The 101,809-nt window shown below is 38.8% G+C and overlaps 1 protein-coding gene and 1 pseudogene across 2 annotated transcripts; one reads left to right on the forward strand and one right to left on the reverse strand.

The window, feature by feature from the left end:
- The first annotated feature begins 5,498 nt into the window (after nt 1–5,498).
- Nucleotides 5,499–6,075, forward strand: LOC129085385 (60S ribosomal protein L9-like; annotated as a pseudogene).
- A 24,299-nt stretch (nt 6,076–30,374) lies between these two features.
- GPAT3 (glycerol-3-phosphate acyltransferase 3) lies at nt 30,375–86,541 on the reverse strand. Of its 2 annotated transcripts, none has more exons than XM_054591795.1 (13): nt 86,418–86,541; nt 85,852–86,144; nt 78,569–78,635; nt 47,476–47,746; nt 44,137–44,211; nt 43,319–43,408; nt 39,258–39,351; nt 36,079–36,194; nt 34,880–34,935; nt 34,271–34,356; nt 33,594–33,722; nt 33,014–33,093; nt 30,375–30,571 (listed from the first exon to the last, which is right to left on the reverse strand). In XM_054591795.1, exons 2-13 carry the CDS (start codon nt 85,990–85,992, stop codon nt 30,460–30,462), a joined length of 1,317 nt encoding a protein of 438 aa, XP_054447770.1. In that variant the 5' UTR covers nt 85,993–86,144; nt 86,418–86,541; the 3' UTR covers nt 30,375–30,459. The 2 variants fall into 2 exon arrangements, with proteins under 2 accessions (XP_054447770.1, XP_054447771.1); XM_054591796.1 differs by having other exon boundaries at nt 86,458–86,537.
- Nucleotides 86,542–101,809: the final 15,268 nt, after the last annotated feature.

Consider the following 101,809-nt stretch of genomic DNA (forward strand, 5'->3'; position numbering starts at 1 on the left):
AAGGCCCTAAGTATCATAGTAGCGAAAGCTTCCTCCGCATAGAACAAAACATCAACAAAGGGAAGAGGTGTCCCCAACACCACTACCAATGCTCTGTCTCCTGTCAACAACATTTTACTATAGTTTAGCTTGTTCAGTGATTTTCCCACACCACCATTCAATATAATATTAAATGAAAACAAAATCTTTTCATTTGCACACTCTCAGTACTCTTTCCAATGATATTGGCTCCCAATTAAGGCCACAGTCATCAATTATGTGAACAACGATCATTAAAGCAGTGGCCTCTAAGAATTAATAAATGGATTTTAGTGAGGTGAGAACTGGTATTATCCCCAGTACTCAGGTCAGGAAACTGAGACTTGGAAAACTTGCTGAAGGTTCCACAGCTAGTCTAAGAGTGGAGCTAGGTTTCAAACCTTGGTCAATCTTATGACAAAACTCATGTTCGTAAGCACCGCTCTATCTTTCCTTTGTAATCATTGAGCTAACTGTATGTCTTAAAATGAGTCATTCACAGAAAAGGACAAGAACCATATCATTTCACTCATACATAGAATATTTTAAAAATATGACAAACAAACAAACTCGTAGACACAGACAACAGTATGGCGCTTACCAGGGAGAAAATGGGGTGGGAGAAGTTGCAGAGGGTGAAGGGAGCCAAATACACAGTGACAGAAGGAGACTTGACTTGGGGGGGTACTCACACAATACATTATACAAATGATGTATTATAGAAATTTACATAACCTTTTTAACCGATGTGACCCCGATAAATATAAGAAAACAAAGAAGAGAGAAAAGGAAGTCATTCAATTTGCTCTGAATTAGAAATGCCAACAGGACAATGAGCTCTGAAACTAATCAATGAATAATGTAAAGTGATTCTGCTTCCATCTTTTTAAACAAGCCATTGCCAAGTAGCTACTAATCTGAAATTAAATCCCAGTAATATCTCTAACTTTTTGAAGTTCTATTTATCCCTATTCTCTGTAGCAATGAAATTCTCTTATTTCAACAGTTTTGATAATCTATAAATACCACTTGTGAAATATATACAATTTGGAAAATGCTGCAAATGAACATATGCACAATTCATGCTATAATTACAGCCCCTTAGTACCTAGTACTGTAATTATTTTTGTCTTTAAAGAAAAGTTCACAGAAGTCAATGATATATATCTAGCACCTAAAATAATACCTGAAAAGATATTAGGGGCTGAAATAAGTGTTTATTTGAATAAATGAATGAATGTCTCTGAAGTGTTTGACTTACTAAAATAAGTTTCTCACAGGATTTTTCTCTTTTGGAAATTTTCAAAAATGTGTGAAATGAACTTAAAGTTGATCAACTCAGGTGACCTGACTTTGTTGTCAAGCTTTTTTCCTTAATGGAAATAGATTGTTGGGCCAAGAACAGCCATTATATCTGGGTCTATAAGGAGAGCGCATTACCCAGAAATTCTAAACTTGGTGTTTAAATCATCACCTCAGTGTATCTTTGAGTTGTTTCCTCTTGAGGAGTGGTGGAGTGCGTGTTGTTGCCCTGACTCAGAAAAAAAGTACATCGGCACTTTCAGAATTGCATACGTGGGAAAAAAAATAAAAGTGTGCTGGTGTCCAAGTAGTGGAATGGAGTGAGGTGTAGTTGCTCTTCTGTTAGCTCTTTTGCCCAGCAAGCATTCTTACATTCCTGTCGCTAAGGTAACATATTCAAGTCACTAGGATCCCATCTCCTCTGCTCCCCAACCACAGGGGACAATCACTAGATTCAAACTGGTTGTTCATGGTGCCTTATTCCCCCATCACCTGATTGGAGCAGGGTGTGGCAGGTCACCCAAATCAGGCCAGACCTTCCTAGAGGATCCTCTGTTTATACCTGAATCATGATGCAGAAATGACTTGAAACCTGGACTTCCGGAAACAATCTTCCTTGAAACGAGAGGCAATAAAACTAAACAAAAATGAAAGAGGGACCAGGTCCTAGTGACACTAGGTTCTGGATCTAGCTGCCACGGCCTCGGCTCCTGCAACAACTCCTGCAGTTCTGTGAGATGACCCCTTTTCTTGCTTCAGCTACTTTGAAATAGGTTTCTGTCAGCTAAGGCTGAAAGACACATAATGAACATACCAGGGCTCTGCCATACCAGGTAAGGAGGTAACCTCCCTTTACAACGCTGATTGTACAGGGAAATATTTTCAAATCCAAACAGCCCAAAAGCCCTCATAAAGTTTTTAAATACAATCTTTCTGACAAACTGGAGTTGAATTTAGTATGTGTATAACATTGACCACAAGATGGCAGCTAAAGCATTCTTTCAAAGACTTCTCAACATGACACGGGAGGCCTACCAAATTCCAATGTCTTATTTATGTGGCACATAGATCCTATTAGTTTGCAAAATTGTTCCCTTCTAGTGATTCCATATGTGTTTTTGTAGTTACAGTGTGCCTCGAAGAACATCTTAATGGTCTTTGGTAGAAATCAAATCACTAAAATATTGGATAAATGTTAAAAGGTAAGGTTTGGTCATTTCAGGATAAGAGATCTGCACTATGTTCAGAAAGTTTAGTCATATCAAATACTCTAAGACTGCTGAGATCCCCAAACCCCTATAATACACCTGGGATATTGGCCTGATTACTGTCCTTTCTTTGTGGCTAAATACAACTTTGTATTACTTTTAAATTGTTTTCTTTGCGGACCACTTGAAGTCACAAGTTTATGTTCATCTTTTAAACCAGATTTAGTGTCTACTGCTTGGCCCAAGAAGTCTTTAAACTTGCTTTCAGTTTTCAATTACAATCTACTACACATAAAACAACACAAAGATATACTACATCTTACAGATTCTATCTTTGAATTATATTTTCATGTGAGTTTATGAAAATGGAAGGACAAAGCCTCTTGAATAAAATATAGATAAAAGTCCTTCTTTGTTGCCCCTACTTTGACAGTAAAACAACACCATCATGTGTTATATCCTGATCACAGCTTGTAATTTTCCTTTATAAAACTTGGCACAATTTGTAGTTATACACATCTACTTAACCATTTACTTAATATTTTTCCCCCTCTATCATTAGCTGCTATCTCCATGAGGGAGGACCCATATCTGTTTTGTACTATTATGTACCTATAAGAATAAATATTTATTGAATGAATAAAAATGTGAGCATCACAAATCTAAGTCAATTTCCTGAATACTGAGAGTCACTATAAAACAGGTGCAACTGTTTATCAGAATACGATCTATGTCCTTATAAACAATGGTAGGTACACGGAACAGTTCCAGAGTTCAATGCAGTCTAGGCTGGGAGAAAAGCCTTACTCAGAGAGCCTTGGATCTGCTCCAGTCACTGGTATCCAAACCGTTTCCAGCACACAGGCTCTTCTATCTAAGGAAAAGTCTAAGAAGTTTCTGAATCTATTCCTGTCCCAGCTAGAGTTCTCCCCAAACTCCCTTGGGCATGTATGGAACACACTTAACATAGGACTCTTGACCAATTAATATCTTTCTAATCAACCTTTCTTTCCTGCCTCTTCTCTCCCTGCACTGACTGTTTTCAGGTGACCTCAGTAACATTTCCTACACTTTTATTAACTGTTTAACCTGGATACAGCTTGTCTCCTGGCTAAAAAGGACTTTTTCTTTATAAATTTGCATATGTGCAGAAGTATTTACATAGAATATGAAGACTGCTGACAACAGAGGCCAGTACTGTCACTGTACTTGTTAGACACATTTAGTTTTAGGCAACAAAAATTAATTCTGGTTGACTTAAACTAGAAAGCAGTGTATTAGAAGGACATGTGAAAACTCATATAATCAAAAGAAAAAGTGTAAAATCAGTCCTCAAGGAGGAAACAGAGCAAGATGCCTCAGGCAAATGAACCAGTCTAGTCATGTTCAGTCCTCGTGGACACTTCACTCCAGATTCCAATTCCAAAGAGGGCAGCTGATTGGCCTAGAGGAGGTCATGTGACCAACCCTTGTCCAGAGATGGAGCACCTTGGTTGACAGGTCCACAGAGAACCCATTCATGGGAGATGCTTCAGATACTTGAAGAAAAGATTATGTCTAGATGTCCAATAGAGCCTCTAAATCTAGCCTAGATTCCTTTGGGTACTAACGTGTGTTATGTATCCTTGAAGAAAGTAAAGCATTATGGAGTCCTCTGCCCCAAAAGTCTCCACAATGATAGGCTTGAGCTCTACCCCTGGAGGTATTCCTCCCAGGACATTTTGATCAATTACAAGTAAGTGATAATGTCGTAACTTTATCATCAGAAGGAAAATGAGAATTAAAATGGACATTATCAAAATACACAAAGTCAGATGCAGATAAACCCTAAAGCAAGACACTCTTCCTTCACTTATGTTTTTATTAAGAGATTATGCTCTGATTTTTTTTATTTCTGTTTTTGTTATTTCTCTCTAGAAAGATCTCCCTTTTTCACCCTACCCTGATAGACACACACAGACACACACGCACATCTCTAAGCACTACCTTTTCCTGCTTAAAATAATGGAAAGAGCTTCATCTAGAAATCTTTTTTTCTTTTTTATTGAATTTTTTTAGGTGACATCAGTTAATAAAACTATATAGGTTTCAGGTACACAATTCTATAACACAACATCTGTATATTGCTGTGTGTTTACCACCCTAAGTCAAGTCTCCTTCCATCACCATTTATCCCTCCATGCCCTCTTCTACCTCCCCCCTCCTCTCTAGAAATCTTAGTCTCTTCTTTTTCATCTGTTATAGCCTAAATCACACGGGTCAATTAAGACATATATGTAAAGTTGCTTAGTAAGTTGCAACATGTATACAAAATAAGATAGTGCATTCATTGCTAATAAAGCATTTCCCCACTTCCAGAACTGTCCTCCCCACTCCACTCCCCCTCCTTCAAGTCCAGCAGCCTGATGGCTAATGGATTTTTCGATGATAGAACAAGGAGCCTGATAACTCAAATCCTGAGAGGAAGTTACAGGCTGAAAAGAGTTTAATGTGTTAAACTTTTCACAGGTTTTGGGAGACTAGCCTTCAACAAGTCTCCTTGCTGTTATTGAATCTTTGAGGGCGCTCCAATAAATAGCATCCCCTTCTCTGCCTGACTCCTAAACTGAGCCAGAAATTAGATAAATGAGCCAGCAGATAGAGAACCAAAATACCAACTTCATTCATAAAGTCTGAGTCAATGTACAGGGTCTATTGTGAGGGTCAAACAGGCTTCCTAAGCCAGAAGTCTTGATCTCAGAACCTCATCCGAGGAAAGGCTGAATGATCTGATTCACACAGTGAAGTCACTGCCCAGTCAAGCAAGTGACCAATCCCCATTTTCAGTTGATAACTTTTAGTTCCTTAGTTTTCACCAAACCAGAAGCATGTCTTTCATACACTTGACATCATTATTTTCATTAACAACTAACTTAATTTAGTGTTTTCTTCAGTTAAGAATATAAGCAGCAAAGACGTTCTCCCTTTTCCACATCTACTGCAAGGATGAAGACCATTCTCAGCAACCAGACTGTCAACATCCCTCTAAAAGAACTGACAGTTATTGTGAAGGGCCCCAGGGGCACCCTGCAGAGGGACTTCAATCATATCAATGTAGAACCCAGTCTCCTTGGAGAGAAAAAGAAGAGGCTCCAAGTTGACAAATGGTGGGGAAATGGAAAGGAACTGGCCACTGTTTGCACCATCTGCAGTCATGTACAGAACATGACCAAGGGTGTTACACTGGGCTTCCACTGCAAGATAAGGCCTGTGTACGCTCACCTCCCCGTCAATGTTGTTATTCAGGAGGATGGTTCTCTTGTTGAAATCAGAAATTTCTTGGGCAGAAAAACATATTCACAGGGTTCAAATGAGGTCAAGCATTGTTTGTCCACTATCTCAAGCCCAGGAAGATGAGTTGATTCTTGAAGGAAATGACATTGAACTTGTATCAAATTCAGCTGCTTTGATTCAGCAAGCCACAACAGTTAAAAACAACGATATCAGAAATTTTGGGAATGGTATGTACATCTTTGTAAAAGGAACAGTTCAGCAGGTTGATGAATAAGGTCTAAGTTGTCCAGCTGTAGAAACATAGATGCTGGATGATTCCTCAGACTTATTTGCGATCTTTTAAAGATGCAGTAAAAGCCATGTGTTAAGCCTTGACTGGTGTGGGTTGGGTGTCATCCCCCCAAGTCAGAAGATTGCCAGCTCAATTCCCAGTCAGGGCACCAGCCTAGGTTGCAAGCCAAGTCTCCGATTGGGGTGCGTGTGAGAGGTAGCTGATTAATGTTTCTCTCTCTCTCTTTCTCCTTCCTTTACTCTCCCCTGTCTCTCTAAAAATAAATAAATAAAATATTTTTTTTTAAGCCATGTATTGGGTGAAAAAAGAACAAAGGGAACAAACTGCGTAGTGTTAACAGTATCTTTGAATTAGTCAACCAATCAATATCACAAATATTTTCACCACACTTTACAGTGGTTGCAGACATCATGAAGTATAATGGAAACTCATTGCTACTTTCAAATTTGCATTAGTTATTAGGCCTACTTACAAACTTACTGAAGATGTGCATATATTACAAATTTTTTTAACTATGTTAATAATTGTACTTCAATATAACTGCTTTCCTTTATGCACTGAAAAATATTTTATTTTATTTTATTTTATGCACTGAAAAATATTTTTCTGAGTTTTACCAGATCAGCATATGATTCCATGGCATAAAAAAAGTTAAGAATCCCTCTTCTAAGAGGAGTCAATATAAGATTTTTAAGTCAAATGACATGATTAGATTTGTCTTTCATAAAGAAAACTCTGGAAACCTTTCTAGAAGGATCTAGAGTTAAAGGAAATTAACATATCATACAAAGTTCTTTACAATCTGGCATTCAATGCCCCTGCCCAGTCTCTTTTCCTGCCTTCTTCCCACATCTATATGATTTCCTAGAAACCTGATCTTCTCACTATCTCCGGTACATTTCATGTCCTTTATTTCTCTGGGACGCAGAACAGTTCCCTTTCCCCTAAATGACTGCTCCTCTTTTCCACAGCATAAGCACATGCATATCCTTTACAACACAACTTCAAATCACCCCCTCACCTTGGAGTCACCCTCTATTGCATTCCCAAAGCCACAGCACCATGGACACAATGTAGCATAACACACAACACATGGTTTTCCTAGGTATTATGTCTGTTGGTCTCCCAGGCTAAGCCGTAGCACCTATTGTCCTGGTATCTGCAGGAATGCCATCCGCCAGCCCTCCTGATCTGTCTCCTCTCACGTTGGTTTTATCACTTACACAGGTCATCCCATCCTTCTTTGTTTTCAAAGGCTTCAGTACCCACAGCATGCAGAGTGTCTTAGGCCTCCCTTCTTCTCTTTGACCACCATGCCCAAGCAAGTCCTCCTGGGTCCTTCTCAGCCTCACTCCAAGGCCTCTCCAAGTTCCTAGTTGTCTCCCAGTCAGTTCCAGGCCTCTGTTGGTGACTGTTCAGTGCAGCTTTGTATGTTCAGATTCTGTGTACACCTGCCACACAAGGCAGATCCTCTCTGCTCTGTCATCTTCCAAAACTTATTGTTGAAAATGTCTCTCCTTTCTCATCCTCCACCTCTACCATATGGCTTCAGTGTAGGAGTCCCCTCTGGGGCACTGGCCAGCATCAAAGCCTCAGTCGTATTCCCTCTCAGTCTTGGCTTCCCACCAGTTACTTAGACTTTAATGCCTGCCAGAAGGGGAACTGCTCCCACACTATTATGCATTCCTCCCAGACTACAATTAAAAAAGAAACTCAACACTTAAGGATTTTTTTTGCACTCCCCACCATCTGACTCTTTCAATGGGAATCCTGGTATTCAACATAATAATGAATACTCTAATGTATGTTCTTTTTTTTCAATTCAGAATCTCAATTTTTACATTTCTCAAGGCCAAAGCATTGAATGCAGCTAATAGGCAGAATCAGAACGGGCAAAAAAATTGCAGGGAAAAAAAGCATTTGCAATTTTATCTTGCCACACTAGTTTGTGTTATGTGAAGACTTAAAAATGAACAATAAAGGCATTTGGACTGGTGTTTTCAAAGTCAACTAATGAGTTAAACTGGGCCAGCAGAAGTCTTGGGAATTAAATCTAGCAGCACTGAAAGTCGGAGTTGGAAAGACCTAGAGAATTCGTCTGTCTAATGCTCTCACTGCAAAGGTGAGGCACAGAACGTTGGGAAGGGAGAAATGGAGAAATTAAATGGCTCACCTAAAAACACAGAAACCGACACTCTCTTCTTATATTTAACTCACACCTACTCAATGCTTACTCTATGCCAAGCACTCTGTCATCGCTATACAGTTATTGTCTCATTTACTATTCCATCACCCCTGAGAACTGCTGTAATTAGGTTCATTTTACAAAAGAGTAACTGGGGCTTAGAGAGGTAAATTTACTTGCCCAATGTTATAGAGCTACTAAATGGAGGGCCAGTTTTCAATCCCGTGATATCTGATGCCAGAACCCAGGCTACTAACCAAGACCTAGTGTATGTGACCATACTGAGAGCTCAGAACACATGAAAAACAAGATACGATACCTGGCCCTGAGTGGCTGGATCTGCTAACAATACATGCTACTGTTAGTCTGCTGCTGTAGCCTGCAATGATGTTTCTGTCAAATTAGAAAGAAGGATTTCTCCTTTGAAAGCTACTCAGTAGCAGTGACTTGTTCATAGGCAATGTCGCTTAGTGCAAAGTTCACAGTACTTAGGGTCTAAAGACTCTGGGTTTAACCTCAACTCTGCTACCTATTTATCAGTTAAGAATCTTGGGTTGGCCTCTATTCCCCATATGCAAAAGAATAAAATGTTCATCTTGGTTACCTCTGAGAACTATTAGGAATTTCAAAAATCATAGACTTGAAAGCAGTTGCCAAAAGGTCAAAAATTATGGCAAATACTCATCTGAAGTCACATGAAATATTCTCCCATAAAGGTTTTCAAACCTTTTTAGAAATAATTATAATCAGTTCATGAAAATTTGAGAAAGTAAGGCATAATAAAGGTTCATAGGTGGAGGGGAAGGATAGGAAAAGAAAGGAACCACAGATGAATACAAGAGCATGGGTCCTGTCCTGGTGCTTAAGTCAATCAGTGGTTTCATGAGCACTCAATTTATTAATATGCTTTTAAACCTTATGTATGTGATGCAAATATTCTTTTTTATATGTTAAATGTTGAATAACAACTGTTTGCATTTTTAACAAAGAAAGTAAGGGAGGACTGGAGGGAAAAAATTTAAAGCAAGAGTTAGAAATATGTAGACTCTCTTCAGGACCTATTTTGTGTTTGTGGTTCTTTGATGAAGAAAACTTAAGGCCATACAGATTTTGGATGGCCAGGGGAAAAAACAACACATCTAACCTACTAATTTCCTTAAATTCAGGTCCCACCAAGTTTCAGCCTTAGAAGAGTTTAATACCCACTTTCGCCTTTTGAATAGTAAAAGACCTTTCCTTCTTCCAAGAAAGAACTCTCATCTACATTTGTCATAACTATAAATTTATTTGGAAGAACAACTGGGTTTTACACAGGCCATCTGGAAAAGACAAATGTTTCATGTAAGCATGTGGGAAATTTCACTGACAACATATGTAGCTAAATGAACTGTCTTCAGCACTGCCAAAAGGAGAAAACTCCATTACACACAAGGAAGGTATTTCAACAATCACCTCAAAATAAATACACATCAATCTCTTAATTCAACTAAAGCATATGTAAGGTGTAGCTATGTTTCTTCTCAGTGTACTGACAGCCAAATATACAGCCTCTGCAGAGAAATGCACTGGCTTCAACTCCATGGGGACAGCCTTGAATTCATCTATCTACTCATGGGTAAAGAACTATGTTTGCCTACAATCTCCCTTGCTTTACACCCCTTGATGTGATGTGATGGAAGAGTATAGACAGGATATCAAAAGTTCTAGCTCTACCTCTGCCATGAATTCACATAGCAACCGCAAACAAGTCACCACTCTGTTTTAGTTTTATCTTCTCTAAAACGAGTAAATAATTTCTTACTTATTTATATCTTAGGGTTTTTGTGGGGGGGGGCAATTATTAATGCCTCATGTTAGTATAATATTTTACAATTTAAGTATTTCAAATAGATTGTTTCATTCAATTGCAACTATGTCTCTATTTTATAGGTAAGAACATGAATACTGTATTAGGGGAAAGTAGAGCTACAATAAATAAACCCGCAAAACTCAGGAGCTTAGCAGAATAATAATCCCCAATAACAATGCAGGTATTCCTGGAAACTGAGTAGCTTTCCTTCATGAAGTGATTGAAGAACCCAGGTTCCTTCTATCTGTGGCTCCACCAGGGCCTTGTACCTTAGTGTCCTTTATCTTCAGCTGGCAGACAGGCAAAAGAAAGAGGAGAAAACACATCCACTTCTTAGTAATTCATCTTGGTAATGACCAAAATGACTTCCATGTACATCTCATTGGTGAGAAGCAGTTAATGATTTCACCTTGATGCAAGAGGACACTGGGAAGGGTAACACCTGGCTTGTCAGCCACTTCTCAGTGAAAATGTTACTTGGTGGTTTTTCCCCTTTTGCCCCCTTCCACTCAAGACAGCCATAATAGTATAATCAATAAAATATAATTTAAAAAAAAAGTTATTCAGTGGAATGACAGAGTGGATCTGTAATTACCTCAGTGCTACTCAACTAGTAGATAAGCATATTAGCTATTTCTACATAACATACTATCACAAACTCTTAAAGCAACACACATTTGTTTTCTCACAGTTAATCTTGATCAAGGGTCTGGTCTCTGTTTCACAGTTTCACAAGGCTGCAGCTGAGGTGTTGACTGGGCTGAGGTCTCATCTGAAGGCTTACCTAGGGAAGGATCTACTTTCCTACTCACATGGCTTTTGGTTCCTTGCAACTGTAGGATTCATGCAAGCTTCCTTCTTCAAAGCCAGCAATAGAGAGGAAAATACTCTAGAGGGAGTAAGGTAGCTAGACAGAGTGAATATACAGTGTAATGTAATCATGAGAGTAACATCTCATAATTTTTGCTATATTCCATTGCTTAGAAGCAAATCACAGGTCCATATAGACTCAAGGGGAAAGGATTATGCAAAAATATAAATGCCAGGAAAAGGATCGTGAAGCTATCTCTAAAGTTTATCCATCAAAATAAGAAACTCAAACCCAGATTTCCTGACTACAAATTCAGTGTTTCTTCCATTTAATCATTTGTCCAGCTATAGACTCCATAGTTCTTATCTGTAAAACGGGGATAATATTTGCATATAACATACTCAGTTGTTATATTAGGAATAAATGAAATAGTGGATATAAAGGCACTCTACAAGCTGTAAAGTACAATGTAAATTTAGTGGGCAAATATTATTACTATTGTATCCCCTTGTTTCTGATGTTCCTTTACTCTTCTTATTCTTTCATCAAGACCCTTCTCTTTGTTACCTCCTCTATGAAGCATATGGATCAATTAGGTTCAGCTTCACATAATAAGAAAACAAAATAATGACTTAAGTAACATTGAAGTGAGAGCTGATAAGATAGATCCACAAAGTCACTGGGACCCGTACTCCTTCCTGATCTCTGGTCTGCCTTACCTAGATGTGGTCCTTGTCCTCAAGATCCTAGATGGCTGCAGGAGCTCCAGCCATCAAATCTCCAAACCAGGCATCTTCAAAGAAAAAAAAATGTTTTTATAGATACTTCCCAGAAACCCACACAATACTTGGATTCATGTCCTTTTGACAAGAACCTAGTCCCGTAACTATACCTGGTTGCAACAAAGCCTGGGGGATATACCCATCAGTTGGGTAGGTTATTATCTTGAATGAAAGTGGGGTTCTATTATTAAGAAGGAGGGAGAGGATTAATGAGGGGTCAATAAATAGTCTCTGACATGGGATGTTTTGAAAACATTAAGTACACACATCTACCTAGAAGAAAGGAGATAAATAGGAGTTTCAGTAGTTTGGAACCAAATTGTGAAAAGCCTAGAATTCCATGCTATGAAGATGAACTTCATTTGGTATCTAATACAGAACTATTACATGATGAAAGGGATACTTTAGAAAGCTCAGTCTCATGGTGGCTTAAGACTTGGAAAATAACTCTAAGACTATTATAATCTAGCAAGAGATTTAAAAATCTGGATGCTGCTTAAATGGTGATAACAGAGAAGAAAAAAAATAAGAGAGATATTTTTAAAGGAAGAATCCAATTATGTGTAGAAAGACCATCACTGGAGGATAAGCAGAGAATCATAGTCTCCCTCACCCCTACTTGAAATCAGAATTCTATTTTATTTATTTTTATTTATTTATTTTTTTGACAGAGGGAAAGGTAGGGAGAAAGAGAGGGAGAGAAACATCAATGGGTTGCCTCTTGCATGCACTCCAATTGGGGACCAAGCCCACAAACCAGGCATGTGCCCTGCCCGATAAATGGACCCAGCAACATTTTGCCTTGTAGGATGATGTCCAACCCATTGGGTCACAAGAATCTGGGCTGAAATCAGAATTCTTGAAATGCTAACTGCCATTACTGGCCAGCTACAAATCTGCCACCATGGCAAGTACCACATGAAACCCCTCAGTGAGGAGCACCAACAGCCAGCCTCAGGAACCAGGGTTCACCAGTCATGGTTCCTCTGTCTCAAGAGGTGGGGAACACCTGGCTCAAAATGAAAGGAAGATCTGCAGGCCACTTTAGGTCCTACCCCAAGCCAAAACCAGCAGACAACCTGAGTTTTCCCAAAATGCGAAACCCAACAGGAGAGGCATCCAATGTGGAAAAATTACATTTGTTCCTGTTTAATCACAAGGTTGTTAGGAAAGGTTCTATTTCAGTGACCAGACCAATGAATATAATGAATGAATGAATGAACGTTCCTAAAGTTTTTGTTCAGAAAGTTGGGCTATAGAACAGGTGATTAATCCACAAAGTATTTTGAACTGATACTGGAAGATCCACTTGCTTAATTTCATCCATAAATATGACATGAGGGTTTCTGGTCAAGATGGAGGCATAGGGGAACACGCTTTGCTTCCTTGAGCAACTGCAGGAAGAATTACAACTAAACCTCAAAATAAATAATACCCATAACTGTCAGAAAATCAAAATATATGGAAGTCCAACAACCAAGGATTTAAAGAAGCCACATTCATCCAGACAGGTAGGAGGGGCAGAGACCTGAGTCTGGGCAGAGAAGTGAGGAGACTCAGTGTGGTGCAGGGAGGCTGCAGCAGCAGCAGAATGGGTGGTCCCACATTCATATGTGGTGGATAAAAATTGGGAGGGAATCCTTAGGAGCAAGCAATCCCAACCTCAGGCCAAATGGCACAGCCCAAGTTTCCAGTGCTGGGAAGATAAAGCCCCATAACTTCTGGCTATAAAAAACAGTGGGGGTTGGGGCAGCAGAAGAAACTGCTGGTTTTTCAGGAGAGTCCATTTAAGGGGCTTACATGGACTTAGAACATACGCAAACCCACCCATGCTGGGATTCACCTCCAGGGCAATAGATGAAAGGGCACCAGTCACATACAGGAAGTGGGTAAAGTGACTGGAAATGGGGCAAGTGCTGGGCAAACCTCCAGAAACCAAGCACCAGCTCAGTCCCCTCTCCAAGCCCTCCCACCACAGAGAGCCACAGAGTGGTGAAGCAGATTGTCCCACCCTGGTGAATACGTAAGGCTGGCTCCATACAACTTAATAGGTGCATTAAGACAGGAAGCCAAAGCCACTCTACCTAATATACAGAAACAAACGCAGGGAGGCTGCCAAATAGAGAAGACAAAGAAATATGGCTCAAATGAAAAAAAGAGAACAACACCCCAGGAAAAAATCTAAACGAAATGGAGATAACAAACCTGTCAGATGAAGAGTTCAAAACACTGGTGATCAGGATGCTCAGAGAACTCACTGAGTATGGCAAAAACATAAGGGAAGAAATGAAAGTTACACTGAATGAAATAAAGAATAATCCACAGGGAACCAACAGTAAAGGGAAGGAAACCAGGATTCAAATCAATGATTTGGAAGATAAGGAAGAAATAAGCATTCAACCAGAATAGAATGAAGAAACAAGAAATTAGAAAAAAATGAGGAGAGAATAAGAAAATTATGGGACATCTCCAAAAGAGCCAACATCCGAATCATAAGGATGCCAAAAGGAGATGAGGAAGAGCAAGAAACCGAAGACTTATTTGAACAAATAATGAAAGAAAACTTACCTTAATTTGGCAAAGGAAACAGACATACAAGTCCAGGAAGTACGGAGAATCCCAAACAAGTTGGTCCCAAAGAGGTTCATACCAAGACACATCATAATTAAAATGCCCAAAGTTAAAGATAAAGAGATAATCTTAAAACCAGCAAGAGAAAAGCAGAGTTACCTACAAGGGACTCTCTTATAGACTATCAGCTGATTTCTCAAAAGAAACTTCACAGGCAAGAAGGAAATTGCAAAAAGTATTTAAATTTTTCATCAAGGACCTACAACCTCTATCCAGCAAAGCTCTCAGTTAGAATGGAAGGACAAAGTGCTTCCCAGGCAAGGTAAAGCTAAAGGAATTCATCATCACTAAGCCATTATTACATGAAATGTTAAAGGGACTTATTTAAGAAAAAGAAGATCAAAACTATAAACAGTAAAATGGCAACAAACTCACAGCTATCAACAGCTGAATCTAAAAAACAAACAAACAAACAACAACAAAAACCTAAGCAAACACCCAGAACAGGAAAAGAGTCATAGAAAACATAGATCATTTGGAGGGTTATCAGCTGGGAGGGGGAATGAGGAGAATGGGGGAAAAGGTGCAGGGATTAAGAAGCCTAATTGGGAGGTACAAAATAGACAGGGGGATGTTAAGAATAGGATAGGAAATGAAGAAACCAAAGAACTTATATGTGCAACCCATGGACATGAACTAAGGCGGGGGAGGATTGGTGGAGGTAAAGGGGTACCAGGCAGAGGGGGGCAAAGGGGGAAAAATTAGGATAACTGTAATAGCATAATCAATAAAATATACTCAAAAAAACATAAATATGACATGACAATAGCAGAACAAAATTTCCTGAATTGGAATTTATAAAGAAGAGTAGAGAGAAGGAATAAATTTAAACCATGTCCACATAGTAATTTTCCATTGTTTTAAAAAAAAAAAAAAAAAAAGGCTGCTAAGGTAACATTACTTACTCTCTCAGTAGAAGTTGAACTTTTGGTCTGACTTTGGCTTATGTCTGTGAATTTTCTTCCAATGATGTAAACAATTATTTGATAAGACCACTTTAGAAGGAAATGAAATCAGTACTAGGAAATAAATTGCTTCTTGCTATGAAGTAAATCTCCTAAGAATTCACATATTCACTTAGAAATGCTTTTTCTAAGAACACACATAAAATTCTGATTTGGTCTTCACTTCAGAGATTGCTATGCCTTTGTCAGCTGAATGACTTGTGCTGCCAAGAAACATGATTCTGATCCAAAACTACCTCAAGAACGTGTTAAAAATAGCAAACCATAAATGAACTGAGCACAGGCGACCAAAGCCAGCAGAGTGCTGAAAGAGTCACACTATAAATAGAAGAAAAGAGACGATCAAGAGAAAACAAGGTCAGAAAAACTACCAAAATGCTTTCTTTAATACAGACTAAGATTCCCACGGCACAGTTAGAAAGCAGGTTACTCCTTACATTGTTTTATAGAAGGCTGTCATGGTTTACATTTGTGAAATTCTGAGAGCTGTTTTTCTGGAAAGCAGCATTCTCTCCTAACAATGGTGGTGTGTTTCCAGAAGAAGCACACTGCACCTGCCTTCTACTGCTCCCCACAAAAGTGGGACTACACTGTTGTGGAACCTCTAATTCCCCTTTGAGAGTTTGTTAAATTATCCCTTTTATGTCCAGCTGTTGTAATGGTGTGTTCTATGCCGAAAGTTACCACTCTGCAGCATTAGACAAATTTGTATGTTTAGTCGTGAATATGGGGCTTCCCTTGGACTCAGAGTGTAGAATCAAGTATAGATTAACAATGAGAGATATTCAGAGCTTAAAATGCTTTTTTTCTCACTCCAAAACGGAGGATGGAGACTTCTGGAAAGTCTCCCTTCAATTCCTGTGAGTTTGCCATAACTCTCTGCCCTGCCTCAGACTGCTTGGCTGAGTGCCCTGGCACCGAGCAGAGGTTTTGTGCTCTACAGTGGTGGAAAGAATTCATGTCTCCACAGGCCCAATTGTCTGCAGCAACACTCCACACTTGCTTCTCTGCCCCAGGCAGGAGTTCCGCACTAGGCAGGAAGCTTCCAGAAGCTCCTGGGCACAATAACCTGTCTCAGCTAGACTCAGGTTTAATTACATTAATATTAATTAAGTCTGATGGTTGCTGCTGTCCAAAAACCTACTCTGGGGGAGACATTTGGATTCTGTAAACGTTCAGTAAGTCCTGCTGTAGATATTTTGTATTTAAAACATTAAAATTAGGTCTTATAATTGAGGGAGGAGAAATCTCTTAAAACTGCATATTCTTTACTCTAGGGCTGTGCTTTAATTTTTGTCTCGCAGAGCCCTAGGTTTACATAGGGTGCCCTATGGAGTACCAGTGAATGGGACTCTGAACCCTAAACCCCATCCCTGAGTCAATAGTTTTATATATTATGTTTTAGAGTTCAAAGGAAAAAATTACTTAGCTAAAAAAAAAGAGAGAAATGCTTGTGTGTGTGTATGTACATATGATGTATACATATATGTATATATACTGTACATACATACTTATAAAACCATTTATTTTAGTACTGTTTCATTTACAATACTATATAGCTGTAAATTTAATTTACTCTAAATGCAAACCCATTTTAGCTTAAGTGGAGGAAAAGATTTTATCAACTATTGTATCTAGAAAGTCAAAGGGTTTTCTGACTTTAGGCATGGGTGAATGATAGGTATTGAACTATATCATAAGATGGGTCTCTCTTTTTCTCTCTGTCTTCTTCTGTTCTTACTTCATTTTCAGAAGGTACTTTCCGTATAGCAGCAATGATGACCCCTAGGATCTCTGGAGTTCTTTCTATGTGCAACCTCAGAAAAAGTAAGAAGCTATCTGTCTATGACTCTATTGTCCTTTGGGGAAGATTGCTTGACACTCTTTCCTGGGACCAGAAGCCCTCTAACTGGCCAGCATGTGGCAGAAGTCACTTGTCCAATACTAGAACATGACAATAAAAGGAAGGAATATGAGAATAAGAAAAGACAAATTTTAACTACTGCATCATAGTAATATCAGACCTTAATTTGTTTCATAGTAATATTAGACCTGTTTTCAAAATGAAACTTGAAAACATAGGCTTAAAACATAATATTCTTTGTTTATTAAAGCTAAATTAGAATTCATCCAGAAAAGTGATCTGGGAATTAAAAGACTTTATCTTAAATATGTATACAGTCATCCCTCAGTATCTACAGGGGATTCTTTCCAGAACTCCTATAGATACCAAAATCTAAGGTGCTCACGTTCTTCAGATGACCTTCCACATCTGTGGATTCTGAATCTGCAGATTCAACCAACCCCCAACCCAATGTATTGTCAATCTGTGTTTGGTTGAATCTGCAGATGTAGAACCTATAGGTACAATGAAGACCCAACTGTACTTATCTATGTGTAATGTAAACATCAAATTAAAACTAGATATTGCATAATCCTAAGAAAATATCCTTTGTATTCCGACCATTAATTAATACTTACTTGTAACGTAGCATTATTCACTACATATACTAGAAAAGGAAAAATTTATTTATTGTAAAACTAGCCCAAAGCTATTCAGATAACCATGTACCTTCATCCTCATTCCAAGGAACTTTTTTTTTTAAAGTAAATTTTGGAAAATATGTATATTCTGCAATAACTAATCCAAAAAAAAAAAGAAAGAAAGAAATAGCTCTTGCCCTTCCTCTTTCTCTCCTCTTTCTCCCTTCCTGATCAATTCAGTCCTAAAGCCATAGGTAGGGAGTGTGACATAGTAAGGTAGGCCTCCACACTAGTAGTGGGGAACCTCAGTGGACCAGAAAAGGTGTCACAGCCTGCGCAGGTGAGGAGAATGTCCATGAAAGGATGCTCAGTGCAGAGCAATGAAGCCCTAGGAGGATGAGGTGACAGAGCCTGTGCAGGGTGATGAGGATATCTGTATCGGGAAGGGACAGCCTGGTGTGGGGAGTCAAGCCTCACCGGGTGAAAGGGCATCCATGTGAGGAGGTGGCCCCACCTGAGCAGGTTAAGAAAAGCATTGAGAGAAGGGGAGGGTCCAGCATGAGCAGACAGAAACTGACTGGGAAGAGAAATCATTTATGTGAGGGAATGGTGACAAAGGCGATGAGACATTCGTTACAAATAAGTGAATATATCAAATATAGCAAGCCAGATTTCTCACTGTCTGGGTAGGGAATTATAAATATAGAAAGGGAGAAAACTAAAGTGAACCTCGTGGCATTGGATTGGAAATGGAGTTGTTGGAGAAAATTCATGTTTTTTTAACATGGAGAAAATTCATGTTTTTTCAACATAGATAAATAGATATAAATGATGATGATGGTGATAATGAGACATATATATATCTAATTATCTGGGAGCAGCAACACCCCAGGAATATGTACACCTAGCACCCTGATCTTGGCTCCAAAATACCATTCTCCACTGAAAGAAATCAGAGCTCCCTTAAGAAATGATTAATTTGAGGGCCAGGTCGGGGAAAGTAAAAGATGAATCTGGAACATCTTGTGCCTGTAAGCAAGGACCTGAAACGATAGGGGTACGTCAAAAGGATATAGTAGCCCGCCAGAAGGAGCTCAGACAGACCATATCTGGGACAAATAAATAATGATGGCAATACATTTTAATTCATTAAGTGAAATAGGAAACCATGAGCCCATACTATCATAAATCAATAAATGAATAAAAGTTTGATGAGCAATGGAATACTTACATAGTTTCAAGTACTTCAAAAGACTCATTAACTAACAAAAGAGAATAAAATAAGTTTACAGTGGAAAAACCTGGCAGACACCGTCTATTATGGGCTGAATTTTTCCTCTCAAAATCTGTGTTTTGAAGTCCCAACACCAGTACATCTGAATGTGACTGTACTTGGAGATAGGGCTTTTAAAGAGGTGATTAAGGTAAAATGAAGTCATGTGGGTGAGTTCTAACCCAATACGGCTGGTGTCCTTGTAAGAAGAGATTAGAAGCCAGAAAACAGACAGACAACAATGTAAGAACACAGGAGATGGCCATCTGTAAGCGAAGGAGAGAGGCCTCAGAAGAAAACAACCCTGCCAACACATTATTTTGGACTTCTAGCCAACAGTGCTTTGAGCAAATAGATTTCTGTAGTTTAAGTGACCCAGTCTGTGGAATTCTGTTATAGCAGCCCTAATATAAAAACCAATATACCATCTTAAGTACCCAAACTGAACATCTTCAGTAATGGAAGAAATAAAAAGAATGTGCCACCTGATAGGATACAATGAAAGGAGCACAGTTTATCACGTCTTATTACTGCCCAAAAAATGCACATCCTGGGTCTAATCATGAAAACACATCAGACCCACTCAAATTAAAGGATATGCCCAAAAATAACGAGACTATAATTTTCAAAATTGTCAGGGTTATGAACATCAAAAAAGAATTGAGGAGTGACCAAAAACTTACCCATTCCTTTGGCTAATATTAATCAATTTACAGTATGGTGGGAAGTGCATAAAACAAACAAGTACATAATGTTCAGAAATAAGTGCTAATGGAAAAAGTAAAAAAGCAGGTAAGGAGATAGAGAGTGACAAAGGCTGCTATATTAGGTAGGATGGCCAGGGAAAGCTTCAAAGGAGGGGATATTTAAGCCAACAAATGAAACGGGAAAGGAGTCTCACAAATATCTAGATCATTCTAAGCTTAAATAACAAGTGTCAAGACCCTGCAGCAGGAATATCCTTGTTGGTTTCAAAAAAGAACAAAAAGGTCAGAATGTTAGTGGCAGTTGAGGGAGGGAAGGAATGATAGAAATTAGGCTCAAATGGCCAGATCGTAGCATGGTCTTAGGCATCAAGGTAAGGATTTCGGATTTGACTCTCTGTAATGGGAAGACGCTGGAGAGTTTTGAAGGTAGAATTGACATTATTCATTTATGATTTAGAATAGTCACATGAGCTGCTGTTTACTAAATAGACTGTTTTAGAAAACTAGAGCAGAGGCAGAGAGAACAGCTAGAAGATTCTTAGGGTAGTCCATATGAAAAATGATGGTAGCTTGGACTCAGGTACCAATGGTGGAGGAAGAGCAAATGGCTATGAATATAATTTCAGAAACAAACAGTTCTGTGATAACAAGCAACCTTCTCCTGTTCAGGTTTTTGTTGTTTCCTTTGGGCGGGGGTAGGGGGTGGGGGACTTGTTCAGGTACAAGAAATTCATTGGCCTGCATTTTTCCTAATTTCACCAGACAGCACTCATTCTCCACAAATGTCCTCCCTTCCACACGCTCTTCCATTCCCAGCATTCATCACTTCTCCAAATGCCCGCTTTGATCCTACGGGGGAAATAAAGGCCTTGTCACTTCCTCTTGTGGTTAGTGGTGTTTGTCTCCACTTCCAGATTCTAAGCTACTACAGTCCATTCCTGTCTTGGGCAGCATATTGCCTCACAACTAACAGAGCCTGAATCATCATGTGTATTTCATAAAATATGTGTTAAATTTCTAAACAAACTCAGTTTAATAGATTAACTTGGTTAATCAAATTACTATATAACCTGTTGGATAGGACAGGGTGTTGCCTCTACCCAATCCTGAAAAAAATTCTGGCTTTTCAGACTAATTTCAGAATCAGCCTTACAAACAATCAACACTGAAAAATTTTTCCAGTTAGGAAATTTGGAACTCTTTCACTTGTTCCTGATTTAGCTACAACCAGATGTCAGGGCTGTCAGTATCAAAAGGTGGTTGCTATAATAAACAGGCCTAACAAAGGTTAAACCCTCAGTTGACTCAGCAATAAGCATTGTCAGGTGTGCATTCCGTGGAGATTAAAGATTTTGTTTATGTATTTTTAGAGAGAGGGGAAGGGAGGGAGAAAGAGAGGGTGAGAAACAACAATGTGGGAGAAAAACATCAGTTGGTTGCCTCTCATATGAGCCCTGACCAGGAACCGAACGTGCAACCCGGGCATATGCCCTGACTGGGAACTGAACTGGCAAACTTTCACTTTGTGGGACGTCAGCCAACCAATAGAACCACACCAGTCAGGGCAGACTACTCCCTTCTCCCAGTCACAGAGATCAATTCCATTGACACTGGCTCAAAGACCAGTATGTTTTTCTATAAACTCTTCCTAAAGAATACTTAGGTATTTACTACTCCAGGCTTTATGAAAAAAAATTAAAGGCCATTCTGAATCTCTTGCGATGGTTCGGTCCAAACGTTTCTTGATGTTTTTCTCCACCTGCTTCAGAGGATTTCCATAAGCCCAGCTACGTCATCATTGCTGTGTCCTCAAATCCAGAACAGTAACAGGCTTATAGCAGGCACCAAATATATGTGTTTTGCTTCATAAAGCTAGAGAAACAGTAATTTGAAAACTTTCCCAACTCTAACCTGTGATTTCCAATTTGTTTTTATAATTGGCAAGGATGTTCTTTATCATGTTAAAGGATACAATTTTCAAAACTTCTCAATAAAAATTAAATTCAGTTATTTTTTTTAAATACACCTTAAAATGGTAAATATACCATTTCACCTTGAGCAGAGAGTGATTCTTTGGTCCCACTCTTCCAGGCCCCTCACTCCCTAATTATAGCTTACAGCTCAACAGGATCCAAAATATTTTAGTTCATCAGGAAAGAGCATACATACAGTATTCTATTTTCTTTTCATTTCTATTTTTATTTTTTATATCTTTATATATATATTTTTTTAATTTTATTTTATTTTTTCAAATACATTTATATATATTTAGATTATGCTATTACAGTTGTCCCCGTTTTTTCTCCCCTTAACTCCCCTCCACCCTGCACCCTCCCTCCCACCAGCATTCCCCTCTTTAATTCGTGTCCATGGGTCATACATGTAAGTTCTTCGGCTTCTCCATTGTCTATACTGTTCTTAACCTCCTCCTGTCTATTTTGTACCCACTATTTATGCTTCTTATTCCTATACCGTTTGCGCCATTCTTCCCTCTCCCCCTTCCCCCAATCTTCATTTCTTTGATTCTGCTCCTGTTCTAGTTGTTTTGCTTAGTTTGTTTTCCTTGTTTATTTTAGGTTCAGTTGTTGATAGTTGTGTTTGTTGTCATTTTGTTGTTCATAGTTTTTGATCCTCTTCTTTTTCTTAGGTAAGTCCCTTTTACATTTCATAGAATAAGGGCTTGGTGATGATGAACTCCTTTAACTTGACCTGATCTGGGAAGCATTTTATCTGCCCTTCCATTCTAAATGAGAGCTTTGCTGGACTGAGTAATCTTGGATCCAGGTCCTTGCGTTTCATGACTTTGAATATTCCTTGCCAGCCCCTTCTTGCCTGAAAGGTTTTTTTGCTTTTTTTTTTTTGGTTTTTTTTTTTTTTTTGAGACATCAGCTGATAGTCTGACGGGAAATCCTTTGCAGGTAACTGCCTGCTTTTCTCTTGCTGCTTTTAAGATTCTCTCCTTATCTTTAATGTTGGGTAATGCAATTATGATGTGCCTTGGTGTGTGCTTCCTTGGGTCCAACTTCTTTGGGACTCTCTGAGCTTCCTGGATCTCCTGAAAGTCTATTTCCTTGGCCAGATTGGGGAAGTTCTCCTTCATTATTTGTTCAAATAAGTTTTCAATTCCTTGCTCTTCCTCTTCTCCTTCTGGCACCCATATGATTTGGATGTTGGAACGTTTGAAGTTGTCCCAGAGGTTCCTAAGCCCGTCCTCATTTTTCTGAATTCTTGTTTCTTCATTCTGTTCTGGCTGAATGTTTATTTCCTCCTTCTGCTCCAAATCATTGATTTGAGTCCTGGTTTCCTTCCCTTTACTGCTGGTTCCCTGTATATTTTTCTTTATTTCCCTTTGCATAGCCTTCACTTTTTCCTCCATTTTGTGACCATACTCAACCATTTCTGTGAGCATCCGGATTACCAGTGCTTTGAACTGTGCATCTGATAGGTTGGCTATCTCTTCATTGGTTGGTTCTATTTTTGGAGCTTTGATCTGTTCTTTAATTTGGGCCAAATTTCTTTGTCTCATCATGCCTATTACATTGGAAGGGGTGGAGCCTTAGGTACTCACCAGGGCGGGGCAACCCAGGTTGCTGTGCTATGATGCTGTATGTAGGGGAGAGGTCATAGAGGGAACAGTGCCTCTTGCTCAGCTCTCCACCAGCTTTCATTCACTTGCCCTGCTACCCACAAGCAAGTTGGGCCCTTCTGGTGCTGATTCCAGGGTGGGTGGGTTTGTGCACATTCTAGGATACTGAGGGTCTCTCCAGTGATTTCTCCTGTGAGGCTGGGAGTTTCTCCAGCTGCCTCATCCCCCACAGTTTCTTACAGCCAGAGGTTCTGAGGCTTTCTTTTCCTGGGCTGGAACTGTGGACTGCGCAATCTGTCTCACTCCCCAGCTGTCCCTCCCGGTTTATCCGCATGCAAAAGTGGGACCGCAAGGCCCGCCAGCTGCCGCCTTGCCACGTGTCCTCTCTGCCCCTCCTACCAGTCTGGATGAATGTTTCTTCTTTAACTCCTTGGTTGTTGGACTTCCATACAGTATGATTTTCTGGCAGTTCTGGTTATTTTTTGTTTTTAAATTGGTCGTTGTCCTTCTTTTGGTTGTGCGAGGAGGCAAAGTGCATCTACCTACGCCTCCATCTTGGCCATAAGTCCTCCAGTATTCTATTTTCATAACAACCCCAGGCATCTTTACCAAAAACAGAATCAAGAGGCCAGCAAGTAGCCAGAATTGCTATATGCTTCCTATAGCTGAAAGAGGTACCTAGCAGAGGGATTTTTGATGCCCATGAAACACCATCAAAATCTTTAATGGAACCTCAGCCCAGGATGATTCATGGGCAATCAGAAAACCAGTCACTCACCTGCAATGAGAATACCGCTGAATATGCAGCTGCTTTCAACTGCCCTCATTCTGTTAGATTATTGTATTCTCTAGAGATACTAAGAATTTCATAGCTTTCCCAGTGTCAGTTGGTATATTCCCATATATATAACTTTTCAGCAAGGTATTTAGTGTGCACATTACATTGTGATTCTAAAGAAGAGTTTGTGCCCTTTACGTTAAAATGGCTCAGAGAGGTCAGCCGGGAGGAGGGAATGGCTAGGTGGAGATGGGCAAAGGCAGGGATGGAAACATCTGTAATAATGTCAATTTAAAAGTAATAAAATAAAATAAATGGCTCAGAGAAACTTTTTTTAAATTTAGTGTTGTCACTTTCTAGAACTTTTATTTCTACCAACATACACCCACCCTCTTTTCAAATGATTTTTTTTCTCCCCTTTTTATGGTTCAAATACATTTATCTCCATTTTCCTACCATCACTTTCCCCTGCCCCACCCACCCATACTTCCCACCCTCAATTCTTCCCCACTTTGGCTTTGTCCATGGGTCCTTTATACATGTTTCTTGATTTGACCCTTCCCCTTCTTTTCCCCATTACCCACCCTCCTTCCCTCTTGTTACTCTCAGTTTCTTTTTTCTTTCAATGCTGCTGGTTATATTTTCCTTGCTTCTTTGTTTTGTTCCACTTATAGGTGAGATCATATGGTATTTGTCTTTCACCCCCTGGCTTATTTCACTTAGCATAATGCTCTCCATTCCATCCATGCTGTCGTGAAGGGTAGTAGCTCTTTCTTTCTGCTGCATAGTATTCCATTATGTAAATGTACCATAGGTTTTTGATCCACTCATTTACTGATGGGCACTTAGGTTGTTTCCAGCACTTGGCTATTGTAAATTGTGCTGCTGTGAACATTGGCGTGCATAGGTTCTTTTGAATTGGCATTTTGGGATTCTTAGGGTTTAGTCCCAGCAGTGGAATTGCTGGGTCAAAAGGCAGTTCCATTTTTAGCTTTTTGATGAAATTCCAAACTGCTTTCCACAGTGGCGGCACCAGTTTGCATTCCCACCAACAGTGTACTAGGGTTCCCTTTTCTCCACAGCCTCTCCAGCACTTGTTGTTTGTTCCTCTTTCCAAATGATTTTTAAAAAATGATTTTGAATGCTTCTATATACTAGCGAGATTAAGACTATTCAGGCCAAAGACAGAGAGAAGTTAGGTTATCCTAGAGAGGTAAGCAGAGCAGAGGCCAGCTGTGGGCCTTCACCTTGAAGGCATTGGCTGAACCAAACTTGAGCAGCAGTTTCCAGAACTTCAAGGACCTAAGGGACAATAGATAAAGTTGAAGCCTGCACCAAGGTGGGATGTCTAACTAGAGACCCTTCTATTGAAGACAGGATCACAAAGGGCAACGTTCTTTTAGAAGAAAGTAGAAACCAACCATGCCCCACTCCCAGATGCTAGCCAGGTAGATTGTCTGTGTCAACCCTTAAAACTTTAGTGCAACTGAAAGGAAAAATAACTTTCCCCTAAGGATTTAAAACCACTTGTCAATTAAAAGGAACAAACTGCTTATAAACACAACAACAGAGATAAATTTCAAAAACATTATGCAGAGAATTCAAAATCACAAGATGATCCTCACTGGGGTTTACAAGTTATAGCCTCACTATTTACATGGTTCAATAAACCTCAAGCCAATAATGTAGTTTAAAGTGGTTCCAGATTGATAGTGCCAGAGACAGAAGTAGGCAAACTATTTTGGGTGAAGGGCTAGAGTAAATATTTCAGACTTCATGGGCATCCAGTCACTTACAACTACTCAGCTCTGCTGTTGTGTTGCAAAACCAGACAGACCATAAGTCAGCAAAGGCACGTGCCTATCTGCCAACACAGTTTTATTTACAAAAACAGGCAGAGGGTAGGAATCGGTTTGCTGATTCCTATTCTAAAGGCCCAAATGAAGATAAAATTTTTGGATGATAGATAATTATGGAAATTCTCTAAACACACAAAGAAATAAGACTCCATCAGTGAGAAGCCACAGAAACAAAAAGACTCAGATCCTCAAAAGATGTAAGATTTTAGAATTGTTGGGAAAAATTACAAAATCGGTTAAGCATAAGATGCTTCAAAACTTATTTAAGAGTAAGCAAATTTGAAAAAGAATCAAATATAATTCATATGAGAAATATAAAAATTGAAATTGAAAACTCAGTGAAGAGATGTAACAGCAGATTAGATAGAACTAAAGAGAGATTTACTGAAACAATGAAAATGAATATTATCTGGAAAGAAGTCTAGAGAAGCAAAGAAATGAAAAAGATAATGATTAAGTGACATATAGGTCAGAGTAAGAAAATCTAATACTTGTTTAGTCAGACTTCTAAAAAGACAGGAGAGGGGAAATGGGACAAATTCATTATTTAAAGAAATATCTGAGAACTTTCAGGAACTGGTAAAATATACCAGTCCACAATTTGTGGGCTTATATAGGTAATTAAAATACACGTTATCATATATCCTCGTGGAAGGAATGAATAACTAGAATTCAAGTTCTAGGGTCCTTGTACTATTCCAAAGGGATGTAAGGAGATCAGTTTTGGACTTTGATATGCATACAAGTTGAAATTTATAAGGTGACTACAGGAAAAACAGAAATTAGACCATTAACCTCCAATTTAAGTAGAGAAGATGGATAAAGAGAAAGTAATAAACCCAAAAGAGGACAAGAAGAGAGAAGTTTAAAAAAATGGAAGAGAAAGCACAAAATAAGATTAAAAAATAAATCCAAATATTATTATACTAAATATAAATGTTGCTCTCATACACTGCTTATGAGTTGCATGAAATGGTACAACTTCTTTGAAACCAGTTTGGCTGCTTCTATACTAAAGCTGAATATGCTCATACCCTACCCTAATTCCTATCCTAATTCCTACTAAACATACTAACTAGAGAAACTCTTGAGTATGTAACCAAGAGATCAGCATGTTTACAATAAAGCTAAAAATAACCCTACTGTCCATTGACTTTAAATGGAATATCAATTTATGATTTTTAATACCTTATAACATAGTTATGTTCTACTTATTAGCCTGCAGTTATCTATTTTTATCATTGCCCTTCAAGTGCACCTACACACTTTCATACACAAATGAGTGTACAGCAGAACCTTGGTTCTTCATTCTGGAAGGCTGTTCAAGAAGCCAAATCTCCTTTGTTTACTACCTAAGAGACATGTGACTGACCATACAGGTATGAGCATGAAAGGGCTGTCAGATTGAGAACTGAGGTTTTGTTTTACAATTAAGACATTTTTCCTCTGTGAACAACTTGGTCAAGAACCAAATTGTTCAAGATGGGAGACATCTGAGAACAGAGGTTTGACTGTATTCTATAATTTCACTATAAACAAAAAGAAAGCAAGTGAGAATCAGAGAAGTAAACTGTCAAAGCCACTGAGTGCTTGAGCCACAATAGGAAACCGTCCTAGACTCCTTATCTCACCATCTTAACCATTATTCCAAAAAACACCACCAAATACTGCTAGTGTCAATCCACTAGAAACCAGTATACAAAAACAAAAACAAACAAACAAAAAAAAGCACAAGTTTTTGCCAAGATGCTTACTAAGGCCTCTAGTTTTTAGAACCAATTCCAAATTCCAGCCTCTCCCCATCTCCCACCACAACGTCCTCGGATCTATCAGGAAACCTTTTAGGTCAATAACATCACATTTCAGATAAAACTCTGAGAGCTACTCTGGTCATGATCTCATGTCCACAACCCATTATGTGTAGTCATGAGAAACCAACAGTCAGAAACAACATTCTGTCACTTAAGATATCAATAGAATGACCAACATATGCACTGAAGGGGAAATAGCAAATTACCAAGTTGAATATGCTTTGGCAAGTCTGCTTATACAGGAAAACTTCCCTCCAGACTGTTCTTTGTACCAGACTATGATCCAGAACTATTTCCCTAGGCTCTGAGTGCATTTACTGTTTCATACATGGCTGCCCATCTAATATCAGGATCTGCCTGGATATTTCAGAAACCCTGAGAATTCCTAAAACCAGATGTCTGTCAACAGCACCAGGGGAAAAGAACTGAAATTTTAAAAGGCAACCTCAAGACTCAATAAATGAATGTGTACAAAGGGTTAAATGAAAGGTCTTATCTAATGGGATTTTTCTAACAAATCCTGCCCATCCTTGATATTCCATTACAGTTACCAAAGACTCAGGACTAACTAAACTCTGGGCACAATATTTCTAAAGTGGGTATAAAATAAGGAGTTCTAAGGAGTATAAGCTAAATCTGAGCAGTATTTTCTAAAAGCATGTTTGCAGCAATGTGGCACTTCCTCAAACAACTTGAAAGAGAGCTGTGTAAGCCAAAAACCTGCAAAAGTTCTGATTGAGATAGCATGAGATTTCCTACTGAATACGTGATAGTATTATTGTTTTCCACGGGGTTCTTGGAAAGATACATATTATTGGTGGCCAAACAAAACAGCTATTAGATCTGCTATTTGCTTTGCTGAGGGTGGGCTAATTAATAAAATGAATTTATAAATTCAAGCTATGTTGAATATGAAAAGTAAAAAGTAAAAGGAATTCTTCTTTTTGAGAAGAAATAAATAAGACAAAGAGTTATCCCAATATACATATTTGGATTTGCTGATTTTTTAGTTAAGATCACTCCAGGTAGTTTTGGGGGCAAAAGTTAAAGCAAGAAGAAAAGAAAAGAATGGGGGCTGAGAACAGCAGACTGACGAACAAGGAAGGTAAACTGTTTGCAGATTTTCCTTTGGGATCAAATCATCTACTTATAAAAGAATCTATATTGATACTGCTATGCCTGGCCAACATATAGTCAATTAAAAGATAGTTGCCCAAGTTCACCTGCAAAATAACAGAAGTCTGTGACTCTGCTCAAGATGGAGCCCACAGGATCAGAGTCCAGATAACTAGGCTAAAAAAAAAAAAGAAGAAAACAAACTAAAACCAGCAGTTCATGCCCTCATTTCCCAGATGTCCCAGTACAATGTATGTCCCATACAAATCTATGTCGTTGAAATGAAAAACAATCACTGCTTGTAATAAGAAAGAATCTAACTTACTCAAAACCACAAGATGGTAGCGATGAGGGGGAAATAATACAAAACACATTTAGAAATATAAAATTTATTTATATTCACTGTAAGATAGTTTCACATTCTGTACATGGTTACCAGAGGAGAGACAATACTCTCAGAGTGTAAGATGGCATTATATTGCTATCAAACATTGCTTATGCTGTGAGTTGGGAAACATTTATTTTCCCCTTTAAAAAATTTAAGGCTCAGTTTCAGAAGGTAATTTTACCACTCATTTTTTCTGTTTAAGAAACTGGAAATATTCTGAGATAAACTACAAAGCAGTGGAGGGTGAGGGGCAGTGCCACAGACATCACTCATTCATACTTCTGCCGAAGACACTAAATGTGATTTTTGTTGTTGTTGTAAAAGGTTCCTCCTATTTGAAATGTGTTTGGTTACAGCAGCTGGGAGAGGCACTAGGTACAACTCTTTAGTACACAAACAAGGAAAACTAAAAACCTTACCACCAGTTGCTGGCTAAATATATTTATTTGCAACTTGCCTACCTATGAATAAACACACTCACACAGTAACTTGGACTCGTGTCTCTTTGGTAGAGCTCACCAAATGATATTTCTCTCCTAACACACTAGTAAAACATATTAACATTTCCTTTCAGCTTTCAAACCAGATGGCCACAAAGTTGTTGTTTCACCTAAACACTTTCCTCCATTTTTCTTTTCAGTCTTGCAGGAGAACATAACTATGATGTAAATAAACCTCATCCTGCTGTTTAAGTGACTGAGGAAATGGGAGGAAAGGGCACGAGAAAGCTAATCATGAAAAAAGAGTTTGGGGTATTCTTTGAGAATTACCATATCAATGATTCTAAACACAAAGAGTTCCAAAAGTATTTTCAAAGCACTTTTTCCTGTACAAACATTTCATTCAATCAATAATGACATAATCATCTTACAAAAGGCAGAATCTGTTTAAACTCAGTCAACTGCCTTGCAATTTGGGAGGCTAATGCTCTAACAACAACAAAAGGGCACGAGGTCTGCCTCTGGCATAAAGAGGTAGAGACAATCATCCTGTAGAAAATATTAACAATAAAAAAACAAACAATAAGACAATACAACACCCTCCTCCAAAAAAAAAAAAAAAAAAAAAAAAAAAGAGCCCACACACATTCTATTTCTCAGGGCTAATTCTGGGAAGCAAAGCTGTATCTCCAGCGTGGCAATCAGTCTGATTCAGGGTTGAGAGATCCATTGCCAACAATCATCTTGCTGTAGTTCTTCTGCTGTTCTTCCCTAAAAGTGTCCTTCACCTTCGCTCTCTTCAATCCACCATCCCTGGGAATAGAAATGCAAATAAATAAAAGATAATCCCAGCAATGATTTAAAAAGGTTACCTATTAATACATGCTGCACAGTGCCATGACTCTTAAGCTGCTGGTCAGCAATAGGACAAAGAACACTGGAATTTAAAAGCAGAATGACCCAGATTCCAGTCTCTGCTCCACCCCTTACCAGAGAGGTGTTACTGTGAAAAAGGAACAATTGCTCTGAGGTGTGGTTAAAATAAAAAATAATGTTTCCACTCAGTTTCTTCATTAGGAGCTGGTCTGTTGAATATGTAGTCTCTATATTAAAACTAGAATGGTTTCCCTATATTTTTCCCCCCAAAAAGCAAAATATTGTTGTTTTTTTTTATCTAATTGAACTCTGTCTTACTAGAAAACCATATAGACAATTTAAAATATACACATATGAAATGGTGAGGGTACTGAGTATGTGTGAGTAAATAAATAAATGGGCGAAGCATTACTCAAATCTAACCCTATGTTTACCAAGTTAGTTTCATTCACAGCACTACATTACAAGTATTTCTAATCCTCTATATTCCAAAACAGACTAAGAATAAAACAAAATAATAATAAGTTTGCATTCAACTGGTAGTTAGTGCCTATGTAAGCAGCATTCCTTAATTCAGAGCCTGTGAATCTTTAAACTCTCTCCAGGATGGTGAAAACGCAGACCTGCCAGGGTTATAAGGACTCTGTGAGTGCCTTTTCTTCTTTGGAGAACATGAAGAAAACAACAAATTTTAAGTGCTGGGAGGAGAGGGGACTACCAGGGGCCACTTGTTCTCCTAATCAAATGTTTTTCATTATAACTCCTGAGCAGGCACTGACTGAGAACTTGCTTACTTTATACTGTGCCTGCTTAATTTTAACCCAGTTAAGCATGAATACTTACCACGTGCTCTCTGATAATAACCTGATGAATAAATCACAGGTTAGCCAGTGAACTTATAAAGACAGAACTTGGTCCCCAAAATTGTCCACAAAAGCCCCTTTTCTCCAAATGAGCTGTCTTGAACCATAGCATTTACTTGAATTCTGAATAGTAAACTGAATACTAAGGAAGGGAGGGAGAGGCAGAAGATCATTCTTTCTTTCCTGAAGCCCAGGCCAAAAATGGCAAAAAATCAAAGTTAGCAACATTTGCCCTTGAGTATCCTGAAGTAATTTTATGCAGTTCTCCTTCCCGAGCATCCAGTAAACCTCATACTGCTCTAAGCACCCCAACTGCGTCTTGCCACCCCTATAGACTTCGAAGTTTACCTAGTTCCCCTTTCCAATGGCAGCAGATCTTAGTTCTTAAGGCAGGCAGCAGCCATATTTAAAAGCCAGTTTAAAAGGATATAATTAGTTTTCATTTGATCTACGAGAAAACTCATCCAGACATGTTAATGCAGACCTAATGGGTAACTGACAAATACATATGGAAAGCTTTTTTTAAAGAAGAGGTAATTAAAAGTAACCTCTTCTTATAAAATTGTATATGGCCTGAAAAAGGAAATTGAGAACTTCTGAAGATCATTTCTGACAGATTTTGTTGAAGCCAATCTGATTGGGAGTCTGTCCTGTGGCTGCCTCCCCTTGGCTGTTTTTGCCTCTCAAAGCTTTCCTTCCTTCCTTGGTGTCTGAGGCTGCTGAGCTAAAGCTCCAAGCTTTCCATAATGGTTTCAGGACAGGAGCAGGGCTGCAGTGTCAGAGAAGGTGAAAGGAGTACAGAAAATAATGAATAAGAAAGAGGAAGCCAGGTATACAATGAACATGGACCACAGGGCATTTGTAAATTAAAGCATTATAAACTAGGTCACAGGGAAGCCTGCCATTTTGTGATGTTTCACATATTACAGCTTAGATAAGATACTGCAAATGTTAGTCTTAATCTATCCTAACCCTAGTCCTGATCCTAGGGTCAGTCAATTGCTTTAATCCAGAACTTGGACTTTGGGGTGGTCAGGCAGGCATTTAACCAGAAGCCACCTTAAGGCTTCAGCTATCTTGACCTCCCAATATCCCAGGCTTTGTTAATTAGCACAATGGGTTTTCACTGTGGTAATTAGTAGCTTGTTAATTGGCATAATTAGTGGCATGTCACACTTCTAGTCTGTGCTCTTAAGGACATGGATGCATCCTTCTTGCTTTAATTCCTCCCTGCTAGCCTCTTGCTGAACACACTGAGCAGAGCTGGGGCAGTCCTCTTGGACCAGAAAGTACAAATGTATTGAGGGTGGCCGAACTATACAGAATGAGTTGGTATACCTGAACCGCCTACGCTTAAAGGAAAGGGACAAACTTCTACCATATTTAAGCCATTGTTATGTTGTATGAACCCCTGTCACTGTCAGCTAAACCTCCAGTTAACTAGCATAATGAATAACATTATTAAAAGTTTTTTTTAATTTAAAGAAAGTGATAGTACTTCTGAAAAAATTCTTACCAGGGCAGCTCAGTCAATCCTCCCTGTACAGCAATAGCAGACTTAACCCTATTAGCAAACCGAACTGCATCTTCTCCTTCCTGGGGAAAAAAATTACAAGTACATCCTAGGTACAGAGTTTTCAAATAATGCCTTAAAATGTCTCAAATCATTTAGATTTATTTTAAAATATAAGATTCACATTCTAGCTGAAATACGTTTGAGTCTCAATCATAGCAAATATCATTTGTTCTATCAAGAAAATGCAGTGCTGTGTTGTTTCATTTTTCTTACTAGGTATACATATTTATCATGCTCTTTATTATTCCCTTATCGAAGATGCAACATTCTGTAATATCTTTAGGTATTATAAACTAACAGCAATTATAAAAATTATTATGGAAAAGAGTCTCCGAATATAAAATGACCTGATTTGAGGAGAACTACACTTTTTAAAAATGACTAATTTGCTGAGAAAGCAGAAAGGAAATCCAGCTGTAGCTGATATGAGAAAGGGAGACACTTAGGTTTTCAGGTAAAGGTTTTCTCACCTTTATTTGATTAAAGCCCCAAAGACCAGCCATTATTATCTATGGCATACCTCTCTCGTCATGGGAGGCAAGTACCACACATCACAGACGATGGCCCAGCTGGTCATCATTCGAAGCAGGTAGCTCACCATGTTGTATTTACTACTGTTCCAAAATGCATCACCAAACTGAGGGTTATACTAAGCAAAAGGAAAACATATACCAGTTATGAATTAAGTGGTGGCTTCTCTTATCCAAGTCACTGTTTTCAAGGCAGCAAGCCAAACCCTATGAAAAAGGGAAGCTTCTTTGCTCGACAGGAATGATCAAAAAAGTAAACCAGTCTAGCCAACTCCTCAGACTAAACCCCCAGAGCACTGCAACAAGAGGCTGATTTACATGACTCTTTAAAAAAATTTTTTCATACAAGTTGACTTTAGGCACACTAATGACATGCCAGTACATGACTCTTAAATTTCCATCTCCCCACATAACTGGAAGGTGGATGAAAGCAGGGACAATATCTGTTTTGCTCATCACTGACTGTGTCCTCAGTAAGTCCTCTGGTACCTATCTATATACATATCAATAGAGAGGAATGATCAAGCAAAATGTAAACACTGGTGAATCTCAGTGAGGTATATACAATTGCTCCTTATTCTCACAAATTTTTAATATGAAAGTATATCAAAATAAAGTTACCAAGTAACTACCCCTTTTCTAAGGGGATGAGGGGAATCTGTTTTACCTTAATTGCAACTGGATATATGGTTCCTCCAATTTCGAAGCTTCCCTTTTTAAACATCATGACTGAAGTATTGTTGATGCAAGTTCCTGCAGGGAAATGGGCAAGGGGTGGGGGGGTGAATATTTTTAAAATCAAGTCATTTTTAAAACAAAATTTTAAAAGGAATTACTTTGATATAAAATGATTTAAATTATTCAAATCATATCAAAATTACATTTTATTGCCATTTCATAAATCAATTCCTGCTTAACAGTAATTCTACAGTTCAAAGGTTTAATAACAAACTTTCACTTTATTATTGAATACTCTAGAGATACAACTTTTTCACAACAGGTAATAATTTCAACAGACTTAAAATAAAGACTTTGAAAAAGTATGGTCAATACCTTTCTAATTTCATTACCCAGAAATAACTTTTAAGATCAAAAAGGTACCGTGACTTTCATCAGATCTCAAAGAAAGGAGGAATTACTAGCTCAGACAAGGCTCTCCCATTCCCCTAGCACAGTGGATGTGGGGCTAAGAATGCCAATTCCAGGACAATCCAATTCCTCATACACTTTCTGTATTTGTTATCAACTATAGCTTGGTAGGCAGTCTCCCTCTTACCTTCAGGAAAGATTAATATGGGTAATTTTTTCTTATCAGCAATGTGCTCTTTTAGTCTGTGGGAAAAAAAATAAAGGATAAAAATCCTACCTTTAAAAAGAAAAAGATGGGAATCCTCTTTAGCATTCTTTACACTCTATAGCACAAATGTAATGGTAAAGCAATAAGGAGGAAAGAAAGAAGACGTAAGTCAAAGAAGTAAACTCAAGTGGGTCCCTTTCTAAGAAGTGTACGTATGGCTTCAGTTTCAGTTTCTTTCATGTCAAAGTGAGCAATTTTCAGTGCCTCTGGCCCACTCTTTAAAAAGAATGCTAGGCGGTCGTGTGACAGGAGTTCTGCAGTCCCTCCCCCTGCACCTTTATTGCCCCATCTGAAAAATGGGGGTATCGATTGCTGGACTTGTCTGCCTATGGCCATTCAGAATAGAGGATGCCTTAAATGGGTCAGGCTGAACTTTCCTAGGAATTATGCACCATACTAAAGCTGAGAGTAATGTAAATTCTTCCAGATCCTGTCCTCCCTGCAGCCAGCCTTATATTCCCAACTGCTCACCAGGACTGGTAGGGCTGAGATGGAGAGGGTCCCATGCTAAATAGTCTCAAGATGGGGGATAGTTTTTCTAATCTTAAGCAGATTTCAACAAGTACTTTTCATTTAACTCTTAACAGCATGGCTCACCTTCACGCTCATAGAAGCAGTGACCAGAGGGCCTTCAGTTAAAGGCCTCAGGCAAAAAGGTGTTTCCCAACAAAAGTTTCTGGTAGCTCATCTCTACCCCAACTCCCAGAGGTTCCCTTTTCTGTTTCATAAGGAGATTAGCTCTGTCTCAAGGCAGAAAACAATCAACCTATTGACTGATTGATTGATTGATTGATTATATAATCTATTAATTCATCAGAGTTAAAAATTATTTAACTTTCTAGGTAGTAATTTTTAACTTTGAAAATTCAGCAACTGGATGACACCTAAAATCACCACAATATAAACTGATGGGCCTTCTAATCTCATTTTATATCCCATTATCCTACAAAATTAAAATTTTTTAAAATGTAGCTGAGACAGGTGATATACCAGAAAAAGCCTACCACAAATAGAGCTCCATGTTTTAGCTTTAAATCCTTAGCACTGCTCTGCCTTCTTGGGCAGGAAAGCCAAGTTTATGCTACACCAAGAAATACTGAGTAAATGTCATTGCTCACCTCTTAATAACCAGGTGTCGATCCTTCATTTCTGAGCGTTCAAACCAGACATGTGGACAAGCCTTGACCATAGCTCTCTGAATAATTCCCATTAATCCACCATGAACCTGGCCAACCTAGAAATATCATCAGAAAAAGAGAAAACTGTAAAGGCACAACTGTCCAAAGAAAGCACGTGCGCGCGCGTGCATGTGTGTGTGTGTGTGTGTGTGTGTGTTTAAATACAAGTAAATTCCTATTCCCCAGTCAGAGAAAAACATCAACCTTCTTCAGCTGACTAAAGTTCTTAGTCTATACAAAAGAAAAGAATGGCCAAATATAAGCAAAAGCTGTTGTTTAGTAGCACCTTTGAATTTTAAGGTATACTCTAGCTACTATAGCAACATAGATAAGAGAAAGTAGAGTAGTCAAGAGAAATTCAAATTAAAACTACACTGAAATACCATTCCTCACCTATCAGATTGAAAAAGATTCAAAAATTTGACAACATACTCTGGACCAAGGCCATGGGAAGCAGGCACTGCCATACATTGCTTGGGATAGGGGAGATTATAATACCACTGGGAGGAAATTTGGCAATATCGAAACTGCATACACATTTATCCTTCAACTCAATAATTCTACTCCTAGAAATTTATCCTGATATACCATTTCACTCCAACAAAATGAAAATACATATGCATAAGGATTTAATTTCAGCACTATTTGTAATTTCTAGATATTGGAAACTAACTAAATGCCCAAACATAAGAAATTAGATGAATAAACTATTGTACAGGCACTCAATGCACCCAGGAAAAGACCAAGATTGAACTCTGTGACTGATAAGAAATCATATCCAGGAGACCTTATTAAGTGAAAAAAGCAACCTGCAAAAAGCAAATATAGTATAATACCTTTTGTATAAAACAGAAGGGGAAATGTACACATATATTTGCTTGTCTCTACAAAAATAAAAAATAACCAAAAATAATGAAGTTGGAAACCTGCAAGAGTAGGGGGCACTGGGATAGAATGGACATATGGGAGTGGCACTTCTGGATGCAAGCATTTTTTGTTTAGTTTTGACATTTGGAAACCTGTTAATGTTCTACAAAATTAATTTAATTAATTAAATTATATTAAATTAAATAGGACTAGCAAACCGAAACTAATGAACCCAGCTATATTTCAAACAAATAAAAGAACAACTCTGTAACCATGAGGTGGGGAGGGAGGACCCAAGAAATTTATAAAGACAGTATTTCACACATACCCTCCATCTTGGGTGGGATGCCAAGAACTGCAAAATACCCTCAGTTATATTCTTACATTTTTTTTTTGTGTGGTAAAATAAGTGAAGCAATTCTGAAACAATTTTGGATGTATGACAGAATTGAGAAAATGAATTGATATTGTTGGGAAATAGGATACTCATTGTGAAAAAGGGAAGATACAAATATGGATTGGGGGAAAGCAAGCAAGAACCTTATGAATTGGATAAATTTGTATAGACTCAGACTTCCAATATTGTATCAATACTAAAAATATTAAATGTAAATATATTAACATATAATTATTTTACATGCATTTTTATATAGAGCAAAGGAGAAAGCCAGCATATGAGAATGCAAATAAATAAGCAAATGGGGCCAAATGATACCAACAGGTAAATGTGAATAAAGGGTACAAGGATGTTGTATGTAACATTATTATCACAACTTCTTTTTAAGTTAGAAAATACCTCTAAATTTAAAAAAAAAGTAGGTCTTTAAGAAAAAAAAACTTTGAAAAGCCCCTAGGATCTTGAAGATTCTTCAAAATATATAGTTTATGTTTAGCCAAAAGAGGCCAAATAAGACTTCTGAAGGGTAGCAGCACAGTTTCCTCCCATTTCTGCCCTCCTGTCTCTGATTTAAATCCAAATGGCTTTAGGTTTCTATCAATCAACCCATTAGAAAGTTCATAGGCGCTATGCTTTTTCTAAATCTAGGCTAGTATTGTAATTGCAATGATACACAATCAAAATCATGGAAAATGCCAACAAAATTCTGAGGCCTTCAGTCACAAATGATTTACGCTCAGCTCTTTGTTGACCAGGACCCCCAATGAATATGGTCTCAGAAACACAAAACTATGATTAGGTAAGTTGGTTAAAATGCCTGAACCTCTGCCTTCTCATCTAAATGAAACTTCAGCCCTAACCTCACTAAATTACAAGGAAGGTCAAATATAGTGGATGTAAAAGTGCTTGTCCACAATAATGCAAGGAATTATTATATACCCGCAGAACTATGCTGACGGCTGTCTATCAAGGGTTGTTAACATGAAAGTCCTTGGAAGGGCTTTCTGGAGATCCATAAGCATCTTCAAATTAGACACAAAATTATGTTTGTATGATGCACATATATGTTATGGTGGTGGTTTGTTTCCTTAAAAAAACAGGTACATAATTGATTCTTAACCTAAAAAATGTTAAGAAGTACCTTTTCAGAGAGAGTTGGTGACAGCTTCCTTTGATTCAGAAACAGCCCCACAACTTAGAGAAATTTAACAATGTGTTAAAATGTATTATATACCTGAATTTATAGTTAGACAGATTGAATACCTGGCAATAAGTTAGGAGTTTTTACAAAGGCCTTCAAAACCCAAATACCTGCACATGTGGCTTTGTGGTTTGTTGTGGGGTTTTGTTTTCTTTTCTTTTTCTTTTGGGGCTATAGACAAAAACTGAAAAAGGTAATGTGGTTTAAACATTTGCCTTTCTTACCTGAGTTTCATTAAAGGGACAGAGGGTTTTTTTTTGTTTGTTTGTTTTTAACTGCATATGACTCCTTGAAGGAAAACAGAACTGTCTAGTAAGGGACTTTCACAGCTCTAAGGAAGAAGACTTTAATCTCTGAAAATATTATTAACACCACAGGGATTTTAGAAACAAGATGGAATCATCTTTATAAAGTCCTATCAAGCTCAAGTATGTCTGCATTTCCGTAAATTAAATGTTTATTACCTTAACTATAATGTCTATTTTCTTGCAATATATATTTCTCATGTAAATGTATTACATAGCATATAGCTACAGAAGTATAACCAAGTCAGTTTATATAAAAATAACTTTCTAATTTGTGTCAAAATAAATTTAAAATTTGAGAAATCCACAGAACATGTGACTACTTGAAATATCAATAAGCTGCTCTTACCATAGCATAGCATCCATCCATTGTCAAGATCATAACATCTATCGGGGAGGTATGATTGGCAACACAAATGCCTCCCTTCTGGGGTCTGTACTGCCTGCAATTACAAACAATTACAAACAAATAAGGTAAATACTAAACCTTGGAAAATGGCCATTATTTCGCAGAACAGCATGTAGATATTCATCCTATTTTGTTTTAAAAAGATGATTAAAAAATAAAGCTAAAAGTATGTGGGACCATCTTAAAAAGATTATCTCTAGGCTATAATGATGGGATCTGTCTAAGAATATAGGAGAAAGGGCCCTCGACTCTCCCTTAACATGTATTTATTTTTTTTTGTAATGACCATACTTTCCTCTTATGATGAAAAATAATTTTAAAATATTAGACTGAATTACAATGATTCCATAACTTTAATACATTTGGGATAAGTTTCATTTATTTTATAAGCATTTTTCTATTATATTCATTTTCATAAGCATCACTTTTAGAGGTTTCATGGTGATTCACCGAGTACATTTACTATAGTTTCTTTCCTCTGTCCTATCCTCCTAAATCAGAAGTTGGCAAAAGTTTCCTATCGCAGGCCAAACAGTAAATACTTTAAGCTTTGCAAGCCAGCCAATCCCTATCAAAACTACAGGACTCTGCTGTTTTGGCATAAAGGCACCCTACAGATAACATGTAAATGATTGAGCATGGCTGTGTTCTAATAAAACTTTATTTACGAAAACAAATGGCAGGCCAGATTTGGCCGATTGGCCTATAGTTTAATTTGCTGACCTCTGTCTGAGAATTCAACCAGTATCTGACACTAATGAAGCAAAGTAGTTCTTTTGGGGGCTATACAAAGTACAAAGGGAACCAAATGCATAATAACTTTATCATGTTTTCCTTAAAATTAGAAGCTATTTTATAAAGGTTATGAACCCCTCTCTATGTCATTAAACACCTTTTCTGTAGAAGGTATCTATCTCCTCTACTCATACTTCTTCCAAAGCATTTTCTTTGACTCCTCCCCCTAAAAGTCATAGCCCAATCACAGTATCATATAATTTTAAAAATTTCACTCCCTGTCAAGATATAGGCATAGGTAGACACACTTTTCCTTCTTACATAACCACAAGAAGTATCACAACTAACCACAAAACAAAAAACACCCAGAACTGCCAGAAAATCAAACTGTATGGAAGTCCAACAACCAAAGATTTAAAGAAGCCATATTCATCCAAATGGGTAGAAAAGGCAGAGATGGGGAGCCAGGGCAGAGAAGATGCAATGTGGCAATGGAGAAGAGGCAGCTTTGACATTCACATGTGCTGGATAAAAATCGGGAGGGGTACCCTGGGAGAGAGCAACTCCCAATCCCAGGCCAGACCTCACAGCCCAGGGCTGCAGAAATAAATAATAGCTCTGGGGAAATAAAGCCTCATAACTTCTGGCTGTAAAAACTAGTGGGGGTTGTGGTGGAGGAAGAAACTGCCAGTCTCTAAAGAGAGTCTGTTTAAAGGGCCCGCACAGTCCTGGCATGTACACAAACCCACTCCCACTCTGGGAACCACCAGGGCAGCTGCTAGAGGAGCACCAAACACATATGGGAAGTGGGTGAAGAGACTGGAAAAGGGGTGAATGCCAAGCAAGCCTTCATCATCCAGGTAGCAGCACCGTCCCCTCACCAGCCCATTCCCAACATACAGAGCCATAAAGCAGTGAACTGGGTTGGCCTACCGTGGCAAACCCCTAAGGCTCCACACCGTACAACTTAACAGGAGCTTTAAGACAGGGAGCTAAAGCAGCTCTACCTAATACACAGAAACAAAGACAGGGAGGCTACCAAATTGAGGAGGCAAAGAAATGGCTCAAATGAAAGAATGGAACAAAACCCCAGAAAAATAACTAAACAAAATGGAGATAGCCAACCTGTCAGATGTAAGAGTTCAAAACACTAGTGATGAGGATGCTCAGAGAAACTGATACAGCAAAAACATAAGAGAAGAAATGAAGGCTGTACTAAGTGAAATAAAGAAAAATCCACAGGGAACCAACAGTAAAGGAAAGGAAGCTGGGGTTCAAATCAGTGACTTGGGATATAAGGAAGAAATAAATATTCAACAAGAACAAAATGAAGAAACAAGGATTCAAAAAAAATGTGGAGAGCATAAGACTCTGGGACATCTCCAAAGGAGCCAACAGCCAAATCATAGGGATGCCAGAAGGAAAAAGAAAGAGCAAGAAAGTGAAAACTTATTTGAAAAAATAATTACAGAAAACTTCCCTAATTTGGCAAAGGAAACAGACATACAAGTCCAGGAAGCACAGAGAGTCCCAAACAAGTTGGACCCAAAGAGGGCCATAGCAAGACACATCATAATTAAAATGCCCAAAGTTAAAGATAAAGAGAGAACCTTAAAAGCAAGAGAAGAGCAGTGGGTTACATACAAAGGAGTAAGCACAAACTTTGCAGGCTAGAAGGACTGGCAAGAAGTCCTTCAAAGTTGTATTCAAAGCAATGAAAAGCAAGGACCTACAACCAAGATTACTCACTCTATCCAGCAAAACTATCATTTAGAATGGAAGGGCAGATAAAGTGCTTCCCAGACAAGGTAAATCTAATGGAGTTCATCATCACCTACATGAAATGTTAAAGGGACTTAAGAAAAAGAAGAAAATCAAAACTATGAACATTAAAAGGGCAACAAACTCACAACTATCAACAATTTAATCTAAAAAACAAAAACAAATTAAGCAAGCAACAGAAACAGAATCATGAAAATGGAAATCATTTGGAGGGTTATCAGTTGGGAGGCAAATGGGGGAGAAAGGGGAAATGGAACAGGGAGTAAGACTCACAATTGGTAGGTACAAAATAAACAGAGGGAGGTTAAGAATAGCATAGGAAATGGAGAAACCAAAGAACTTATATGCATGACCCATGGACATGAACTAAGGCAGGGGTGGGGGAGTTGCTGGAGGAAAGGGAGGAAAAGGGGGAAAAAATTAGGACAACTGTAACAGCATAATCAATAAAATATACTTCAAAAAAATAAAGAAAGAAAATTTAACGAGTGTTTTATGTTGGTAGCACATGAGAAAGCCAAATAATAAAATGTTTCCCTTCCACAAATGAAACAGAAGGATCCAGTCAATAAAACAACTAGAGGCTGTCCTAGCTCTGCCTGGTGTGGCTCAGTGGATTGTGCACTGGCCTGCAAACCAAAAGGTTACTGGTTGGATTCCCAGTCAGGGCACATGCCTGGGTTGCAGACCAGGTCCCCAGCTGGAGGCATGTGAGAAGCAACCGATCCATGTATCTCACACACCATTGTTTCTCTCCCTGTCTTTCTCCCACCCGTTCCGTCTCTCTAAAAATAAATAAATAAAATCTTTTTAAAAATTCATTAAAAAAAGTAGAGGCTGTCCTAGAACTTTTTAAATAATGATGTTAAATGTAAGAAAAAAATAAAATTCAGTTAACAGAAAAGTAATTCAAAAACTATCAAAATTACTTCCACTTAGCTAATAACTTCACATAGCTATCTTTATGCTCCATGAGTAAGGGTAAGGGAAGCAAAATGTCATGTCTGTTTTAAGGCTCAGTTATGGAATTTTAGAGGTGGCAGGACTAAGAACAGAAACTAGGCCTCCACACTCCAAGGCTAGTCCTCCATCAACCACACTACAGGCCTGTCACCTCCATCACTATTTAAATCAGACATACCCTGTTCAAAATCTGACTGCCACTGACTATGTGACCCAGACAACCGATCCCACAGTCTCCATTTCTTCACCTGTAAAACAGGATAACAGCACCTCTCATAGGGACAACCCACAAGAAGTGCAGGCCTGGCCCACACACTACAAATGCCCAATGACCAAGTGTCGAAGCATGTTTAGTAGTATGTTCCTTCAGCAAAGAGATTGCTTTTTTAAAGTGTTTTTGTGTATTGTTATGTCTGTGACACTCTAAGAAGTAGGGATGAATCCACATGAAATACTTCACCTATTAATCACACACTGAACTGACCTAGAGGAAGGCAGGCACAGAGCAAAGAGACACTCACTTGTTATGATAATGAATAGTACCAGAGAGAGCACGCACACAGATCCGGCAACAGGTCAGGTGCACCAGTTCACTGAGCCAGTTTTTGAGGCTGAAAGAAAGAAAAACATTTCATTGTGCAGTTCTGGGCACTCATAAGAAATAAGAGAATAAAAACTTTACTGTGCCCCTTCACAGCAGCATCCTGTGCTCTGAAACACAAGCACATTGCAATTCTTACAGTCTTATTGAGGCAGTTAGGACAAAGCTCTAAAGCAGGTGTGTCCAACCTGAGGCCAGTGGGCCACATGCAGCCCAGGATGGCTATGAATGCAGCCCAATACAAAATTGTAAATTTACTTAAAACATTATGAGATTACTTTTGTGATTATGTGTCACAGTGTATTTAATGTGTGGCCTAAGACAACTCTTCTTCTTCCAGTGTGGCCCAGAGATGACAAAAGGTTGGGGACCCTGCAGGCAGAAAATAGCTCCCACCTGACTCGACTCTCATACTAAATTTCTGATCAAGATAAGCTGAAGCTTCTTTGGTCTCAGCCTGTGAGTGTGACAATGCTAAAAGACTCTCTCACTTTCCTTGAGGTCCTTAGTCATTTTCTTTCTTCTCTTTTCCCTTTGAAAAAATTTCTAACAATTTATATGAAAGTATGATGGAAAAATCAAATCAAAACTATAAATATGAAGTAAGCAGGATTTTAACAAGTGTGTTGAGGCCATAAATTTGATGCAGTACATAGGAATTAAACATATATTCTCTTTGTGGACACGGCTAAGAAAAGAACAATCCTATTTAATGCTGGGTGGAAGGACACAAGTCACCTGCTATCTGGCAGCTGCCCAACCAGTACAGTTCCAATAACCAACAAACTGATCCCAATGAAGGCCAACATAACCCTGAAAAAGAAAAGGTAATTCAAAAGGTTAGTTGAATACTAGGGGTAAAGGAAATAACCAAAAAGTTCACAAATAATGAAATTGTAAATAAGTTGTGGGGCACCCACACCAGGGAATATGGTACAGCCATTAAAAAGAATTGGATAAATCTACAGACTCTGACATGGAAGAATGGTCCTTGGTATATTGAAAGCAAAAAAAGCAAAGTTTCAAAATAATATACAGAGAATGATATCATTTTCAAAATAACAGCAGGCACATAACTAGTCTACAGACATATAGACAACGTCTGGAAATTGATTCACAAACCCATCAAGTTCAATCTACATAATCATCAGAGGGTTGAAAGGGCTAAGTGAAGGGAATAAATTAAATGTCTTGCCCTTCTGATTTTCTGAATTACTTTAATTTTTAAATTATTCTGAATTATTTTAAATTCGGAATAATATTAACATATTAACTTCTATAAGAAAAAAGTTTTACATTGTATGAAAGAGTCATTTCTGGTTGAAAGTAGTCACGACTTTTTGTTCAGGATATTTTTGGTGTGGCATCATATAGTTGTAGAAGAAAATACCTTTCAAAGGTCTGAAAATAACTTGTTTTCCCTGTGTTTTTTAATGACAGGGGAACAAAAGAGTACAAACCAAATTTTTCTCAAAGGAATATAAAATTCATAACAAATGGCAGAAAAGTTGTACTTAAAGGCTCTTTCATAATAAGAACCCCAAATTATGTATTCCTTAATGCAAATCTAACTGTTGTTCCTTTGTAAGGTTCAAGAAAACTTGGAAGTTAGTAAACAAGATGACTTGATGATACCTCTTATCTCCACATAGACACTTTCTCATTTTTGAAAAGTGTTTTTAATATATGTTTCAATTAGTTCAAAAAGAAACAGTCATTTTTAGAAATGTAAATAGAATAACTCAAAAAGAAAAGGTTAAGATTTAAACTCTTTCAAAATAAATGGGGTTGCCTCATAAACACCTAATTAAGGTGTTAACATTTTGGTTTAACACTTTTTGACACAGCAATTTGAAGGTCAAATTCCGTTTTCTTTAATTGCCATATTTTCATGTGAGTCACTGATGCTATAACTAAACCACTATTTTAATTTCTTCAACAATTGTGTGAAAGTTTTAAAATGTTTTTTCTTTTTGCCCAAATGAGAATCATTTGTTCCTACCCATTTAATTAGAAGGGGTGACATTTAAAATGTTTAACAATTGTGTTCAAAACTATTAAATTGAAGCTTTTTGTTTGCTAGATTAACAGGCCAGAAAATTCTGTTTTCCAGTTTAACTGAGCAAACAAGGGAGTTCTCTTAGATGACATAAGGTATCAACCACAATCTGGCTTTTTTTTTTTTTAAGACCTTTAAAAAGGAGCTGCAATTTGCATATCATAAAGTTCCTCGATTTAAAATGTACAGCTATAAAAATAGTATAGGAAATGGAGAAGCCAAAGAACTTAAATGTACAACCCATGGACATGAACTAAGGGTCAGGAGTAAATGCTGGTGGGAGGGGGTGCAGGACGAAGGGGAATAAAGGGGACAACTGTAATAGCATAATCAATAAAATATACTTTAAAAAATAAAATAAAATGTACAACTAGTGGAGGGAAGGGGTTGGCGTGTTCACAGAGCTGCGCAAGGACCAACACGATCTAGTTTAGCACAATCTGTGTTTTTAAGTCGTCACTTTGTAGCAGCTCATTCTCTCAAACACCATTCACAAAGCAATTCTTTAATAATGAAGAGTATGTACCAAAAGTAGGAGAATTAATTCTGCCATTTCTTCTTGTTCTTGAGTGCTTGCAACATTACAGGATTTATCTTAAATCTGGTTTCTTTGCAAGAATCTTTTATGTCACTTACCTATTTTGTGAGCACTACTTTAATTTAAACTAGATAATAAAATCAAACACCATTTGCTGGACACTCACAGCAGGTGAAAGCTAACCAGTAAACGAGGAAATCTCAAGTACTCTGTGTTGTAAAATCCTCACTGTCCCCTTAGGTTTCCATGACCCGTGGACCAAGTGAAGATGGAAGAACTCATCTGTATGTATATTCAGCTTCACTGAAGTTTAATTTCTTTTTAAGAATAAAAACAACAAATGGGAGCTGTAATTATAATAAAGTGGAAATTTATAATAAATAAAAGCTCGAATATTTCTGTCCTGCATGTCAATGGGGTGTCTTGGGCATCCCCAGAGTGTATGACCACCACTTTGGGAACACTGGCTTAAGATCCACGCAAATGTGTATATGAAACCCTGAATTTCACTTCATTATCACAGCTGAAATGATTCCCAAAAGACGTATCATGCCCTAATATCTAGAAACTGGCAACATGAGCTTAAGAAAACAACTTTTTTTTTAAATGTGCCTTTGCTTATACTTAAGCAATCTCTTCCCTTGTAATGAATGTGAATGAGGCAAGTATAGGTCACCCTAGGGATGGTAAAGAGGTTTCAACTCATGTACCAATTTTGTTGGCGGGTAGCAACTGTGTGGAAAGCTCTATTAAGTAAATGCCAAGGTTATGCCCAAGGGAAATGAGGCAAGACAACCAACAGCAATGTTGTGACCGGTACACGTGCTTACCATCTGCCACCATGACGCTAAACAAACCTGGGTCAGTTGCACGTCATCCCAATGCCCAGTGTTACCGCTTCTACTCTTATGCTCCACACTAGGGTTCTAGTTAACTGAGCTTAAGGGTATGTCTTCATGAGGTAGCACTCAAATTTAGAACCAGAAGGAGAGCCAGGTGTGGAAATTTTAATAAGAAAAGTGAGTGATCATAAATGGATGTGGATAGAACAAATTCACTCTTCTGCATGGCTTTCTTCCATGTGGTAACCACTCTCAGGAATTTTTTCTCTCCTGTGCATCTATGAACCACTACAGACCAGTAAAGAGACGCAGTTACAGTTCAGTAGACACACAGGTGAATGTGAAAATGTAAATCCTCTTCTTTTTTTCTCACTTCCCTTTTCTATCCATCAAATTATCTATGACTGAAAGAGTAATGTGGATCCAGACTGATATATATTAGATTCTAAACAGGCACCTTCACTGGGGAGGAAACAAAGTGAAAGGAGAATAGATACTTAATACGTTCCTGTGGAGGTGACATTTGGTGGTGTTTTCTTATGTAAGAAGGATTGGTACCATAAAACTCACATGTGGCCATTATATACATGATTTTAAAAGAAAGCTGAACCAATTCAATTGCTGGGCAGGAGACATACCTCAGAGGTAGTAGGACACAGTAGCGCACTATGACGCCCAGCACCCACACCATGGTGAGCCGTAGACTGATGTACTGGAAATTTATATTGGTCCTTGTGAGGAGATTCCATGACACTAGCTCCTCTGAGGAGAATCTCTGGGTCACTTCATCTTCCACAATGGCTTCCAATCCCTTCTTGGAGAAATAAAATGCATCAGACAGCTCAAAGTCCCTTCCTCGCAGACCAGAGAGCCCTTTTTCCATGGGTGACTCATCTCTTTGGATAATACCTTAAAAGAAAGCATTAGGACATGAGAAAATGCCATAGAACATACAAACTGACCAAAGGGTCAACTGTGTACAAGACAAATAAATTTAATGGGTAATATGACAGATTTCAGAATTAAAAAACAAGCTATTGCAGTGTGGAAAGAGGTGAAATCACAGAATCTGCAAGAAATGGCCCCTACCCAAGGATTTCAATGTACTACAGAGGAATTTTGGTCCTTAATAACCCTCCTGCTTGCATTTCCTCCCTCACACCATTAGCAAAAAAACTCACAGAACAAACTCTCCCCAAGTACAGATCTAGGCTGAGTAAAAATAAAGATTCTGTTTTCCTCTGATAAAACCACAAAGCCAAAAACCCAAGCAAAATGGCAAAAGGTATTTACTACAAATGGCAAAAGGTTGATGTTTTTAATAAGTAAAAATTATTTCATACGAAAAAACACAGGCTCCAATAGAAAAGTAAAGTTTATGACCTCAATTCACAGAAACAACATAGTTATTTAATATGTAAAAACCTTTTTAATAGAAATAAAAGAAATGTGAATTAGACAGACTGACCTATTTATATTATCAAATCGGCAACATTTTTAGTGATAACTTTCAATGACAGAAATAATAAATACAGGTTCTCATACTCAATTTATATGAGTATGGAACTGGTAGCAACTTTGTCAAAATCTGTTTGGCATGAAGAGACTAAAAATAGGGTTTTTTCATTGTAGTTTATTGTTTATGCTATTACAGTTGTCCCCCCTTTTTCCCCCTTTGCCCATCTAAAAATAATTTTGCTGATGATTCAATAATTCTAATTCTAGAAATCGGCCATAAGAAAATAAATAGAATTGCAGGCAAGAGTATTCACTGTAGCATTTTCCATTATAATAGATCCAGATGAGATATAATGCATCCATTAATAAATACTCGAATGTTTAGTGAAAATAAACAGGATCTAAATCTATGAAATATATAAACATTGAAAAAAGGTTAAGAAAGATACATTAAGTGGTTATCTCTGGGCAATAAGATTTTTCCTCTTTGTACTGTTATTGCATTTTCCATAAAGAAAATGATTCAAAGATTATTTAAGTACCAGAAATTTGTAAAATGATATATGCCTACTGCCACTCAGTTCTGACTACTAAAAAAGAAAATTTGATAAGAAGGTCATTGAAGAATAAAAAGTGGTTATATACTACCCATTTGTCCCTCTGAGGTGCGTCACAAAGAAAATAATGTATTTCCTACATTAGAAAAGTCTTTTCTTTGGAGGTAGAGATTAAGATGTTTAATCCCCTGAAAGAGACCCCACCTGATTTTCTCACTTTCCATTTTCCTAGGATATCAATGAGGAAAGTGGAGACTACTATATTATCTATCTTGTGGAGAATTTGTACATAGACCCACAGAAGGAGCTGAAATATATCAAATTTTTGAAGGAATAGCAGCATAATGCTCTGGAGTAGAAAGTAATGAGCACCTGGGGTCCAAAGTCAAGTGCTGTTTAGGACAACCACCAGCTCTGGGACTGTGACTGATAAGTCACTTAACTTGGTGCCTCCTTTATAAAATGGTGGGGTGAAGGGGATTTTTAGTTTCCTTACAGGGTTAAAATTTTATGGTTTTACTTTTCAGGGGGGTTTTTGGTGTTTTTAATTTGTTTTTGTCCACTTGTAAAGCCTTCACCTTAAGAATTAGCATTGCACACTAAGTTCTTGAAGGATGACGAGATTATCTTTTTCAGCAATCAGATCTAAGTGGTTTAACCTTTCCCCACCACGTCTGAAAATTAGTATCAGAGGATGAACCAAGACAGTGTCACTACTGAATTACCCTCTTGTTTCCAGGCACTGCAACGCAAAGCAGGTTACTCAATCCAACTAACTGGACAAAATTTAGCAGTGTAAGGGTTTCATTATTTAGCAATATATAGATTTCTTTTAAGTCTAGAACAGGAGGGAAGATCAAATTATTCAGCAAATCTCTGAATGAAACACATTAGAGACAGCGAACAGCCCTTCTAAAAATAACATTGTTAAGAGGGGCCAGAGATAAGAAGACAAGTTCAAGGTGCTGAGCCAGAAGATCTATAAAAAGAAGCTAGGCCCCTAGCTCCTTATACCCTTCATGTGCAATATTTTCTCTGCCCCTTGACCTACTTTATTCTATGTATCAGATAAAATATAACTCAATTTTCTATTTTCATGAAGCCTCTTTCAAAAGTATGTAGATAACTGTAATGCATCTAATTGACAAAGGATTAACTTCCAAAATATATGAAGACACAAAAAATAAGAAAAAGTCAAAGAACTCAGTAAAAATTTTAGCAAGAATATGGAAAGTAAGTCACAAAAACAGTAAGCTTTGATGACTAAACATTTAGAAGATGTTACTGTAGTTAGAGAAATGCAAACCAAAACCACAATTTCATGCCCATAAAGGCTGATAAAAAAAATATTAGATTGAATAGCCCTGGCTGGTGTGGCCCAGGGGACTGAGCACCGTCCTGCAAACCAAAAGGTCACTGGGTTGATTCCCAGTGAGGTCACATGCCTGGGTTGCAGATCAGGTCCCCAGTTGGGGGTGTGTGAGAGGCAGCCAACTGATGTCTCTCTCAGACATTGATGTTTCTCTCTTTCTCCCTCCCTCCCCTCTCTCTAAAAGTAAATAAAATCTTTTTAAAAATTTGTGTAAAAGAATCAACCAAGGAATGCATAAATAAGTGGGACAATAAATTGATCTTTCTCTTCCTCTCTCTAAAATCAATAAATAAAAATTAAAAGGAATAAAAATTAAAATATTCATAGCCCAAAGCCCAGCAATTACACCCCCAGGAACACTTCAGGAAGGTTTCTGTTTAACAATTTCAAATATACAGAAAAGTTGTAACAAGAATTTGTTTCATCCAAAATTACTAATTGCCAAGATTTTGACATACTTGCCCTATTGTTCTGTCTTTATAATTATAAAATGATGCTTTTTCTGAACCATTTAAGAACAAATTACAGACATCATATCTTTTACCCCCAAATATTTCAGCAGAGATTTCTCTTTGACATGGAGCTTCACTTATTTAACCACAGTATACTTATGGAAATTAGGAAAATGTCAGTAGTTAACATTACTGCCATACTAGTAGTATCTGATCTAGAGACCTTATTCAAATTTTGACAGTTGTCCCAGTAATATCCCTCGAAGGATTTTCTATTTCAGGTCCAGGATTCAATCCAGGACCATACATTACATTTGCAGGTCAAGTCTCTTTAGCTGCATTTAATATGAAAAGATTCCTCATACTCTTGTTTTTCAAAGGTATGCACATTTTTAAATATTACAAACCATTTATTTTGTAAATAGAATGTCTTTTTTTTAAGACTATTTATTTTCAGTCACAGGGGAGGGATAGAGGGAAAGAAACATCAATGTGTGGTTGCCTCGTGCACTCCCCCTACTGGGGAGCTGGCCTGCAACCCAGGCATGTGCCCTGACTGGGAATCTAACTGGTGACCCTTTGTTTCAGAGGCTGGCACTCAATCCACTGAGCCACACCAACCAGGGCTAGAATGTCTCTTAATTTGGATAATTAGATGTCTCTTCATGACTAGATGCAGGTTGTATACACTTTTGGCAGAAACACTAAGTCCTGTTATCCTTCTTAGTGCATCACATCAGGAGGCACATTATGGCTAGTCCCATACTGGTGACACTTAACTTTGACCACTTGGCTTAAGGTAGCCAGTGATTACCAGGTTTCACTACAGTAAAATTACTGTTTTTCTCTTTTTGATTAATAAGTAGATACTTATTATCTATAACTATCTATAAAAGGAAGATACTTTGAGACTACAGAATTATCTTACTCCTCAAACTTTCACCCAGTAGTGTTAGCACTATTGATGATTCTTGTATGAATCAATTGGGAATATGTGTCTTTTAAAATAGTATTTTCTCCCTCTTCTTACCTTCCACATTTTTTATTTAGCATTTCGTCCTAACAAAGATCTTATCCCTGTATTCTAGAGAGATTCTTATAAAATTGTGTACAAGTAGACATACATAAGAACATTTTGCTACCTTGTTTGCAATAGCAAAATAGTGAAATAAAGCTAAAGGTCCAATAGATGGATGGACATACAGCAATATGCACAAACATTAAATCATTATGTTTTGTGCTTAAACCTAATATAATATTATATCAATTACATCTCAATCAAATACATAAGTAAATGGCAAGTCATATAAAAATGAATATATACAATGCATATGACACAGGAGTTAAAAGAAACTAACTAGAACATTTACCAGTTTATTTTTTTTTTTCAAATTATAAAAGAAAGTTTATTTAAAAAGTTCCAGAGGTAGTAGAAGTGAGCCAGCTAGGCTGCATAGGTTCGGGAAACATGTTACAGAAGCAAAAGTAGGGCTCTGGGAGTTTAGGCAAGGGAAATGCAAAGATAACACAGGTGGGAGGAAACAGAGGGGAAGGGAAAGGCTCAGATGTGAGAGGGTGTGCCACATTTACCAATTCAGGTAATTTGTAAACATCAGAATTAACAACTCATAATGATATATGAAAGGTGGTATTTTTATACAGTTTGATTAATACAAAATAATAAATACTATGTATTATTTAAGGATACACACGTGTAAAAGGGAAGTATGAAAATATACATAAAAGTAATAAACATAAAAAGTTACAGGGGTTGGTAGAGTAATAGAATCAAGGAGGGATACACAGGAGAATTTGACTATTTCTATAAAGTTTTATTTATTAAGCTAAGTGGTAGGTACCCATGTGCAATAACAACAAAAAAAGTTATGTTGAACTGACAGTTGTTCCTAAAATGGAAACAATCTCTATTGTGAAAGATCATGTACAGCTTAAGAGCTCTTTAATAAGGCACACAAATATCTGAAAATTATAAAATTAAATGTCAAAAGAAGCACCACTGAATATATAATGTTACTTCCTTCCTGAAATATACTGACTATTGAGAGTCAGAATGACTGATTCAATTAACACTAAGTATAAAGTTCAGGCAGAAAAAATATTCAACTCAATCAGCATATAGGGGACACTCTCCATGTATCAGGCATCAGAATACAGGTTAGAAAGAGAGGAAATATTTCCTTTGGCACCTAAAAATGTTCAGAAGTAGACCAACAGTCTTCAGAATAGAAATATAAATAGTTATCGGATTGAACTAGCACAAGCACAATTTTTATATTTTTTTACTGTCATTAAGGAAACCCAATTATTATTAATAAATTAACCCTGATACTTCAGAGCAACTCACAGTTCTTAGATTGGTAAAACCCTGATTCTAGGAAGTATTTCCTTGTTTCACAAGTCAGCCTTAAAAATAAAGCAATAAACATTTGAACTTTGTCCTTATACCAAATGCTTTGGCCAACACGACAAGGTCCATGCTTGCATAAAAATAAAATTAGAACAACTAACTCTATCTAATTCAAAAGATTAACTGCACAAGCGGCCCAGTGCCCCTGTACCTTTAGCTAGTCACTAGTACATAAATAATACTAGATATAAAAGGCCCATTAGAAGAAATGGAGACTGAAGTTAAAACTATCTCAAATATAATTAACTCTAAATTAGCTGAGTAAACTCTTAGAATAACTGCCCATTTATAAATCATACTAATTCTTCATCCTCCCATTGTACAGCATGCTTTCTAAGTTAGCAGTTAGGGAAAATCAGACGAAAAGTGAATATAATAGGCTTATATACAGAAGTTGACCTTAACTTACCAATACACTATATTTCAAAAGTCAGAAGCTCAATTCAAAACACACTCTCTCATGGAAACTATTTGAGTTAGTCCATTTGAGCTAGAATCCTATCCACTCATAAACCTAACTAACCCCAAAACATAGATGATTATATAGTAGCAGCACTGTGAACTAGAAACCTTCCTCGGCATCATTTCTATAAAGAATTTTAAAATGAAATCGAATTTGCAATTAACAAAAATATATTTCCTCATCCTGCAAGTGACTTAGAGGGAAACTCAGAAGGAAGCATTAGGGAAACTTTCTAGGGTACAGGATTCAATAAGTATTATTTCCCTTTATTTAAAAAAAAGTTTACCTCCCCCAACCCAATTGTTAAGCAATCGGTCAGGGAGGAGTTCAACTGTCCTAGCACCTGCTATTGCTAGTGAGGTCCTCTTCCTAACATGAAGAGCTTTACTGAGGGGCTGCAGTCCCTGGCAAGGAAGCCAGGTCTACATTCTTCCCTCCCAGGTTCCAATTTTCTTTCTGATTCATAAATGTGATTGACCTTATGAAAGAAGAGGTAGGTAAAGTAGTTGAATCCTGTAATGAGTAAATCACTGAAATAGCATTCCCAGATAGGGCCTACTTCAATTCTTTCTTTAAAAAAACTGTGATAAGAGCACTTAACATGAGATCTACCCTCTTAACAAATTTTTAAGTGTGCAGCACAGCACTATTAACAGTGGGCAATATTGTATGGCAGGTCTCCAGTAAAACTTTTGAAAAGTTGAAGCATAACATATGTAGACAAGAGTGTAACATTATAAACATACAACTGGGTGGATTTCCCAGAGTACTGATGTACCTCTTATCTGACTCAAGAAAGAGAACATGCCAGTACCCCAGGGAGGTTCCCTAGTGCCCCCTCTCTGTCACTGCAGGGTGAGTTTATGTGGTTGCGGTTGGGGAGTGGGACAGACCAGTGCTGCTGGGATTAAAGAAGAAAGATTCAATGCCAGACTCAGGGGACACAAGATTCATATTTATACAATCGCTTGGATGTAATTCTGACAAGATAGGGCTACTGACAGATCCCTAAAACACAGCACCGATCTCTGTCCTCATTCGTCTCCAATTCATTAATCACCACACATATTAATACATCAACTACATATCACCTACTACACAGGTTTCCAGTCCATTTTTTGCCACCTTTTTACCACAATAACTTAGCTGTAATACTGCAAGGCTAAGTCTAGGTATCCATGTTCAAAAACTTCCTGGACTATAATCAAGTTACAATATCCAGCACATAAATTACGTAATTTTACCATATTTATGCCGCAGTAACTCATTTGTGTTCCTGATTACCATTGTTTTCCTTCCTAAGTACTTTTTAAAAATCTATTTTATTGTTATTAACATAGTTAAGTGTGATAATGGTATCAGGGTTATGTATCTGAAAAAGTTAATTTTTTTTGAGATGCACACTGAAGTATTTAAAGTAATATCCAGGACTGGCTTCCAGATACTTCCATAAAAGGCCATACATTAAGGTAAGAACATGCTGTTTCTAATTGTTTATCTGTTTTCTCTAAAGATTTTCTACATTGTTCATATACTGCATCTGTCATAAAAGCTTTAATTTAAAAAACACTTGCACAAAGGAAGAACTGAAAGAAAGGACACATAAAACAAATTCTTGTTGAATTTGGCTGATTAGTATAAAGGGATTAATTGTACTATCCTCTTTACTTTTTAAAAATAAATGCTAATTTTTAAAAAAATTCACTTAAGAAATTCACTTGAAAAGTCAATTTAGCTGGGAATCAGGTTTCTCATCTAAATCAAAAACTTTCATTCATTCATTCAGTCAGTCAGTGAGTCCATCACCAGGCCAGGCACTAAAATATAGGAAGAGGGGGGAAAAGAAGTTAATGTAACTCAGCAGTTCTCAAGTATGGCTGCATATCAAAATGTCTTTAGAATACATAAAAATATATCTGTCAGGGCCTAACTATTAAACTAAAATATCAACTACATTTTAAAATATATACATTAAAGGGGAAAATACATCAAAATATTAGGTCTTTTCTGGGTAATAAGATTTCACATGGGTGCCTCTTAATTTTCTTATTTATACTTCTGCAAAGTATAATTTTTCAATAAAGTATCTGTATAATATTGTATAGTAAGAAAAAAAGTACTTAAAATGCTATTTTTAAACCAAAATGAGATACTACTTACTACATACTTACCAGAGAGGCTAAAATTAAAAAGACCAAAAACACCAAGTGTTGAAGGGACGATGGAGCAATGGGATGGAACTCACATACACTGCGCTGAGACTGTGCAGCCACTTTGGAATATCATTTAACAGTGTCTAATAAAGTTACACATACGCGTGCTTAGCCTATGACCTGGCAATTCCACTCCAAGGTATGTTCCCCAGAAAAACAGGTACCCAAGAATCTGTTCAACAATGGCCATAGCAGCTTTACTCCTAATGACTAAAAACTGAAAATAACCCAGTATCAACCAACATAGTAATGGATAAACAAATTATGATATACTTGCACAAGGAATACTCCAGAGCAATATTTAAAAATCAACCAGTTCATTCAACAACATGAAGAAATCTCAAACATTATCCTGAATGAAAAAAGATTTTAAAAAAATACATACTGTATGATTCCATTTGTGTGAATTTCAAAGGCAGGAAAAACTTATCGTGACAGAAATCAGGCAAGAAATTATAACAGGGACCAAGGGAGGCGTGATATACATGAGGAAGGGGCCTGAGAGAACTTTGAAATCATAGCTATATTCTTTAGCTGGATCTGGTGGTAGTCATATAGATCTAAAAATATGCAAAAATTCATCCAGCTGAACACTTGATATTTGTGTATTTTAATGAATGTAAATTATGCCTCAATGTTTTAAAAATCAGAAAAATGTTACTTTTTCTGCCTTTCTGATTTTTAGCTAATATCCCAATTAAAGGCTCTAGATAATCATACCTTTCCTTCTATAATTATTTTTAAATCTCCCTTCCTAAACTAGGAGGTAGGTAACACTTACTAAATGTTCCTGATGCCAGCCTGTGTGCTAAATCCTTAACACACATATTTATGTAATCCCCATTATCCTATGAGGTATTATCTATATACATTTTACAGATGAGGAAACTGAGGCTCAAGCTTGAGTAAATTGCCTGGGGCCACAAAGAGAATAAACAACAGAGCCAGGATTTGAAACCAAGTCTGTCTGTGACTCCAGAACTAAATTTTTCCTCATAACTCAAGCCTCAAATTCCATGTTACTATGTCCAACCTTTGCCCTTTGACTAACCCCAAATATGTAAGATCTTTCCCTTCAATTACCCATCAGGCCCCATTCTTCCTTGCTAAATAGAAAGCCCTATGTAACAGTTGTTTCTAGTATTTCTCCTACCTTTGAAGGAAGAAGTAAAACTTCAATTGATAAAGGAAAACCTGTGTGTGACCTCCATCTATCATTAATCCAGATATGTACTTAGACTTGATCATCCTTCCCAGAGAACTATAACTCAAGTCTATATATATAAATATATATATATTTATATATATATATAAAATCTCTGTGTGTGTACATATGAATATAGATATAGATAGATATAGATATATAGATTATAGATAGATATATGGAGATACATGTCTACTTAGAGAGAGCGAGCCTGGGGCAGGAATCATTTTTTACCAGTTTTATTGAGATATAATTAACATATAACACTATTAGTTTTAGGTGTACAAATTATTTGATATATGTATATATTGCCAAATGATTACCACAGTAAATTTAGTTAACATTACAATATTTTCTTGTGTTAAGAACTTTTAAGATTCCACTTAGCAACTTTCAAATATATAAAACAGTATTATTAACTGTAATCACCATGTTATACATTATATCCCAGGACTTATTAATCTTATATAAGTGGAAATTTGTACCTTTTCGTCACCTTCACCCATTTCTCCCACTCCCCACCCCACTGTCTCTGGCAACCACCAGTCTGTTCTCTGTTCCTAAGAGTTCAGCTATTTTTAGATCCCATGTATAATGAGATCATATAATGTTTGTCTTTCTCTGTCTAGCATTTCACTTAGCATAATGTGAGGCAGGAATCCCTTTATAGCCTGGATCACATCTGATTTCCATTTGGTTAGGTCTCTGAGCCTTCTCATGATAAGTACAACAAAAAACAGCCCCTGGATTGTGGTCCACTTAATGCTCCCCCAGTTCTGTATTTCAGCCAAATTCGAGTTCTCCATAGAGGTTGTTCTTCCAGTGTATGACTCTATAACCTCAGCCCACAGATGCCCTGCCTCCAAGTCCTCTTCGAGGCAGAAGCAGCTTCTCCATGCATCTTGCAGGTTAGTCAAGATTTAGGAAAGATAATCACCTTGATGTTTTGTTGCTATTGCTGTTCAGATATATTCTAAAACCTCTCATTCTTCTTCATCCACTTCCACCATGAACTAGCCTAGGTATGTAGAAAACAACTTCTATCTCTTTTGGACCCAACAGCTGAGTAGCCCTGCTACATTCTCACCACAAGTCTAGGTTTGAGTTCAAGGGATCTGAGCCCAACATAGGCAGACCGTAAAACTAATAAAGTTAAGCTTCAATCTCCTCACCTGCACAGCTCCTTCCAAGGTCCTGCACTAATTTCATGTATTCTTTTTCTTAAACAGGGCCTATAAACTTCAGGCTCCCACAAAACCTGGATTTTCCTCCACGGAGGTGGGCAGGCTGCTCCCTGAGCTCAGCTGGCTAGAAACTAAGATGGGATTAACTACCCCTAGCGCCTTCTCCACTCCTTAGCACAGACAATCAGTGTCTAGATCGAAGGACATTGCTGTCTAAATGATTTACTTCAAAATTTTCCCCAGCCTTTGCTGGGGAAGCCACCCATTTCCTTTCTCTTTGCAATGCTGGCTTCCTTGTGCACAAGCTTAAATAAACCTTCTTTGTCTACATTGGTTTTGGGTCATCTTTCTTGATTTCTATCCTGGGAACGCACAAGAACCCGGGCAGTGGGTAACACCACCTCTGCATCTCATTAATGTTTTGTTGCTACAAGCAACAGATCTATGTTAAACCATTTACCTTACAAATTAAAATGATTTTGAAGGAGAGATATTTAGGCTGAGGGAACCAAGTCATTAACAATAAGTGTTAAAACGCTGGAAGTTCACAGGCACCATTAACACCTTTCTGCTTAATTCCACCTATTATTAATACTTAATCTATTTGATGCCTAATTAGCGATGCATTAGTAACAGAGGTTACTGGGGGTTAGGTCAGTTTTGCTGTTGCTGTTTCAAGGTTTGAAGTTTCTCTATTCTTAGAAGTGGAGGAAATGGAGAGGATGAAAAACAAAAAATATGAATACAATGCAAAATGAAAAAAATCACGACATAAAAGTTTCATGAGTGTCCCTGTAGCAGCAAAACTGCTTCAGAAGAACTAGATTTTTATACACCATATAACAGGTCCATAAAAAGAAAAGAGGGTAAAGTCAGCACAATAATCCCAATCCGAGGTATACATAACATGTGCTCAGAATAAATGCTGACTTCTTTAGTTTTCCTAAGAGCTACTCAATCATTGTAAAGAAGGATCAGCTACGAAACTACTGCTCCTCACCCCATGAGTACTGTTTCCCCAGTTGGCACATTTTAAGTGTTAGAATCAACCTTTTTATTTTATTTTTTTACAAGAAAATGAGTAAAGTTTACTTTAAACACCCATGTACCCCACTAGAGTCTACCCTCCATTTCAGGGCATTCCTCATCTACAGATTCAACCAACTTTGGATGAAAAACATTGGGGGGGGGGGGAAATGTGATGTTGTTACTGATGTGTTCTATGCAGTTAGGCCTATAGTGGTTCCTGCACTGAACATGAATAGACTTTTCCCTTGTCATTATTCCCTAAACAATGTATAACAACTATTTACATTGCATTACATTGTATTAGGTATTATAAGTATTCTATAGATTATTTAAAGTATACCAAAGGATGTACAAATACTATGTCATTTTATGTAAGGGACTTGAACATCCAAGAATTCTGGTACCTGAGGGGTTCCTAGAACCCATCCCCCAGGATACTCAGAGATTAGTTAATCCACCTAAGAATAATAATCTACTTGATTATTTCTGTGCCGGTGTCATGTTAGTTTAATTGCTGAGACTTTATAATGGTTTTAAATTTTTTTAATATTTTATAATTGACATTTTAAAAATAAATAAAATCAATCTGCATTTACGAAAGAAAAAGAGAGAGAGAGATAGAGAGAGAGATGAAACTCCTACCTTTTGCGACAACATGGATGGAACTGGAGAATACTAAGCTAAGTGAAATAAGCCAGTTGATGAAAGATAGATGCCATATGATCTCACCTATAAGTGGACTCTATTCAACATAATAAAATAATGAACAAAATAAACCACAGGCATGGAAACATGGAGAGGACTGAAAGTGGCCAGAGGGGATGGGGAAAGAGGACAATGGTGGAAAGAAGGGGAAGGGACTAGACAAAGAACATGTATGAATGACCCATGGACATGGACAACAGAGTGGGAATTGACTGTGGGAGTGGAGGGTGAGGATGGAATAGGTGGAGAAGGGTAAAGGGGTAAAAATTGAGACAACTGTAATAGAATACACATGATTTATAAATTAAAAAAATCAAGGATGATACAAATAAATGGACACATATCTGTGTTCATGGATTGGAAGAATCAACATTATTAAAATGTCTATACTGCCCAAAGCAATCTATAGATTCAATGCAAGCCCTATTAAAATACTTACAGCACATTTCAAAGATTTAGAGCAAATATGTCAAAAATGTATATGGAACCAAAAATGGCCCCAAATAGCCGCAGCAATTTTGAGAAAGAAGAACAAAGTATGAGGGATCACAACACTTGATGTCAAACTATACTACAAAGCCAGTGTAATCAAAACAGCCTGGTACTGGCACAGGCACATAGATCAATGGAAGAGAATAGAGAGCCCAGGAATAAACCCAAGTCACTATGGTCAATTAATATTTGACAAAGGGGGCAGGTACATAAAATGGAGTAAAAATAGCCTCTTCAACAAATGGTGCTGGGAGGTCTGGAATGGTACATGGAAAACAATGAAATTCGACCACCAACTTACACCATACACCAGAATAAACTCAAAAAAGATAAAAGACTTAAACATGAGACATGACACCATGAAAGGTCTAGCAGGTGTGCCCAAACTGTGACCTGCAGGCTGCATGCAGTGTAGGATGGCTGTGAATGCAGCCCAACACAAAATCATAAATTTACTTAAAACAGTATGAGATATTTTTGGTGATTACGTGTACCAGTGTATTTAACATGTGGCCCAAAACAACTCTTCTCCTTCCAGTATGGCGCAGAGATGTCAGAAAGTGGGACATCCCTGAGAGGAAAACACAGTAAAATTTTAGATATCCCACATAGCAATATTTTCACAGATACATCCTCTAGGGCAAAGAAAATAAAGGAAAGAATAAACAAATGAGACTATATCAAATTAAAAAGCTTCTGTAGGGTTAAAGGAAACATCATCAAAATGAAAAGGGAACCAACCATATGGAAAACGTATTTGCCAACAATACCTTGGACAAGGGTTTGAGCTCCAAAATACATAAAGTCATATGACTCAATGCCAAAAAGACAAACAACCCAATTAAAAAATGGGCAAAGAACCTGAACAGACACTTCTCCAGGGAGGACATACACAGGGCCCATAGACATATAAAAGGATGCTCAACATCACTAGCCATCAGATAGATGCAAATTAAAACTGCAATGAAATACCACCTGACACGGGTCAGAAAGGCCATCATTAACAAATCAACAAACAACAAGGGCTGGCGAGGATGTGGAGAAAAAGGAAACTTAGTCCACTGTTGGTGGGAATGCAGACTGGTACAGCCACTATGGAAAGCAGTAAGGAAATCTCCTCAAAAAACTAAAAATGGAACTTCCTTTTGACCCAGCAATTCCATTGCTGGGATCATACCCTAAAAATCCAAAAACACCAATTCAAAATAACCTATGCACCTCTATATTCATAGCAGCATTATCTACAATAGCCAAGTGCTAGAAACAGACCAAGTGTCCATCAGTAAATGAGTGGACCAAAAGGCTGTAGTACATTTACACAATGGGATACTATGCAGCAGAAAGAAAGAAGGAACTCCTGCCCTTCGTGACAACATGGATGGAACTGGAGAGTATTGTGCTAAGAGAAATAAGCCAGGCGACAAAAGACAAATACCATACGATCTCACCTATAACAGGAACCTAATGAACATAACAAACAAATGAGCAAAATAGAACCAGAGGCATGAAAAAAAGGAACAAACTGACAGGAACCAGAGGGGAAGAGGGAAGAGGATAAGGGAGGACAGAAGTGGAAGGGCCTTGTTAAGGAACGAGTATAAGTAACCCATGGCCCTGGACAACAGGGTGGAGATTGACTGTGGGAGCAAGGGGTGAGGAGACAGGGGAGAGCAACAGGAGAAAAATGGTACAACTATACTAGAACAACAATAAAAAAAATAAAAATAATAATCAAGCAAGAATAAACAGGAATATTTTGTAAGGAAAACAACAACTATCCCTACCAGATAGGAAAAGAATGTATTAAAATGTCAATAATTAAAACAAGAAACCAGTGTATGAGAAAACAAGTAAACAGAATAGAAAGTTCGGAAATAGATCCAAACATATACTAGAATTCAGGAAGTTATTAAAGTTGCATTGCAAATAGGTCTTGTAGAGACAGATATTTTTAGTAGAGAGTATTGTGATAGCTGGACACATACACTAAAGTAAGTGAATCACAAACTTAAAATATATGCCTGGCTGGGTCGCCTGGTTGGTTGGAGCATCATCCTGTACACCAAAATGTTTGATGCCCAGTCAGGGCACATGCCTAGGTTGTGGGTTCAATCCCCAGTCAGGGCGTATATGGGAAGCAATCAATTGATGTCTCTCTTTCACATCAATGTCTCTCTTTCACATCGGTGTCTCTCTCTTTCAAAATAACATATCCTTGGGTGAGGATTAAAAGAAAAGAAATACGAAAAAAATAAAATGATAAAGTAATCAAAGAAAACTGGAGAATTCTCTTAAAACTTGAGAGAAGGGAAATCTTTCTACTAAAAAACCCAAAACCCAGAAGCTATAAAAAAAGAAACAGATAGATTTGACAACATAAAAATGAAAGTTATCTTCATAGTAAGAAGCATAAGCAAAGGAAAAAATACAAATCCTACAATAATTTAATATAATATAAGGTCTTAGAAATCAAAGAAAATAGAAAAATGGTCAAAAGACATGAGCAGATAATTCCCCAGGGGAAAAAATACAAATGGTCCATAAACATAAAATGTGTACAAACTCCCACTCTTTTTAAGAGAAACACAAATTAAGACTAAACTGAATTTCCATTTCTCACCTATCAGATTGGCAGAAATCCCTAAGTTTGTTATATATTTATACCATGGATAAAGCTGTGGGAATTTGCATACACTCCTAAAGGAAGTATAAAGAGTACAACAATTAATAAAGGGCAATTTGACAACATCAATCAAAATTACAAACGGTCTTTTGACAGTGCAAGCCTAGGTTCCTGTTACATGTAACTCATAGGTATACACATTGCAGTTTTTTTTAATAGCAAAAGATCAGGAACTACAAATAAAAAGAACCATTCACACCAAGACAATAAAATTTCATATTATCTGTTAAAAAAGAAACCTTCTAAGTTATAATTTGGAAAGGACCATAGGACATAAGTGAAAAATACAAAGCTCAGAATAGGGTTTAGTGTATGCCATAGGGTTTGGTGTTAGCAAAGTTAAGAAAATAAGAAACATTTGCCTTATAATAGCATGTTTGTAACAGACAATGGAAAGACCCCTAAGAAACTAACAAGATGTAAATGTAGACAGTAATAGAAGTAGAAGCTACACTTATGAAAGCATGTTTTCAGATCGCTATAACTGTTGAATCACGTAAGTGCATTACTTATGCAAAAAATTAAAATATTGTTTAAAAGATGTGGAAACCCAAATTTAAAGTGTTTATACAAAAACTTGCCCAGAATCACATTAGTGTGATGGCTTGGTATGTCATCAGAATTATAAAGACGAAACAAGGTAAAACTATATTATGGTCACATACCATGTAACCAGTGACACACTTGCACTTTAAATCTTACCCTAAAATACTTAATTTCTGAATTACCTTTAGAAGTCCCTAATAATCCCTACCTATATGTGTACTGGAATGGCACAGTTTACAGATAAGGCATTCACTGTTTTTATTTCTGAAAAGGAGCTGATAAACAACATCTATTATTCTTGAGAGAAAAATATAGCACAAAAGAGTATTAGTGAACAGAGGAATAAGGGGAAAGAAAATATAAAGTTAGAACTCCCTCCTATGTTAATTTCCATTTCCTCTGCTCTTTGCTCTCTTTCCTGGTTGACCTTTGCCTGGTTCATGTATCTTTTCCTGCCCCCTTTCTAAGATGTTTTTTCTCTAATCTTTGCAAACATCTTTCACTCTCTGTGAGTTCACTAAAGCCACCATGTCAGCTTTCATACCTCTGTAAATAACTCCCAAATGTGCATCTATTGTCCTGACTTCTTCCCAAGCTCACATTTTTATGTGACTGCCCAGAAACTCCACCTCTCCACCAACCCCCATGATCGGTTCTGGGCCCCATTACCTTCCAGAATGGCTTCCTGTCTACCATCTCTCCTTTCTCCACTTCTCATACCCCATTTCTCTCTAATCCCACTTCCACAAAGCTGCCAGATCTGTCTTCCCAAAACTCTGAGATCCCTTTATCTTAGAAAGTAATGTCTTAGCCCAGCATTCAAGATCTTTTAGACTAACTATCCAGGCTCAGCTTCTTCCACCTTCAACTCAGCTTTACTCATCCTAGCTCCAGACACACTGAATCAGTTCTTGGGTTGGTCCCTAACATCTCCTAGGCTCTTCTTCCCTCCTGCTTTTGCTTACAACTTGTTCCACATGATACCCCTTTTCCTCTTCCTAAAATCATTCAAAACGTTTCACATCCACAGAACTCCATGGTTTCCTGTTTTGTTTTCCTTGAGCCCATGAACCACCCATTCCATTCATTATATGAAGGGGTGGTCTTAATGGGTTTTAAGCACAGACCAAAAAAAAAAAAAAAAAAAAAAGACCAAGTTACATCAAACTTATGAAATTCTAAGTTGCAAAATTAAATCAGTTATACTAAAGGGCACAATGGGTGGCATTCCTATGGGGCAAAGTGCCCTCCCCCCACTTTTTAACCCAAAAAGGAAAAAAGGAGGAGGATGTTGGTTCTCCTCGTTGATTACAAAATGCCTGTTTTTCTCTCTCCTTCTTGCAAACATACCCTTATAAAAATGCTCCATTGATTAGCAATCTTGGGCACATGCTTATCATATACAATGTCACAGGATGGGTTTTCACAATGCCTATGGAATCACACACTTGATTTCTGTTGTGGAAGGCTCGTGTGGGTCACCACTGACTGGCAAGTAAAATGTCATTTGAACATATGAGTCATTGCAAATGAGGATGTTCATTTATTTAAGTACATCTGTGCCAACATCACTGCAGAAGCAAAAAGAGGAAGGGGTATGTATGCACGATAGACTAAGATACAAACTTAAACAAAAAGCCTACCACACTTGGAGAAATGTAAAATAGGTAAACTTACCCTTTGCAAAGACTTTAAGTACTTTACATAGTCTACCAAGAAGTTGAATGTTATTAATTACACGAAGCAAGAAGAATGGTCTCTGGAATTCATTATCAGTCTCCCCTCTGCTTAAACCAAGAGAATGCTGCTTGTTGCAAAGTGGTACCACTGCCCAGACGCCACTGTTTTCTAACTTGAAGAAAGGTGTTACTTGCTATGCATATGCACTGCCTTCAGAGTACTTAAACTTTTTAAAAAGACCTGGAACAAATGTTTCTCCAAGTTGCCATCTTCTACATACAATATGTTTTCCCAGCTATTCAAAGGTAAAAGGGTCAAATTATCCCACTTACCAAGCTCGTCAGTGGTTTCCCCTGCACCCTCTGGCCCCAGGTCCAATCTTATTCTCAGGTGAAATGAGCAGGTATAGGCTGCCCAGCACGTAGCACCAGAGAAGCAAGGAGGAAGGACCGATCAACTCCAGAGAGAAACATCAAGGCAGATAGGGTGAAGGCTCTAACAGAAAAGCAGACCACATCACATTCTTTCCTCTGTGCACAAGGTGTCCCCCAGAAGTTACAGGAAACATACGGAATCTACTGGTTCCGCTCCCTAAGGAACCTTTGGAAAATTGAATAGGACTTCAGGGAATTAAAATTTTTCTCTAGTAGCCTAAGCTTCAGAGGAAACAGCTTTGGGGAAGCAAAGCAGGGAAACCAAGCTGTGACCTAGAAAAGTTAGTGCTAGGGTAAAGCAGAGCTTCCATCACACTGTCTGAGGTTGGCACCCAAAGGGGTAAGTCCCTCCCTAAGGGTTTTGCCCACTCCCAGGACATCCAGACATCACTGGTTTCTTCCCACCTCAACCCAAGAAAAGGACTCTAATCACAAGTCAAATAGGCCTTCTCATTTTCCTGACCTCAGGAGCCTATTTTCACCAAACAGAACCACCACAATTTGCCCCCATCTCCCCAGTTTTCTATGTACAAAGTATGCTTTGGTGCTCTGACTCCTCACCTTATTTTTGTTTTAATTTATTTTTAAAGACAGGGGAAGAGAGGGAGAAAGATGTAGAGAAACATCTATCAGTTGACTTTTGCTTGCCTCCAACCTGGAACCTGGCCCGCAACCCAGGCATATGCCCTGACCAAACTTTTGGTTCACAGGCCTGCGCTCAGTCCACTAAGCCACATCAGCCAGATCTCACCTTTGCCCAAAAACTTATGCTGCTGTCCTACCAGTGTGGCTCAGGTGCTTGGGCATCATCCCACAAAGTGAAACGTCCCGGTTTGATTCTGGTCCAGGGCATGTGGCTGGATTTCAGGCTTGGATCCAGGTTAGGGTGCTTGCAAGAGGCAACCAACCAGTGTTTCTCTCTCACATCGACCTTTCTCTCTTTCTCCATCCCTTCCCCTCTCTGTAAAAATAAATATACAACCACCCCCCCACCAGAAAGAACACATGCTGCCTGAGAGCTTCAGCAAGAAAACAAAAAACTGAGAAATGCCATGACAATACCTCTCAGAGAAAGAAGAAAAAGTAAAGACAACTTGAAAGGTTGTTGCTACTTACTGGCAGAATAAAAGAACTGATTAAAAGCTTTCTTGCTTTCTCTGCCTACAAAGCTCCTGGCCTGCAAGCAGATGCCCCTCTTATAGAGATAATCACTGCATGGAGAAAGACTAAACACTGAAACAAACACTTCAAATTTTACAGGAAATTTATTACAACCAAGATGAAAAGGTACTGCTAAAAGTTGAAAAAGCTATTATATGATTCGTACCTCTCCCAAAATTCTCAGCTGTCTATCCTACTTGAAAAAACCTCTATGTTATTTGCCTACCAGCCTGGTCCAGTTTTCCGATCATTTTGCTAACGAGAAGTTCTTTTTTACATACAACTTAATTCTTTTACCTCAATTTAAGCCAATCTTTTTGTTCCATCTTTTATGGAAATGGAGGGAAAACTTTCTCCTAATAATTAACCAACTTTAATATGAGTCATTCTTTGGTAGTTTTCTAAATAGTCAACGTTCACAGATCTCGTTTATCACTATAAGAACACTTTTTGCAGAATTACAGTAAACCTGGGCTTATCAATGCCTTTATATCACACCTAAAAACTGCCTCACTTTTTATGAGGCCCTTCATAACCTAATCTTGCCCCTTAGTCAACCTCATTTCTGTTTTGTCCCTTTTATAAACTAAGTCCATTGCTAATTAAGCTATTCCATCATGTTCCCAGTTTAGAAATCCCTTTCATCCCTTCTAACTCCACCTGGCCAGTTCAGCACTAATACATCCCCTCTAATGTGCTCCATCTAAAAAGGTCTCCTTTCATACTACAATTTTGAATTTTCTTCCTCAATTAGTTAAATGTATATGTTTGTGGAATCCAATAACATTAACACTTCCTCGTTCTCAATTGCCACATGGATATATGAATACTGGTGGTAGCTCCCTAATGAAGCTACTAGTTATACAGCATGCATAGTTCAGCACAAAACCTAGGCACACAGAAGACAGTCAGTAAGTAATCCATGGCAGAGACCAGAGTCAGTGATTCAAAGCAGTTCGTCAATGTGTAGTTGAACATACTGGTTTTGCTATGTACTGCGGCCTCATTTTAGGTTCTATGCTTTTGCCTCACTTTCTACTGCCTGATTGTTTAAAGCTCTGCCTATGGCCTTCTGCGGCAAGCATTTTCCTACAAAACCAAGCTGGCTATTCTATCCCATTTTAGAGCATCCTCCTTGGATAAAGGATCTTGAATGTTGTCTCTCTCTAAGGGCTCATTTATCAAAACCATCAAGATTAGTTTAAATTCTATTCCTATTTCCTAGGTTGTTTAAAACCCTGACTAATGTAGGAGCATTCAATCAACTATACTGCACTTTCCATTATGTCAAAGTCATCCATCAAACAATAAAACCAATAAAACCAAAACAATAAAACCAAATAATCTCAAACAATAAAACCAAACCTATGCCAAGACCCAATTATTCAACAGGTTCCCATCCTTTCAGTAAGTGATCCTCTGGCACAAAGCAGGAGAGCACTATCTATTCTCCACGTCAGGGGTGGTGACAAGGTTCACCAGGAAGGCCAACTCCAGATCAGCTTGTAGTGAGCAGCTCTCTGCAGAATTGTGTTAAGGAGAACTTCTGAAGCCACATTTCAGTCCAGGGACAACAACTTCAAACTAGTGATGTCTCCTGGGCTCATCAAAGAGGTAACGGAGAATGGAATTACTGACTCTGTTATTTGGGATTAGAATAGAATCAAAAACTTTACTGAAATAAAGATACCCTCTATTTCCCAGTTATCTACATGGTTTATATGTCCATAATGGAATAATTTGCCACTTTTTAATCCTAAGTAATTTTCTATTAATATCTCTTTCAGTTATCAACATTAAAAATACTAACCTATAAGTACTGGAGATATACTTTTCTCTTGAGAAAATCTATCCCCCTTTTCCTTTTTAAAAAAATTTTTTTAGATTTTATTTTTATTTAATATTTTATTTATTTATTTATTTAGTTTTAGAGAGAGGGGAAAGGAGGGAGAAAGAGAGGGAGAGAAACATCCATCAGCTGCCTCTTGCAGGCCCCCAACTAGGGACCTGGCCTGCAACCCAGGCATGTGTCCTGACTGCAAATTTAACGGCAACTCAGTTCACAGGCTAGTGCTCAATCCACTGAGCACACCAGCCAGGGCTACCCCCTTTTTCAAATGCCATCCCTTATTGAAATTATTCCTAATACTTCCTAGAAATTTATAATCAACACTGATTAAAAATGTGAGGATTTTAGTCCCAGATATAAATACTAACCATGGAATTAACCATGTTTATACTTATTTTGAACTGTAAGTGCAGTAAAAGTGTGGACACTGTAATCAGTTGTCAGTCAGCATTTCAGAGAAACCAACAAGCATTGCCCTGGCCAGTGTAGCTCAGTTGGTTGGAGCACCATCCCGTAACTGAAGGATTGCAGTTGGACTCCAGGTCAGGGCACATACCTAGTTTGTGGGTTTGGTTCCCTCTCTGGGCGTGTACCCCAGGTCCAGATGCATGAGATTCCAGGTCCTGACACATACAGGAGGCAATCAATCAATGGTGCTCTCCTGCACCAATGTTTCTCACTCTCCCTTCCCTTCTCTCTAAAAGCAATAAAAAATGTCCTTGGGTGAAGAGGAAGAAAGAGAAAGAAGAAAGAAAGAAGGAAAGGAAGGAAGGAAGGAAGGAAGGAAGGAAGGAAGGAAGGAAGGAAGGAAGGAAGGAAGGAAGGAAGGGGAGGGGAGGGGAGGGAGGGAGGGGGGAGGGAGGGAAGGAAGGAAGGAAGGAAGGAAGGAAGGAAGGAAGGAAGGAAGGAAGGAAGGAAGGAAGAGAGGGTGGGGGAGGGAGAAGGTTGCGGGGGAGAGGCATTTAGAATAACATGCAGAGTTTCATTTTACCAACTAACATTTTAACACACCATTCAATATACTGTTGACCCATATCTTGACTGATAGCCTGCATTGACTGTTGATTTAGATGTAACCTATTTAATTAAAAAAGAAATCCCACAACACAGAAGCACCCATAAAACTTCATTGTAAAATGAGCCATCAATTCAATTAAAATGTTAGCCTTATGTTTTGACATTTACATATGGTATCTTTGATTATAATGCTAAATGTTCTTACTAGATGTGTTTCTTCAAATATTTTGTTGGTGATTTGAGATTGAAGTGTTACATGTTCCCTAGTATGTGACAAAGCCAACACTCCGCAGAGACAGTGCCACTTGTGGAAGAGTCAGTGCCACTTGTGGAAGAGTCACCTCGGCCTTCAAAGGGAGAATTAGAAAGCACTAACCAGAGGAGCTGGTAACAAAGGCACAGCTTGAGGTGGGGAGGGGTGGCTTGGGATTTTGAGTTAAAAAAAGGCAAATTGGGATTCCTTTTTAAGGCCGCCTTTGACTAATGAGATGATCCGAAGCAAATTACTCGACTTTCTTAGTCTGTACTTTCCTCATCAGTAAAATGAGGACTAACAAGTCCTTTCTGAGATACCATATTTTGCCATGTATAATGCGCACATTTTTGCCCAAATTTTTTAGGGAAAAATAAGGATGCGCATTATACATCAGTAGTACTAATTCTTTATCTACATAAATGTTTTTATTCTTTTATTTATGCTTATGTGTTAAATGTGTAACTCTAGAAAGTAATAACAATATCCATATGCAAAATAGAACCCTGGAATATGATAATCAGTTTTATTTCTAAATATAAATTAAAATTGAATTAAAAAATTAAAACAAAGATTTTTTTTTCCTGAAAGTTTAGGTCATAAACGTGGGTGTACATTATACATAGGAGCATATTATACATGGCAAAATACAGGTAAATAATTTTGCACAGTGGAGTCAGTGTTTAACAAATGGTAGTAATTATTATTATTATTATTATTGATAGGTTCTTATCCATAAGGTAGAAACAAAATAAGGAAGCTTTGGAATCTTGATTTGTGTTTTCTTTGGGGAGTATGGTACCCAGAAGGGGTGCAGGGGTGGGGAGGTTGGTTTGGGGAACACTTCTAAAATAACCAGCTGGCCCTGGCTGGTGTGGCTCAGGTAACTGAGCACCGGCCTGGGAACTTAAAGGTTACTGGTTCGATTCCCAGTCAGGACACATGCCTGGGTTGTGGGCCAAATCCCCAGTTGGGAACACACTAAAACCAATCCATCAATGTATCTCTCACACATCAATGTTTCTCTCACTCTCTTTCTCTCTCCATTCCCCTCTTTCTAAAAGTAAATAAATAAAATCTTTAAAAAATAAAAATAAGATGACCAGCTGGATTTTTAATTTGATGGGTACCTGATAAGATGTCATCATCCTCCTAACAGTACATAGAACTTCCCTAACCAAGTAGGGTATGTATTCTTGAGTTGACTACCCTATCATCTGATCCTATTATCTTCTTACTCTCAAAGAATCCTTAAGTTTTAGCTCTCACCCAGTTTCTTCAAACCTCCACAATTCTCAGATGCAGGTACTCTTCTGAACTGCTGAGGGGTTTGGAAGTAAGACAGCTATCACAAGATCTCCATCAGCTAATTAGTGCTGGAGATAGAAACCAGCCCTTTATATTAGTATGTCTTCAAAAAAAACTAATTTCACAGAAAAAAGGGATAGGGAACAGGGCATATCATGTACTTTGTTATTGCTCCATGAAAAGAAAAACAATCTTAAAAATAATAGCAACTATGTTTTATGAAATTCCTAACTGGTTTCCTAGGATGGAGTCTTTCTTTTCATTTCTTTCTTTCTTGGGGCTTAAGCCACTCCCTTCCCACCCATCACTTTACAATGCACTTAAGATCCTCGGTCTGACCTGACCTCCCTTCTCCTTCCCTGCCAGAACCACGCCATCATGCTGACTCATTGTTGGGCAGAATTGAATGCTAAGTCATGTACTTTTACAAGTCAGAGCACATGGTTATATGCAGGTCTCCAATCCCCTTTAAAGTCAAGGTCCCTCTAAAATAGTATATTTCATTGGATTATGAGGCAAAATTTGAAGGAAGACGTCCTTGTCTAGCCTCTACCTTTCCTTAAGGAACACAGGTCCTCTCCTACCATCCAGGGTTCTCTGTTAACCCTGTTAATTCACATGCCTTTCCTTGCATTCCACACTTCTCCAAACCAGACACCAAAAGCTGTAGAAATTGATTTCTACTCTTTCAAGGGCCTATCTGTTAGAAAAATAAAGTAAATCATGATAATGATAGTAAGTACCAATCAATTAATGCATTATTCTCCAAGAGCAGTGGTTCACAAAGGACTGGAAGGAGAGAGGAGAGAGGAGGATTTTTGCCCTCCACTCCAGGGGACATTTGGCAATAACTGGAGACACTGCTGGTTGTCGCGTTAGTGGTGTGCTACTGTCACTGGCAGGTAGAGGTCGGGGACACCGCCAAACATCTTACAATGCACAGGACTGCTCCCCATGACTAAGAATTATGCAGCACAAAATGTCAGTACTGCTGAGGTTGAGAAACCAGATCGAAGAGGTAATATATTTCTATTAACAAATTCTTTGCTTTGTAGCTTTAAGTTTAAATACCAGTCACCAGTAGTGCTGAATGGAGATGTGTTTTGGAGCAGGTAACCACCTATCAACTCTCAAGACAGGAACCTATTTTCTATTCATATAAAATTGGTCCCATTCGTCAGACTAAAGACTCTAGCTGAAAGATTACTGATATTTTATTTGGTTTCTTTTTTTAACTTTTATGTTCAAATTACAAAGTTAATCAGAAAATGAGTTCAACAAAGAAAAGATACCCATTGTCATATTTGCTTCAGATTTTTTATGAAGATTTTAATTATTTGTTTTTAGAGAGAGCAGAAGGGATGGAGAAAGAGAGGGAGAGAAACATCAATTGGTTGCCTCTCACGCGTCCCAAGTCCCCAGTCCCCAATTGGGGATCTGGCCCATAACCCAGCCGGTAATCCAGCCCGTAACCCAGGCATGTGCCCTGACCAGCAACCTTTTGGTTTGCAGGATGATGCCCCCGCTCCCAACCCACTGAGCTACAGCAGTTAGGGTAGATATTTTTTAAAGAAAGAAATTATACACAATTAAAGTCTACCTTCCCACCTTTCTCCTTCCTCCTAGAAGATAACCACTATATATTAGTACATTTTCACATATATTTTATACTTATCTACATATATCCATATAAATATATAGTATCTATCTATAGTACTAAATTTTAAATAAATATAATTCTACTATATATTTTCTTTCAACATTGTTTGAGATTTGTCTACTCTGTTCTCTTCATGTAAATCTAGTTAATTCATTTTGACAGCTGTATAATATAAATAAACCAGCTTATATATTAAAATTCCTCCTGATAAATGACTTGGTTATCTCCTAACCTTCACTGTTTGTACACACTTGTAACATGTCTCCTACACGCTGAAAGTTTGGAGAGGTTCAATATCTTAGAAGAAGTGGAATTATGGGGTTATAGTGTAATAGGTCTTCAATTTTGCTATGAATTGCCAAATTGTTCTCCAAAGTAGTTGAACTAAGTTTTCATGTTATTGAACTTAGATATATAATAATAAATCTTGTGGCTTTCAAACAAATAAGCAAAATAATCAAATCTTTGTCTTCTACAGAGTTATATTAAGATGTGGGGATAAAAATATATGGTTCACTTACAAATTTTCTAGAATTACCTGCTATTAAGTAATTTTTATCCCAAGAACAAAAACTATAATCCATATGTCCAATAAAACAGTGTCAATAAATAAACAGATAAGCATATTGTTGACCATGGATGAATCCTGATTCAAATAAAGCAATTGTAAAAATATTTTGAAACTGTTAAGAAAATTTATATATGGACTGTATATTAGATAATACTAACAAATCATTGTTTGTTAAAGATGTAATAGCATGGTTGTTATTTTTAAAGTCCTTTTTGTAAAAATGCAGGGGAAAACATGAAATCTTGTTTCTGCATTGAATACTTTAGCAAAAAATATGGAGTGATAGATGAATCAAGTATGGCAAAATCTTGACAAATATTGGCTATACGGAGCTCATTATACTACTCTGTTTCTGTGTGGTTTTTTTTTTTTAAATGTGATTTACTTTTAGAGAGAGGGGAAGGGAGGGAGAAAGAGAGAAACACTGATGTGTGAGAAAAACATCAATGGCTGCCTCTCACACACTCCCAGCTGGGAACCTGGTCCACACAATCCAGGCATATGCCTTGACAGGGAATCGAACCGGCAACCTTTTGGTTCTCAGGCCAGCACTCAAGCCAGTGAGGCACCGCTGCCTGCCAGGCCTTGTGTATGTTTGAAAATTGTCATCACCACCATCATCAGGCATAAGACTTACCAATAGAGAGAGACTAATAAAAGCAGGAGTAGACAATTGGCCAAGAAAAAATCTCAATCTATTACCCTTCCATATCCCATAACTGGATTATTTTTCTCTCTACGAGTACTTAGACAAGGTCTAGTATTTTAAAAGTGAGATGAATCTGTTAAATACATTATATTCTACATCCTTGAGGACAGCAGATAATGATTTGTATTTAGAGAGTTTACACCAAGACAGCAGTAAATTAAGTTAGCTGATTTAAACAGACAGCCAAAAATGGCCTGCCCAAGACAAAATGAGTATAGAAAAATGATATTCCTCAAATGTCTATCACAAACTACTATCCCACATTTTCAGTGAATTCAATAGCTTTATTTATTGTTGATGTAACCAATGTTGTACAGGTATCAACACTATGAGTCAAGTCTCACAGAAAGAATTCCAAAAATAAAATTAGTGGGATATGTTAGGCACCATGTTTTCTCTCTGAATAGGTATAACATCAGAAGCTTCCCCAGAGCATTTTGTCCTTTGTGTGTGTGTTTGGGTGGGTGAAAAGCAGGAACTAGAGGGCAAGAGATACAGGGCAGAAGAGAAGTTTAGCACAGGGCCTTAATTAACAGTAGGTATGTGACCCAAAATCTTTAACGTGTGGTGCCTGCTGAAGCTGGGCAGCAAGGAGGACCTGAAGAGGTGGCATGCTTTTCCCACTGCCCACAGTGCTGAGTCAGACCATCCACACACTCCAGGGAACAATGCCAAAATGAGTAAGCCTCAGAATCTATTTATTTGTATTGTTTGTGACTCACACACCCTGGCAAGGGCAAAGGGAAGTTTTTATTCCTGACTGTTGGCTTTTGGTTGGTAAACATTCAAAATGTCCTAGTGTTATAAGGCAATTATAGTAGAATTAATCTTCAGCATTAAAATGGCATAATTAATTACACTCATTACAGGTATAATCAAAATTACTAACTGATTGAAGTTTGATAGCATGAGAAGTCCTGGAAGTCAGTCAGATACCCCAAGAGTGAAGCTGGTGGTGCCTGGCACTATTTCCAACAGAGTGAAATAAAAGGTGCTAAAATCTCTGTCAGACCACATCTCACAGTCTGAGGAGATGGATTTGTTCTATGGCTGGAGTGGTGAAAAACTCAGCTGATGTGAGGAAGCAGAGGAACCTTCTCTTTGTTTGCGTTAGCCCTCTAGCACATCAGCTCTTCAGAAGAGGACAAAAACTGGGGTAGAGGATAACTCTATTTTCCCTACCAAAGCTCAGTGTTACTTGAAGTGGGTAAAATGATTAATCTTCATCATTGTATAAACAATGAGGATAAGTCCTACACCTAGAAAAGGAAGTATAACAGAGCTTCTTAAAGAGATCTTACTTATGATCATATCTGAAGCTCAACAACTTAGATTTTTGCTTTTGTTTTCTAGAGAGAGAGAGGCAGACAGAGACAGAGACACATCAATTTGTTGCTCCACTTACTTATGCATTTGTTGGTTGATCCTTGCATGTGCCCTGACCGGGATTGAACCCGCAACCTTAGCATATCGCAAAAATGCTCTAACCAGCTGAGCTATCCAGGCAGGGCTAGAGTTTTTTTTAATAGAAGACATAGTAGAATATGGCTAAAGACAGAAGAGAATTATTTAATCACACAGATGATATTTCCCTAGGTTTACCTTACAGTTGGCTTACTCAATAAAAGCACAGAAAAAATATCATGCAAGAGAGGGAGACTTGAAAAGTGTCTCCAAAAATGCACTTCACCAAGTAAAAAAGGAGCAGAAGGAATTTGTTGGTGCAGAAAATGTATACAACTATTTTCCCTGTTTAGCTAATCTCTCCTTCTCAGTTCCACAAAACTATCATTGGCACTGTATCATTTAGATAGACATCTTGAAATCGCTCCCTCACTCCTGGGAGCGTTGGCCTGCCTGTGACCCCAGCCCAAACTTTGACCAGCTCAACTCGGCCTTGTGCTGTTGTTGGCTGCAGTACAGAGACATGACGGTCCAAAGGCACAAGGTTGCACCAGCCAGACACACTGTGCTCAGAGTGTTTCATCACCCTCTGCCAGACATCTAGGATTGAAATAACACCTCTCCGCTGACTCCAAACACTAGCATGTATCAACAGCGCACACACCCTGGAACAGGGCTACCTAAGCAGGATGGGAGCAGAGGTGCATACCACGCACAGTTGTGGGATTAGCAGAGATGAAAGCAGCACATGTCGGAGGCTAAATTAGATCTCACATTGTCCTCTGCTTATGCACCTTTAGCATTTACCACAGTGGTCTGTTGGATGCCTGTCTCCCCACAGGAACCATGTCTTAATCACCTTTGGATACCCAAATAATCGCCCTGGCTGGTGTGGCTCAGTGGATTGAGTGCCAGCCTGCAAACCAAAGGGTCACCAGTTCGATTCTCAGTCGGGGCACATGCCTGAGTTGTGGGCCAGGTCCCCGGTGGGGGGCACCCAAGAAGCAACCACCCATCGATGTTTCTCTCCCTTTCTCCTTCCCTTCCCTTCTCTGCTCTCTAAAAATAAATAAATAAAATCTTAAAAAAAAAAAAAAAACACCAAATAATCATGTAAGGGTCCCCCTTGTGGGTAGAAAATGCTCAACTGCCACTGTTCAACTTCCACTCTTTCTGGAGGTACCATGGAAAAGACAAGGACCAAAAATAGAAAAGACAAATGCATGACAAAAGAAAACCCAACATGTGAAAATATTCACTTCCATATAGGCTGAAAAAAGAAACCAATGCTACTGGCTACCCTCACCTAGTGATTTTTTAATCTTCTTAACCTACCAAACTGAAACTCCTTGTACCCTTTTAAATTCATAACCCAAGATATGCAGCAGCAGCACCACCACCACCCCCAATCTATAGGGCCCCATAAACGAGCACTTCAAGATCAATGAAAGCCCAAATTCTCACCAACTGCGCAGAAAACCAGCGATAAATTTTGTTCTCCTTGAAACATAGCATACATGTGAAAATAATGTATCCAACCCAGAAAAATAAAAAATTAGTAGGTTTGTTATATCTGAGAGGAAGGTATCTGGCAGTAGTAATAAGAGGATATCTAATCTTGGCAGAAATGTTTTCAGTGATAATACTTTGGTGTTTAAGTAGACACCATGAAAACTCTACCAATTGTTTCAATCATTTGAACATAGCAATGAACCAATGAACTATACAAAAATGCACAGATGTTTTCATGCAAATGTTATTTTTAAAATATGCTACAATATAAAATTTCTACAATTCCTCTTAGACAAGCCTCCAGAAGATAAATCCTTTCTAGTGAAGTGTTTAACATTTTGACCTTCTTTAATCCCAAATGAGAGGGGCACAAAATTGTTTCAACAATTATTTTTGAAAACTGCATAAAGAGTTAATCTTTTAATTAAATCTAGTGATTCATTTCTTCCTAATGTTATAGCCACTACTCCCATAGAATTCTACTCCCCTATGAACCTACTGTTTTAAACAGTTCTTACAATTCTTTAAAAAGGGGGTTTGGGGGATAAAAGCAAAGCACACACATAGAAACTGGTTAAATTAATTGATTTGTTAACTCACTTCAAACAAAAATTAAACAAGTTCCTTTACCGCAGGGCTTTTCTGACCATTTGTTACTGTGCAATACTATTCTCCAAAAGGAAGGTGTTATATATGGTTCCCAAGCTTATTTCACAGGAGAGTTATTTTATTTCATGTATTATCACTTAGCTTTTAGTAAGAAAGAGTGTCCTGAGGAACATACTTTGAGAACCATAAATTAGAATAAAGTGTTAATAAAACCCCTAAAACAGGTTAAACTCCCAGGTAGTTCAGTTACCTTTTCTTTAAGCCATTGACAACATCTTTAAAACCATGAACAACCACTTTTAAATGCATGCCTTTACAAATACCCCATAAGAACACATAGGTAAATAGCAAATATTACCTTCTTTACAGTAACAACTCATTCAACACTCAGGCAGCTGCTATTTTGAACAGAATTATGAATAATCCAAGGCCTATAGAATGCACTACTCCTTGACTATTCCAAGTTCAAATTTAGTAGATGTAAATGAGGTATTTTATATTATCATATTATTGGATATTTTAACCATTGTAATGAAAAGAAAACCCTGGCTGGTGTGGCTCAGTGGACTGAGCACCGGCCTGCAAACCAAAGGGTCGCTGGTTCGATTCCCAGTCAGGGCACATGCCTGGGTTTAAGGCCAGGTCCCCAGTAGGGAGTACGCATGAGGCAACCACACACTGATGTTTCTGTCCCTCTTTTTCTCCCTCCCTTCCCCTCTGTCTAACAATAAAACAAACAAAATCTTTAAAAAAAAGAAAAAAGAAAAGAAAGACTCACCAACAGAAGCTGAGTTTTTAAGAACCGACTCCTTTGGGGCTCCTCTTTCAATTCGTAGTGTGGCCCACTGTTTAAAAACAAGATGTATTAATTTAAACTCATCCATAGACACAGTGTAGCATACTTAAACCATATTTATTTGGAAGCGAATTAAACATTAAGCCCTGGTGCTACTCAAAATAAGAGAGATCCCCCAGTCAATCTCTGATGTAGCACTATTCCAAATCCTGGGTATACTCTTGTTTTAGTCACTGATAACGCCCCCATAATAGGGGGGAAAGGATCACGTTTACCCTATTTAAATCCTTCACACACACCTGGTACCCCAATAAATTACTCCTTGAAAAGGTCACGCAGCATGTTGGGCAAGAGCACAGGTTATGGCATCAAGACTATCTGAGTTTAAAGTAACAATCACTTTAGGCCTCAGTTTCCTCATCTATGAAGTGAGGATATTTCCTACCCCCTAGGGTTTGCCATAAGGATTAAAGGAGATTAACACATGTAAAAACCCAGGGCCCAAAGAATAACTATTATTTTCATAGCAAATTAGTCACTCAAGAGTAAGACATACTCCAAAAGGCCTAAATGCCTGCATCAAAGATAAGCTTCAAAAAGAAGGCAAGGTGAGATATGAAAAGCTGAAAGGAATCAGTGAAGTTGATAACTAAGAAATCATCTGTAAATGGTCACTTACATTTTAAGATGCATAGGGAAAATGCTATGATTACGAGAAACCATAGCTTTGAAAGAAGCTAAGAGGAGGAAAAATCAGCCTCCATATTGTTTTGAAAGTATATAGGAGTGTAAAGAAATATTTCAAGATGTGACATCATTTTTTTCTTTACACTTTTTTAATGCATTTTCAAAATTATCTACCTTTAACATCATAGTTCAAAAACTATAAATTAACTTTGTTGACAGTATTTCAGAAAATCCCAGTGGTTATTTTTCTAGTTTAGAAAAGAAGCCATTAAAATATTATTCAGATGATTACAATTTTAGAAGGTAACTCTGGCTAAATTGACTGCTTTGGGGTCGGGGTGGGAAGAAAAGCAAATTGAGAGGTAAAACACATTGTAATAATTATAATTAGAACTTAAGCACCCTCAAAGGAACAAAAATAATGTATTAAATATGTCAAGACAAAAAACTCAGTTATTGCTCGGCTCAGAGGGATTAAACAGAGAGATGAAAATAACAATTTCAAATAAATAAGCAAATAAGCCGATAGAGAACAAATAACCTAAAACATATTCATGAAGGTCAAAGAGTAAGGCATGATCTGACCTAATCAGGACCCCTGCACAACATTCCAAAGAGGCAAGTAGGAACATGCCATTTGTGCTTAGAGAAGAGCCTATAAATAGAGGCCTAATCCTTCAGACTTCAAGTGCCAAATCACAAATGATAATAAGACAGTCTTAATTTGGTTGCATCTTTTTCTTTTCCTTGATGACTTAAACTCTAGGCCTCGCACATTTTCTCAATAGAAGTAAAGGTTTATGTCTACAGTTTTTCTTTTTTTCTTTTAATTTTTTATTTACTGATTTTTAGAGAAAGAGAGAAAAACACTGATTTGTTATTCCACTTATGTATGCATTCATTGGCTGCTTCCTGTTTGTGCTCTGATTGGGGATCAAATCCACATCCTAGGTGTGCTGGGATGGCACTCCAACCAACGGAGCTACCCAGCCGGGGCTCTATAGTTTTTCAATTTAAAGCTTTGGTACTCATTATCATTTATAAGTAGACCAAAAATATGATTAAAATAAAATCTTATAAACAATCATTATTAATCTTGGAGCTCAGTATTTTTATTAAAGGCATCTGATTATGTATTTTATATAAATCATAATTACCTTTAACTAGGACAGTTATTTCATACTTATATAATGGAAAAATGTTCATATTTTGTGGTTGTTATGGGTTTAACATTGCCCCCTCCCCACAAAAATCATAGTTGAAGGCTTAACCCCCAGTACATGAGAATATAACTCTATTTGGAGATATGACATTTAAGAAGGTGAATACGTTAAAGTGAGGTCCTTAGAGTGAAACCTAATGCAGTTTGCTCAGTGTCCTCAAAGAGGAGGAAATTTGGATGAACAAAGAGATACCAGGAATGCACACACACAGAGGAAAGGCCATGTGAGGACATAGCAAAAAGACAGCTACCTGAAAGCCAAGGAGAGAGGCCTCAGAAGAAACCAACCTGTTATCACCTTCATCTTAGACGTATAGCCTCCAGAACTGTGAGGAAATAAATTTCTGTTGTTTAAGCCAACCAGTCTGTGGTACTCTGTTATGACAGCCCAAGCAAACTAACACAGGGGCATCGTTCACTGCTGATGAATTCTCTCTCTGAACCTCCATTCCCCAATCTATCAACGGTAGTGACAATAAATCCTATCTCAGAGCATTGTTGTGGAATTAAGTGAAAAATCACAGTGCCTTGCTAACTTTTCTTTATTATTACTTTCTGTCATAAATAACCATGGCCTCCTAGCACATTTGCTATATTTCCAACATAGGTATAATAACTGGGAATTATAATAAGAGGTGTCATAACCACCTGAGAATTATTGACATACATTTTAAAAGATGGAAAAATTTGTAGACAGAAAAGAGGGTGAAGGGAAAGACTACTACTTAAAATAAGTGGCAGGAATTTTCTACTCTGAGTATGTATGCTAACCCATCAAAGATCTGAAGGTAGGTTCATTTTGTCCACGAAGAAGAAGAAAGAAGAAAGAAGAAGAAAGAAGAAGGAGGAGAAAGAAGGAGAAGGAGGAGGAGGAGAAGGAGGAGGAGGAAGGAGGATGGAGCAGGGAGGGGGAAGGGAGGGGGAAGAAGGGGAGGGGTAGGGGAAGAAGACCAAAGAGTTTCTGAATTCAAACTCCACCAAGAGTCAGCACCTACTATGCATCAAGTGCTTTTATTCACCTTTCCTCATTGAATCTCCACAGTAACTCTAGGAGACATATTCCTCTATACATGTGTCAAAACTGAGGCTGAGGTGGTGGTAGGTGACCTGCCCAAGGTTACAAGGTCAGAAATTTGAAGGAACTTATTCATGCTTCCATCTTGTTCCTCAAAAGGTGAGGAAAAAGTGAGTCCATTAACATTTACTATCTGATTAGATAATTTAATAACATTCCCCTACCTTCTTCTCCATCAATCCTATATTCTTTTCCCATTCTTTATTTCCCTCTGATCTTAGGCCAATGGATAGCAATTCTTCACTATCCTCACCCCCATCAATAACCTTACAATTAACTTTCATGGTTGACAACAGCATTTTTCTTTTTCTTTTTTTCTTTAATCCTCACTTGAGGATATATTTATTAATTTATTTTTTAAAGATTTTTACTTATTTTTAGAGAGAGGGAAAGAGAAGGAGAAAGAGAGGGAGAGAAACATCGAAGTAAGAAAGAAACATCTATCAGTTGCCTCTCCTACTTGTTCCAACCAGGGACTGAACCCTCAAACTAGGCATGTCCTCTGACCAGGTATAGAACCAGCAACCCTTGGTTTTGCAGGGTGATGCCCAGCCAACTGAGCCACATCAGTCAGGACTGTCTATCAATTTTAGAGAGAGAAGATGAGTGAGAGAGAGAGGATGAGTGAGACAGAGAAAGAAAAACTTCGATGTTAGAAACAGATCAGTTGCCTCCCTTTCGCGCCGTGACAAGGGACTGAATTTGGCACTCTAGGCATGTGTCTGGACCAGAATTCGAACCCACAACCTTTTGGTGTTGAGCGACCCAGCCAGGGCAACAACAGCATTTTCAACCTTTAACCTGTACTCCTCTCTAATAAAATAGAAACTTCACACATACCCTCCTAGAGATTCAAGTTACATATACCCCACCATCCAAATAGGTTACTCTCTATGTATCCCCTCAGCCAAAAGTTTTATACTTTGTATTCATAAAATACTTTTCCCTATATAATTATACTATTCCTTAGAAACTATTATATAGACCTTGAAAATCACTAGTTTAGAGAATCACTAAACTTCTTCTAAGAATCCAAGTCTTGTCCTCAAGTAGCTTGTATATCAGGGGCTTATGCACTCATCTAGAGATATACAGCAATGCAGAAGGCAGCATGCAGCAGGTGCTCAATAAATGATACTGAAATAATGAGCAGCTAAGAAAGAGTCAGAGAAGAACATACAGTTGAGTCAGTTACTTGACAAATAGCAATTACCACAATCAGCTATTCAGAAGGCACCCCACATATTTTAAAGTCCCAAATTTGAGTTTATGGTCATGGAAAAAGCCATCCATTGTCAATAAAACTTAGAAAAATAAACACATAATGTACAAAACCAAATGACCCTTTAAATGGTATGTAAAGCGTAACCAAGAAAACTTGAGAAATTTCAAATTCCAATCAAAAAGCCCATAGTATGTTCTTGGAACTGGAATGCAAGGGAAACAACCGAATCAGTTGAGAACATACTAAATAGTAGGAAGGGCTGGGCCTTGAATGGAATCTACAAAAAGGCAGGGTATTTGTCCAGAACTAAAGATGTTCTAATATTAATACTAACAAAGGAGTCTGTTTGTTTGTTTGGGGTTTTTTATTTTTTGGTTTATAAAATTATTTCTGAAACAGGAATAATCAATTGAAGTATAATTCATAGACAATAAATTATACATTTAAAGCATGCAGTTGATAAGTTTTGACGTATGTGTACATCTACAAAACCATCACTAACAAAGATGTTCTAGTACTAAACAACTAGCACATTTTTTTAAAATTTTTAAATATGTTTATTGATTTTAGAAAGAGAAGGAGGGAGGGAGAGAGAAAGAGAAACATTGATGTGAAAGAGAAACATCACTTGGGTGCCTGCTATATGTGCCCTGACCAGGAGGTGAACCTGCAGCCTTTTGGTGCATGGGATGATGCTCCAACCAACTGAGCCACCCAGCCAGGGCAGCAACTAGCACAGTTTTTAAGGGAACTATCCCTATACTCAGGAAAAGCAATCCACTTCCACTATACTAACCCTCACCTAACAGAAATGTCTTTGAAACACCTAACGCTGTTTTAGCGGATGAAAAGCCCTGGGTTGCCATTTTCCTCTCCTCTGCCTAAAGCAGAACGCACTGTGGGATCACAGACTTTCCCGATGAGCCCTTCCTTCTTCCAAACACAAGCGTTCCAGGCATGTTCAACCAACAAGTCAGAGTGGACTCACAGAATGAATCCCCATCCTAATTCCACATATGTCAAGCTTCTCTCTGACCCAACAACTTAGTCTTGACAAGCACGGTGGTTCCTTATGCTGCCAATGTCCACCTAGTTTCCAAACTAAGTGGTATATCTCCCACTACAATCAAAAATTGGTGTTTTAGAGAGCTTAATTAATAAAGAGTACATCTCTGAAAGTCTTCAACTCTAGATGGGCAAAAAAGAAAACCTGAGGCCTTGCCAAACTGACAGCCAGTCCTGGGCCAGAGATACCTCTTCTAAGCATAATATTTACTTGCCAGGCTGACAGCAACTGCTGGCCTCTCTCCTGGTCGTATCTTTAGCTCTATCTTGAAATAATAAAGCAAGAAATATAGGCGTCAGCACCTGGAAGCCAGTCTCTGTGGTTTACTCTCACTCCATCCTCACTTGGCATATAAATTCCAAAAGACATTGCTGTACGGAAAAACAGTTCAATCATTTCAGAGTTTTGAGAAAAAGTGAAAACCAGCTGAAGAGGATCATGTGCTATGAGGAGAATATTCTGAAGAAGTCTAACAATAACAAGCAGCTGTAACATTCACAGCATAATTCAGAGCATAGTTCACAGCAATTCACAGTGTGAAGTCAATAAGAAAGGTTCAAAACTGCGAAATATCTCCCAAGTAGAAACAACAGAACTTTCAAAACATGGAAGCTGAGGATGAAGAATCAAATATAACTTCAAAGACTAGACAGAAAAATGGCCAAAAAAAAATTGCGGTAAAACAGGAGATTATATCAGCAGGTAGAAAAGATATGCAGGATATTAGTAAGTGGAAAATTAGCAAGCCATCTCCAGGTATGAGATTAGCAGGTTGGAGATAGATAGATATAGATATAGATATAGATATATAGATATATGAGCCACCAGGCAGGCTGAGAAAAAACCAAGTCCTGAGACAGAAAATAAGGGCAGAAAATTGAGAATCGACATTAGAAGGTAAAGAAATGAGGATGCTAGATTCTAAATAATATTATTATTCTTTTAACAACAGCAAACACTTATATAGCACCTAACATGTCCCAGCACCCTTCCAAGATGTCTGACATATTTTAACATTCTTAAACGACCCTATGGAAACAGGTGTTATTGTTACTCCTATTTGATAGATGAGATAAATGAGGCACAAGAAGTAGGTGACTTCCCTAAGATCACATATTGAGAGTCAGAGCTGGATTTGGGTATCAAATCTAAGCAAATCTGTGCCTAGTCTGTACATAACCATTAGGCAAACATACCCTCTCCTCAGTTAGGACCACTTCATTCAAGACAGCCACTGAACTCAGAGTCTCAATTTCCTTATCTGTATGAAAGGTGAATAATAAGTGCCCTCCCTACTGTCCAAGGCTTTGGGGAACAGAAAATGAGATAGTAAAGAGGAAAGCCTTTGTCATTTAAAAAATCCTGGTATAAGAAGGAGTCACAGTTGTTCCCCACCAGACCCACCTGCACCTAACACCTTTGCAGAATTTAGAAAGAAGACTGTAGGGAGTGCTGAGGTCAAAGACACACTTTCAATGATAGTTCAAGTGTCATTGATTATATAAAATTCCCATGACTTCATTAAAGTATAATCACATATTTTTTCTACCATTCAGCAACTGGTTTCTTATCTTGAGTATAAACATGATGCCTTAGTACAAGAAAGGACCTCTGAAACCTGGAGCTGTAAAAATTTCGGTGAGCTGACAGCTGGACTGCTTAATGGATATAAAGAAATCCAACGATATAAAGGGCAGCCACACAGTTAACACAATCAGTAAAAATAATAACAGAACTAGGGGTGGGGTAGTTGCGCCTTCCAGAAGCAGAACAATAGGGTGGTCCAGTGGTCTCAGCCCACATTTCTCCAGCTCTGAAGAAGCAATCTTCGCGTTAGTACGGAGGGTAAACCGAAACGCACACCCCTGCGGACCACCGACCTTTAGAACTGGTCCCCTCTCAACCGAGCTCTATCCTTGGCCCCCACCACCCTGGGTTCTCTCTCAAGCCCTCTGAGGTGCGAGGACGCTGCATCCTTGCAGTCACTCACCTCTAAAGTTTTCACCAGAATCTTAATGTAGATCTCGGAGATGCCCAAAGACACCCCGAAGGCCGAAGGCAAAAGGATGAAGACGAGCACCAGCGTCAGCCAGGTGTAAAGGATCGTCCCGGCCAGCTCTGCGCCCTCCATGGCTCCGCGCACCCTTTTGGAAGGGGTCCCGGAGAAGGGAGGAGGTCCGAGCGAGACTGCTGTTGTCCCCAGGGAGTCGTACGGCAGCTCCAGGAGCAGAGGCGCGGAGTCCGGCCTGGAGAATCAGCGCCGCTGCCTCCTGGCACTCACCTCTGCAGGGAAACAAAAAAAAAAAAGAGAGGAAGGAAGGAAAAACTTTCAGAACAACTGCAATTTCCTTCCTTCCTTTTTGGGCTCCTCGCGCGGGCGGATTAACTCTCCGCTGGAGGCCCAGACCAGGGCTGAAGCCACCGCAGTGCTCGCAGAGCTGGTAGCACCGGCCAGAAGAAGCGAGATAGGGTGACAGCGCAGCGCCCGGGAACGCGCCCCACCCTGTGCCTGATTTCCTCTGGGTGGCAGTCACGACAATTCAGCGGGTGACTCACCACGGAGGCCCTTCGGAAGTAAGGGTCCCTGCGGACTCACCGCACCACAGCACACCGGCCGCAGGCTGAACTGGCGCCAGGCCGAGGACTGTGCTGGTGGCTGGCGGCGCTCGCCGGACGCCCTATTTCTGCGCACCACCCTCGCTCCACCTCCTCCGCCACCCAACCCAGAACATCCAGGACAGACGTGCTCTGAGATTGCCGCAGCCTCCTGGGCGACCTCCAGCGTCCCCTTGCCCCGCCTACCCCAGCACTCCCAGCAAGTCCCTTAGGGCGCAGGATTTTCATCTACAAAATGTTAGCATTTTTTTCAACCCCTAAGACGAACTCCTGACATGCCCGGGACGCTTGAGAAGGTCTTGTTTGTGTGGGTATAAAACGACTTCTTGCCAAGACTTCGAGGGAAAAGGAAATGCACTGAGCGCTCCCCAGCTACCGTTTACGCTTCTCCGGTGTCTACCACATTTTTCGGCTCCCTTCTTCCACCGAGTTGAGCTTATCAGGGCGGTGTGGAAAGCTTTCTCCACGAGTTGCCTGTTCAGCCGCTGTCTTCCTGGCACAGAAATCTTTCAGCTAGCTGAATGTTGCGCTCTTCCTGGGATAAGAGATGCCAACCACAGATTCCTGCCTGCCACCCCCGCCCCCCAACACCGCACCCTCCCTACCCCACTCTACTCCCCGTTTACCCGGCGCTCAAAAGCACTGAAAGCTGCAGAAGAACGCCAGGGAAGCCTTGAGCAAACTGACAGAGCCCCCTGGGTATTATCCCTGCACTGCTGCCTTGCTAGCACGCATTAGAACAATGAAGGGCAAAACCCTATATGGGTATTTACCTCACTGCAGTCCACGGCTCTTAGAGACGTGATATGATTTTAAGAATGAGCATGAGAATTGAGATGTTGGGAGTGCAGTAGGTAGGAAAATCACTGCCAAGGTTTTCCAGATCACCACTGAATGGGACCAAAATCTCATACAGGTCTCTTTCAGGTATTACTTCAAGCTGGAAAAACTGGGAGGGCCAACAAACTGAATGGAAACTGTTGATGGCAAATACCACGAAGAAAGTGGACCGTGCCCAGGGTGTGGAGGAAGTGAGAAGCAGAAGGGAGCAGAGAAGCCCAGCTGCAAAGAATGTAAATGATTGTCCTTCACCAGGTATCACAAACCCCCTCTCCCATTGAGAAGGAGAAAAAAGATAACTTGGTCATAAAAACCAAGTAACAAATGAGGGGGTTCAAGCACTTGGTTTCTCAGAATTAAACTTTTGTCAATTTACAAAAACAAGGACAGCACAATTGCCAAAATCTTTCCAAAGTCCTTGCTGAAACTAAATATGGATTTAGCACAAAGCCTCAAAGATTATACTGACTCGTTTAACCCTATATGCCCAGGCCCTCTTTTTATTTAAGGAATGCTGAATGATTGAACCAAAGTTTACCCAACGAAGTGCCCATAAAGGCAACTTCCTGTAAGGGCAGCCTCTTTCTGCCCATCCAGACACAGGTGCTGAGTGCCCACAATCTCCAATGATTACCGTTGTTCATAACCAAACTCTAGGAACTGGTTTGGGGGTTTTTGTTTGTTTTTGTTTTTGTTCTGTTGTTTTGGGTTGTTTTTTACTATTATGGAAGAAATATTGTCCCACAGAATGGTGGAATGGTAATAACGTAGAATTTGGAGTCTAGATTGACTCTAGCACAGACACATAAATTTGAACAATTCACTTAGTCCTTGTGTGTCTCAGCATTCTCATCAGTAAAATGGATTTTTTTAGGGTCAAATATGATTGTATTTTAACTGCTTTTTGAACAACAAAGCTCTCTGCAGAGATAAGAAGGCAGCCCCGTACAAGAGCAAAAGCTTACCATCTTTTGTCACATAAAACTCAGGGAAGACAAAAGATAGGCTCCCCTTTGCAGAGATGAGGAAGGCGGGGAAGAGAATAGCCCGAGGGCCCATGGCTCCCTTTAATTCACCTCACCTCTCCCCTGTTCTCCTCCCCTTGAAGCTCTTTCAATTAAACCTAAGTAGGGTTGCTACTGCCTCCAAGCTGTGTTCTCTTCACTTGCTGTATTAGTTTCCTAGGGTTGCCTTAACAAATTACCACACATTTAGTAAATTAAAACAACAGAAATTTGTTCTCCCAGTTCTGAAGGCCAGAAGTTTGAAAACAAGGTGTCTGTTGAGTCAGGTTCCCTCAAAGAGCCCTAGGGGAAAACCTTTCCTTGCTTCCTTCCAGCTTCTGGTGGCTACCAGAGTTTCTTGGTTTGGGTTTGCATAACTCCACTCACTTCCTCAGTCTTCACATGGCCTTCCTCCTGTGTCTTCCCTCCTCTTTAAAGACATTAATCATCTTAGATTTAAAGACCTCCCTTATCCAGGATAATCTCATCTTGAGATTCTTGCTCCCTCTACAAAAACCTGTTTTCAAAATAAGTCACATTCACAGGTACAGACAGTAGGATTTGGCCGTATCTTTTGGGAGGCTACAATTCAACCACTACACTTAGCATCTCTGTAAACTAAGATTAATACACCTACCTGAAGAGGTTGTTACTGGGGTTGGGGGTTATATATTTAAAATTTAGCTGATAGTAAATATTTAATAACGAGGTTTTCATTTTGACTATGATACTGAACCAATGACCCTAATGCTTCAAAAGGGCCAAAACTCAAAATGTCAGGAGTTTAGAGGACAGAGAGATTTATCAATAGAGAAGGTGCCAACTGAGAAGATGGGAGACCTAATGGTGTTACAGGGCACAGCCAGGGCCCTCCGCAAAGTGTTTTTGTAACGGGGTCCAGAGATTGGGGTGTCCAAGAAAAATATATTCCCCACCCCAGGGCGGGCCGCCATGGGGGATGGGAGCCTTGAGCAGGGCCATTGAGAAGTCAGTTTGCATGTCAATAACAGGATAGCTTCCTTCCCCCTTTGCAAAGAGGATTATTTGGCATATCACCGAAGCTAATCAGGAAGGTTTAAAAGACTTAATACAGAATGTAACTGAGAGAGAAAGAAAGAGGAGAGACAGGGTCCTGCAGGAGAGACAAAGGGACACAGACTCTGGGGAACAGTGTAATGACCGCGAGGGAAGAAAGAGGGGAGAAAGGACTCTTGCTAGTGGGCCAGGAGAAGGTGCCACATGGTTATGGATTAAGAGCTGCGATGCAGCGGATGGTGCTGAGACCCGTGAGAAGCCTGCCTAGCCGAGCCCCGGACTCTGTTCTTTTTCTTCTGAAGGATGGTACCCTGGACAGTCCTGACTGGCCTAACTGGGCAAAGGGGGGAAGGCAGGACTGTGTGTGCTGGTGATTGTTTTAAAGGGATTTTGAGGTTTAAGGGCAACACTTAGCCATTAATCAAACCTGTATAAACCTGTTTGAACAAATAGTTCCTTTTCCTTTTCACCAAACTGCCATTCAGAGCCATAATTCCAAGGGTGGCGGGCAAAGGACCCACAATCGAGGGACCCCGAGGAAGGGGGGGGGGGTGTCATTTCAGTAATAGCAACTGGGCAACCCCCCCGCCACAGGTCCATTTGTTCCGTAACACCACCTTGATAGCAAGCCTGTAGAGTATGTACAAAGAGGGGAATGTTACATTTAACTGATAAAAGTCCATGGGGTCCTGGTAAGTTTCCAGGAGGCCAACATAAAAAAAGAATTGATTCCAAAGAGTTGGCCCTTACCCAAGGACTCATTATTTGCATCTTCTTCCTTCTTCTGCTTTGACAGCAATGGTGGGCAAGGGAAACAGAGGTGTTTAGACTAAAGAGCTTTGAACAAATAATCGACACACTCGTGAATAGATGTCAATGGCAAATAAGATATCATAGTTGGAGCCAAATTACAAATATTGATTTAATTTAAGAGATAGGTTAGAACAGAGAAATCTGGTGGTGAAGTGTTTCTTGTTTCCATTCTCTCTTTGAGACCTCTTTTCTCTGATTTTACACGTTTCTTGGGTCTTTATCATATTCTGCCTTGATTTGTATATTTGCTTCATCAGGAACCACATAATCACCTGTGACTCCCTGCCTATATTCCACTCTTTATTCACCTGCGTGGAATTTTACTTCTTGCCACACTATTATTCAAAAACCCCCTAATAGTCACAAACTAAAATCCAGATATCAAATATCTTAGGTTAGATCTTGAAGCAGTACAACTTTAACTTCTATCACAGTCCAACAAAACCTTTCTTACCTTCCCCTCATTTCTGCAGGATTTCTTCTTCTCTGGGTCTTTGATCACACATCACAATGCTCTCCCCTTAACCCTTACTTCCTGCACACCTTTCTCCTGATCTTTCATTCAAATATTTACTCCAGGATTTGGGGATCCTGCCAGTTGCTGAGATGTCTGTTCTGATGATGCATTCCAAAACTGGGGAAATAACCACAGGATAGATTCAGGGACTCATTGGGTCCACTGTTAGATGGGCCCAAGCTAAAACTCCATTGGTTACCATAGGCTCCAATTTTCACTGATAGAGCAGAATGACATTTTGGATCACTAGGAGTTGGTGTCAATTTAGAAACAGTATTCAGTATTCCCTGGTGAGTCTGATTATTTTCTTTTATTCAAAGTACAATAGCCCTGGTAAATGGCTTCGGTCCTTTGGGTGAAAGGGGGGCTACATACTAAACCTGACAAGCTCAGAAAAGGCAAGCATGGCAAGCCTGCCAAGCTCAGAGGCCTAAAGTAACCACAAAGGGTGGTCTGAAATTAAAACTTCCCACCTAAAAATGAGTCATGGTGGGTAGTCATGTCCTAGGCAGTATTTTCCTTGACAAAGGTCAATCTTTACCTTAACTGAGCCTGTCTATTGTCTTTTTAAAAAATGTTTTATTTATTTAATTTTAGAGAGAGCAGAAGGGAGGGAGAAAGAGAGGAACAGAAACATCGATGTGTGAGAGATACTCAATTGGTTGCCTCTCACATGTCCCCACCTGGGGTCCTGGCCTGCAACACAGGCATGTGCCCTGACTGGGAATCAAACTGGCAACCCTTCAGTTCTCAGGCAGGCACTCAATCGACTGAGCCACACCAGCCAGGACTTGTCTACTGTCTTTTTGCATCTTTGACAACGTACCTTTGGAAAGTCAGGGTGTCCAGACCCCTCAGGGCAGTCACTGCAACAGAGCAGGAGACTACAAAAACCCTTCATTGTTATTGTTGTGTTAAATGTTGACTGTTAATTATTTTATACCCCCTTATGTAAAAGAAGTATATGTCTATTCCTTTTACTTTTTAACTAGTCCCAGAGATTCTGTCCCCACACTTGGCTTTCTCCCACCTCCCTAATCTATCACCAATGGATTTCATGTAACCCCTTTATGTCTCCTCCTTTGATTATAATGTATAAAATAAGGTGCAAAACTGCCATTCCCTGCAGCATTTTCTCAATTTGTTGAGATTTTGCTTCCCAGCAATTGTCACCAGTTTGGCTTAAGTAAACTCATAAAAATTCATACAGGTTTGGGCATTTCTTATTTTGACAGTCCCTTTGAGGAAGACTCAGGGACAGACTAATACTATAAAACTTTGGCAGTCTGTTGGGAAATGCCTGGCCTGGTTTCAGGAGCTGTAACCCTGCCGACAGCCTGGAGGGCCCCAAGGCTGGAAACAATCAGGAGGGAAAGCAGGCTCCTGAGGAGACTTGGCCTGTCCCCCCACTGGCAGGGGCACAGCCCCTGCCTCTCTGCTTTGCCATGGATGGTCAATGGCCAACAACGGGTAAGTTACCTCGCACTGAGGTAAACGACCTAAGACAGGTATTGGCCGATATTCTCAGCAGATCAGAAATTGGGGGACACGGAGAAGGGGTGAAAAGGCCCCTGCACCTCTCGACTTGGCTTGGACATGGCTGGAGTCCTCACTGCAGCCGAGAAGCAGTCTCCTTAACCCTTGGTGGCTCCCTCCCCCTGCCTGACTCAGGCTTGAAACAGTGCAGGATAAACAGCCCTAAATCAGATCTGGTGTCCCAGGGTAATCAGGCCTAAAAGTAAATCTTTATGGAGTGTGCTCTCTTCCTCCCTCAAATCTTTGTTCAGCTCATGCTGCGAAGGACATTTATTTACACCCCTTACCTTGTTAAGACATTTGCTTTATTTATACTCTTTACCTGGTATCGTTAAGATGTTTACTTTATTTACCACATTTACCCTATATCTTTAAGGCGCCTTTAAGTCTACTATCCCTTTATCTATAGTCTCTATTGTTGATTCTGGTCTCCTCTCGGACCCATGTGAGTCAGTGTACTCCTGTCACTTGTCTTGTTAAAAGCATCATATATTCACTGTGAAACTTACCATACTGATGTAATGAGATAATGTATGCACTCCTGTTACATACCCCACTGATAAGATTTTCAATAAAAGCCTTGGAACAAAGGACAATGGGGCCTTTCCCACTAGAGGGATATGCCACAGTCTGCTCTAGTAAGAGGGAAGTGCCCCTGTCTGCTCACCCGGCAAACAGAAGTGTTTGCCACGTTCTGTGTTTGTCCCCCTCATCTGTGACAACCCCAGGCCAGGTTCTGCAGGTTTCAGAGCCCTGCTCCCAGCTGGTTGCCCTCAGGTTTCAGGGAATGCTGAGCTCTCTGCAGCGCTTCCCCGAGGCAGTGTGTCCCCTGGAGCCGCCGCACAGCGACAGCAGTCCTCAAGGAGTGGTTCTGGGTCTATAAACTGGCTCAAGTTTGGAAATTAACTGAGGGACCATGACAATCTGTTTAGTAGTGATTCAAGTTAGACTTCCATTGACTAAACCTAGAACTCTTCCACTTCTATGGAATACAAGTGGGAATCTGGTAGACTCTCCATCTATTTCTTTTGATCACCTAGACAATGCCATTGGTTTCTTTGAGTCAGACTATTCAGATTACCACTTTGACTCTGCTTTCCTTAGCCATCATGCTCACCTTCTCTTTGGCAGTTCAGGGCAGCCACTTGGCCCATGCCTTCCAGGAGGTCCATTTTCCTCATTGCATGTCGGGATCTCAGTGGTAGCGGTTGCCACTGCAAATCCTGACCTACAAAGAGGAGCAACCACAGAGCTCTTCAAGGATACTGGGGTTCGCCTCACAAATTTATTTCTCACAGCTGAGGTAAAAGGTATATGTCTTTGGACCTTCCCAGGGTGACTGAGCTGGTCTTACATGATATGTATTGTGCTGTAACATTCAATTTCCCTAAGCCTTTGTCTGTTTTCCTCTGTAGTGCAAGGCAGTTCTGGCATTTAAACTTATTTAGTGTAGACTACCTTTGGATCTATATTTCAGACAATATTAAATCCAGAATTTCTGCTTAGTGGGCCCACTAAATAAATTTTAGCTGACCCAAATTTATATTCCTTCCACCACATTGTCACACCCTTAATATCCATTCCCACACATTCAGATTTCTGCCTGTAAAAATTGGAAAAATTGTGCAGTTCTTTTGATACAGGCTGGTAAGCCAGGACAAGTGGAATAGGGAAACTGAGATAGATAGTTAAAAGGCCAAGCAGTTTACAGTTGTCTAGTTGAAAAATCCTCTTTCCTAACCAAGGACACTTAGTAAATGGTTTACACTTCTCCCCAGCCAAAAGGTAAATAGTTGAAATCACCCTAGTCCCTGAAATAGATAACAAAAATCCAATTAGTGCTGTGTGTTCCAACCACACCCAAGGACAGATAAAGTCAGGGAAATAAATCTCATTTTGGTGCATTACCACAAAACTTGTGACTATTCTATTGAGAACCTCCCCTAAACTCCCAGCCTTTTAAACCCTTAAGACACAGTCATTAACATGAACAGCAGTGTGGTGATTGCAGGGCGTGAGGGGACCAGGGGGTGGGTGGAGGTGGAAGAGAGTATAGGGGGAATAAATTTTGTTTAAACCCTCTTCCCTGACCGGTTTGGCTCAGTTGGTTGGCTGTTGCACTGCAAAGCAAAAAGTCATCGGTTCAATTCCTGTCAGGGCACATGCCTGGGTAGCAGGCCTGGTCCTCAGTTGTGGTGCATGCAAGAGGCAACCGATCAATGCTTCTCTCTCTCTCTTTCTCCCTCCCCATCTCTCTAAAAATAAATAAAATTTTGCCCTGGCTGGTGTAGCCCAGTGGATTCAGCCTGGGAACCAAAGGGTCACTGGTTTGATGCCTGGTCAGGGCACACGCCTGGGTTGTCAGCCAGGTCCCCAATAAAGGGCATGTGAGAGGCAACCACACATTGATGTTTCTCTCCCTCTCTTCTCCCTTCCCCTCTCTCTAAAAATAAATAAAAGCTTTATAAATAAATAAACCTTCTGGCACCTTTCCTTTCCCCCTCACCTTCCTCCCAGGCACATTACTTTTGCCGTTCTCCTAAGCTCCAAGGGCCCTTCTTTTGCTTCTGTAACTTTTTCCCTGAGCCTACGTAGCCCAGCTGGCTCACTTCCACTACCCCTATAACTTTATAAATAAACTTTCTCTTATAATTTGAGTTCTTGGCCCTGAAATCTTTCTTTACCAAACACAAGAACTGAGATCCAATTTTGCCACCAGCACTGGATGGTAACACATTTGCAGCACAACACACCACCCCATGGGCCATACTTTGTACCTAACCTTTCTAAACATTCTGGGATTTGAATTTAGTTACAGGTTTAGAAGCAAAGAGTGGTGGAGGCAGGTCCTGAGGAGAATCAAAGGTGTCTTCTAGGGCAAGAACCTGCAGGTTCTTCAGGCTGCTTCTACTGGCAAAGTGGACTCAGCAGAATTTAGGGGTTTAATGTTCTCATTTCATCAAGATCTGTCCATATGCTCCCATGTCAATGTTCATGATCCTGTTCCTTCTCAAGCAATGCCCTCACTTTTGTGTTGTAATTCAGCCACCCATAGGATGAGATTCTAGGTTTTTGATTCTCAGAAAACTTGGCCCATGTCTACAGGGGATAAGGTTTCTTTCAGGACAGATATAGAAGATCTCAGGTCATTTATATAGACTGGACCTCAACCTGAGAATTTGAAGCCCCAAGTTTACCCTTCCTTTCCATACTACTAGAAGGCAGTTAGAAACACTCAGCTAATCTCAATATATTCCTTAAATTGAATAAAATGTTCTAAAATAGCAAATAGATGGTTACCCAGAATCTTGCCTTCCATTGATATTAGGAGTATCCATTTGCTGTATTTTGCATATCTCTCAAAATATCATGATAGAGGACTATTTTCAGTGTCCTCTTTACCACTGAAAATAGAATCATTAGTGCCTTTAATCAGATTAAAACACCAGCTCCAGAAAACTCATCCTTAAGATTCTGCTCCTCTATAGCCAGTTCCACTAGCAAAATCTCTGTCAGGGTTATATCAGAAGTGGAAGAGTGGGAGATATACACTATATTAAGAGATTTACTGCAAAGAATCATGTGACTGGGAGCTGGCTACACATGTGTGAAATTCATAGGACAGGCTATTAGGAAGGGCAGACTGGAACTCAGGCACAAGTAGTTTCATTCCACAGGTGGAGTTTCTTATTCTTCAGAGAGTTTTCAACTCTGCTCTCAAGAGGCTTTTGGACTGATTGACTCAGGCCCACCGAAGTTATCTAGAATAATTTTCCGTACTTAAAGTCAACTGACTGGACTTTAATCACATCTACAAAATAAATTCACAGCAACACCTAGATTAGTGTTTGATTGAATAACTAAGGACTGTAGCCTGGCCAGGTTCACACATCAGAAGGATCATCAATCACATGTGTAAGAGAGTAAGGGTGAAAAAGGAAAGTAAAATCGTAAAATTCCTATAAAATTAGCTGCAACTTCATGCACCCTCCAAAAGTATCCTGGGACCTCCAGGCGTCCCTGGGCTACACTTTGAGAACTACTGACCTATACAAAAGGTCTGCATAAAAGTATTTCTCCAATGAAAATACAGTTGTGTATGGGGGCACATTATTTATAATAGGTTGTCTCATGCCTCCTTTAATTTATGTGAATCAAATTACATGACTAGAAAAGTAAAAGAGCAAAAATGAAATGGTGGCCATTTTACTCATGTAGCATTGTGAGATGGGGAACATAAATCTGCTTTTCTTGAGACATCTCAGTCAGTTCTTGTGAGGAGGAGGGAGATCTCCAAAGTGTGGACATTTCCCCTGCTGACTATGATACTGGTGTTTAAAACTAGAGTGCATATTCTCAAACTGCTTAGCCCTTAAAGTCAAGCAACTACATCATCTATGCTCAGTCCAAGAAGCAATATTGGAGGGAAAATTGACATGCTGCGGGGTAGCCTGTTGGTCTCCATGATGGTGAGGTCCTAGGGAACTTTTTAAGAATTATTTTGACATACTCAAGTTTGACTTTACAGATGGGCTTGCAGCCTAACTCTTGGATCCAAAATGTGACCCCACAGATTCTAATTTACATTCTGTCATAGGATCTGATGTCTGAACCTACTCTATCAAGTCTCCAAAAACAGTAGTGAGAACTAATGGTGAAAACTTTTCATCCCAGGAGAAATTGTTATGATGTAAAATGATATATCCTTTTTTATTGAATTTATTGGGGTACATTGGTTAATAAAATTATATTTTTCAGGTGTACAGTTCTATAATACATCACCTGTATATTGTATTGTGTGTTTACCACCCCAAGTCAAGTCTCCTCCCATCACCATTTATCCCTCCTTTATCCTCTTTTACCTCTTCCGATATAGTGATATAGTCAATGTACACTTACTGAACTGAACAGAATGTCCCAAAGGGCAAGAATGCATCTTCAAGAAGGACGTACATAGAGGGAAGGTGAGCCTGTGACCAGAAAGCCCAGGCTCTTTTCCTAATCTATTTATTCACTGGTTACCTGTAAATCAGCAGTCAGAAATGAGAGGGGCTTTACAAAGACCCATTCAATGTTTTTTATAAAATTTAAATAGATTGCCCACACATTTCAATATTCACACTAAAATTCGAATTTCTAGACTCTCTTGTTACCAGGCAACACTGAGCTCATCCTCGTAGGGCATAACCTCCCCAGTGTACGCTATCCCCATCCCCCTCATGGTCTTTGTCGTCGCCGTGGTACTGAGGGATTCTTCATGGTAGAAGGGAGAGAAAAATGACATGTACTTTGTACTTAAGTACTTATCAAAATTTTGCTTAACCCCAGCCTATTTCTTCATTTTAATTACCTCCCCAGACTCTTGCAGTATATTTTAATTTGAACATAGATAAACTTCGGTTAGCCCTGGTTAGTCAGTACTTCTACCAGGAATTATATCACTCCATCACTAGCAAAGCTTTAGATTCTCAGTATTTCTTTTTCCTTTCTCTTCTTCCTTCCTTTATTTTATATTTTTGTTAGGAAGATTAGAGGAGTTTGATGTCCAAGTGCCCTGTGCCCCCAGGACAATACTAAGACAGAAGACCCTACCATAGAATTTGGGACCTCTAGGGAAGGGGAGAGAGATGATGACAAAGGAGAATCAACTGGAGAATAATAAAAATGTGGGCAAAATTTTCCATTAAGAAATCCCTTACTTGGGGAGTTGTAATCACGTCATCTCTAGTAATACCCACTTTTATATAGTTTACCAATCTTCCCAAAATATTTCTCCAGTTTTGGAAGAATCTTTACATTATTATAATAACCACTAAAACCTTTAACAGATTGTTTAAATTGACTTTATATTTGAATTTCCTGGGTAATACCAACATTTTACTCTGATGCTAATGCTATTTGTAGTCTTCTGACCTTACCTGAAAGTGCACAAAGCCCTCATCTCTCTGGTGAAAATATTGTACCATACCTACACACACATGCGTGCGCATGCATGTACATAGGTCTTTGCAGTTTGGTGATTTCAGGCATGATTTTATGACTTATAATTCTCTGATGGCATAATCAATCACAAACCAAAATTTATTCATAATTGGAAAACATCATAGAGACTGATTTTTCTACCCTTAGTGTTCACATTTCAGGGAAAATAGAAAACTTTTAAAAATAAAATATTTTAAAGACCAAATGCAGCTCTGACAATATATTAGGACAAGTGGCAATAAGTGAAAACTGGAATCTTAAATATTATTTGGAGCATATCTTCCCTTCACTAAAGCAAAGTAAAAATAAGTAGATTAATAGTTAAGGAGAATAGTCAAACTTATTCCAGGATTAGTCTTGAAGTCTTTCATTCTGCAGGTTCATAAGTTAAAAACGTTTTCAAATCATGAGAGTTGCCTTTGATTAATGGATTGCTGTCACCACCCTGTAATATATAGTGCTAAAGTTCACGTCTGCATTTTGAGCACAGGGCAACTAGCTGACACCAATAATTAAAAAGAAAACAACCTGGTGACTGATTAGTAGCTTCAATGAACTCTGGCCTCTGTTTGAAATAAAATCTCTTCAATTACCAGGCTGACTGTTAGAACACACTCATTATTTATATTGCTTCACTCATTACTTTTATTTGTCATCCATTTGGTATCTCCTCTATGGAGTCCTGGGGGAAAAACACTTCCCTCATTAAACCATAGTTTAGTTGAGGAAAGTGTGAAATAGGTAATGGTGTCAAGCACTTCCCAGGGTGATCTCTATGCTTCAGTATTCCCACTATTTTTTTTTTTTAACAAACAAAAACTTTTTTTGTTTTACTTACATTTAAATCCACCAGATATTGTTCTCAGAAGAAGACTAACATTTTGGGCAGGACCTCAACATAAATGAAAACAAAAATGGTAACCCAACAATGTCCATGAGTAAACAGACAGGTGAAGGCAATCTTCTCCCCAGTGCTTCTCAAAGTAGAGTCCCTGGAACCATGGGGAACACAGACATATTTCAAGGGTCCATAAGGCCTCTGTGAGTAAGCAGTGGCCACCCACTCTTTAAATTCAACATTTCTTAAGTTAGAGTACATAAACATCTTCTTAGAGATCTGAGAATTCTATGGTTTGAGCATTCCATGAAGGTGGTGACATGGTTCTGCATATGATGAATCTAAGACTAGGTAAAATGTTCTTTGGAACCAGGAAAATCCCAGCCTTTTTCTATTACTAAAGACCTTAAAAAGCAGGTGGTTCACCAACACATGTGCATTGAATAAATTAAGGAAAATATCACTTGCTTACTTTTGACTGAGGTCACAGCCTCTTAGATTTTCCTATTGACTTGCCTTTAGAAAGTGTGTCTGGGGAGCATTTTCTCTGTGACTCCTACCTGGAAAAGAGTGACCCAGTCTCCCCCAGCATTCTTAAAGCCAAAGTCATGCAAGTGACTCCACAGCAGATATTCTGCAAGATTGTCTGGAAATGAGCTACTCTAATGAGGCACGTTCCCCTTGTACAATTCCTATGGAGTTAGAGGTGGTAAGACATAGTATCAAAATTGGGGACACACCACTTCCTTAGTGTGATCATCTCCATTTGAGATAGGTAAAATGGCCCTTGGTTTTCAGATTTAAAAACTTGACTGGTCAAGTTTTGTAGCCAGTTCGCACTCAATAAATTCACAGGAGACTGTAACATTGTATATATTTTTCTAGTGGCCAGAACATCTACAAAATATAGTGCCTCTTCCTTCACTATGTCAAAGGGATGAAATGAGAGCAAGAGAGATGTATAGTGTCAAGGGTTCTTTCATCCAGGGCCAGGAGAAACCTGGAGCAGAATGATTGCTGTGTGATTAAAGGATTAGTGACCACCACCTGACCTCTCCTAGTCAAGATACATGATAACCACCCAATTCAGTTTCTCTGCTTTCTCTTTTTCCTGATTCTACTTGGAATTCCTGCCTTCCTTCTTTAGGCAGGTCAGTGAGCTCACAGGTTACTTTCATGTAAGACACATTCTGATCATTCTTCTGAGTAATTTACTCTAGTCACATTCATGGGTGTTCCTTACATCTCTTTGGTATACACATTTACTAGTCTTTTTCTGATGGTTTTTCTTCTCACTACGAATGACTCATTATGTAGTTTCTTTCATTCCTTAAGTCAGTTTTGGAAAAAAAAGTGAGAATCACTAATCAAGGGAAAAAATGATAAGCAAAGAAATAAATATACAGGAGAAGAAGGGTATAAGGGGGCTAAATAGTTATGAAAAATACAATAAAGTTATTTTTAAAAAAGGAAATAAATATATACATTATTTCCATTCTCAAAGGATGCTCTTATTTCCAAATTCTGGTGACGTAGGGCTCTCTACTCTATATAATAACTTTAATTTTTTTTAAATGTTATTTATTTATTTATATTTAGAGAGAGGGGACGTAGGGGAGAAAGACAGGGAAAGAAACATCAATGTATGAGAAACATCATTTGGTTGTTTCTCATATGCACCCTGACAGGGGACCAAACCCGCAACCCAGGCATGTGCCCTGACAGGGAATCGATCCTGTGACCTTTCACTTTGTGGGACAATGCCCAACCAACTGAGCCACACCAGTCAGGGCCATATAATGACTTTTTAAAAAATAATCTAGGACTTCCGTCCAAGATGGAGGCATAGGTAGATATACTTTGCCTCCTCCCACAACCAAAAGAAGGACAACAACCAACTTAGAAACAAAACATAACCAGAACTGCCAGAAAGTTGTACCGTACAGAAGTCTGACAGCCAAGGACTTAAAGAAGAAACATTCACCCAGACTGGTAGGAGTGGAGACGGGCAGCCGGGGTGGAGAGGACTCATGGTAAGGTTTTTGGCAGCTGGAGGACCAGGCGGTCCCACATTTGCCTGCAGATAAACTGGAAGGAACAGCTGTGGAGGGAGAGAGATCACACAGTCTAGGGTTCCAGTGTGGGAAAAGAAGGCCTTGAAACCTCTGACTGTTAAAAACTGTGGGGAATGCAGCAGCAGGAGAAACTGCCAGCCTCACAGGAGAGTTTGCTGGAGAGACCCACAGGGTCGCAGAATATACACAAACCCACTTACCTGGGTATCAGCACTAGAAGCGCCAAATTTGCTTGTGGGTAGCAGGGGAAGTGAATGAAAGCCAGCCGAGAGCTGAGCAAGTGTCACTTTTCCTTCTCAGACCCCTCCCCAACACACAGCGTCCCAATGCAGCTACGTGAGTTACCCCACTCTGGCAAATACTTAAGGCTCCGCCCCTTCCTATGTAACAGGCCCACTGAGACAAAGAAATATGGTCCAAATGAAAGAACAGATCAAAGCATGAAAAATGGTACTAAGTGATGAAGAGATAGCCAACCTATCAGATATACAGTTTAAAACATTGGTAATCAGGATGCTCACAGAAATGGTTCAGTATAGTCACAAAATGAAGGAAAAAGTGAAGGCTATGCAAAGTGAAATAAAGAAAAATACACAGAGAGACTCCACCCCTTCCAACATAATAGACATGCTGAGACAAAAAAAAAATATGGCCCAAATGAAAGAACAGATCAAATCTCCAAAAACAGAACC

Source organism: Pteronotus mesoamericanus, unplaced genomic scaffold (assembly GCF_021234165.1).
Source record: "Pteronotus mesoamericanus isolate MK-2021 breed Mesoamerican mustached bat unplaced genomic scaffold, CSHL_Meso_final scaffold_232, whole genome shotgun sequence".
NCBI classification, from domain to species: domain Eukaryota; kingdom Metazoa; phylum Chordata; class Mammalia; order Chiroptera; family Mormoopidae; genus Pteronotus; species Pteronotus mesoamericanus.

Excerpts from the sequence above, each read along its gene's own strand:
- GPAT3 (XM_054591795.1), bottom strand. The coding sequence starts at position 85,992 with ATGGAGGGCGCAGAGCTGGCCGGGACGATCCTTTACACCTGGCTGACG. Across the intron at positions 43,409-44,136 it reads GGGCAGCTGCCAGATAGCAG|CCTCAAAAACTGGCTCAGTG; the intron begins GTGACTTGTGTC and ends TCTTTCTTTCAG. Across the intron at positions 34,936-36,078 it reads CGACACCTGGTTATTAAGAG|ACTAAAAGAGCACATTGCTG; the intron begins GTGAGCAATGAC and ends TTTTTCCCACAG.